General features: G+C 36.4%; 4 protein-coding genes and 2 long non-coding RNA genes across 11 annotated transcripts; 3 read left to right on the forward strand and 3 right to left on the reverse strand.

The window, feature by feature from the left end:
• The first annotated feature begins 21,421 nt into the window (after window positions 1–21,421).
• Window positions 21,422–26,766, forward strand: LOC136222190 (extensin-2-like). Its single transcript, XM_066009722.1, has 3 exons — window positions 21,422–23,285; window positions 24,331–26,243; window positions 26,333–26,766. The coding sequence occupies exons 1-2, from the start codon at window positions 21,515–21,517 to the stop codon at window positions 26,205–26,207; spliced, it is 3,648 nt and encodes a 1,215-aa protein (XP_065865794.1). The 5' UTR covers window positions 21,422–21,514; the 3' UTR covers window positions 26,208–26,243; window positions 26,333–26,766.
• A 2,011-nt stretch (window positions 26,767–28,777) lies between these two features.
• On the reverse strand, window positions 28,778–33,036 carry LOC136224807 (WD repeat-containing protein 55). Its single transcript, XM_066013228.1, has 15 exons — window positions 32,846–33,036; window positions 32,702–32,734; window positions 32,541–32,605; window positions 32,354–32,441; window positions 32,184–32,256; window positions 31,967–32,073; window positions 31,696–31,738; window positions 31,549–31,605; window positions 31,126–31,202; window positions 30,947–30,995; window positions 30,809–30,855; window positions 30,654–30,727; window positions 30,313–30,368; window positions 30,069–30,189; window positions 28,778–29,175 (listed from the first exon to the last, which is right to left on the reverse strand). The coding sequence occupies exons 1-15, from the start codon at window positions 32,938–32,940 to the stop codon at window positions 29,114–29,116; spliced, it is 1,047 nt and encodes a 348-aa protein (XP_065869300.1). The 5' UTR covers window positions 32,941–33,036; the 3' UTR covers window positions 28,778–29,113.
• A 4,338-nt stretch (window positions 33,037–37,374) lies between these two features.
• LOC136221870 (uncharacterized) lies at window positions 37,375–65,791 on the forward strand. 2 transcript variants are annotated; one of them, XR_010685352.1, is made up of 5 exons: window positions 37,375–37,736; window positions 37,819–37,872; window positions 38,143–38,280; window positions 63,179–63,241; window positions 65,645–65,791. It is a non-coding gene; the product is annotated as an uncharacterized lncRNA (long non-coding RNA). The 2 variants fall into 2 exon arrangements; XR_010685351.1 differs by lacking the exons at window positions 63,179–63,241; window positions 65,645–65,791 and having other exon boundaries at window positions 38,143–40,712.
• An 18,014-nt stretch (window positions 65,792–83,805) lies between these two features.
• Window positions 83,806–87,822, reverse strand: LOC136221968 (uncharacterized). Of its 5 annotated transcripts, none has more exons than XR_010685428.1 (3): window positions 87,572–87,822; window positions 84,837–85,593; window positions 83,806–84,709 (listed from the first exon to the last, which is right to left on the reverse strand). It is a non-coding gene; the product is annotated as an uncharacterized lncRNA (long non-coding RNA). The 5 variants fall into 5 exon arrangements; XR_010685429.1 differs by having other exon boundaries at window positions 83,806–84,343; window positions 84,426–85,593; XR_010685426.1 differs by adding an exon at window positions 86,903–86,949 and having other exon boundaries at window positions 83,806–85,593.
• A 27,050-nt stretch (window positions 87,823–114,872) lies between these two features.
• On the forward strand, window positions 114,873–119,294 carry LOC136221547 (mitochondrial import inner membrane translocase subunit PAM16 like 2). The gene is made up of 4 exons (XM_066008922.1): window positions 114,873–115,015; window positions 115,284–115,371; window positions 118,669–118,799; window positions 118,869–119,294. Exons 1-4 carry the CDS (start codon window positions 115,013–115,015, stop codon window positions 118,989–118,991), a joined length of 345 nt encoding a protein of 114 aa, XP_065864994.1. The 5' UTR covers window positions 114,873–115,012; the 3' UTR covers window positions 118,992–119,294.
• A 13,724-nt stretch (window positions 119,295–133,018) lies between these two features.
• On the reverse strand, window positions 133,019–134,450 carry LOC136223623 (flavonol 3-sulfotransferase-like). The gene has a single exon (XM_066011734.1). It carries the CDS (start codon window positions 134,375–134,377, stop codon window positions 133,325–133,327), a length of 1,053 nt encoding a protein of 350 aa, XP_065867806.1. The 5' UTR covers window positions 134,378–134,450; the 3' UTR covers window positions 133,019–133,324.
• Window positions 134,451–144,179: the final 9,729 nt, after the last annotated feature.

Genomic DNA, 144,179 nt, shown 5'->3' on the forward strand with positions numbered 1-144,179 from the left:
TGTGGGGGAAGCCGCCTCAACAGAAGTCGCCCCCACAGGAGAATTCGCCCCTGCAACAGAAGTTGTTCCTGCCATCCGCTTCTTCCTTCTCGCCAGGGCTTTCGCTTCCCAATCTGCAGCGAGTTGAGATAAAGGATCACCCCTGCAAAGGGTTAAAATAAATCATCAACTTGGAAATAAGTTAATAGTACCTTGTACAAAAACGCGATAAGGGATATAGACAACACGATCTCCCTCGCGGTAGGCAATCGCTACTCGGCTTCTTAGCATATGGAATGCCTGATCATATGTCCATACAAAAGGAGGGGTACTCTTCAAGAACTTTATAATAGCGGATTCTTCCTGGCTGGGGTAACCAAAGTTCAAACTCTTTACATTGGGTCGGCCCCAGCAGCGGAGAAAGTTTGGATTCCCTTCATGGAACTTAATGAAGAAATAGGACTTATCCCACTCACGGATTTTGTTCGACTTCTCATCAAAGCCGTAGTAACCGCTCTGTCGGATGAAAGTAAAGTACTCCCCTGAACTCTTGAAATGATGAAGCTTAGAGAAAATCTTGAGCGAGAGGGGAACCTCCAGACAATCCGCCAGAAACTTATCTAGGGTTAAGTCGGCCCATCCATTGGGATGCAGTTGTCCAGGTGCGATTCCATAACCACCAAGGATGGAAGCAATCTCATCCGCCAGCGGATACGTGAAACCGCAGATAATCTGGGCGACAAAAATGGTAAAGTACCCCTTTGGGTAGTCGCCAAGCCCTCTATTTTCCCCGGGAATGCTTGTCTCCAGGCCTTGAAGCCAAGGATACTGCTCCCGCAAGTCATCAATCGTCTCGAAGCAAACTAAGCTTCCGGACCTATCCTTTTTCGGTAATAAACGGGGAGTTGGGACAAGTGGTGGAATCAACTTCTTGGGGTCGAAACCTAGGCCCTCATCAGTTGTATTCGCCAAATGGAGAAAATCGGCGGGATGAGAGTCCGACCTAGGGGAGCTAGTTGAAACTTCATCAACCATCTCCTCGACCTCGTGAGACACCTCGCGATCGTAATTTTCATCGAAAGGTGTGAAATCAAGTTCAGGGTTCGACATATTAGGGAGGGGAACGAATAGAAATAAGAAATAGTTGAACGAGCTGCAACTTACAGAAGGGGAAAACTTACATATGAGAAAGAATACAGAGAAGAACGAACGCAAAGATGTTGACGCCGGAGAGGAAATGACGGAGAGCGAAGGAACCACTTTCGAATTTTGAATATCCAGACAAAGACGAAGAGTTGCCTATAACATATGAAAAGACCCTAAAGGGCTCTTGCCAAACTAAGGGGGAGGCATGTGATGATCCGCGAAGCCAAACCGGGCCGAATCATAAACACGGGCCCAACCTATACTTAGGCCCATGGTTCAAGATCAAATGGGCTCCTAATAAAGGAAGCGGGTAAAGCGGATAACCGCCCCGAAATCCTAACAGGGCATTAAACCCCCCACTGACATCAATAAAGAACAGATTCCAATTCAAACTAGTAATGGTAGAATGGTTATATCTAGCATGAAGGCAAAAGAGCTTGTTGTCAGCCCTATGGATTTCAGTTCAGGGTCGAGATTTGGGGTTCTTCCTGTGGATAAAGGAAATGAATGTTTGGTTAATGATCCTGGTCCACCTCTTGAGCAGTTGAATCTGGGTATGCCAAACTTGGAACCTGCTGAACCTTTGGCGAGAAACGTGGATGCAGTAAACCCCATTTTGAGTCTAAAAAAGAGGTCCATGGATGTCCTCAGATTCAAAATCTGTAGGAGACTGAAAGGAATAGGGATGGTATCATCCTTAAAGTTATCAATGAATCCAGGAATGTTAAAGCCATGGGAATTAATAAGATGAGTATGAAAAAACTCAAAGGTACTCATAAGAATAACCAAAACTCCTTTGGATTCTTAGAGAAACGGGGGGCGGCAGGGACCTCTTCTAGGCTCGTAGGAGCCTCTAATAAATATCTGGCCTAACGGGGCGGGTCTGTTTTTTGTTGTCCTCCTTGTTGATGGATTTATTTGTGTGGAATGTAAGAGGAGCGGCAAGCAAGGCTACCCGCCTCCATGTGAATGATTTAATTAGACAGATTAACCCTTGTTGTTTTGCTTTACTGGAGACTAAGATTAGTGGAGCTAAAGCAGATGATGTAGTTAAGAAATTTAAAAGCTGGAACTGTGTTCGGTCGGAGGCTATTGGCCATGCTAGTGGAATTTGGCTTTTCTGGAAGCCTGATCTTATTCATTTCGATATCGTGAAGATTGATAAGCAATTTATTCACGGTAAAGTCATATGTCCTGGTAAAGACCCTTTCTTTCTCACCATCGTGTATGCTGATCCTATCCTCGCCAATCGTAAACGGCTTTGGGAGGTTTTATATAGTATTAGTGCTAGAATGGTGGATGTTTGGTTTGTTGCTGGTGATTTTAATTATATTGCTCTTATGAGCGATCAAAGAGGTGGAGGTAATCATTATATTAATCGGTGTTTGAACCATAAACAGAATATGGATTTGTGTGGAGTGTCGGATCTTGGTGCGGCGGGTCATAAATTTACATGGAAACGTAATGGCACTTTCGTTCGCCTAGACAAAGTCTATACTAATATCACGGCTCGCAGTCGGTTTCTGGAGGCGGCAGTGCTGAATCTTCCATTCTGTCATTCTGATCACTGTCCTATCTTATTCAGACTGGTTAGAGCTCCTCATCCTAAAGGGGTGAGACCTTTTCGGTATTTGGTGGCTTGGGATTCTCACCCGGAGTTCAAAAAATTTGTTTATGACAATTCGAAGCCTCAGTCTAACGTTTTACAAGATGTTGATGGTTTTAGAAGCAACATTGTGGGCTGGAATAAGAACATTTTTGGCCACATTATCAGAAGGAAGCATAAAATTCTGAGTAGGATTGCTGGGATTCAAAAATCAAAGAAAGCTGTGTTGCATCATGAAGAGTTGCTTTAGTTTCAAAAATCAAGGAAAGCTTGGATTAAGGACGGAGATCGAAATACTAGGTATTTCCATCTCTCTACAATTATTAGAAGGCAAAAGAATCGAATTGATGCTATAAAAAATCCTAATGGAGAGTGGGTTTATGAGGATGAGGAGTTTCATCATTTAGCCTTAAATTTCTATAAAGAGTTATTTCATGAGGATCAAGTGGATTTAGAAAGAGCTCGGACAAGGGCTACTTTTCCTTTGATTAGTGAGGAGAAGATTCTTGAAGCCTTTCACCCGATTAATTATAAAGAGATTGGCCAAGCTATCTTTAGTATCGGGGCTACCAAAGCTCCGGGTATTGATGGTTTTTATCATAAACACTGGAAAACGGTTAAGGATGGGGTCTGCAGTTTTGTCGAGGGGGGTTTTAGAGGATCTAAGGCTATTAGACTGGTTAATAAAACTCTTCTTGTTCTGATACCTAAGGTGGAGAATCCTTCTTCTCTCTTACAAATGAGGCCGATTAGTTTGTGCAATGTTCTTTATAAGACTGTCACCAAAATTGTGGCTAATAGACTCTGTTGTATTCTCCCGGATATTATCAGCCAGAATTAAGGTAGTTTTGTGTCTGGTAGACAGATGATGGATAATGTCGTTATTGCACAGGAAATGATTCATGCAATGAAAGTTAAAAAGGGAAAGCGTGGTTTTGGGGCTTTAAAACTTGATCTGGAGAAAGCCTATGATCGGAACTGGAGTTTTCTTATTGAGAGTCTGAGGAGAGCTGGGATCCCAGAGAATTGGAGGAGGTTAATTGAGGTTTGTATTACTTTTCCAGTGTTTCAAGTTATGTAAATTGGGATATGTCCGATGATTTTACTCCTTATCGGGGCATTCGTCAGGGTGACCCTATGAGCCTTTTCTTGTTCGTTATTGCTATGGAGAGGTTGACTCACCTTATACATGAGGTTGTGGTCACTGGGAGATTTCATCTTGTGTCCATTAACAAGTTTTGCCCCCTGGTGACGCATCTATATTTTGCGGATGATGTGATTATTTTTGTCGAAGGAAGTGAGGAGCAAATTGGTGTGATTATGGATATCCTCAATTGTTTTTGCTCTGCTTCACGACAAAAACTTAACATCCAAAAATCTCGGATGCTTTGTTCTAATAATATGGAACAGGGTTTCTGTAAAAGGCTGAGTGAGTTGTTGGGCATTCCTCTTACAAAATCTTTGGGCAACTATCTTGGGATCCCTCTCTATAGTGATAGAGTGTCTAAAGCGTCTTTCAAGGATGTTTTTGACAAAATTAATAGTAAGTGTGCTAGTTGGAAAGCAAAATCATTTTCTCTTGCAGATCGTCTTACTTTGATTCAGCCAGTGAACTGCACGGCACCTAATCATATTATGTAAGCTTGTTGTCTTCCTGAACCAGTTCTTAACGGTTTAGATAAAATCAATTGGCATTTCCTGTGGGGGGACTCGGTGGAAGGTAGGAAAATTCATCTTGTTCCTTGGAATGAGGTTTGCCAACCTAAAGGTATGGGTGGCATTGGGATTAGACAGGCTAAGGATAATAACAAAGTGTTGTTAATGAAACTCCTTTGGAGCATGTGGCAATCTCCGTCCGCTATGTGGGTCCGGCTCCTTTGCGGGAAGTATAGGAATGATAGGATTGGGGGGCATAAAGAAAAAGTTCAGGTTTGTTCCTTTTTATGGAAAGGGGTTAATGCGGTTTTTTCTGAGTTTTGCACTGGTATTGGATGGTCGGTTGGCAATGGGAGATCGATTAGTTTTTGGAATGATGTTTGGCTAGGGAAGCAGCCTTTGTTGGAGATTTGCTCTATTCATCCGCCTCCGGAGTTTCGAAATTTGAGAATTGCGGATGTTGTGGCTGAGGATGGAGAGTGGAATTGGTCTAAGTTTGATCTTTTTTTCAGCCTTGAAACTCTCCTGAGAAACCGAGGAGTTAAAGTTAGCAGCATGGAGGAGGATGGCGATACTCGTTGTTGGATGTTTACTAATAACGGTGCTTACTCTTGTAAATCTGCTTTTGAGGCCTTTAATCAGGATATGGGTATTCCTCCTTCAAACCTTTGGAAGGTTATTTGGTCCTTGAAGGTTCCTTATCGTATTAGGAGTTTTCTTTGGCTCTGTGCTAAGAATAGGCTCCTGAAGAATGTTGAAAGAAAAAGACGACATTTGGTGGACTCTGATGCTTATAGTAGATGTAAAGCTCATGCGGAAACCAGTTGTCATGTTCTTAGATATTGTGCTGGAAGTAAGGCCGTGTGGATAAAAGTGGTGCCTGAACAGTGTCTTTCTACCTTCTTTTCCTATTCGGAACAAGACTAGTTTAGGGAGGGTTTTGAAGGGAAGATTTTGGCTGAGCTCGAGCATGGAGCAATTCTGTTTGCTATGGTCTGCCACCAAATTTGGCATTGGAGGAATGTAGTTTTGGGAGAAGGAGCGGTTGTCATTCCTAATTTGCTGGAGTTCTTCTTGAGGAAAGTTAAATCAATTATTGAGAGTTTTGCAGTTGATAGTTTAGCAGGTTCTATCCGAAGAACAGCTGTTCATCTGATAGGCTGGGATAGACCTGCTGAGGGGGTGGTGAAGTTGAATACCAATGGGTCGTGTAAAGAGAATGGAAGAATTGATGTCGGTGGTGTTTTAAGAGATGCTAGAGGTGATTGGTTGTCTGGTTTTGCTCAAAATCTGGGCTTGGACTATTCGTTTATTGCTGAGCTCTGGGGTATCTTTTCTAGGCTTAGGATGACAGAGGGTCTGGGGATTAGGAAGCTGCTCGTGGAGTAGACAATCTTGAAACAGTCAATTTAATTTCTGATAAAAGGGCTCTGTGCTTAGGGAGCCAGAATTTAGTCAAGGCAATTAGAAGGATTTGCTCCTCTTTCGTTAATATCAACTTCTTCCATGTTTACAGAGAGCAGAATCGGGTAGCAGATTGGCTTGCTTCAGAAGGCCATGAGAGGGCTTTGGGCGTCTCGATTTTTTCATCTCCCCCTGATTTCCTTTTGTCTTTGTTTTCGAAAGATAATGTGGGAGTTAGCTTTCCAAGGCTAATCTCAGGCTAACTTGTTTGTGGTGTTTTGTTTTTTCTTTCTTTTCCCTACAAAAAAAAAAAAATAAATATAAAAATAAAAATAGCTCTTTACCATTTGATTTTTAATTTTTTTAACACCGTTAATCAGTTTGAACTGCATTTACTAACGAAATGAATTATAAAGTACCGGTTTACAAACTTTTAAGCCATGTAGTTTGTTTTTGTACTTTTATTTTATTCTATGCAAACCAAGTAATTAAGAAATTTATAGAAGGGAAAATTATAAAATTGGGTCAAATGGGAGACCCATTTACATTTTTAACCCACTTACTCAACATACTACATATCTAGACTATATTTATATGACTTTCCCAAAATACCCTCAATATGTTTGTAATTTTACAGCGCGACTGTCTCCCTCCCGTCTGACTTCACGAATCGATGATTTCGCGAAGTCTGCAAAGCTAATGTTTGGTTTAGTTAATGATTTTAATTCGCATATGCAAAATATAGACGTGTTTTTAACAAAATCCGCGAAGTGGTATATAACAAAAAAAAAGTCAAACAACAAGAGATTCTAACATTAAAATCATAACATTATCAAAATTTACAACAAGATTGCCATAATAACACCATTAAAATCATAACATTATCAAAATTTACAACAAGATTGACACAACAAACTCCTAACAAATCACTTCAAAGTGAACGTGACGAATCTGCACGGAAATTTCTCCCTATACTAGAAGTCCAGACCTTTTGGGATGATAAATGGAAGTCCATACCTCCTAACCAATCATTTCAAAGTAAATGTGACCAATCTTGAAATGGAAGTCCAGACCTTTTGGGATGGATGTCTCTCATGGCACCCTAGTACGTCACCTTCCAGAAATGGATGTTATGTATTCAACCACCTTCTGAAAAATTTAATCGTGTTAGGCAGAAAAAATGACGATTTGGTTTCGCGAAATGAGGATTCGCGAAACATGCGAATATAAATGTGCAGGGAATGGAATGATTTTACTTCGAGAATCTATGATTTCGCGATGTTTGCAAGGCCCGAAACGTGACGATCTACTTCACGAATCGATGATTTCGCGAAGTCTGTGAGTGAAAAATCATGAATTGTTCTACTCGCAGACTTCGCAAAATCATCGATTCGCGAAGTAGATCATCGCGTTTCAAACTCTTTCTCATCGCAGATCTTCGCGAAATCATCGACTACGTAAAATGATTTTACGGAAAAACGTAGAGAAACAGTAGATACTTATATTTTTCCTGCCTTTCACCATTAAAATCGACAATGACAATATGATAGAAGAAAGAAATCAAGGAACGAGCAGGAACAGGAAGATAAAGAACCATGGCTTCGTTTTCTAGGATTAGGAAGATGAAGAATCAAGAGATGAAGAGAGGAAGAAGAGAAATACATGGTGATTTGGAGAAATGGTGCAGATTTCGCAAAATTTAAAGGAAAAGAGGAAGATCCAAAGTCTGGGAGAGCAACCGTTCGAGTAAGGAGGAGAAGGGGGAAGGGAGGAAGATGAAAGGGTGAGGGTATTTTAGGAAAGTCACACAAACATAGTCTAGATATGTAATATATTGAATAAGTATGGTTAAAAATGTAAATGGGTCTCCCATTTGACCCAATTTTGTAATTTTTCCTTTATAGAATTCTATTATTTTTTACTTAATGTGGATGGTGTATTATTGATAGATGGATTATTTTTAATCTAAATAGGTACCACGTCAAAGGTCCTTCCATTAGAGAAACGATCTCTCTTTTTTCTTCTTCTTTTTTTGAAGAAAACGATTATTTTTTTTTTTTTAATGAAAGCGAAATAAATTTTTTAAATATTTGTTAACAGATTTTTTTTAAAATATTAGTATTAGTTAGTAATTAAACAAAAGAAGATACTAGCTGTCATGTTGTTAGCTAATGAAATTGACTATTATTTCTAATTGACAATAACGTTTTGTAATTACCCCCTTCATTAGGATATCAAAATGTGGCTCCAATTTTCCAATATAAACATAACATATATTCTCCTTCATAAAAAAAAAGCCAATAATAATATATATTCAGAATACCACTGTTAAACCCATCTATTATGAAATGAATTTTTTTCCTGAGTTTGAAATTTAAATATACACAAAGAGTGAGTGTTAGGGTTGAGTCTCCTTTGAGTGAGGGTTGTATGATTTTCGGCTTGGCATTGCGTGTCTCTCCGCTGAGTGACGGTAGAGCGGGTGCTTTTAAGAATTGTTTGGGTTTTTTTTGAGTTAGGGTTTACTATATTTGTGATTTTGAGTTTCTATTGAAAATATCGCAATATGGAGAACGAGTTCAGGAATTTGGAAATCACTGTGGATGAAAACGTGAGGATAGATATTGGCGAAGGAAGTGCGCAAACAGGCGGAAGATATGACGGGCTTACCCTAGTCGGCAAGTTTCTCAGCAACAGAACAATCAACTTCCCCGTTATGAGAAATAGACTTGCAAGTGCCATAGCGATATCTGCAATTGAAGCCAATTTGTATGTTTTTGAGTTTTTTTACAGTGTGGATCGTGATCGTGTTCTAGCAGGTGGGTCGTTGTCATTTGATAATTACATGCTGGTATTGAAGGAATGGGAATTGGAGACGGCGGCGGAGGATGTGGTGTTTGATACTATTGATATGTGGATTTAAATACATAATCTACTGGTGGGTTCAATGTCTGAATGCATTGGAAGGCAGATTGGGAATTTCATTCGAGTGTTCCAGGAATATGACCTTAACAATAATGTTAGTTACAAACGACAGTTCATGCGCATATGGGTGTTAGTGGATGTACACGCGCCATTAAAAAGATTTAAGAAGCTTAAGAGGGGGGAATGACTCGGCTTTCATACACTTTAAGTATGAGCGACTGAGCAATTTCTACTATATTTGTGGGCTAGTGGGGCATACAGATAGGTTCTATGTAATGATGTTTATTGTGTCTCTGATGAAGTAAAGAGGGAATGGGGCGACTGGCTGAAGGTGCCGGTGAGACACATGATAGACATGGAGGGGGCTAGGTGGCTCCGAGGGCCAGAAAGTGATGGAGGCAGACACTGTTTAGCAAGCGAGCACAATCTTCAGGATGTCACCAAAAAAATCCATACCTTTTTTGGCAACCAAACTTATCCCTAAGAGTGTGCATTAAGGGGGATGATGAGTCTGGATCCAGAATATGGAAGGAAGGTGAGAGGTGGGTCAGTTGGGCCTGAAGTGGATATGGACTTGGAAATGGAGGATGTTCTTGAGTTAACAGATGACAAAAAGAGAATAAGGGAGGTGAAACAAAAGAATAAGGGCCACTATACCCAAGCAACAAATAGTAGGCCAACTTCTTCTAGTTTATTTGGCAACAACAACACAGGGAGAATGAAAATTCTGAGCCAAAGTAGGATGTTGTATTTTCTGAGTCCCAAACTTCTATGATGTTTCAGGGTCAGACCCACCGGCAACAATGAGTTGCCTTAGTTGGAACTGTCGGGGATTGGAGAATTTTCGAGCAGTTCGGTCGCTATGTGCTTTGATTAAAACGCACAATCCTTCTATTGTTTTCCTTATTGAAACTATAGTTCATAAAAATAAAATTGACAATATTCGTCGAACGTTTCCATTTGACAATTGTTTTTCGGTTGATATTATAGGTAGAACCGAGGGATTGGTAGTCTTTTGGTTTGGTGATATTAATCTTCAAATTGGGAGCTATTTAGCACATCATATCGAGCTATTTATCTTTGATATAGTGGAGGGGGAATTGGAGAATAGTGGGATTCTATGTCTTAACAGATTGGAGTAGGTATCGAGAGTCCTGGAATCTTATTGACACTCTTAATTTTTCTTATGTTCTTCCACGGATCATACTGGGAGATTTCAACTGCACCCTTGACCATTCTGAGAAGAAAGGAATGCCTTGGTTCCCATCTAATCTGATGACTATGTTCTCTAATACCATTCAATTAAATTCACTATTCAAACTGGATATAAAAGGAAGTTGTTTTACCTGGGAGAGGAGGAAAGGCTCGGATCATTGGGTCAAGTAGAAACTCTATAGAGGTTTTCCTTCAGATTGTTGGGTACAATAGTTTCCTAATTACATGCTGCAAAACCTATTGTCCAACTATTTAGACCATTCTCCTTTATTTTTTAAGTTCTCGGTATAGTTAGGAGAGATCATCAAACGTAGGTTTCGTTTAAAGATGGCATGGCTACTTAAGGAGGCTTTTGTTTCACTGGTGAAGAATAAGTGGGCAACAAGGAGAGGAAAGTTAGTCACGGCTAGAAAACATGTGTTTTGTCCATAGAACAATAGGGAGCAAACTTCAAATCAAATTCTTTCGGAAAATAGTGGGTTGTAACAGAATACTCAACATCTTTCAGAATGTCCTTTGGTCTATACACTCTATCCTCGAGATCAAACTTATCCATAAGTAGTATGTCAGTAACTCGTTTCCCCGCTTGCCTGTCATGTGGTAATATTTGATCTCTGGCTCGTGTGTGTTTGTTCATTTCATTCATTCTTCGGAGCCTGAACATATCGGAATTTGGAATCGCAATACCTCTAGCACGCCACATGTCTCATCATGCTTACATCTAACTTCAAACATGGACTTGTTAGACTTGTACACTCTCCATTCGAACATGTTCTTAAGTGCATAATTTCCAAGTGCATCTCGCAATGCTCGTTTGTTTGAGAATATATGATGCACCTTTAAACTGACAACCCCTTTTGATGCACTAGATTCAATAGGAAGCACATGTGCATCATGGACCTCTAGGAGCCATCGAAATGGATCTGTCCTCTTTCTTCTTCTTTTTTCATCATTCGCCTCATAAATACTTACTGATACATTGCTTTTAGGAATAACTTCACGACAAGATTGTTTCCAAGGGATATGTTGTTCATCACATACCATATCTTTGTTTACCGTTCCTTTGGGGTCAAAATGACCCAAAATATCTTCTTTGTTTATCGTTTCTTTAGGAACAAAAACTAGATTCGAGCTAATTTCATCTAAACCAGGGTTGGATATGAGGTTGAAGTCAGTGAACGTTTCCTTGTCTGGTCGGTGAGTTTCCACTTCAGCGATTGTGTCCACTTTAATGGTGGCATCACAACTTGATTGAATAATATTCTCTGTCTGCATAGCTCACGGTAGTTGTGCATGTATTATTCGTGATTCAAAATTAACATATAATGGGATAACATCGCTTGAATTCATCCGACAATACTATATGAAGCACTCAACATCACTTGAATCAACAATCAAAACTACTATCCCAGAAACATTGTTTAGACCGTATATAGTTTGCATAGCCATACGTACGTCAAATGATGTTGAATCAACACATGTAAAAGTGTAGACTCTCTTTTGAAGCATTTTGAAGTTGACTCTTGTTGAAAGCCGAAGCAACTTCGATTCTCCCCCTCGTATATCATGACTTTTCCCTTGGTTTTCCATTGGCCATTCCACATGATCACACACAAGAAGTGGTCGGTTGATATACCACTACTATTAAAAACAAAGAACCATAGATAGTGTCCAACAATGTACTAAAGCAAACAAAGTACATGTGTTTCGCGATTACTTGAACTATGAACCAAAGTATCTAACTACGAACTTGTAGTTCTTCACAGTTCAGTGGAAACGTGAAGTAGTTGCGTGCTTTTTCTTCATGGTTTTAACTGATCCGTGAAGCCTTTAAGCTTCGCTATTTGCGATTCTGCGAAACAAAATCGCAAACCGCGAAGCTGTCGGGTAAATTTATAACTCCAAAACTAACTTTAAGTACACAAAACTAACAAGTCCAAACGGATTTATGTATGTAAAATTAACATAATACTTGCATGAAGAGATTGGATCTTGGATTGATGTATGAAAATGAAAGATATCAATGAATAGACTAAGAAAGAAAGGGAAAGGGAGTGAGGGAGAGAGAAAGAAGAAAGAGGAAGAAGATGCTAAGTTGTTATATATATGATGAGTATTATGGGTAATTCCTAAATGAAATAGTCTAGATAGGTAATGTCTTATGTAATGATTCTTAGTATGTAAATGGACCTCCAATTTGGTCCAGTTTTATAATTGGGTTAATTATAAATTTGAGCCTATTTGAAAGCGAATTTACATATTAGGACTAGTTGCCTCAATCTAGACCCTTTCACTTGATTTGGACCAAAATACCTTCACTTTCTTCATAACTATAACATCACCATCTCCACCCTAGTCGCATTCGCCGTTCGCAAATCCTCCACCGTTGAGGCAACTGTCACCATCGATCGAAGAAGCCCAACATCGGAGAAGGGAAGCACCACTGTCATTGGGGAGTTGGCAGGTATGGGAGAAAACGGAATATCCGAGGAAGAAGAAGAAGAGAACGCTCACCAAAAGGTCTATTATTGTTTTAAGAATCTATATCTTTTTTCCTGTTGTTCGGAATTAATTGAGTGGGATAAATTATCAAGCAGACAACTGAATCCTTTGTGACATGTTCAGGTACTGTTAGCGAGCAGAAAAACCAGAAAGAGGAAAATCAGAATAGCGAGGAGGATGACGAAGAAAATCAGGATGGTGATAAAAACATGGAAGAAAATGACGAGGAAGACAATGACTAGCAAAGCAGTACATGAATATATGGAAATGAAGAAGGTGATGCTGCTGAGAGAGTTTTTTTTGTTCTTTTCTGATGCCTTCTGATCATATTGTATATATAATTCACGTTGTCGCGTTTTCATATAACATGACGTTGCGTTTTCATATAATGCAACATAATATATAAACTATTCTTTGTCGCGTTGTCGCGTTTTCATAACGCGACAGATAACATAAGCATTTCAAATAAGGTGAGGGTATTTTTGTCCAAATAAGATTAAAGTGTCTTGATTGGTAAGAAGTTGGAGTAGACTTAATATGTAAATGAGTTTTCAAATTGGCCCAAATTTATAATTTTCCCTTTTAGAATTTACCCTAAATTTAATTGTTATAAAGGTATATATCTTTTTTTTTTTTTGAGGGATTGTTATAAAGGTATCTTAAAAGCATTTCATTGATGTAATAAGGTGTATTAATGATCTAATTGTGATTATCTGTCTATAATTCACAAACATTAACCAAAATGACTAAAAAACATTTATGTTGTCACCATAATCTTAACAACTAATTGAGCTATGAATTAATAGAACAAATTTGAATATTTTGTAGAATAGTGGTGAATGTATAATAAGTCCATACAAATGCTTGCAATGTTAGGTAATAATGATGACTTAATTTTCCAACTATACAATACAATACAATTACACTACATTACAAATTAAAATTAAATAATTCCTAGTAGATAAAAAAATGGGTCCATTCATGACCCTAACAAAAAAAATTGATAATAAATGGGTAAAAATCATACTGAAGTCATTACCTTTTATGGATTGAGCTATTGATTTTTTATTTATTAAATTTTTAATCTTTTATTTTTTGGTAAATAATTATAAGGTCCCTGTGTTTTTACCTATTACACTACTTAGTCCCTGCGTTTTTAGAAATAATTATATGGTCCTCCAGTTTTTGTTTTTGTTAACTCCTTAGTCCTTATGCTTGGGTCAATGGTCAAACTATACTAAATAAACTTTAAAATACCAAAATTACCCTTTACTTTATGTTTTAATAATAAAACATCTATTTTTCCTATTTTATATTTTTTCTCTTTTTTTTTACATAATCACAATCTCTCCAATATAAAGTAATTGATTTATTAATTGTTATATAATTATAGAATTTTAATTTAATAATATAAAATTTATTGACTGACAAATGAATGAAAAATATTTCATAAATTATTAAAATAGGAGAAAGACTATTATTGTAAAAAGTTTTTATAATTCTAATAAATTTTCCGAATGAAGAAAAAAAATATGATTTTTAAAAAATTATAAAAAAAATTATAATAATATTTAATGTTAGTTTAGATATATTATATTAAAAAATAAAGAAAAAAATAATTATAATTTAAGAAAATTAATAATATATTTTTTTAAATATATTATTTTCGGTGTATATGTAATTCAAAAACTTCATTAAAATTAATTAGATTAAATTTGAAACTAAAAGATAAATTTTTTATGTATATAACTAGGGGTAATTTTGGACTTTTATTTGCAAAAACAAATGGAAGGACTAAAGAATTGATTAAGATAAAACCTAAGGACCTTATAATAATATGATGGACTTACTAGCATATTAAGTAAAAACATAAGGACCTTATAATTATTTACCCTTATTTTTTTTATATCACATAATGCTCACTGATGACCAACAGAGCCGGTCCTGACATTTTATAGGTTCTAGACGAAATAAAAGATAAAAGACCTTTAATAATTAAAAAATTTATATTTTAAATTTTAAAATAGAAATTTGGGTCCATTTTATAACTAAAATATCATATTAGTCGATCCTCTTTTAAATCTGGATGAGTATTATAATAAAAAGAATCATGATATATATAGTAAAAAAACATTTAGATCCCTTTTGGTCCTAGGCCCAGGGCCGGCCGCACTCCTGGCCTATGCCCAGGGCCGGCCCTGATGACCAAAAAACTTAGCTTTGAATATGTAAAATTGATTAACAAAGTATTTTTCATTTCATTTATTTTTTAAGTTTGTATTTTTAACGATTTTGAAAACAATATTTTTATATGTGTTGCATGTGATTATAAAAAACAGTAAAAAAATTATTTCCAATTGTAAAAAATACAATTTCAGACACGTATAAAATGAGTCACGCTTTTTTTTTAAGAATTAAGAAAAATTCTAGAATACTATCGGAGAAATACACTCAATCTATTCACTAATGCCAAATGTACACATATATTTCTTAACGCCAATAATCTTCCATGAAGTGGTATGCAATCCTCTTTTTATTAGTGGAGTGTATTATTCTGAGATTATACTAGAAATTTTCCAGATGTTCACAACTAACTAATTTAGCAAGCATAAGTTTAATCTAAGAAAAAAAAAAGATCAATGATCTAATATTTGAAATAAACGACCAGAAGCTCAATCCATCCAAATCGTAATCATCCGGGATGCTTTTTCTTTTTTGCCTAATAAATATATTTTTTCTACCATGATTATAATGTTTGAAAAGGACACAAATTGGCTCCTTCTATTCCTAAGATTCTCCTAATCAACTTCACAAGTTAGACTAAGCTAAAGCTAATTAGGTCTCTCATTTCTAAAGCAAAAACTAGAAAAAGAGTTAACCAAATAATTAAAATATTATTTCTATTTTTATATCAAAATATAATATATGCTTTTATTTTTTTCTTAATCCTCAACAACCTCCATAATTTATCTTGAATTATCTATTTATGGACTTTTAGAGGTTATTTATAACACGGCATTGACAGCCAAGTGATAGATATATATCTTAGGCTTTTCCAAAATTATGCTAAATAACAAACAATAAAACAAAATTAGGATTGCTTTATTAAAGTTTAATTATTTTTCATACCCATATTTTGCAAAATTAAATTTTTTAGGATTGTCTTATAAAAGAGGTAAAATCAACATATATATATGTATTGGTTTGGCTACTTATGCAAGAATCCAATTCTTTCATTTTTTTAATTACCATTCATTTTCGGTGTTAACTACCCTTTGGAAGTGGTTAGTTAATTTTAGGTGCCATTTATTCATAATTTAATTCAACTATGTTGTTAGATATCTTTATACTTGTTGTTGATGGGCCCATTTGCCGATCCAGCTCGTTTAAGACCGTCTCTCATGGACTGAGATTAGATATATATTTAATCCGACTCAGTCCGAAACCGTTCAAACCCGCGTGTAAAATGGGTTGGGCTTAGATTTTGTTTAAAAATCCGAACTCAATTTGGTCCGGTCCTACCTTATATTATATACGTTTTACATATGTTTTTATTACCTTTATTTGATTTTATTATTTTGTTAAATATTTTTTTATTACATAAAGTTATCTTTGTTGAGTGTTGTTGAATTAATTAACCAAAATTATAATTTGTTGTATTTTTATTCTTCATATTTATAGTTTAATATTATTTTTAATATGAATATCTATTAGTTGGACGGACTGGATCGGGTTTGGGAATCGGTTTTCTTATCTTGGCCTAGCCTGGCCCAGACATAAATACAATGCGGGGTATAAATATAATGCGGGTTGATTTGTTGCTTAGACAAAATAATTTAGTGTAAAACTAAACCCAATTAAATCGGGTCCGTTCTCGGCCCAGCGCAGGACATGGACAAATCTAAATAGCTTATACTGCTTAATTAAGTAATTATATAGTTATATATATATATATATATATATGTGTGTGTGTGAATATATTAATTCTTGGACTATACTGGACTTAACAGAGATTGGAGTAAGGATAAATTAAATTGGAGAAACTACACCGAGTGAACTTTTGCATCCAAGCGACTGATCCTAGAACTAGGGGTCTAAAAGTTTTAATTTAGGATATAAAATCATATTTTATTTGTGATACATAAAAAATAGTGATATATTTGTAATTAATTTTAGTAGTATGGTTTAATTGTAATTTTATAACCGTAAAACTCCATTGTTGTATTAGGTATAAATAGCCCATTGGAATTAATTGAGAACAGAATTAGTATCCAAATTCCTTTTCTCTTCTTTCTCCATGGTTACATTTCAAATAAGTTAGAAATTTGTTCTAAATCTTTCATTTCAATATTTGAAGTAGGAAGTTCATGTTTTAATAATACTTAATATTATATATCAAATTTTACAAAGTGAAAAAAAATGACATTTTGTATTTATATATTAGGGTAATGTATGCCACTAATAAAATTCTAGCCTTTTGGGAGCATGACTTTTAAGCAAAGAGAGAACTATCTATCTACCTACATCACCAAAAGAAAAATCAAACTAACCCATGTGCTTCCTATTTAATTAGTCATCTACCAATTTGGACTTCATTTCTTTAAATTACAAAAATTTAAGTAAAAATTCTTCTAATCTTTTGAAAGAAATTATGCAAAAGACTACTCAATTTTTTTTTTTATTTTTTTTTATAGAAACTACTTACTTAATTAAGCCGTCAAGAAAACTTTTAAGTTCTTCATTCATGTTTTAGGGGCTTCTTTCGGTTTTTAGTTGAAAAATAATCTCATTCTTTACTTTGATTTGATCGATCTACTATTTAGAGTTCTTTTTTTTTTTGTTCTTTCTTGTTTTTCTCCATATATAGGTGGTGGCCATGGTCTACCTCTGTATATGATTGGTTGTGGTTTGTCTCTCAATATGAGTGTTATCATATATTCCTTCATGAAAAAACAGAAGAGTTTTTGTCTACTATCACATAAATCTAACTCATTGAAAGATCATGAAATCATTCCTGAAAGAAAAAATATCTGAAATCAATTTTTAATGGAGTGTGTTTCTCATCATTGTACCAAATAACAGTTTCAAACACTGTTTACTATTGCTCTATCATGCAGCTTCAAGAGAATATATCTGCGTTCCCGAAGGCACCACTCTCTTTAAGAGGATTCGTGGCATGTCAAGCCCTGGTAAGGTTCTTCACTTTGCATGGAATTAAACCACGTGCTTGTGTGAGCCCCCATCAATTCATTTGAGTTTCATTCTTTGGAAGTATTCCCCAGGCGGGATACTTAACGCGTTAGCTACAGCATTGCACGGGTCGATACGCACAGCGCCCAGTATCCATCCTTTGCGGCTAGGACTACTGGATATCTAATCTCATTCGCTCCCCTAGCTTTCGTCTTTCAGTGTCAGTGTCATTTTAGCAGAGTGTTTTTGTCGTTGGTGTTCTTTCCGATCTCTGTGTATTTCATTGTTCCACCGAAAATTCCCTCTGTCCCTATCGTACTTGACAGTAGACTCAAAAAGCCACCTACAAATGTTTTATGTCCAATCATTCCGAATAACGACTTCTGAATTGTAATTTTTTAATTATTTATGTCGAAATGTACTATTTTCGTAAGAAATAAAACAGTGGTAAAATGTGGATAATTGGGGTGGTCCACTATCATAGCATATGTCATTTTCAAGCAAGTAGAATAATAGAGACATGTTCATGTTGGAAGAAGCTATATCCATTATTATTTCTTGCACGAAATGAAATTGAACTCAAAATTACCTACAAATTTTATTTTTACTTTACAAAAAATAAAAAATAAAAATTGTCTTTTGCAAAAGCTGAAATTCCACTTGACATGTGCAACCTCATAATTGAGAAATCACATGAATTTAAGATTAAATTTCATTTATTTTAAGTGAGTGTTAGTGAATAGAAAGTGCCAATTAATTACATGTCTAAAATTGGGATTGTATAGATTTTTCAGGATCTCAGTTGGAAACCATTTTATTATAATGTTTTCTATTAAAATGAGTCACTCAATCAATCAAATAATTAGACCGAGTTTCAAGGAGAAAATGCCGATTATGTGACATTAATTCATACATATCTTAATAAATTACTTCCTCCATGTTTCTGACAGCCTGTTGTCTCTCAATTTGCAAAATTAATAAATTATTAATAATACAAATTAGAATAACAAACATATATATATGTATGGAAAAGTTCACAAAAAAAAAAAAAAAAAAACGTTACATTTTCGCATGTTTACCATGCAAAAATATTCCTAATATTTTCAGTCACGAGTAATTTTACCTCTAACGTCTAAAATGGTACAATTTTACCTCTAACGTTGGAAGCTATGAGCAATTTTTACCTCTAACGTTGATAAATTAGGTCAATTTCAGACAGTATTATAAAATACAGATATTTTTGTTCCTTATTCTGCACCAATTGCATAACAATTCGTTCTAAAAAAAAATTTCATATTTTTTATAATTCAATAATAGAATTGGAAATTAATATTTATAAATTCGGTGCAGTTTTTGAATTTTTTATCTAATTCGTACAAAAAAACAGTATATTTTTTATTTTATTATTTTTTTACATCCCAACATATGTTTGTGATCTGTTACTGATAAAATAACGCAGACGTGGAGTGTAGATTACAAGATTCATGACCAAGAAGACCGTTTGATGAATTATTTCTCAAATTGACCTAATTTATCAACGTTATGGGTAAAATTGCTCTTGGCTCCTTTTTGTCTAATTCGTACAAAGAGACAGTATCACATCCCAACATATGTTTGTGATTTGTTACTGATAAAATGACACACGTGCGAAGTGTAGATGACAAGATTCATGATCGAGAAGACAGTTTGATGAATTATTTCTCAAATTGACCTAATTTATCAACATTAGGGGTAAAATTGCTTTTGGCTTCTAATGTTAGGGGTAAAGTTACTCCTGACCCAAAATGTTAAGAGTATTTTTGCACCTTAATCCAAAATTATAGAGTGTTAGATTTTTATTGTTCCTCATAAATTGTGGATACTATTTGATTTTTCTGTTAAAAGTAATTGCTTTGCCAAACATTTTTTTTACGGCAAAAGGGTTTATATTGTCACTAAAGTATGAGTTTTGTGCAATGATAATCATCAAAGTAGTTTTTTACTCAATAAAGTTAGTAAAGTAGTAAATTTATATCATTAACGTCACTATAACAGTATCCAACCATTTAGGTCTCTGAAAAGCTGACGTGACTACCATATCAACAACATCTGATAATATATTTGGCATGTATTTTCACGTGGCAACCATACAATGACATGTGAGAATTAAAAAATATTTTTTTATATATTTTCGTCTATAACCCGTGTTCTAAATTTTTCCATTTCTTTTTTTTCTAAAAATAATTAATTGACATAGAGCGATATGTTATAATAGTATTCGTCGTTAACAAAATCCATAATTTTACCATGTTAGTAAAATATAAGGAATTGGAAATACCATTTGATTTTGTTAATGTGCAGATTAACATGTTATAAAATTTAGGGTTAAGGTGCAAAAATATCCTTAACATTTTGGGTGAGGAGCAATTTTACCCCTAACGTCTAAAATTATGCAATTTTACCCTTAACGTTTGTAGCCAAGAGCAATTTTACCCCTAACGTTGATAAATTGGATCCATTTCAGAAATTATTCATCAAACTGTCTTCTCGGTCATGAATCTTATCATCTACACTTCACATGTGCGTCATTTTATCAGTAACAAATCATAAACATATGTTGGGATGTGAAAAAAAAAATATACTGTCTTTTGTACGAATTAGATAAAAAAAAATCAAAAAATTCACTGAATTTATAAATATTAATCTCCAATTCTATTATTAAATTACAAAAAATATGAAATCCTTTTTTTAGAATGAATTGATATGTAATTGGTGCAAAAATATTTGTCTTTTATAATAGTGTCTGAAATTGATCCAAATTACCAACGTCAGGGGTAAATTTGCTCTTGGCTACAAACATTAGGGGCAAAATTGCACCATTTTAGACGTTATGGGTAAAATTGCTCCTGATCCAAAACGTTAGGGGTATTTTTGCACCTTAACCCTAAAATTTACAATACAAGTCTTCAAAACTCAATGATCAATACATAAATAAAGTCAATAAATCAACATGACACGTTAATATTTATAAAAAAATCACGCCACGTCAACAAAATCATCAATATATATGTCATATCAATGACTACTAATCCCGTTAATTAAATTTCTTAGTTTATTAACGGTTAAAACACCGGATTTCTTTTGTAATAAAAAAAATACATTTTTTAAATTGTAAATGCATAAAACTATAAAAATCCTTTTTTTTATTTACCTTTCCTAACAAATATAATAGAAATTATAATTATGAAAGAAAAAACTTCAAAAAGGAATAGAACTAATGAGTTATCATTTGATGAGTGTATAGGCAGCATAAGTGTAGGAATTTAACATATGGCACATTGATAAAATTCATCAAATTAATTAGTTATCTAATTATGAGCAAATAATTAATTAGTTACTAATCATATACTTAATAATTATGACTTCACTAAATTATAATCCATCTGTTTAATTTTTTAGTGATATAATTGTATTCCAATTGGATCTAAAATTGTATGTACTAAGCCTGCAAAAAAACAAATTGAACAGGTAGAGGAGTGGAATTAATAAATAAAATTCAGTAGAAATTTCAAAATAATTAATAAATAAATCATGATGGGGTTTGTTTGTATATATGTTAATTAATCACATATCTAATGAGCAGTTGGAGATTAGTTTTATAATTAATTAATTTATATAATACATCCAAGAAAAATAAATAATTGGAAAATAAATAAATATTAAAAAGCCATTTTAGAAAAAATTGTTTAGTCATTAAAAGACAGCTCTATTTCAACGACTAATTGGACTATATATACACTTGTTTTCATGCATTACTACAACACATCACAAACCAAATCCACTTCTCTTAATTTAAGAAGTGGTGAAGTCCGGCAGACACATTGGGCGGAGGAGCTGAACTTTCTGGCGACAATGGCGTCTTCCCGGGGCAGCCCAACCAATTGGGCTCGTCGTTGGCCACAATTAGCCGTAGCATTGGCTGTGGTTTTTGTTTCGAGCAGTGTGAGTTTAGTTTCGGGTGATGCTTATCCTTATTCTTCTCCACCTCCTCCACCTTATTTGTATAAATCTCCGCCTCCTCCTTCTGCTTCTCCTCCACCTCCTTACGTGTATAAATCACCTCCTCCACCGTCTCCGTCTCCACCACCACCTCATTATGAGTATAAGTCACCACCACCGCCTTCCCCGTCACCTCCACCACCGTATGAGTATAAGTCACCGCCGCCACCTTCCCCGTCACCTCCACCACCGTACGAGTACAAGTCACCGCCACCACCTTCCTCGTCACCACCACCACCGTACGAGTACAAATCACCTCCACCACCTTCCCCGTCACCTCCACCACCGTATGAGTACAAGTCACCGCCGCCACCTTCCCCGTCACCACCACCACCATATGAATACAAATCTCCTCCACCTCCTTCTCCATCACCACCACCACCATATGAGTATAAATCTCCTCCACCTCCTTCTCCATCACCACCTCCTCCTTACCATTACAAGTCTCCTCCACCGCCGGAGCATTCTCCTCCTCCACCTTACCATTACAAGTCACCTCCACCACCTGAAAACTCTCCTCCTCCCCCTTACTACTATAAGTCACCACCACCACCAGAACATTCTCCTCCTCCACCATACTATTACAAGTCACCACCACCACCGGAGAAGTCTCCTCCTCCACCATACTATTACAAATCACCACCACCACCAAAGCATTCTCCTCCACCACCATACTACTATAAATCACCACCACCACCAGTGCATTCTCCTCCACCACCCTACTATTATAAGTCACCACCACCCCCCGAGAAATCTCCTCCTCCACCCTACTACTATAAGTCACCACCACCACCAAAGCATTCTCCTCCACCACCCTACTACTATAAGTCACCACCACCACCAGTGCATTCTCCTCCACCACCTTACTATTACAAGTCACCACCACCACCCGAGAAGTCTCCTCCTCCACCGTACTACTATAAGTCACCACCACCACCAAAGCATTCTCCTCCACCACCATACTACTATAAGTCACCACCACCACCAGTGCATTTTCCTCCACCACCCTACTATTATAAATCACCACCACCACCCAAAAAGTCTCCACCACCACCATATTATTACAAGTCACCACCGCCACCAGAGCATTCTCCTCCACCACCATACTACTACAAATCTCCACCACCACCTAAAAAATCACCAACACCGGCTCCATACTATTACAAGTCTCCACCACCACCAGTTCATTCACCACCACCACCATACTACTACAAATCTCCACCACCACCCGAAAAATCACCAACACCAGCTCCATACTACTACAAGTCTCCACCACCACCAGTTCACTCACCACCACCTCCATACTACTACAAATCTCCGCCACCACCATCACCGTCTCCTCCTCCTCCTTACTACTATAAGTCTCCTCCTCCTCCTTCGCCATCTCCTCCCCCGCCATACTACTACAAATCACCACCACCACCCGCAAAATCCCCTCCAGCTCCCTACTATTACAAATCTCCTCCACCACCTAAGGCTTATCCTCCTCCACACTACACTTCCCCACCACCACCTTATCCCCATCACCATGATTTTGTAGTGAAGGTGGTAGGAAAAGTTTACTGCTATAAATGCTATGATATGAAATATCCCGAGAAGTCACACAGCAAGAAGCATCTTAAAGGTAATTTTTCTTTTCACTCTAACAAATTTACATATATATAATTATTTATTCTTAAAAGACCTTCATTAGGTAAATTTAATATTTAATTTATTGAATTAAAAAATGATTGACAGCTTGATTTTAGCATCTACATGTTTTCTTGTTGAATTTGGACTATTATACAAAACATATAGTAAATTATAATATTTTCATAAAATAAAGCATGTTTTTTGGATATTCCATGCAGTGTTTTTTTTTATGCATGGCGGCTAGGATGTCTTTTTTGTTATATGCATGTGCTTAATTAAAATAGTAAATATTAAAGTTGTTTATATTATTTCTTTCTAATTTTTAACTTTATTTTTTTGGGAAAACTATATTATATTAATGATGTAATATATAATTAATTATGTCTACGTAGTCAAATAATCTGCAAAATTTTATTGTCCTGTAATTTGGGAAACCATTGAATTATGAATTAATTAATATAAAAATATGCTTAATACATCTTTAGTCCGTATAGTTGTCTAAAAACGTTAATTACTCATGTATTTTGAAAAAGTTCTATTATAATTCACCTTTTGAAAGGTATCTATTAGCTTTTAAAGTTTCTTAAAGTGATCTATTGATTCATGAACTTGTTTAAAGTGTACACATTTCAAATTTTTTAAAATATCTCCTTACTCCGTCACATAGCTTTAAAGGGATTAATATATCACTTTAAACAAATTTCAGAAATAAATTGAACATTTTAAAAACATAAGGGAGCAATTGATTTTTTAACAAGTATATGGGCTAAGAATGTGTTAAGCCATAAAAATAATTTTTATGTTTTATATATATATAAACATCATGGCTTAGTGGTCCAGGAAACATTTCAAAAGTTTCTCATAAAAAATAATTTAAAAAATACATTATTAGTGTACATAACAAATATTTTCATTTTGTTAACACAGACAGCAAGACAAAATTAGTTATTGTAGTTTTTAAATACCAAATTATTATTTTAGTAGACTTTTTTTTTTTTAATAAAAAGACTAATCCAAAAGTTTGTTGTAATTGATAGGTGCTGTTGTGGAAGTGACATGTAAGGAAGGTGAAAAGAAAATCAAGGCTTACGGTAAAACTAAGAGTAACGGTAAATACAGTATTACCGTTGAAGGGTTTGAATATCGTAAATATGGAGGTAAAGCATGCAAGGCTAAGCTTCATATGGCACCTAAAAACTCATCATGCAGTATCCCAACTGATCTTCACTCGGGCAAGAAGGGTCTTGTTCTTCATGTTAAATCCAAGACTAAGTATGAAGTTGTACTTCAAGCTAAGTCGTTTGCTTATGGTTCTAAGACCGGTTATAAGGAGTGTGAGAAACCTAAACCAAAGCCGACACCTACTCCTTACTATTATAAGTCACCACCTCCTCCAGCGTACTCTCCTCCACCTACTTACTATTACAAATCTCCTCCACCACCAGTGAAGTCACCAGCACCGACTCCGTACTATTACAAGTCCCCACCACCTCCATCTCCTTCTCCTCCACCCCCTTACTACTATAAGTCTCCTCCACCACCAGTGAAGTCACCAGCACCGACTCCGTACTACTACAAGTCTCCACCACCTCCATCTCCCTCTCCTCCACCTCCTTATTACTACAAATCTCCTCCACCACCAGTAAAGTCACCAGCACCGACTCCGTACTATTATAAGTCTCCACCGCCACCTTCACCGTCACCACCACCACCTTACTATTACAAGTCTCCACCACCACCATCTCCCTCTCCTCCACCTCCTTACTACTACAAATCTCCTCCACCACCAGTGAAATCACCAGCACCGACTCCATACTATTACAAGTCTCCACCACCACCATCGCCCTCTCCTCCACCTCCTTACTATTACAAATCTCCTCCACCACCAGTGAAATCACCAGCACCGACTCCATACTATTACAAGTCTCCACCACCACCATCACCATCCCCTCCTCCTCCATACTACTACAAGTCTCCACCTCCTCCATTGCCGTCACCTCCTCCCCCTTACTACTATCACTCACCTCCACCACCAGTAAAATCACCACCTCCTCCATATTACTACAAGTCACCACCTCCTCCATCGCCATCGCCTCCTCCTCCTTACTACTATCACTCACCTCCACCACCAGTGAAATCACCTCCTCCACCATACCACTACCAATCACCTCCTCCACCAGTGAAATCACCTCCTCCACCATACCACTATCAATCACCTCCTCCACCAGTGAAATCACCCCCTCCTCCATACTACTACCAATCACCTCCCCCACCAGTGAAATCACCTCCTCCTCCATACTACTACAAGTCTCCTCCTCCACCTTCACCATCACCTCCTCCACCTTACTATTATCACTCACCTCCCCCACCAGTGAAATCACCTCCACCACCATACCACTACAATTCCCCACCTCCCCCTTCACCATCTCCTCCTCCCCCATATTATTACCACTCACCTCCTCCACCTGTAAAATCTCCTCCACCACCATACCACTACCAATCACCTCCACCACCAGTGAAATCTCCTCCACCACCATACCACTACCAGTCACCTCCTCCACCTGTAAAATCTCCTCCTCCACCATACCATTACCAATCACCTCCACCACCAGTGAAATCCCCTCCTCCACCATATCACTACCAATCACCTCCCCCACCAGTGAAATCTCCTCCACCACCATACCACTACCAGTCACCTCCACCACCAGTGAAATCTCCTCCACCACCATACCACTACCAATCACCTCCTCCACCAGTCAAATCTCCACCTCCACCATACCATTACAGCTCCCCACCTCCTCCTTCACCATCACCACCTCCCCCATACTACTATCACTCACCTCCCCCACCTGTAAAATCACCTCCTCCTCCCGCCTACATTTACGGTTCTCCACCACCCCCAACTCATTACTAAGCTCAAAAGGCTCGGTTACATTTCATCACGAATCAAGTAAGTAAAAGATCTCAAACACTTCAAATATCACCATATTAGTTGTATATAATCGATCTCATGATATTTTGTGATTCTCTTAATTACAGATTGTAGTTTTAGCAAAGGAATAAAGGAAGTCTCCAAGAGTGAAAATAGTGGAATTCAAGCTTCTAGTCCAAGTGCATTCAAATTGAATAATAAGGATCTGAAATTTGCATCAACAAGCTATAATTTTATCAATTCAGACCAGGTTGTGTCCATTGGAGAAGTTGCAATTTTGCACTTCATCTTCTTCATATTATGTTCAAGTGGAAAATGGGTAAAAAATTAAGGGAAATTAGAAAGTGAAGCAGGCTTGGATATATAGAAGACATGGCTGCAGTTTTCAGTTTGCTTTTTTTTTTTTTTTTTTTTGAATTAATTCATCTAATTTATTACTGTAATTATTTATAATTGTGAGCAATTGTCATTTTCTTTGACTTCTTTGTGCTTTGTACACTGAGATGGTTAGCAATAAGAAAAAAAGCCATTTTTCTCTCAATTTTTATTCTCTATTATTATTATTATTAGATAAAATGGTTATAAGTAAGTGGAGGACAGCTTTTTGTTTATTTCTGAAATTCTTTATGCACATTCTCTAAAAAAGGAATATTTCCAACAAGAAAAAAGACGAAACTTTCCCTATATGAGATTTTAATGCGTCCTTATTGTTAAGTTAATTCAGAGATCATCTTAAGATTTTCTTTCTTTTTTATTATTATTATGAAAAGCCATATTAATAATGTCATAAATCATAATAAAAATTATTTTTTTAGCTTTACGAACAAGTTTCCGAGTCAAATGGTTTTTTGAGATGGTATTAGAGTTTCTTACATGATTTGTTCCAAATTTCAAATCTTGACAATTAGATACAGATCCAAAATTTACTAACAGATGATGTTACGGGATTCTCTGTTGATATTGACAGTGACTGATAATTTTCTTCTTAGTTAGAATAATTGTTGTCAATTATTTATCTATTTAAAGTGAAGTATAGTCCAATTAAAACAGATAAGCATGAAGAAATCAAAGATGTAATTAATTAATTACAGTAAGAATTTAAAGGAAGAGTCAAAAAATTGGAAAAAGATGAATGCATGAATAGTAAAGAAATGGAGAAATATAGTGAAATATGGTGATATCATATGGTTCCAATTCTAAGAAGCAGGTGAAGTCACAGCTGGAAAGTCACTATCATTATCATCAACTAATTCTACCAAATTATTACCCTTTTTTTTATTATATTATAGCAGCCAAGTCAAAAGAAGAAAGTGCTATGTAATGGTCCCGTTTTCATATTTTTATTCTTTTTTAAAAACAAATTATAAGTTCTTCCCTTTTTTTTTCTAACTTTTTAAGGATATTTTCTTGTCCTTTTTAATTGATTTTCACCATCATTGCTTGTGGGAGTAGATCACATCGAGGGTTAGATATGTTTGGATAATATTTCAATAATGTCACAAAAAAAGTTGGAGCAAAGTATGTATAAAAAAACATTTAGTTTATGTGACTTAAACTTATAAATATTATTGTGATTGTTACAGTTTAATTTGTCAGTCAAAAAAATATTTGTAGTTTACCAATTTGCAAACTCATTTCCATACCCATTTCCATGATTTAAAAACTTACAAACATAAGTTTGTAGTTTTTACAGTTCGTCTGAATCAATTTTTATATCAAAAAAAAAACTTCTAATGAGTTAATTTGTAAAGCTAGTTTTTTTAATTGATTTAATATCCCTTTTAAAATACAAAATGTGTTTACAAAAAGATCAAACCACAGGTTTTATACTTTACCCTTTATTTTATCTTAATAAAAATAACATATTTAATATTGTACGGATAAAGTTACACTGTACATTTTCAGATCACGTTCTCACTAAAATTGCTAGCGCGGGGCGGAGAGCATACTCAAGTCACTCATCCCACATAACCATCACATATTCACTATACAATTTGTTTCATCCCTCTCTTCCCTCTCTAATAGAACATATAATTTTAATACTTGATATTAGCTTTTAAGGCTAAATGGAATGTTTGCCTGAAATGGATGAATTGAATAAGCGACCAATCAGCAATTCCGATGGATGTGTTGCCAAAAAAAATGTTCAATATAACTTGGCTAATACGATACCAAGAACATAAAAAATGCGTTATTTTATTAAAGATAAAATGAACTTTTATAATCTTATTCAAACATCATCCGAACATATGTGATTGTCAATATAATTTATCTCTGTGATCATTTTCTTGGAAACTAACTATTATTTGTATAAAAGGTGTTATACATAACATATGAAATAGTAATACTACTAATTTCTCCACGAAACAATGTTTGTAAAAAATATAGAAAATGGAAATGTGGGGAAAACATATACTGAAAATTGAGCTTCCAATTCTTTTAAATTACAGAAAATTGAGCCGAATCCAGTTTCCAAAAGTGAGATGCATTAAAATCAAAGCTTTCGTGCAACATAGGTTTGACAAATGCATATGCAGCGGTTACCGAATGCATGCAAAAAGAGGGAGTAGAAATTTTCCATTAAAACCTTAACTAACATTCCCAAGAAAACTTCTTTGCAAAGACATGTCCTAAAAAAGTTTATGTGATGTATAAACAGAAGTTGTATATAATCTAATCCTCTTGGAGGAAACAATAAGTAAGCATATAACAAACCTCAATCTAACAAGCAAACCACGCTGCCATACCATAAAAGTAGCCTTCCACGTCTCCTCGCAGCCAAAACAATGTTCAATTTCCCAGGTCTCTGTATAGCACCTACCATTATCAACTGGCAGATGATATCGACAAGCAATGTAAAACTGCGAAGGAATAATTACATAATTCCTCTACAAGTCCGCGAAAAAGTTGCTTGCACTGCTATTACTTGGTCCATTTTTTTTCTTGCTCCCTGTGCATCATTTAGTAAAATTGAAACTCAATGAAGCAGAAAACCGAACTATTTCAATAGGCAAATAATATTTGTTAGAGAACCATGTGGCATGCATTATAGCTAAACATGACAGATTCGTTAAAGAGGACCTAGGGGTGAAATCTGCAACAGCCAGACACAAAAACTAACAGTTGCATTTAATAAGGGTGGCAATTTCGGGTTATCATGTCAAGCTCGTTGTATGTTATCTATATGTTCTGTATGATTACATATGATATAAATGCAAGAAAAATTATAATTGCGTCGTGTCAGTAGGGTAATTAATCTCTGTAAATCTAGTTATCGTGTCAGAAATTGCCACCCTTAATGATTTATGATCATAAGATAATCAACCTCTCAAACAAGGGAAGAAGCAATTTCAACCTACTCAATAGATCCTAATTTCTATGGCCTTAGCTAAGATGCTTTCTCCAACAAAACGGCAGAATAGAATTCACTTCTCGGAGTTAGATGCCACTCCTATTGCTAATTCGAATATTAAATCGATAGTTGAAGAGATATATTTGTCCTAATTCAAGCAGATAATTTACTAGGAAAGTAAGGTTCTTACATTTAAGCAATTAATCGACCAAGGAATAGAATACAATCGCCCTTAACTAATTATCGTAGTTTCTACCATTCATCTTTGCTTTAAAGCACTCAAAAGATATTTTTCAGGAGGTTATATGGTTCAACTAATCCTTACCAATTAAATTTATATATAACAATTGTCCAATCAAATGGATTATAGTTCTAATTTTATGTTTGAAGCAAGTAAAATCTGACTACATCAGTATGCAATATTTAAGATAAAGATCAAAGACATTATTTAAGGAAGTTTTTTGTGGAAATATAAGGGTAAATAAACTCGCCTTTTTTAGACTTTGGCGGATTAGCATCAACATCCATCTCATCGCTATCATTCTCAGATTCAACATTCTGATCATTTTCAGTATTTTCGGGATCTTGCAATAACTCATCTAAATCCCAAAGCTGAATGAATAAAACATAAGGTCTGATTAGGATACTCAAGGGAAAAGGCAACTTGAAGAGATGTTTGTAGAAGCATTGTTATTCCTTATCACAAGGGGAGGGGAGAGAGAGGTTCTCACGTACCTTCAGCATTTGGTCATGCGATATACTTCCAAGGAACTTCCTGTCGTGCGAAAAAGCTACAGAAGGAAAAAGAACATCTCAAACAGGCTTATTTAAAAGTATGCATTCAGCTTAAGAAGAAAAAAGTTACATGATAAAAAACTTAAGAACAGTGGTTCAACGTGAAAATAGCTTGGGCAGCTGATCATACATCAATACACATCAGATCATCACACACATTACTAAACAGAGTGAGAGTATAAATTCAGTATATCTCAAAAATCAGGATCTAATTCAAATTCATTAATTATATTGCAGGCAAATACAGATGAAATAAAAATTTCTTGAAAGGAAAGAAGTACCAAGGCCCTCAACAGGATACTCTGAATGTTCTGCAAGCGGTTGAATGATTCTGTTCGGTAATATGCCTACCAGACTGAAACATATTCAAAAAAAATCAACAAAAAGTGACCTAAATTGAATGAAGAAAATGCCCATATATTCTGTAGACTCTCACCTGATGAGACCATTCTCAGATGCAGTTATTATTCGTTCTTCATCAAGCTAAAACAAAAAAATTTACATATTTCCATTAAAGAAATCCTGACAATTTAAATTAAGAAAGCTAAAATCCATACAAATTTTACCTAATTACCTTCAACAAAGCATTAACAGGGTTAGGAGATAGACCAACAAACCGATCACTGGAAATGAAAAGAATATTCAGGACATTTTCAAAAAGCAAAAAGAAATAATAATAATAATATCAGCATGCACATTCACCGATGGACATATATATTTGAGGAAGAATAAACTATAGAGAAAATAATATACCTGCAATCCTTGAAAAATCCCCATGAATACAATAACAATATTCCATTCTGTGATCCGCAAATGACCTTCCTACCATTCTGGACACAAAATTTAACAGGTTAGAATACAAGTGCCACAACTACATTAGAGAAAAATATTAGTTGACTGTTTAAAACTTTAAAAATGAATTTCATCAACTAAAGCCCCTCACTATACTGAAACAGAAATAAGCTGTCGAAGGGTAAAACAAGTAGCACAAGAAACATAAAAAGCATTAAACTTAAGCATCATTTCTCACATCAAAAAGAAAATTACTATTTTAGAATGAGTACGTATTAATCTTTTAGTACACTGTTTCTATTCTCACTCGCCTTTCATAAGTTTTGTACATTAGATTAAAAAAAGTTGCAAGAATTTCCAAATGTGGTCCGAGAGCAACAATACCTTCATAATAACTACTGAGGATAACTCTTCTTCAGAAAATTCAGACTGAGTCTGGATCTGTCATAAGAATTGAGCAAATTAATTACATTGCAGTTCTCCATCACTCTTGCGCTACTATATACTATTTGATAACAAAAAGCACCTTACTTTATTACTTCTAAGATTGCAAACTGAAAGAGTCCCATCTCCACTAAAAATGAAAGAAAAAACAACTTAAGCATTCCACTTCAAATTGCAAGACGGAGAAAACAAAAGAATTGTATAAGAGAAAATTGCAAGTTCTGATTAGATGCTTCTAAAAACCCATGACTACACCACATGAGGATTATCAAAACAGTCTGTGGTCTTATTTCGGTAGTAACCCCTCAAAGAATTCGTACAACCAAAGAAGATACAAACTTATTGCAGCATAAGATACCTTGTTGCCAGGAGCTTCATAGAATCAGGTGCCACAGTCATATCCGAAACGAATTCATCATGGGGTTTAAATGAATTGCAACAAGATCGTTGCCTTGTATCCCACACCTAACAAATAAGGAGGGAAAATAGTATCAGGGAATTGAGAAGGCTCCCTGGTTGCAAAAGCTTAAATTTTCAAATTCAGAAGAATATGAGAAAAAATAAAAAGTAGTGACCTTAATACATCCTTGATCGTCACCAGTTGCAATGGTGGACTCCTTGATATTGACCATACTATAAATGGCATCCCTGCATTGTATAATACATTAACATACATAAACAGAGCAAAAAAGTAAGATTAAGATTTGAGAGAATAAGCTGTAAGATGTGATAAACAAGGACATACTCATGAGCATTTTCAACTCGAGCAATTGGGGATCCAGTTTCTACGTCTACTGCTAGAATTGAGCGATCACTAGAAGCAGTCAACATTGCTGAACCAAAATGCACAAGCTTAGAAAAGGCGAAACAAACAGTAGTTTGAACTTTTACACCATAGAACAAATTGAAAAAAATTCAATAAAGAGAATTACCCTGTCCACCATTGATGAAACGAACAGCTCTACATGAATCGGAATGTGCTTTAACTTCGAACAACCTGCCAAAAAGAATTCCAATTACGCATAATTAAATTAGAAAAACAGGAAAACAACGGAAAGAAAAAACATATGATTTAGCTGAATTAAATGCCTACCTTTGTGGTGAAGCAGAAGCACCATAACGATAGCTGAAAGAAGGAGAAGAAAACAAAATCTGATTCTTCTTTCATTTTCACATAAGTTAAAGAAAAAATAGGGAAAATACTGAAAGAAAGAAAAAAAAAAAAAGGCACACTTACAGCTGAAGGTCGCCGGTGATGAGAGCGGCAGCCACCATCTGATCATGGGGATGGAAATCCAAGCCAAACGCATGTTTTCCTAAATCTATCTCCATAATGCAAAATTGCAGATATGAATTGATAGAATTGTTGATTGAACTATATGTGCAATGCAAAATCCTTCAAACAAAACCCTCCCAAAACCCTAATTATGAAATGCAATACGAATATGAGGGTTTAGGGCTGCCTAATTCGTTTGGGCTTTCACTCATTATGGGCTTCGTTACATGACCCTTTTAATATAGGAAATTATGTAGAAAATCACGTTTACTATTTTATTTTGTCCTTTATCATCACATAATATTTTTAATTTAAAATATCAATAACTCATTAAAGTTACTCTCTTCGAGAGCCCATAACATAATTTCATAACTAGTGTATTGTATGGGATTTCAACTAATTTATTATAAAAGGACAGTTATAGAATAATCATAAATAGATTTAATATTTACAAGTCTATTATGCTAGTGAAAAAAAATTCTAATAATATCAAATAAACAGTTTTTTTATATGACTACACACATCTATCTATACTATATATAATTACGGAAGCAGAGAGAAATGAGAAGAAATGTTTTAGAGGTCTTTTTGATGAGTTGTCAACGTAGTAAAAAATCAGATTAAAAATATTTAATTAATTAAAAATAACAAATTTATATTTATAATATATTAAATAATTACTAGCCTATTAATTAAAATAATAAAAGAAAGCAGTAGTTACAGAAAGATGAAAAAACACAAAGCAAAGAAAATCCAAAAGTCACAAATAAACTTTTATATAAAGCATGATAGATAGTATTCCACCATTATATTCATTGATCACGATAGATAGTATTATATTTCTGAAGGTAAATATTCGATTTTTTTATATGTTATAGTTATTTCGTTCTCAATTATATTGTTGTTTTATTTTTATTAAACAATAGTTGTTATAGTTTCATCTTTCAGATTCATTTCTGTTGTTACCCAGGTTCTATACCTCTCGCTATCTTATCCATGTTTTCTTTTTTATTTGTCTTTTTTTCTAAACTGATAACTTCAATTGAAGAAATCCGACAAAAATAGAAGATGTATGAACAACTAAAACCGGAAAACACAAAAGTGTCAAAAATTACAAGAAATTATTATGTTTCTCAAGGTAATTATTCGATTTTTTTCATATGTTGTAGTTATTTTTGTTCTCAATTGTGTTGTTGTTTTCTTTTTACTAAACAATAGTTGTTATAGTTTCATTTTTCAGAGATGAAATTCCATTTCTGTCGTTACCCAGGTTCCATACCTCTCGCTACCTTATCCATGTTTTCTTTTTTATTTGTCTTTTTTTTTCAAAATGACTAAAATAAAGATTTTGTAAATTTGTATTCTTTTTTAGTATATGTTGCTAGGTGTTATCGTTTCGATTGCTAACTCTTAACTAAAATTTAGATTTTCGGCTTTATATGAACTCAATTTTTGGCTTTCTCAATTGTGCTGTTGTTTTATTTTTATTAAACAATTGTTGTTATAGTTTCATCTTTCAGAGATGAAATTCCATTTCTGTCGTTATCCAGATTGCATACCTCTCGCTACCTTATCCATGTTTTCTTTTTTATTTATTTATTTTTCAAAATGACTAAAATAAAGATTTTGTATATTTGCATTCTTTTTTAGTATATGTTCCTAGGTGTTATCGTTTTGATTGTTAACTCTAACTAAAATTTAGATTTTCGGCTTTTTATGAACTCAATTTTTAGTTTTAATTGAAGTTAGATTAATTTTTCTAATTCGAAACATGTTGAAATCCACTCATTTTTTTAGTTTGAGTTTAGCTAATTGATATGGATTGTATTTTTTATTTTTATGCATTTTGGTACAAATAGATATAAAGTTTCACACGATAGTTGTTCATTGAAGTTTGAGACATATTAAATAAAATATTAAAGAGATATTGGAATATTATACTTACAATGAAGTTTATTTCAATATAAATTATGTTATATTATTATTATTATTATTATTATCAAGAAGTTATTTTTTTCCAATTTTCTAAACAAGGAGATTGTAAGCATCTAATACGCTTGATAAGATGTTTATTCTTGAAAAATGTGGATTATGCTAGATATGAATTCAAAATCAAGGTAAATAAAAATAAATTTTGATGCTCAAAATCCTAAAAATGTACATTAATCATGGATATTGAGATAATTGCTTTTACAACATTGGCTTATATAATTTTTAACTATTATATTATGGTTCGTACAAAATTGTTAGTATTTTAAGAGTTTTTAACAGATGAAAATGAAAACTTTTCAAAAAAAAAAAACAAATAAAAATGAAATATGATCATAGGACAAATTATTGAAAAATATGAATTAAGAAAATATTATTATTTGAATCTCTTCAAATTCTCAAATGTTGAGCATAATGATTCTAATTAATATAATTAATTTTACATATTAATTATAAAACTTTTTTTTTTGTACTGAGTGGTTACAATTGCGATTTAATTCTATTTAACTAAAATTAATTTATGGACTTAAAACTTCATTAAGAAAAAATAAAATGTTTAATTAATGGATAAAAAATATTTTCACTCTCCTCTTTATACGCTTATGTCTCGACATTCTCTCTTATTTTCAAAAAAAAAACCCGAGAAGAAGATGGTTCTCTCCTAATTATCTTTTTCGTTCCTTCATTTTTTTTCAATTCTTTTGTTTGTTTTTCTTACTTACAAAATTCAAGAATATATAATTATTAGAAAATATTAATGAAGTCAAATAAGTGATATCTGCGAGTATGGCTGATATTCTATATAGTGAAAGAATGAAGAACAAATTGATCGAATGTCTTGATGAGATATTACGAGATGAAAATATGAGAAATCATCATCTTAAACTAATTCAATTAGATATATTGGGTTATTGTAGCAGAATGAATAATTGAATTCGAATACTTGGTGATCATGAAATTCCATCAACCAAAATAATTATCACCAAGATGAATTTGTGACTAATTCGTACAAATTTTATTTTTTTATATATAACATATTGAATTAATAAAGTTTCTTCATATGCAACATTAGAAAAGTATCGATTGTAATAGTTTATAGAATAATATATTGATGTTGCTTCCATTTTAACATAGATTGTAATTTTTTTGTATCGTAGATATAATATTTAATTTTAATTGTAGTTTAATTCAATTTTTGTTTGACCTATATTGTAATTCTTTTGTATCGTAAATATAATATTTAATTTTAATTATAGTTTAATTCAATTTTTGGTTTTTTTATTATATTCTAATCTATTTCTTAATTAATCTGCTATTTTATTATTATTGTTTCACAGAATATTTGGAATATGAAAATGTATTAAAATTCCTAAAACGTACAAATCATTGAATTTTGTAAAAATAAATAAATCATTCATCTTTAGTTAAAATTCTATAAAAAAAAGTAGTCAATTAATTTAATTTGAATTATCATTAAAAAATATATATTAATTTCAAATATAGATAATATAAAATTTTTTCATAACATGATATAAAATTATTTAAAAGTAAATATGTCAATTTATTTATTTATCTAAATTATATAAAAGTTTCATACCCCGTGCATCGCACGGGTTTTCGACTAGTCTCTATAAAAAAGTTGAAATAACTATTTGATAAAATAATAATTAAAAATATGAATTTTTGATATTTTAAATTAAAAATATCACATATGATAAAAAAAAAGCATAAATAAAAGATGGTTAATTATGGTTAAAAAAAAAGATGGTTAATTATAAAATAAAATGGAAACACAATCTTCTTTGTAATTTTCTTTGTTATAAATGTGTCACAAAATTCCATAACCAACACTATATAAAAAAAAAAAAAAACCCTCAGTTTGCCAAAGAAACCACACACCCTTCATATTAAGGAAAATTAATACTTAATTTATTTTAGATAATTATAACAAATTTTTAGTAAAAAAAACTGCTCTAACGCAATCATTATATATACTTATAAAAGTGAAGTATGGTGAACAGTGTCATTTTCAAAAAAATTCAATTTGTTTCTATCTTACCATTCCAATCACTTTCCAATTTTATCCTTAATTCGCTCAATTCATTTTGCTAGGAGAAAACGACGCCTTTTTTTTGCTTTTAAAAGTTTCATTTCCTTTCTTCAGTAACCCTTTTACATGCTCTCATATTTTTCTTTTTATATTTATATATATATTGTATATTATAAAAGTGAAGAGATTGTACAGTGCAATTGAAATTTTTTGCCAAAATTTTCCAATTTCACCCCTTATTCCTCCTGTACTTTTATCTGTACTTTTTTTATCTTTCAATCTGTTATGATTCTATCCTTCAATTTCCCGGTCCAAGAAGAAGTGATTCAGACATTTGTGTAATTAGCACACTCGCATCAAAACGACATCGTCTCTTGTGGGCAATTCAGACCTTTCTCACCCAATTGTTTAGGGTTACTCCTATCTTTCAATCACTTATTTCTTCCTCCATTTCCCCTACTAAGGTTGCTCCTCTTTCTAGCGATTTATTTTCCTCTCCCTTACCAATCTTTTTATTGCTTCGATTTCCTCTCTTTTTGCACTATCATCGATTTTGTATGGATTTGTGCTTCTGTGTGAATTTTCAGAGTGGACATCTTCTCTCTTTTATGGCTTCCGTTTCATATCATTTCTTGAAGAGGTTTGATTTTTCCATTCTTAATTTTTTTTGCTCCCACCTAAATCTGTGTTGGTTTTCAAATCGCGTCTACGATCTTCGTTTTCATGGGGTTTCTTTCCCTCTACAAATCCTCTACATACATCGTTTTATGCTCGACTTCTTCTTCGCCCAATTCAACGATGCTTATGGTTGAGGTTTGTTTCTTTACTATTTCTAAGTTGTGTATTTTATGTACTGATTTTAGTCATTGATTTGTGCTTCTGTTTGATTTTCTAGAGTGGGTATCTTCTCTATTTCATGGCTTCCCTTTTAGATTGATTTCTTCATGAGGTTTGATTTTTCCATTCTTAATTTTTTTTCACTCTCTCACCTAAATCTGCATTGTTTTTAAGATTGGTTTTAAGATCGCGTCTACGATCTTCGTTTTCGTGGGGTGTCTTTCCTTTTACAGATCCTCTACATATATGCTTATGGTTGATTTGTGTATTTTATGTATTGATTTGTGGATTTTATCTTTACCAATCTTTAGTATAGTTTTTCGATTTCACTTTGCATTCTGTTTTACTTTGGGTGTTGTGTGCTTGCTTCCCTTCCTTTCAGATTTTGACAAATTGACTCGAACTTTAAAGATTCAGTTTTGCGTAGTCGTTTTGTTCTTTCGCCAGTGAATGTTCTGTCGCGGTCCGCAGTACCCCGGACTTTCAACATAGTTTATCCAACCACTTTCATGGTTTCAAGGTTAGCGTTTTTTTTCAAATGGATATGTGAATTCAAAGTGCAATTGCTCATTGAAAAAAATCCATGATGCAAAACAAGAGTATGAGTAATAAAATCTAATTTTAATGAAAATATTGTTAATTATTCTGTGTTTTGGAGATTTTAACTTCAAGTAATTAAGCTAGCTGATTAATCTATGTCAAATATTCATTAGTGGCATGCACATTTTATTCTTTATCTTTAAACTCTTATATAATAAAAATAATTAAGAGAGATTAAACTTTTTATGGCTTCTTTTACAATGTTCAACCTTAAATTTTCTATTTGTATCTTGTTTTTATGCAAGAGACATAAGCTGATAAAATTCAACAAGGTGAACTTTTTTTTGGAAAATGACGTATCGATTTTTAGTAGATATGGATATACTTTTAGTAGATGTATATACTTTGTGTTTTGGAAAATGACGTATCAATTTTTCCACCATTAAAGACGAAGTTTTATATATTCGAGTTTCTTTGTACCATACATGTCACACCCGACCCTAGACGACCTTAATCGGCATCGGACGTGAAATAGAAAGATCGTAATCAATATATATTCTAAACTAATTCATATTCCTACTACATTAGTCATTCGAGGACCTCAACATATATTTACCAACTCCACTATATTACAATTGAAGTACCAAAGTTCTAACCATAATTCTAACAATAAGCAGCCAACTTCCAAATATCGCCTAATCGGTCGGTAACCTTCTCTATATCTTGTACTTTCTCACCTAAAAACATTAAAACATTTAAAAACGTGAGACAAAAATCTCAGTAAGAAACTATCAGCTATAAAAAAAACCAACTTTACTTAACATAGCTACATATATACATTTATAAAGGATTTAATCAAAACCTTATAAAATATACTCAAAACTGAAGTTCATATAACTTTATATATATAATGCATCTTATCAAAACAAATAAACGTTTCATCAAACCAATTCATAATCAAATAAATGTTTTATCAAAGCAACTTGTAATCAAATAAATGTTTTATCAAACCAACTCGTAATCAATCAAACGTAAAACCTTATATCAAAATCAATCATAACCGAAAACATAATCCAAATGAACTTAAAACATTGTATCCATCCTCGAGTTTCTCCCCTTAAGTATCAATCCATAACCACATATATAGTCGAGACGTCTCTTAACATTGCCTATCCCATATGGTCTTACCCAACACTTCGCTGTCATACCCAATAGGTCTTCAGACTGTTACACAGGCTATGTCCCTCACTGAACATAGTCTTCAAATATAAAACCACCGACGCGGATAACTCTCGATGGATATAAAATCATAAAATCATAACGTGCTCAAATTTCCTTTCACAATCAAATTCCAAACTATTCCATAACCATAAATCATTTGGCTTCAATTAGCCCTTTTGTAAAAGTAACTGTTGAAACACCTTTCCACAAGATTTTGATTTGACAAAATCATCCATGATTAAGAGACAATTAAATTTAAGTGCTTTATTTTAATTGTACTAATCCGTTTGTTCAATGTTGAGTATGAATATAAATAAAGATAAATATAAAAAGTAAGACAGGAAGAAGTCAGCATAAGATGGACAAAACAAGCTAAGTGGAATAAAGCTCAGCATAAGAAAACACAACAACAACTGTCTTACGAAGCTGAGCTGACTAAAAATATACTCAGCTCTGAAATTGGCAAAGACAATGATTTACGCAGTAGAAGCTGAGTGATCCTTCAGGACAGCATGAAAAAGTCGTTTGCTAAAAGACAATGATTACCGCCCCTCTGTACCAATAATTGAATCCTTGGAAATACGCAGAAGACACATTCCGAGATGTATGGGTCAATGGATTATTGGTAAAGGACAACTGGCACAAAAAGACAAGCCAGACGCAAGAAGACAAGCCTGACGTCTGAAGGAATGCAGAGGAAGGGAATGACCGGAACAGTCTGAAGCTGACCAGAATCTGTCCCCTAAAAGAGCCATTTTAACATTAACGGCTAAATCATTTCAAAATGATCCAACACAGATTTTCCCTATATAAGGACAATCAAACTTCTTGGATCATTGCCGATTTACAAAAAGAAAAGTACAAGAAGAGAAAAGATACAAAAGCACTTAGATACAAAAAGAGATCTTACACCCATCTTCTATTCCTTGTGTAAATGCTAGAGTGATTACTTGTAATCTTCTAAAGTGTTCTTTATTTGAAAAGGAACAAGTGTCTATCAATTGTAACATTGAGAGTGTTGAGCTGAGTGTTTGGTCGTATACATTCAGTGGTAGAGAAATCTAGGTGCTGGGTTGTAGCACTTAGTAGGAGTTGAATAGACGAATAGAGGAAGGTACTCTTGCATATTCAACTGCCTTGTAATCGGTTTGTGCTCTACCTTTAAAGAGCTCAGTATTGGATTCTAAAAGCCCGGAGGACTTTGGGGACTGGACGTAGGCGGAGAGGCCGAACCAGGATAAGTGATACTGAGTAATCTCTAAACTCTCTCTCAATATATATATATATATATATATATATATATTTGCATGTGTTGTGTGTGAAGTTTACTCAGTATACAAAATTGTTTAAAGTTGATTCTGAGTTATTTCAAGTGTTGAGTTAGAAACTGACCTCCAAGAGTGTCAATATCTAACTTATAAATAAAACAGCCTTAGTCAATATCTGGCCAAAGCTGTCTTGTAACATATCTGGGCAAGCTGACCAAAAGCTGAGTTGACAAACTCACCAAATAACTAAGTCAGCGTATTAATTAAACGAAAAAGTTATATTAGTTCCTAACCCCCCCTGGAACTAATCACACGGGACCAACAAGTGGTATCAGAGCCTAAGCTCACTACTCAAAGATATAACTATCTTGAGCGGATCCCCATAAATGGCTGAGAACAGCACTCGTTTCCTTCCAGGGAACCAAACAACACAGATACTCTCTGAGGGATTATCAATCACTAGACCTCCCCTATTCTTTGGATCTAATTATACATTCTGGAAGAATAGGATGAAAAACTTTATTCAAGCCACAAACATGAGTGCATGGCTTGCAATTGTTCAAGGTCCACATGTGCCATATAAAACTGTTAACAATGAGAAAATTGTTAAGAGCGAAGCTGAGTGGACTGAGGATGACCTCAGAAAATTACAAAATAATGCTTCGGCTATAAATATGCTTCACTGTGCGTTAGATGCTGCAGAATACAATAATATTTCAGGTTGCGAATCAGCACAGGAGATTTGGAAAAAGCTTGAAGTGACTTATGAAGGCACTAGTAAAGTTAAGGAGTCAAAAGTCAATCAGCATATGAGACTCTACGAGCTGTTCGAGATGAACGAGAACGAAGACATCTCTGAAATGAACTCAAGATTCACAAAAATTATAAATGAGCTTAAAAGGCTTGGAAAGAACTTCACTGAAGAAGAACAAGTGAAGAAGATCTTGAGAAGTTTACCTAAAAGTTGGCAAGCAAAGAAAACAGCTGTAGAAGAAGCTCAAGACTTGACTACTTACAAATATGATGAGCTGATCGGATCCCTGCTGACCCACGAGATCTCTATGAAAAATTTTGAGGCAAAAGAAAAATCTGAAGATAAGAAACAGAAATCTCTAGTGATGAAAGCTGATTCCACAGAAGCTGAGTCAACTGATGATGAGGAAATAGCTATGTTCACTAGAAAGATGAAGAAGCTATTCACAAAAAATGACAGGAACAACAAAAGGCCATATAAAAGAGGTGATAGGTATAAAGCTGAGCCAAGTGACAACAGATATAAGAAAGATAGCTCCAAGTCTGTCACTTGCTTCGAGTGTCACCAAACTGGGCATATCAAGTCAAGATGTCCTAATTTAAAGAAAGAAAAGAAAGGAAGCAAAAAGGCAATGGTGGCAACATGGAGTGATAGTGATGAGTCAACCTCATCAGAAGCTGAGCAAAATGAAACTGCCAATATATGTTTCATGGCAGATGATGGAGCTGACCAGTCTCAATCTGAGCAAGCTGACCTCTCTGATGAAACTAACCAGGAGGAACACAACAATGAGGTAACATCCCTGCTTTTGCTTAGAAACGAAATGGTAAATGCCTTGAGTGATTTATACACACTAACTAAAAAGTGTAACAAAAAAATCAAATCACTCAGCAGGCGGTGTGACGAGATTGAAGAGGTCAAGCTGAGTGACCTCAGATATCTCCTCCAAGACAATGCAGATTTACATAACAACATCCAAATAATGCATAAGTTTGTCACGGAGGTTCAATCTGAGTCAAAGAAACTTAGAAAGGACGTTACAACCCTACAGAGTCAAGTAAAAGGCTCAAATAAACATAAATCCCATGCTGAGTACTCAAGTACTAGTCAGCATAAACAGTTCACCCAGTGTGAATGTTGCGGGAAAAGAGGACATACAAAAGATGCGTGTTGGTTCAACAAGCGGATTGTCCAATGTGACTTCTGCGGAAGAAAAGGACATACCACTAAGGTATGTTGGCATGCTCAACATAACAATGCTGACCACACTCAGCATCACCCTCAAAGGGTAGTTTATTGTGACTTCTGTGGTAAAAATGGCCACACTATAAAAGTATGTCGTCACAAACTAAAATATGATTTTGCACATGTTTATACTAACAAGAAAGGACCCAAAAAGAATTGGGTACCTAAAGATGAATAGTTTAAAATGAAGGTCAGCTTGACATGCGTGGAGAAGTCAAAACTTTGGTACATAGACAGCGCATGCTCAAGACACATGACGGGTGATGAAACACAATTCATCACACTAGAGCTTAAACGAGGTGGAAGTGTAAGCTTCGGAGACAATAAGAAGGGTAAGATAGTCGGCTCAGGTACTATCGGAGGTAACCCAATTATTGAGTCTGTCTCCTTAGTCAAAGGTCTCAAATACAACCTACTGAGTGTAGCTCAGCTTTGCAAGAGCGGCAGAAAGGTTGTATTCGACGATACTAAGTGTCAACTACTCGAGGGGAAAACAAATGAATTGATTTTAACTGCGCCTCGTGTAGATAATGTATACATGATAAATTTAGAAAAACAATTTTCTAAAAACATATGCTTAGTGTCTAAAGAGGATAACTCCTGGCTATGGTATAGAAGACTTGGGCATGTCAGCATGGACCTTCTTGCCAAATTAGCTAGAAAGCAATTAGTTGAAGGATTACCCAAATTAAAATTTGAGAAAGATCAATTATGTAAAGCTTGTCAGCAAGGAAAACAAACCAAAAAGTCATTTCAAAGTAAAAATATTGTCTTAACCAAGAGACCATTAGAATTACTACACTTGGATCTTTTCGGACCTATCCAGCCACTCAGCTTGGGAGGTAAGAAATTTTCCTTGGTCATTGTAGATGATTTCTCTCGGTACATGATGCGCCTCACGGCGTTCGTACCGCGAGACTCACTAAGGGATAAGTGTACCCCGTCGTTATCAAGTAATAAATTTCTGGTTAAGTCCAGGTTATCGTCCACAAGATTTATTTCTGCAAGTATCGAGTTACTTGGTTTCAGGTGTTATCTAGGCTTAGGGGGTTTTGAGTTGGTTTTTCTAAGTTAATCTACTCCTAGGTTGAATTATACTATTCCTAGCTAAGTTATCTGATTCTAACTAAGTTATTCTACGCCTAATTAAGTTACTCTACCCCTAATTAAGTTAAACTACTCCTAAGTGATCTTTTACCAATGCAATTATCCGAAGGAACATGAAGGGATACGATGATAATGAAAATAGATTGTTTAAGCAATTGAATTAAAACCTAAGTCACTTGTGTCCGAGGCGATTAACCCGACCTATCCTCCTAAAGTCCCTAGTTCGTGATTCCCTTGTAAGGCCGAAACTAGCTCTAAGGCTCAACAATTTGGGCTTAATCTTCTATAGGATCGTCAATCCTATAGGCACTGACTAGGTCAGATTCAGCTCGCAATATGTGCCAACTTGATTTTGGGATTATCGAATGAGTTAAACCAATTAGACAAAGCGTAAGACAAAGATTAAAGCATTAAAACAATTGAATGAACAAGAACTATAATATATATCAAAGATGAAAGTATTGTCACGAAGTTACAATGAGCCTAGGATTCATAACATGTATCAGAGGCTAGACAAAATATAAAAGAAGAAAAATCCCTTTCAGGGAACCTGTCTACCAATGCAGGCATCTTCCTAGGACTTAAGGATGGAGCTTGAGCAATCCTCGGTGAACGGAGCTTCGGAGATGTCTTCAATGGAGGTTTGAAGGATATGGAGGAGGTGGAGAGGATTTCTCAAGATGAAAAGCTAAGAAAATTACAAAGATAAAAGATGCCTAATTTACATTGGAAAAATCCTATTTATAGACGCGGCTCGGCCCCTTTTCTTGACCTATTTCGTGTCCTTATGCAGGTAGGAAGTCGTGGGGTCCATCGTGGCGTCATGGGGGCGGAATTGGTCTTTTTGACCAATTCCCGCAGGCCTGCTCGCCGAGCAGGGCGAGCTGCTCGGCGAGCAGGCGCTGCTCGTCGCGAGCAGGCATTGCCTGCTCGGCGAGCAGCCCTCTATCGGCCTGCTCGGCGAGCAGGCACAGTCTGCTCGGCGAGCTGTCTTGCTCGATATGCCTCCGCGTGTTTACCGAACTCCAATCAACGTGTTCTTCGCCCGAATTTATCCATGCGCATGCACAAAACTCCAGATAACATTAGTCCAAAGGCTAAATTGACCCGCCAATCGCTTATTTGAGCAAACGCTTCGTTTGGTGCGACTTTTGACGGATCAATTAGCTTCAAAAGATAACGGAATTATTAGATGCATGCCAATTTGGCCGTATTTGCCTAAATTGATCACAAAATGAGCCTAAACAGTGAAAAGTAAATAAAACATTTCCAATTTCTAACTAACTCACACAAAAGCATTTAAATGCGAGAATTGCTCGCTTATTAACTAAATAACACTAAAACCCGTCCTAAAACCGTACCCAAAGATAGGGGTTTTTGACCCCTATCAAACCTCCTCGCACTTAAAACTTTACTTGTCCCCAAGTAAACTAAAAAAACTAAACCCGTAATCACAAACAAGCTAGAAGACCTCCTGGTTTGACTAGGTGTTTGACATAATTTCGAGCATCTGTAATCACATGCATTCGAAAATACAAAGTAGAGACACGATATCCAAAAGACGCATTTCAATTATCATAGGTCATATGTTTTAAGCAAAAGGACACATGTTCAATTAAACGAGCTTGAGGGGATCGCCAAGTAAAACACCTCACCATAGGTAGTTCACTCATTTCACACAATTTTGGTGGCTAAAGTGTTTACTCTCGGCTTATGTTCTTGCTTAGGATTACGTTGATTTTGCACGTTCATCCGAGTTCCTCTACTACGCTATATGACTCCGATGATATCAAAAACAGCCTCGAATTGGGGTTGTAATGTGGTTAGAGGGTTAAAGGTACAATAAGGGTTAATAGTTCTAGTGCTAGAAAAACAAAGTTCAAATGACTTTAGCAAATACGAAGTGACTGAGCTCTTTATTCATTCCTTATTCTCTTTTTAGGATGTTTTCTTGAGACGTTTGATTTTAAGAACTGGGGAATGAAGTTCTCCCCTTTTTGTTCGTCTCTTTTCTTTTTCTTTTCTTTTTTTTCTGTTTTTCTCTTTTCCCCCCTCTTTTTTTTTCTTTTTGGGATAGTGATGCTCATTCACTTCTTAGCCTTTTGGCTTGCTACTATGATGCCATAAACAAAGATAAAGCGCTAGAACGACAAAGGCTCGATGTGAGCTTTGCAAAAACTTTAGGTTAAGTAGCAAACCAAGTGATGGTTTGCAAAAAAAATAGGTTAGAACGAAAGAAAAATCTATAAACTACAAAAATATAGGCTCAAAGGGGCTTCCTAGAGTGGATGAAAAAGAGAAAATAAGGTAAAGAAAAGGGTTAATTCTAATGAGGCTGATTTCATCGTTTATCATCTCAAATCATTGCATGTAGGTTCAACACAGTATTAGGTGCAAAATCTGTAATCTTCCACAAGTCAAAGCATTCACACAAAAATGTCAAGAAAAAGAGCTTTTTGATGTTCGCTCTTAGGCTCAAATTCAACTCACAATTCTTTGGGTTTCAATTTTGTATTTACTGGTTCTCCCCAAACTCAAGTTTAACATCACATGCCTTCAATTCTTAAGTTATCTACCTAAGTAATGATTTTGACATTTCTTTAAAAGTAGGGTCTAAATGCAAACTTTAGCTCATGCTTTTACAGATACAAGGGATTGTGTCCTACACCTAAACTAGTTGTCATGCAATCTTAGATTCGGTTCTCAGCCCTCAAAGACAAATAACGAAGTTTAGATTTGAAGGAGGTTCACGGTTTTAGGTCCTAAACATGCAAAACCTAAATAAAACCCGGAAAACGCAAAACTAAACTAGACACGACGCAACAAAAATTTTAAAAATTATACAATTTTTGTAAGTTTGTCTACCCCTCCTCCTCACACTAAAAATATGCAATAAGTTCCAACATTGCATCACAAATCATGAAGAGCAAGTGTAAAGAGTTAGGGTGGAGAAGACAACTTACTGATCATCCTGAAGACGGAGGATTTGGACACCCGAAGTGTCTTTACCGAGATAAAGTTTGAGTCGATGTCCATTTACTTTCTGGGTGGTTCCATCATTCAACATAATCTCAACCATACCGGAGGGATGTGCGTCAAGAACTGAGAATGGTCCATACCATCTACTCTTGAGCTTGCCAGGGAAGAATCGCAATCAGGAGTTATAAAGCAGTACTTGGTCGCCTTTTTGGAAGGTTTTCCGCTGTACTTTTTTATTGTGCACCCTCTTGGTTCGTTCTTTGTACAGCTTGGCATTCTCGTAAGAGTTATATCGGAGCTCATCCAGTTCATGTAGTTGTGTTAACCGTAGGTCACCTGAAAGTTTAGGGTCAAAGTTTAGAAATTTCAGCGCCCAATAAGCTTTGTGCTCTAATTCAACGGGCAAATGACAAGATTTCCCAAAAACTAAACGGTAGGGGGACATTCCTATGGGAGTCTTGAATGCTGTCCGGTATGCCCAAAGAGCATCGTCCAGTTTAAGACTCCAATCTTTTCTAGCATTCCCCACCGTTTTCTCAAGAATATGTTTTAGCTTTCTGTTTGAAACTTCTACCTGACCACTCGTCTGAGGATGGTAAGGTGTTGCGACCCTATGGGCTACGCCATACTTTTAGAGCAACGTGTCAAACTGTTTATTGCAAAAATGGGATCCCCCATCACTAATGATAGTCCGGGGTGTTCCAAATCTAGCAAAGATATTCTTTCTCAGGAATTTTAGCACTACTCGAGCATCGTTTGTGGGTAGGGCTTCGGCCTCTACCCATTTAGAGACATAATCACCCGCGATAAGAATGTATTGGTTGGTGTGTGACATAGGGAAAAGTCCCATAAAGTCTATGCCCCAAACATCAAATAGCTCACAGACGAGTATGCCTTGTTGAAGCATCTCATTCCTCCTAGAGATATTCCCTACTCTCTGACATGCATCACAGTATTTAATATAATTATTAACATCACTATGCATTTGTGGCCACCAAAGCCCACTTTGGAGGATTTTTGCCACTGTCCTATCTGGCCCAAAGTGGCCGCCTGGTTCCCTAGAGTGGCACATGTTAATCACTAACTCTACCTCCTCCTCAGGTATACATCTCCTAATCATGACATCGGTGCAGAATCGAAATAAATAAGGTTCTTCCCAAAAATATTGTTTGCTTTCAAACAAAAACTTACGTCTTTTGTTTGCATCTAAATCAAGAGGAAGAATGTTACCGACTTTGTAGTTCGCGATGTCTGCAAACCAGGGGAGAGTTTTTACCGAATATAACGTTTCATCCGAGAATACCTCCTTGATTGCCTCATACTCTAAGGATTGCTGATCTGACTCTAACCTGGATAGGTGGTCCGCTATCACGTTTTCCACCCCTTTTTTGTCTCTGATCTCGATGTCAAATTCTTGGAGTAGTAAGATCCAACGGATCAGCCTAGGTTTTGCATCCTGCTTGCTCATCAGATATCTCAAGGCTGCATGGTCAGTAAAAACAATTACCTTAGACAGCACCAAATAAGATATAAATTTGTCAAAGGCAAAAACTACGGCTAGCAATTCCTTTTCAGTTATTGAATAATTCTGTTGTGCATCATTTAAGGTTTTGCTAGCATAGAAGATTGGGCGAAAAAGTTTATCTACCCTCTGCCCAAGACAGGCTCCTACAGCCAGATCACTGGCATCGCACATTAACTCAAAGGGAAGGGACCAATCCGGGCTTACCATAATAGGTGCTTCGATTAATTTCTTTTTCAGTAAATTAAATGCAGACATACATTCTTCATTGAAATTAAAATCAGCATCTTTCAGTAATAATTGAGTGAGGGGTTTAGTGATTTTTGAAAAGTCTTTTATGAACCGTCTATAAAACCCCGCATGTCCTAAAAAGCTCCTAACCAATTTTACATTGGTAGGGGATGGCAGTTTTTCAATTACCTCAATTTTTGCCGGATCGACCTCGATCCCCTTTCTCGACACCTTGTGTCCTAATACTATACAATTTTGGACCATAAACTGGCACTTTTCCCAATTGAGTGCCAAGTTTTTGTCTTCACAACGTTCTAAGACTCAGTCCAAGTTTTCAAGACATTGATCGAAAGTAGGTCCCACAATATTAAAATCATCCATGAAAATTTCTAGGAACTCCTCGACCATGTCAGAAAACATAGCCATCATACAACGTTGGAATGTGGCAGGGGCATTACATAATCCGAAAGGCATCCGCCTATATGCGAAAGTCCCATAGGGACAAGTGAATGTGGTTTTCTCTTGGTCCAAAGGGTCCACAGGAATTTGCATATAGCCGGACAGCCCATCTAAAGTACAGAAAAATTTGTGCCCTGCCAACCGTTCCAACATTTGATCAATAAATGGTAAAGGGAAGTGGTCTTTACGGGTGGCCTCGTTTAATTTCCTATAATCTATGCATACACGCCAACCCCGTAACCTTTCTAGTTGGGATTAATTCCCCTTTTTCATTTTCCATTACCGTTGTTCCCCCTTTTTTGGGCACGCATTGAACCGGGCTTACCCATTGGCTATCAGAAATTGGAAAGATGATACCTGCGTCGAGGAGTTTTATAACCTCGGCTTTTACCACCTCTTTCATGTTAGGGTTGAGCCGTCGTTGAGGTTGGGCGGATGGCTTGATCTCTTCCTCAAGAAAAATCCTATGCGTGCAGATTTTAGGGTTGATGCCTTTGATGTCGTGGATTGACCATCTAAAGGCCCCTTTATGTTGCATCAGCACCTCCACCAATTTTTTTTCCTATTCAACTGTCAACAAAGAAGAAATAATAACGGGTAAATCTGTGGGAGGTTGAAGAAAAACATATTTCAGATTGTTGGGCTAGGGCTTAAGCTCCAATTCTGGAGGTTCCTCTAACGAGGTTTTGGGTTTAGGTTTGATCTCACGATCAAGATCCTCTTTTCTACCCTTGACCCAATAACATTTTTCAGGTGGAGGGTCTTCAAATGGTTCATTCGAGTTTTCACATTCCTCACCACCTAGACCGAGTTCTAAAGAGGTATTTCTCATGTTAAGGTCTACTTCCTCAATACATTCATCTATTAGTGCATCTACAAAGTTACAACTTTTGGAGCGTTCTTGAGGAAATTTCATAGACTCGTAAACGTTAAATGTTACCTCTTCGTCCTGCACCCTTAGGACCAATTTACCTCCATGGACGTCTATCAGTGTCCTACCGGTTGCAAGGAACGGTCTCCCAAGAAGAATGGGGACGGAGTCATCTTCTTCCATGTCGAGGACCACGAAATCGACCGGGAAGATCAGTTTGTCCACCTTTACCAATACATCTTCAACTATGCCTCTAGGCCGTGCGATCGACCTATCCACTAGCTGCAGTGTCATGTTTGTTGGTTTAGGCTCTCCGAGTCCCAATTTCCTGAAAATTGATAAAGGCATAAGATTAATACTTGCTCCTAAATCGCATAATGCCCTATCTATGTGCATGTTGCCTATCCTACACGGGATGGTAAAGCTCCCTTGATCTTTAAGTTTGGGGGGCAATTTATGGGTGATTATGGCCGAGCATTGCTCTGTTAAGGCCACTATCTCATTTTCCCCAAACTTTTTATTCTTCGACAACATGTCTTTAAGAAATTTTGCATAGTTCGACATTTCCTCTAGTGCTTCCATTAATGGAATATTGATTTCTAATCTACTAAGGATTTCCGAACCGAGCGAATTTCTTATCTAAGTTGGCCTTTTTCTGTTTCTGAGGAAATGGCAGTTTTGGTGTATAAGGCCTAACTACTTTTTCTACAACTATTTCAGGAGCTGGAGTTTCAGATATGGGACCGGGGTTGCTTACCACTTCTGGTTCCCTACTTACCTGCGGTGACGGTTGTGTTTGCGATGGAGGTGCCACGAGTGTGTCCACTTCCTTGCCGCTCCTCAGGGCGATGGCTTGAATCGTCTCTGCTTGTGAGAAGAAAGCCTCTTGGCATTCCCTTTCTTCTTGTCTGATTGCGGCAAGCTGGTTGCTCAGGGTCCTACATGCCTCCTCGTTGGCTGTCAATCGGACGGATATCTCTCGTAAGAGGGTCATTGTTCCTCTGAACGTTCCGTTTGCCTGCCATAGAAATCAGAGTCAGAATGGGGGTATGGAAGGGTATCCATGGGTGCCATGTAGGGCACCGGTGGATATCGTGTATGCTCCTGATCGTAATAGTTGTAAGTTGGGGATTCAGAATTATACCTTTGATGATTACCCAAGTAACTTACATTCTTACCTCTAGGTATGTAGTAGTTGACGTGGCATACCTCACCGGGGTGATTCTGGCCACATCTCTCGCAAAATGGTGTCCTTGGTTGGCTATCACGGCTGTATGAAGCCATAAGAAAATCCATTTTTGTGTTGAGATCGTTCATGGACGGATTTGAAGCTCTGTTGTCCATAATTGCTAGAAGAACGATTTTATAAGTACAAGTAATGTTACAGAATTGAAGTAATAGTATATCAACAAGTATTTGTATATGTAAGTATAAGTTATAGACAATGGTATGAACAAGTATAAGTGTAAACAAGTATAGTTATTATAAACAAGTATAGATGATATAAACAAAGATATTCACAATGAATGCCTAAACTAACAAATCGACCTTTGGTTCGATATTGCAGAAGAAATAAATCCCCGAAAACGGCGCCAAAAACTTGATGCGCCTCACGGCGTTCGTACCGCGAGACTCACTAAGGGATAAGTGTACCCCGTCGTTATCAAGTAATAAATTTCTGGTTAAGTCCAGGTTATCGTCCACAGGATTTATTTCTGCAAGTATCGAGTTACTTGGTTTCAGGTGTTATCTAGGCTTAGGGGGTTTTGAGTTGGTTTTTCTAAGTTAATCTACTCCTAGGTTGAATTATACTATTCCTAGCTAAGTTATCTGATTCTAACTAAGTTATTCTATGCCTAATTAAGTTACTCTACCCCTAATTAAGTTAAACTACTCCTAAGTGATCTTTTACCAATGCAATTATCCGAAGGAACATGAAGGGATACGATGATAATGAAAATAGATTGTTTAAGCAATTGAATTAAAACCTAAGTCACTTGTGTCCGAGATGATTAACCCGACCTATCCTCCTAAAGTCCCTAGTTCGTGATTCCCTTGTAAGGCCGAAACTAGCTCTAAGGCTCAGCAATTTGGGCTTAATCTTCTATAGGGTCGTCAATCCTATAGGCACTGACTAGGTCAGATTCAGCTCGCAATATGTGCCAACTTGATTTTGGGATTATCGAATGAGTTAAACCAATCAGACAAAGCGTAAGACAAAGATTAAAGCATTAAAACAATTGAATGAACAAAAACTATAATATATATCAAAGATGAAAGTATTGTCACGAAGTTACAATGAGCCTAGGATTCATAACACGTATCAGAGGCTAGACAGAATATAAAAGAAGAAAAATCCCTTTCAGGGAACCTGTCTACCAATGCAGGCGTCTTCCTAGGACTTAAGGATGGAGCTTGAGCAATCCTCGGTGAACGGAGCTTCGGAGGTGTCTTCAATGGAGGTTTGAAGGATATGGAGGAGGTGGAGAGGATTTCTCAAGATGAAAAGCTAAGAAAATTACAAAGATAAAAGATGCCTAATTTACATTGGAAAAATCCTATTTATAGACGCGGCTCGGCCCCTTTTCTTGACCTATTTCGTGTCCTTATGCAGGTAGGAAGTCGTGGGGTCCATCGTGGCGTCGTGGGGGCGGAATTGGTCTTTTGACCAATTCCCGCAGGCCTGCTCGCCGAGCAGGGCGAGCTGCTCGGCGAGCAGGCCTCCAGGGGCCTGCTCGGCGAGCAGGCACAGTCTGCTCGGCGAGCTGTCTTGCTCGATATGCCTCCGCGTGTTTGCCGAACTCCAGTCAACGTGTTCTTCGCCTGAATTTATCCCTGCGCATGCATAAAACTCCAGATAACATTAGTCCAAAGGCTAAATTGACCCGCCAATCGCTTATTTGAGCAAACGCTTCGTTTGGTGCGACTTTTGACGGATCAATTAGCTTCAAAAGATAACGGAATTATTAGATGCATGCCAATTTGGCCGTATTTGCCTAAATTGATCACAAAATGAGCCTAAACAGCGAAAAGTAAATAAAACATTTCCAATTTCTAACTAACTCACACAAAAGCATTTAAATGCGAGAATTGCTCGCTTATTAACTAAATAACACTAAAACCCGTCCTAAAACCGTACCTAAAGATAGGGGTTTTTGACCCCTATCAGTACACTTGGATCATCTTGCTGAGTAGCAATGATGAAACTTTTGAGATGTTTACTACACTTATTAAAAAACTTGAAATTGACAAAGACCTAAAAGTAGCTCATATTAGAAGTGACAACGGTGGAGAATTCAAAAACCAACAGTTTGATGAATTCTGTGAAACCAGTGGTATTGACCACAATTTCTCTGCTCCTAGAACACCTCAACAGAATGGGGTTGTTGAAAGGAAGAATAGAACTATTGTCGAAATTACTAGAACCATGCTGAGCGAAAATAGGCTTCCAAAGTACTTCTGCGGTGAAGCTGTCCACACAGCATGCTATATATTGAATAGGGCTCTAGTAAGACCTATACTTAAGAAAACCCTATATGAACTTTGGAAAGGACGAAAGCCCAACATTGGGTACTTTCGTGCTTTTGGGTGTAAATGCTTTATACTCAATACAAAGGACAATCTTGCAAAATTTGATGCTAAAGCTGACGTAGCGGTCTTCTTAGGGTACTCAACTAACAGCAAAGCATATAGAGTCTATAATAAACGAACTCAGGTTGTAGAAGAGTATGTCCATATTGAGTTCGATGAAGCTGACCCTGCAGGAAAGTCAACTCAGCTCATTGAAGATGAACCAAGCTCAGCTTCTGCTGATCAAAATGGAGCCTCGGAATCATCAATACAAGGGCTGACCAAAGGTAAACAAGAAGTTGAAATAACATTTACTGACCAATCTATTCCTGTAGAGATTGTAGAAACACCTATTCCCAATGACTCAACATTGCCCAAAGAAATAAAAATCCCAAGAGGACATTCAGAAAAGTCCATTCTTGATGCTGCTGACAACAAGCTGATGACCAGAGATCAGCTTAGGAAATACCTCATCAATGTTGCATTCGTCTCAATACATGAGCCAAAGAATTTTGCTGATGCTGAGCACGATGAATATTGGATCAATGCCATGCAAGAAGAGCTCGACCAATTCACCAGAAATGAGGTATGGGATTTAGTGCCTAAACCTAGGAATCAAAAGCCTATAGGAACTAAGTGGGTGTTTAGAAACAAACTAGATGAGCATGGAAATGTAATAAGAAACAAAGCTCGACTTGTAGCCCAAGGCTATAGTCAGCAAGAGGGCATTGACTATGGGGAGACATTTGCACCTGTTGCTAGGTTAGAAGCAATACGTATATTGTGTGCCTATGCCAGTTTCATGAACTTTAAGTTATACCAAATGGACGTTAAAAGTGCATTTCTTAATGGTTTCATAAACGAAGAGGTATATGTTAATCAACCTCCTGGGTTTGAAGATCCAAAATTTCCAAACCACGTTTATAAACTCAAAAAGGCCATGTACGGCCTAAAACAAGCTCCAAGAGCTTGGTATGAGAGGTTAACCAACTTCCTGCTAACCAGGAACTATGTCAGGGGAAAAGCTGACACAACCTTGTTCATTAAGAAAAAGGGGAAACATACCCTACTTTCACAAATATATGTAGATGATATAATATTTGGTGCTACTGACGAATCTTTGTGCAAAGAATTTAGCAAACAGATACAAACTGAGTTCGAGATGTCCATGATGGGGGAACTCAACTTCTTCATTGGACTCCAAATCAAGCAAGGTAAGAATGGTATCTTCATAAGTCAGTCCAAGTACACCAAAGAGATGCTAAAGAAATTCAGCATGGTAGATTGCAAACCCATATCAACCCCTATGGGTACTGATACTGTCCTATGCAAAAATGAGAAAAGTAAGTCAATAGATAGTAAACTCTATCGAGGTATGATAGGTTCCCTACTTTATCTCACAGCTAGCAGACCAGATATACAGTACTCAGTATGTTATTGTGCGAGATATCAAGCTGACCCCAAAGAATCTCATCTAACGGCTGTAAAAAGAATTTTCAGATATTTGCAGAGCTCAATTGATGCAGGTCTATGGTATCCAATTTCAAATGACTTCACACTCATTGGATATACTGATGCTGACTATGGACGAGATAAGCTAGAACGTAAGAGCACTTCGGGAGGATGTCAGTTCCTTGGAAGCTGTCTAGTATCTTGGTTCAGCAAGAAGCAATCATCTGTAGCCCTGTCTACAACTGAAGCTGAGTACGTGGCTGCCGGAAGCTGTGTTGCTCAAGTTCTATGGATAAAGCAACAGCTTAAGGATTATGGAGTGAAGACTGAAACAATAGAGATCAAATGTGACAACAAGAGTGCCATTGATCTATCCAAAAATCCAATCCAACATAGCAGGATGAAACATGTCAGCATAAGGCATCACTTCATTAGAGATCACGTACTAAAAGATGAGATTAAGCTGACCTATGTGCCAACAAATGAACAGCTTGCAGATATCTTCACCAAACCCTTGGCACGTGAACAATTCAATATACTAAGAGAAGCTATCGGTATGTCTAATCCCCTTCAATAATTCTCTAGTGAATGTTGAGTGATTGCCATGCTGAGTGAAAATTTGAACGTTGTGCAAATGCCATGCTGAGTAAATTAAATAACTACTACCTACTGAGCTTGAAATGTAGAAAAATCACCCTATACTGAGTTGACATACATATTGAGTGATTATCCTGAGTAGGTACATATACTGAGGAATTATCATATACCAAGTTGCTTAGAAATAGGAAATTCACCTTGATAGAACTAGGTTCTCAGTATCACAAGCGGTTCACTTTCTAGGAAAGCTGCGCTAAAACCCACTTGCACCATTAAATGCCAACACGTGTAATAAATAGCACCTGGAAAAGGCAAACAATTATGAGACAACCCATGCGCCGAAAATGTCATAAATGACAGAATCTCTATCGGTTGAACGCCCCAAGGAAAAACGGCTAGTTCAATAAATAGGACCGCTTTAGATCTATATAAAATGGAAGAATTACTCCTCAAATCTCCTCACGTGTGAAAACCTTTGGTATTCAGAATCTCTCTCAAAACCTCCATAAAAATCTCTGAAAATGTCCAACACTCAGAACATCTCCGGTGAAAATTCCGACAAATTGGTCACCGATGAAAGCCCCAGATCTACTCCTAAATCTAACCTAACTCCGAGCAAACGCCGTCAAGCTGACCCAGCAAGCTCCTCAAAACAAAAGAAACCTAAGGCTAGAACCATGGTAAAGGTTCACACGAAAGTCAAAAACCTGGAAGTCCTGAAATGTCGCTGGTTCTCTCCCAGCTTCATTACCTCCGAAAAGCCATTCTGTGAATGGATTGAGAAGAACGAGTGGACATGCCTCTTCTCTCTCCCCGGAACCACCTATCCTCGATTGGTTAGGGAATTCTACTCCGGTCTCCACGTTGATAAGGACGATGCTGACTATCTGGAGACGCACGTTAAGGGTCATAAGATTGTAATTACTCCGTCCTACTTGGCAACCTTACTCAACTTGCTTAACAAAGGAACCGAGTTTAGAACAACAAAGGAAAAGGTATCAGCGGAATAGCTTGACCAGATGAAGGGATTCTGCAAACCCAAAAATCACAAAGGAGAAATACCCAGCACCAGTATGGGGCAAAACCAGAAGATGGCGCACTACGTATTCACCAACTTCATCTTCCCTAAACTCAACTCAGCTTCGTCTACCTCCAAATTCGAGTAGTGCTTTATATGGCACATGCTAACCTATTGCCCGCTCAATATGCATGTGTTTCTGGTTGGTGCTCTTCAACGAGGAGGTAAGAAACTTCGACTAGGTTCTCTAATCACCAAAATCCTTGAAGGGTTGTGACACCCAAATCTCACTGTACTCAGAACATTGGGATTGATCTTGAGAAAACTCCAGTTGAGCAAGCTGATGAAGGGGAAGAACAAAGACAGGTTGATACTCAGCCTAATACTGAAGAAAAAGATCATGCTGAGCCGGACAATGTTGAGCAACATCAGGAGGCACATGTTGAACATGAAGAAGAAGATAATCAAAGAGAGGATCTGAATGTTGAAGCTGAGGTTGAGGATATAAATGTTCAAACTGACCCTTCACCTCCAAAAACTAAGTCCCTCAAAAGACTGAAAAAGAAAGTTGTTAAAACTCCTCTTATTGATCTCTTGGCAGATTCTCCATCTTTGGAGCAAACTACGGATCCATCCAATATCCATTTCGAGTATTTTTCCCACCATGTTGAGTCTCCTCCTAAGGAACCGGAGCAAAATCAAGCCTCTGTTACTCGCACTGAGGAACATGCCAAGACTCCACAGAATCCAAACCCTGCCGAGCAAGAGCTCGAAGATCCAGCCACTCAACACGGTGAGAAAACTATGGATCCACCTGTTCAAACTCCTGAAGAACCAAATACTCAAGCTAATAAGAAGCAAACTCCACCACCATCCAGCTCCACCTCCATTCCTGCATCTGAGCCAAATTCCACTGAGCAACTTGCATATCTTAGTGCAACTCAGTCTGGCCATCGAATCATAGAAACGGCTCAATCTCTTCTCCAGGAGTTCACCACTTCTGATGCTGCTAGGTCTGCTCATCCGGAGTCATCAAATATCTCTGCCATCACTCAACTTCTTACTGAAATTAAGGGACTCAAGGATCTTATCAGTGTTATGACCACCGTCCAAACACAACAACCTAAGAAAGATCACATTGCCAAACTGACTGAGCTATTCCTTCTGATTGTTGGTCCCTGGTAATTAGTTCCAATGGGGGGGTTAGGAACTAATATAACTTTTTCGCGTTTTAATTAAGCTGACTGGAAGGTATTTTGAGAGTTTATTAACTCAGCTTATGGTCAGCTTGGTGAGATATGTTTGAAGACAGCTTTAGTCAGATGTTGACTAAAGTTGTTTTCTTGTGAGTTGAGAATTGACACTCTTGGAGGTCAGCTTCTAACTCAGCACCACTTACTTACTCAAGATCAGCTTAGGCAATTTATATGCTGAGTAAATAAAGTAAACAACACATGCAATTATAAGAGAGAGTTTAGAGATTACTCAGTATCACTTATCCTGGTTCGGCCTCTCTGCCTACGTCCAGTCCCCAGAGTCCTCCGGGATTTTTGAATCCAATACTGAGCTCTTTAAAGGTAGAGCACAAACCGATTACAAGGCAGTTGAATATGCAAGAGTACCTTCCTCTATTCGTCTACTCAACTCCTACTAGGTGCTACAACCCAGCACCTAGATTTCTCTACCACTGAAATGCTTACAGCCAAGCACTCAGCTTAACACTCTCAATATTCCTATTGATCACAGACTTGTTCTTTTTGAACTAAAGAACACTTTAGATGATTACAAATCAATCTAGCATTTACACATAGAATAGAAAAGTTGGTGTAAGATCCTTTTTGTATTTGAGTGCTTTTGAAACTTTCTCTCTTGTATTTTTCTTTCGATGCTTCAGTTTTATATCCAAGTTTTTCGATTGTCCTTTTATAGAAGGAAATCTGTAGATTTGATCGTTTTGAAATGTCTTGACCGTTAACATCAAAACGGATCTTTTAGGGAACAATTTCTGGACAGCTTCAGACTGCACCGCCATTCCCTTTCTCTGTTTTCTTCAGGCGTCAGGTTTGTCTTCTAGCGTCTGGTTTGTCTTTTTGTGCCAGTTGTCTGTTTCCAATAATCCATCGTCCCATGACTCTTGGAATTAGTCTTTTAGGTGTCTTCGAGGTTCCAATTATTGGTGCAGAGGATTGGCAGACTTTGTCCTTTAGTGAACAGATCCTTTATGCTGTCCTGACTGTCACTCAGCTTCGTTTGTTCTCTTCGAGTTATTCAACGTTCATGCTGAGTTCCTTCTAGGTCAGCTCCGTTTTGTTTAACCGCTCTTGAAGAAATCTTCAACTTTAGTCAGCTTCGTTTTGCTTCTGAATTTTACTCCACTCAGCTTCCATTCTGTCATGCTGAGTTCCGTTCTACTCAGCTTCGCTTGTGCTGACTTTTGTCCTGTCTTTACTTTATATATTTTTGCACTCAATATATAACAAACATATTAGTACAATTAAATCAAAGCATCTAAATTTAATTGCCTCTTAATCATGGATGATTTTGTCAAATCAAAATCTTGTGGAAAGGTGTTTCAACACTGATGATAAACCACATGAACTCCCTTGAAGGTAAAATCAACAATCTCTCTGCACCTAATCCAGGATATGCAACTTCGGCTGAGTTAGATCATCACTTTGCCAAACTGAGAATAGAACTGCCCAACCTTGGGACAACGGTTGCTCCTGAGTATGCCACATCTGCTGCGTTGCAGGGATGCTTTGCCAAGCTAACTGCTGATCTCACTTGTACACGTGAGCTCGTTTCCTCCACTTCTCAATGTACAATTGATCAACTGAGTGAAGCCGTGAGTCTTCTAAATGTCAACAAAGCTCAGATGGACGTTTATCCCAGCACCAATGATAAACTTTCACAAGGTATTCTGCAGGCCATTCGCTACGACAATGCTCAACGCATCTTCTATGACTCTGCCCTACTGAAGATGTATCATCAATCCTTTACTCAGATTACCATCTCTCTTACTTGGCTTAGCAAGTCCCATGAGTGCATTATCAACCTGATCACTGGGTCCATCCCAGTTCCTCGAAACGTTCGAGATGATTGTGTTCCTGTGATAGATGGCTTGAGTGAAAGCACAAAGAGATTACAGCGCTATTCAAATGTTCTATCCTCTGCTGCGAGAAATGACACCTTTGTCTATAAACCCGATGCTGGCAAAACAGGGGAGAGAACTCAAGATGGAACTCAACAAAGGGCAGGAACATCAGGGAACAAAGAGAAAGGCAAGGGTGAGAAAGGAAAGGGTAAGGCTTAAGAAGAGAGACTAGTGAAATTTTTTTTGTGATTCTATTTTGTGGGCACAAGTATTTTGTATTTGTATGTTTCATTCTGCTATCCAATGAACCGTGTTTTTCATTCTGTCCAAATGCCATGCTTATCAATGCACATTAACATAAGCAAATTGAACAAACAAATACTCAGTATACATAATAACGAGTAAATCAAACTGAGTATTCAAGTATTTCTGAAAGCTGACCTAGACTCAAAATAAATTAGAACTGAATCTAGTCAGTACACACATTCTTAGTTTGTCTCAAAATAAATCTTGGAAGGTTTAAAGAGGTAAATTAACAGATACAACCCTTACGGGGGAGAAATTTCAGAAATATGAAAAATAAATAAATCATGGGGAATTTCAAAAATGAGTTCCATAATTATGCATTTTGCCAACATCAAAATGGGGGAGTTTGTTGAAACACCTTTCCGCAAGATTTTGATTTGACAAAATCATCCATGATTAAGAGACAATTAAATTTAAGTGCTTTATTTTAATTGTACTAATCCGTTTGTTCAATGTTGAGTATGAATATAAATAAAGATAAATATAAAAAGTAAGACAGGAAGAAGTCAGCATGAGATGGACAAAACAAGCTAAGTGGAATAAAGCTCAGCATAAGAAAACGCAACAACAACTGTCTTACGAAGCTGAGCTGACTAAAAATATACTCAGCTCTGAAATTGGCAAAGACAATGATTTACGCAGTAGAAGCTGAGTGATCCTTCAGGACAGCATGAAAAAGTCGTTTGCTAAAAGACAATGATTACCGCCCCTCTGTACCAATAATCGAATCCTTGGAAATACGCAGAAGACACATTCCGAGATGTATGGGTCAATGGATTATTGGTAAAGGACAACTGGCACAAAAAGACAAGCCAGACGCAAGAAGACAAGCCTGACGTCTAAAGGAATGCAGAGGAAGGGAATGGCCGGAACAGTCTGAAGCTGACCAGAATCTGTCCCCTAAAAGAGTCGTTTTAACATTAACGGCTAAATCATTTCAAAATGATCCAACACAGATTTTCCCTATATAAGGACAATCAAACTTCTTGGATCATTGCCGATTTACAAAAATAAAAGTACAAGAAGAGAAAAGATACAAAAGCACTTAGATACAAAAAGAGATCTTACACCCATCTTCTATTCCTTGTGTAAATGCTAGAGTGATTACTTGTAATCTTCTAAAGTGTTCTTTATTTGAAAAGGAACAAGTGTCTATCAATTGTAACATTGAGAGTGTTGAGCTGAGTGTTTGGTCGTATACATTCAGTGGTAGAGAAATCTAGGTGCTGGGTTGTAGCACTTAGTAGGAGTTGAGTAGACGAATAGAGGAAGGTACTCTTGCATATTCAACTGCCTTGTAATCGGTTTGTGCTCTACCTTTAAAGAGCTCAGTATTGGATTCTAAAAGCCCGGAGGACTCTGGGGACTGGACGTAGGCGGAGAGGCCGAGCCAGGATAAGTGACACTAAGTAATCTCTAAACTCTCTCTCAATATATATATATTTGCATGTGTTGTGTGTGAAGTTTACTCAGCATACAAAATTGTTTAAAGTTGATTCTGAGTTATTTCAAGTGCTGAGTTAGAAACTGACCTCCAAGAGTGTCAATATCTAACTTACAAATAAAACAGCCTTAGTCAATATCTGGCCAAAGCTGTCTTGTAACATATCTGGGCAAGCTGACCAAAAGCTGAGTTGACAAACTCACCAAATAACTAAGTCAGCATAATAATTAAACGAAAAAGTTATATTAGTTCCTAACCCCCCTTGGAACTAATCACACGGGACCAACAGTAACCACAATTATTCAAAATATCAATCCTTAATCAATAAAAATTCCAAAGTTAATCAATCAAATTAAGCCTTAAATCAACATAATCAAGTAAAATCTTAAATTCATATAGAAGCATAATCAATAGCTTTATTTGAACCGTAATTTCACAATAAAAAGCAAAATCATGAAAAAACCCCAATTTTACAATATTTCTGCATAACCCTAAAATATCAATTTCTGAAACTTCTTTGCTTATATATATCTATATACATAAAACTCTAAATATAGTTGATAGTTACTTACCTTGGTCTCTAATTGAGGAAAACACACACGTTCAATTCTCCTCTAAATTCTGTCTAAGATGTTTCCCTCCAAACACTGTCGAAACTTAAAAACTCTTTGGTTAGGGCTTAGATCTATATATAAGGATGCTATGTTTTCAATTCCGAGTGATTCGGACGGTCAAATCTCCGTAAATCAAAGAAACGGAGGAGAAACGGTCGAAGAGAACTGATGATACAGGAGAAGGAAAAAGAAAAAAGAAAGAAAGAAAGATGATGATGAAGATCACCGCACCAGATTTGAGATATATATCTCAAATCTGAAAAATATCCAATTTGATCCTTCATCTTTCTATAATCTTTTAAAACTTACCCTAAACTTTTAATTTACACATAAACCCATCAAATTAATTCCAAACTTTTCCTATAGTACCAAATAATAATCACACACCCAATAATTATAATATATACTAATATCAAAATATAAATTTTAGAAATTTAGACACGGACGTGACAATACATCAAGAAAGTTGCATCAAGCAGGTGTTGTTGGAGTTTCTTTATTGTCGTCATTCATTTTTCTTAGCTGACCGGACAACATTGCAGTCTTCTTCGTTAGAACCAGTAATTTTAATTTGTTTGTATTTTAATTTTTGTTTTTTTCTCTCTCACTTTCTCTGTCATTGGTTTGTTTCCCTTAATGAGTATTTTTTATTTATTGTTGTTAATAGGCTTTGTGTTTATTCAATTATGTCATGGGTTACCTCTGGAACTTATTTTACTCTTGACAAGATTGAGTATAACATTTTTTCATTTAGAAATTTAACGATGAAGGCTGGGATGGTGGTTGGTGTTAGGGTTGAATAAATAATAATTTATTTCTACAAATTTATTGTTTGGTAAAAAGAGAAGTAAAATGAAAGTTCATTTATGGAGTCAATATATCAACATTAAGGGGTTCCAACTTGAACACAACAATTAGCTTCAATTCCATTGATAATGATCAATTTTTGTGCATGTTCTCTGTTAATGCGACTTTTGCATTTTGTTGAATGCCTATGAAGCATAACAGTATCGTTATAAGAAATAAGAAAAATGTTGATTACAAAATCAGCTTGATATTTTTAACATGCATTGTACGAATCAATGATTTTTTTTATTTCTTATTATGTGTTATTAATATATTGCAGAAATTTAGGAATGATGGTTCGAAACATATTGGTAGTATAACAAGTTCTAATGTTTTTTTACAAGTGAGTATGCAATTTTATGTCTTTCTTTTTCTTTAACTTGATTCTATCATCAATGCAATTTTTAGAGCCTAAATTAGATGATGAAGTAGAATGAAAGCATGAGGCTTTGTAGGCCATATTTACAAGGAACAATATTATGAGATAATTCTGTATATTATAAATATGTTTTGTCATTTTTTATATTGTCTAACTAGGGAGAGGGTGGATGTGGGTGGTGATGGGTTGGAGGCTGCAGGTTTCTGGTCGGATCAGGAAGGGGATGTCGGTAGGGTAGGGGGCGGCGGCCTGGATGGAGTGGGCGCAAGGTGTGGGGAGGGGTTGGTTGGAGGAGGGCGTGCGAAGGGAGCGGCGCTAGGAGGGGCGATCGGCAGCTCGGCAGTGGATCGGGCGGTGCTGCGGGATCTGTTAGAGGAGCCTTTGCGGGATCCGCAGGCGGAGATGCGGGATCTGCTGGTGGTGGAATTGCGGGATCCGCGGGAAGATCTGCGGGATCCTCAAGAGATTGTGCAGGATCCGCGGGCGGCTCCTTTGCGGGATCCGTAGGACGCGCTTATGCGGATTGGGGCGGATCGTCGGGCTCCGCGGGTGCCTTTGGTGACGGATGTCGGAGGCAAGGCGCCCCCGTTCTCAGGGGTAGATGCGGGGCGAGGGATGCCTGGCGCGGGGCTATGTGCCGATAGCGCCGGGCACTGCCCGGGTTCTGCCAGCTCCTCTGCCGGGCGGTGGGCCGAGGCTGTCGGTGTAGTGCCTAACACGGGCTGTAGGTTTCCGGGCAGCGAAGGGCAGGCTGAGGCAGCGGCAGGGGGGCAAACTGCCCAGGGGCAGGTTCTTTCTAATAAAACGACTATGGTTGGTGGTGAGGGTGGAGTTCAAGGTCAAGGAAACGCGATTTCCCCTAGACCTAGGGTCCATATGAATGAAACTGGTAAAATCTCTTGGAAGGATACGATTATGGGGGTGGTTGAGGAAGAGCCAGGTTTAGAAGAGATTTTAATGGTGGGAGAGTCTGATGACATGTTCTCTGGTTCTAATGAGGAGGATAGTGGCCAGGACGATCCTCTCTGTCCTGTCATTAGACTTTCCGCTGTTGAGAAGCGGGAGCTCAGAGAGAAGTGGAAGGTGTCTTTAATTGTTACTGTCCTGGGTAAGAGAATTAGCTTTAACTATTTTGCCCAAAGGATACAAGCTCAGTGGGCAAAGAAAGGTAAAATCAGTATTACTGACCTGGAAAATGACTATTATGTCATTAAATTTACCAGGGTTGAGGATTACAATTCGGTAATCAAGGGAGGGCCATACATTATCTCCAACCATGTTTTGGCCCTTCGACCTTGGGTTCCTAATTTTAATCCTCACGACTGTTCGGTTAATAGGATTTTGACTTGGGTGAGGTTCCCGGGCCTTCCCATTGAGTACTACAGTGAAAACTTTCTCAGTAAGATTGGAGGCCTGGTTGGGAAGGTCCACCACGTGGACAAAACTACAATTGGGGCCATTAGGGGCAAATTTGCTAGGGTTTGTATAAATGTTGATCTGGCTAAACCTTTGTTGTCGAAATTCTGTGTTTGGGATAAAGTGTTTTTCATTGAATATGAAGGCTTACATAACATTTGTTATGATTGTGGCATGTATGTTTATTCTCAGGAGGGGTGCCCTAAAAGGGAGAAGGTTGTTAAGGAGACTGTTGTGGATAGTGTGGGGAGAACTGAAGGGAAGCAGGGGAACGGAGGGAACTTTGGCCCCTGGATGGTGGCAAAGAGGCCCGCTAGACGTAGAACTCAACCTTCAATTGTTCACAATCGTCCTCCTGACATCAACACAAATTTCAAGTCCTCTACTCAAAAGCCTTCTGTTCTACTTGATATCAAGGAGAAGCCCATACTCAAAGCTAGGGAGGAGCCTGGTGAGTCTTCAGCTGTCATGTCTGGGTCTAGATTTGGGGCCCTGAAAATTGAGGAAGTTCAAGATTCGGACCAGGAGGAGGATCATATGGATCAAAGCATGCCAGGTTTGGAGTCTGTGGATCCAGTCGAGAAGGTGGTTGAATCTGTTAACCCGCTATTTGTCTCTAAAGATGAAGCCCAGAGGGGACCCTGACCCTGGCAGCTCGAAGGAGTAAGAAATCAAATGAGGTTAGTATTCCTATTCTTGGTGGTGATCCTGGGATTGGGAAGTCTATGGGAGTTAACAAAACTAATATGAAAAAGCTTAAAGGAAAGCAAAAAAGTGCCCTAAACACTATGGCTTTTCCAGATAAGAGGGGGCCTCAGGGTACCTCGGCAAGGCTCTCAGGAGCTGTTAGGCATGAAATTGACTAAATATAACATAGTATTTATAAGGGAATTTGGGTGTTTTATTATGTCATTTGGTAAGAAATAAGGGCTAATTACTGTCCTTGTGCAGATAAGCAAAGAGAAATGCTAAACTCGCTGGAAACAGCTTGTTTTGCTAAAGCCAAGAGGAGTGGAGCTTTACTTGTATCCAGCGGTCAAACGCCGGATTTTCCAATGACGGATAACGACAGATCATGGTGACAGTGGCAGAGGAAAGCGGTAGAGCGGCAGGTGAAAGTGTGTGGCGATGGGATTGCCTAAAGAAGCAAGATGACTTGAAGTATCACCCCCTTGAGTGTTCAAGGGTTAATCGAAATTTAATCATTTTAGTTTATTTTAATTGTAGTAGGTAGTTGACTTATTTTGTAGAAAGGGGTACGAACGTTGTACCTATTTTGGCCTCTGTCTTTCCCTTTAAATAGGTGAAGCAGAGAAAAGTTTAGTACTTCGGATTTTTAGTATTTTGTTAGTAACATAGAATAGAAGAAAAAGGAGAGCTCCCATGGAGTCTCAAGCTGTAGCAAGAACCATTGTCTGCTCACTGCTCGATATGAGTGAGTAGTCCTTTTGAACGGGCACGGCCTGGCCGACCCGGTGATGTAAGTGTTATAATGTTTTTATGAATATTTCGTATTTTGACAATGTTGTGGTTAATGAGGGTTTAACTTTCTTGCTTAAGCATGTATGTATGTGTTAGATGAATGATAGGACACTGCTTTCATCTTCACCGATATCTCTATTGATCTCCCAACTTCGAAGCTGACAAGTTAGAAGGTTGTGTCAAGGGTTTTCTCATCTAGAAATGCAGTTTTGTTCTTAATGCTAGAAAGAACGTATCTTTAGGACGCTAAAGGTGTTAGTAAATCTTAGGAGTTTGAGAACACACGAAAGTTGACTCAAACTCACTTCAAAACTGAAACTTTGGCTTCATTGGCATTGTCTTGTATTCATGGAATATTGTAAGACGTAGCACACCGTGTTCGGCTATGTCGAGCCTGTTCTATTCTCTAAAATCTTTGCAAAGTTATTTCATTTTCTTGTTTCATCAATCTGCCTGAATTGTTAAGTAACCAAAATCAAACAATCAACGATAAAAGAAGACACTGTTGTGACACACACTGTTTAGCAACGATTTCGACTATTGATTTGAATCACAATCCTTGTGGAGACGATACTCACTTATCACTTTATTACTTGTATCTAGTGCACTTGCTAGAGTCTAATCTGAGGACAACAAGTTTTTGGCGCCGTTGCCGGGGATTGAGAGCAACAAATTTATAGCTGAAATTTCTGTAAAACAGGGTGTTTTTAATCTGTGTGTTAAGGCGTGCAGGAACAAAGAAGTTAATTACCAGTTTATGCGTAGAGCTGCACCTCCTGTTTTTCCTATCGATCTCGAATTAGAGAGAACGTGTAGACGAAACAGAGCGGGAGCTCGATGTGCTAGACAGAGAGAAAGGCAAAGAGAAAGAAGAATGGCTGGAAGGGAAGGCCCAAAACAGCCAGTTCCACCAAACCAAGAAGAAGAAGGAGAAAACAATAACCCTCCTATTATGAGAATTAGAGACTACTCTAGGCCAACTACCGAGAGACACTCATCGTGTATCGTGTTGCCCAACGAGGGGAACAACATGTTCGAAGTAAAAGGGTCCATGATACAGATGATACATGCCTCAGTGCAATTTAATGGGTTTCAATCTGAAGATCCAAATGGGCATCTTCAAGAATTCATCACATTGTGCAACACATTCAGGTCGAACAGGGGTGTCTCTGACGATGTGATCAGATTGAAGTTGTTTCCTTTTTCCCTAAGGGATAAAGCGAAAACCTGGCTGCGAAATTTGCAGCCGGGAACGATCGCGAGTTGGGAAGAGATGGCAAGAGCTTTTCTGATGAAGTATTTTCCACCTCGACAAGCCATCAAGCTATGAAATGAAGTGTCACGCTTCATACAGGACGAAGATGAGTCGCTGGCTGAAGCATGGGAAAGGTACAAGGAGCTGCTCAGAAGGGTGCCAAATCATGGTATCCCTATGTGGATGCAAATGCAGAAATTTTACAATGGCGCGACCAACGTTTACAAAATCCAGATTGAATCTATCGCGAATGGTAACCCAGAAGATCTAGAGCCACAAGCTTTATATGACCTAATAGAGAAAGTGGTAAGCACGAGTTACAACTGGCACTCATCCAGAAGTGAAGGGAAAAGGACAGGAAACGAGGATGTCGTGTCAAAATTGACAAGCCAAGTAGAACAGCTTACTCGACAGCTGGGAAAGATAAATGTCTCGTCCATTCACAATGAACCGCCATTCAATGAACCACCATTCAATGACAGTTGTGGTTTTTGCGGAGGAGCTCATTTCAATATCAACTGTCCCGGAGTTAAGCAAGGAAAAGGCACACGGGCTGAATGCGACTACGCAGGGTACAATCAGAGGAACCAGCCTAACCGTTATTCTAACACGTACAACTCTGAAACCAGGAACCATCCAAATTTTGGATGGACAGGCCAAGCGGACCAGCTGGGACCACCACAGTATTAGGATCAGCCTAGGTATCAACAACAGTAAGGAGGACATTACCAAAGACAACCTCAGCAGCACTATAAACAACCTGTGCCACAAAAGGAAGATGTCGAACCAGATATGAAAACAATGATGATGCAGTTCATGAAACAGACGCAGGAATCAATCAAGAGTCTGGAAACACAAGTTCACCAGATAGCTGCGTCCACATCAAAAGGAAAGGGGATAATGCCAAGTAATACAGAGCCAAATCCTAAAGGCGACGTTATGGCAATCAGACTAAGGTCTGGTAAGGAAACTCAACCTGTGGTTTTATCTGATAAGAACGCTGAGTGTGCAGGAACGTCCAAAGAAGCTGAAGGAGAACAGGAACAGGCTGTTCCTAGAAATGAAGAAACAAGGAAGGCAGACCAAGAGGAGGAGGAAAGAACGTATAAACCACCACCACAGTATGTTCCACCTGTGCCATATCCAACGCGTCTAATCAACAAGAAGTTGGAAGAGCAGAATTCGAAGGTGCTGGATATCTTAAGGAAGTTACATATAAACATTCCTTTCGTGGAAGCACTGGCACAGATGCCGACATACGCCAAATTCCTCAAGGACATCTTATCGAACAAGAAGAAGCTGGAAAACATTTCCATGATACAACTCAACAGAGATTGTTCGTCAATACTCCAAAACAAGCAGCAGCTGCCCAAGAAGCTAAAAGATCCAGGGAGTTTTTCGATACCTTGTTCTATTGGAAAACTGAATATTGAAAATGCACTGTGTGATTTAGGGGCTAGCATAAATCTCATGCCATATTCTGTGTATGCAAAACTTGGACTAGGAGAACCCCCAGCCTACTCGCATGTCTATTCAGTTAGCTGATCGTTCCGTATGCTACCCTAGGGGGATAGTGGAAGACGTGCTAGTAAAAGTAGGAAAATTCATTTTGCCCGTTGATTTTATTATAATGAACATAGATGAAGACTTGCATGTTCCTATCATCCTAGGAAGACCATTCTTCGCAACAGGAAAGGCATTGATAGACGTGGGTGAGGGGCGCTTATTTTTAAGAATTAATGGGGAAGAAGTTATCTTTAAGATGAACGAGGCTATGAGGCGTGTGAATAATAATGACGACACATGCTGTTTCTTAGATGATTTTCAAAGTCTTTCTACTTTGCAGGAACAGGACACATTAGAAACGTTATTGGGAGAAGAGGTGAACATATGCGTAGGGACAGGCTGTTCCATTGAGTCCAACCTTCCGGGACCTCCGTTCGACCCTACTGTACCAACTGTGCCTGTGTCTAAACCAGAATTGAAGCCACTGCCTGATCATCTCGAGTACGCATTCCTTGAACCACCCAGCGGACACCCGGTCATCATATCTTCAAAGTTGACTCCCGATCAAAAGGCGCAACTCTTGGCAGTTTTGCGAAGAAACAAGGCTGCAATCGCGTGGAAAATTGATGACATAAAAGGAATTAGCCCGGCAGTCTGTGTTCACGGAATCTTGATGGAGAAGGAGCATAAACCAACAGTCCAGCCGCAACGCAGATTAAATCCCCACATGAAGGAGGTTGTACATAAAGAAGTAATCAAGCTTCTCGATGCTGGAATTATCTACCCAATATCCGATAGTGTTTGGACAAGCCCTGTTCATGTTGTGCCAAAGAAGGGAGGAACGACAGTAGTCCTCAATGAGAAAGATGAGTTAGTGCCCACAAGAACAATCACAGGATGGAGAGTTTGTGTTGATTACAGGAAGCTCAATGAGGCGACAAGGAATGATCATTTTTCGCTGCCCTTCATTGATCAGATGCTAGAGCGTTTAGCGGGCTATGCATTCTACTGTTTTCTTGACGGATATTTAGGATACAACCAAATCGCAATTCATTGTGAGGACCAGGAGAAAACAACATTCACGTGTCCATATGGGACTTATGCTTACAGAAGAATGCCGTTCGGCCTGTGCAATGCTCCTGCCACGTTTCAGCGATGCATGATGTCCATTTTTCATGACATGGTGGAGCGAACAATAGAAATATTCATGGACGACTTCTCGGTTTATGGGAACTGCTTTGACAGCTGTTTGAACAACCTCGAAGCGGTGCGCATGCGATGCAAGGAAACTAACTTGGTCTTAAATTGGGAGAAATGCCACTTCATGGTCACGGGAGGAATTGTCCTTGGGCATAAAATTTCATAAAAAGGGATAGAAGTGGACAAAGCTAAAGTAGAGGTGATAGAAAAGCTGGCTGTGCCCACCAATGTAAAGGATGTGCGAAGTTTTCTGGGGCATGCAGGGTTCTATCGCCGGTTTATCAAAGATTTTTCAAAGTTTGCACTACCCTTGTCTGCCCTACTTCATAAGGAAGCTGAATTTGTATTCACCGCAAGCTGTGTACAGGCATTTGAACTCTTGAAGAGCAAACTGATCAATTCACCAATACTAGCTGGACCTGACTGGGAGAAACCGTTTGAAATAATGTGCGACGCAAGCGATAATTGTGTGGGAGCTGTTCTTGGACAGAGGATTGAAAAGAAGTTTCGGCCCATCTACTATGCGAGCAAGACGCTAAACGAAGCCCAGCAGAACTACACAACTACCGAGAAGGAACTTCTTGCGGTTGTGTATGCTTTCGACAAATTCAGGCCCTACCTGGTGTTATCCAGGGTGATTGTTCACACAGACCACGCAGCGTTGCGATACTTGTTCGCGAAGAAAGATGCTAAGCCAAGGTTGATCCGATGGTTGTTATTGCTCCAGGAGTTTGATCTGGAAATTAAGGATAAAAAGGGAACGGAGAATGTTGCAGCAGATCATTTGTCAAGGATAGATCACAAGGGCAGCTTTGAACAAGCAGAAATCGTTGAAAGGTTTCCTGACGAGCATCTGTATGCGGCACAGTCTGCGCCATGGTTCGCCGATATAGCTAATTACCTTGCAACTTCGCTCAAACCACACAACCTATCCACGAATAAAAAAAGGAAGTTTTTCTCCGAAGTCAAATATTACTTTTGGGATGACCCTTACCTTTTCAGGTTGTGCGCGGACTAAATCATTCGAAGATGTATATCGCAAGAAGAAGGACAGGATGTTCTAAGCCACTGTCATAACCGTGAAGCCGGAGGACACCATAGCGCAAGCCGAACCGCAGCCAAGGTTCTCCAATCAGGTTTTTTCTGGCCCACTCTTTTCAAGGATGCTCATGCCTTCGTTAGCACTTGCAATGAGTGCCAACAAACTGGCAACATTTCGGCTCGAAATGCTATGCCCCTCAACAACATAGTTGTGTGCAAAATTTTTGACATTTGGGGCATAGATTTTATGGGACCATTCCCGACTTCCTTAGGAAATAAATACATCTTAGTGGCTGTGGATTATGTGAGTAAGTGGGTCGAAGCAATGGCTAGTCCCACCAATGACGCCCGTGTGGTAGTAAAATTTCTGAAAAGGCTGTTTGCCAGATTCGGGGTCCCGCGAGCGATCATCAGTGATCAAGGGACCCACTTCTGTAATGCGAAATTTGAAAAATTAATGGGGAAACTTGGAGTCTCACACAGAGTTGCCACACCATACCATCCACAAACCAGTGGACAGGTGGAAATCTCCAATAGAGAAATAAAAAGAATTTTAGAGAAAACTGTTGGAAACTCTCGGAGGGATTGGGCAAACAAGCTCGATGATGCTCTATGGGCATATCGTACCGCTTATAAAACACCGATTGGAATGTCTCCGTTTCGTTTGTTATACGGGAAATCTTGTCACCTGCCGGTGGAAATGGAACACCGTGCATTTTGGGCGTTAACATTTTTAAATTTTGAGACACAGGCTGTTGGTGAACAGAGAAGTTTACAACTGAGCGAAATGGAGGAATTCAGACTGTTCTCGTACGAAAATGCGGTGAACTACAAAGTCAGGACCAAACAGTGGCACGACAAAAAGCTCATGAACAAGGTGTTTCATGAGGGACAAAACGTCCTTCTTTACAATTCACGATTGAGGCACTTTCCAGGAAAGCTCAAGTCAAGATGGTCAGGACCATTCATAGTGAACCGTGTATTCGCACATGGAGCTGTTGAAATTTTCAAGTACGGGGGTGATCCTTTTAAGGTGAACGGGCAAAGATTAAAACCATATTTAGAGAACGATCACACAAGGAAGATCGATACTGTTCATTTCCAGGATCCTCCAAGTCAGTAAAATCACGAGAACAGGGTGTCCGCTACAAACACCAATTGTAGCACAAGTAACTTTGCATTTTATTGATTTTTATTTTTACTTTTATTTTTATTTTTATTCTTGTGCCAAATGTGTTGAGTTTTACTTCATAATGAGTATCTTCTGCCCAGGCACAATTGTAAAACCTAAAAATCCTTCCAAGGGTGAGGTAGTACAATTGTACCTGTTTTGTAGGGAAGGGAATATCGTAGAAATTAGGGCGGTAAATTTTTTTTATTAAAAGCTAGGAAAAGTGGAACGTCCACTCCTATGCCCATAGGCAATCATACCGCCTGTTTTTCTCCTCGATAAGATTGAACGGTTAGGGGGAAATAAATGCTAAACTCAAATCTTGACCGTTCATCACCCCTCGTTCTAATTCGAAAATACGCGCCTTTCTGCCAATCTGTCCAGGTGGCCGACTCTGATTTGACCTCATAATGACAGATTGGCGAAGAGACGCCTCGTTTCCCCTACTTAAAGAAGATTTATCTCATTTCAGTCCGTCTTTCACCATATTTCTTTCTTTTCTTTGAGATTTCTTTTCACAAAGGCAGTTCATGATCTGTGCCCTATACCACTGGAAAACCCTACTTAAACTAGAAAGCGAAATGAGAACCCGAGGCTCGGGCAAAAACGTGAAAATAGAGGGATCTTCAAAGAAAGAAAAGGCAAAAGCAAAAATGGCGGAGCCAAGCACTGTGGCTTTTGTCCCGGATGAAAAGCTGGTCAAGAAACTCTCCCAGTTTAAAGACGCCTCTGTACAGGCGTACTATGATGAGTTAGCAAAATTTCAGCTCTGACCCATCCGAACAGTTTGCTGGGAATCCCTAAAGAGGCTGAAGCTCGAAGATCGTGTGCGCACCCTCATGAAGGCCGGTCATTTTGAATGTTTCTTTGAAATGACGGAACCTGCCTATCGGGAACTGACACTCGAGTTCTTGGCCACCTTTAAGCACAACGCTGAGATAACCGAACCTGACGAAGAGGGAAAATTTAGCTTCAGGCTCATAGGTCACTCCCAGAGGCCTTCGCTTAACCTGTTTAACCAGATGCTTGGTGCTGCCGACGATGACGATCTAGAATCTGAGAGCTATAAAGAGGCATTCACCACAACGCTTGATGTTTTCGACCCTGTGGCCTTCTGGGAATCACTTTCAGGACAGAAACATTATGACGGAAGTTCGTCCAAAGCGTCCAATATCGATGATTACGCTGTTCGGTATTTGCACAAGTTGATCTCCGGTACAATCTTCGCCCGGGAAAACCAAGCCACCATGCCACATGCAGATCTCACCGCGTTGTGGAGTATGGCAGTTGGACCGAGAATGAATTTGGGATTCTGGTTCGGAGAATACATCAGCGCTTTCTCCAAGAAAAACTCGTCGATCATCTGTTGTGGAAGCATTGTCACCAGGATTGCGGAGTCAATCGGGGTTTTTAAACCTGAAGACCACTCTCGTCTCACAATTGTGAATCACCCTGACCCGATTGATCTCAAGAGCCTTCAAAAGATGCTATTCGGAAAACTGGTGAACGGGAAGTGGGTCTGGATGTCTGACTTTGTTACATCTCGGCAGACTGAGAGCCGAAAAAGGAAAAGCGAGCCTACTGTATCAGTGTCGTCAGATTCCGAGCAAGTCGAGAAGCCGAAGGACTTGGACTTTTATAAGAAGTGTGCAAAGCTGACCAGCGAGGATGTAATGGATCGATTCAACGCCCTGTTTGCCCAGAATCTGGCAAACCGCGAAATGATATTCGCCATGGAGCAAAAATACGCGTCGCAACAAGGCGAGATCGATCTGCTCAAGAGCCTTTGCATTGAGGAGCATGCCAAGGAAAGTCCCTCTGGTTTCTCTGTAAAAAGTCTGGTAAGACAAGTGCCCGAAACACCTGCCAGTGCTAATGTTAAGGCTAATGTTGTTGCCTCCTCGAAAGAGGAGGATATTCCTGCCCCTGTGGATAGAGAGGTTAACTCCTCTCTTTCCCATCACGCCTGATCTGTACCGATAGTCGCTGTCCTAGCATCTGGTAACCTCTAACACCCTCACTCTATCATGTTATGGTCTGCCTATTTTATTAACAATCTGCTGCCGTGATTCATAACATTGAAGACAATGTTTTATTATTTTTTGGGGGTGGGGATTGTGTGTGTCACAATTTATTGCAGAAATAACATGATAAATGCTTTTAATTTGTTTGTTTAAAGTAGTAATTTGATGTAGAATAAATATCCCTTGAGAATTTTTGCACATGTCCTTCATAATTATTGTTTGTTTCCATATTTTTTTTCTTCTCTCCGCTTGTCCATGTTCCATCTAGGGAATTGTTCGGTGTTCTGTAGGAATCAAAGAACAGACTGTGCATGCTTTGGTGTAATGGTTGTGTTACTTGCTTGTTTGCACCTCGTGTCCCTAAATTTCAGGAAGTTCCAAGAATTTTGAAATTTTTAATTCCTCTTTCAAAATTAGTAACCATTGCCTTACTGCATTTTCCCCAAAAATAGTGAGAACTTGAGCCTTAAAATGCATCTTTGCTATGCATTAATTTTTATGAGTGGGCCAACGCTCACTATCTTTAGGGAGAATTTGCCTTGGTGCCCTGTTGAAATGGTGATTTGTTCTGACTTTCATAGGAAGAAAGAGGCATTTAGTTACCCTCTCCGCTACACAAAAGACACATGTGCTTTGCACCCCAATGATTAGGATACCAAGTCGAGCCATGACCTGCTCTTTCTGAAAAACCGCGAATGATAGCCCTCTCCTTTCACTTATAAGTCAAAAACACCCTGAGTTCTGTCTTATGCTTTGAAAAGCCAATTGTTTAAAATAAAAATCATGTGCTTAAGTTTTGCGAAAAGAAGCAATTGAGCAAACAATGCTTAAGGAAAAGGTTGAAAGAACTGGGGAATATAACAAGAGGAGGAAGGAACCTTAATGAATATTCAAAAGAGTACTGGATTATGAGTAAACAGGTTGTGTAGATAAAAGAGTGTGTAAATAGCAATCATTATAGGCTGCGTATGTTAAATAAAATTGCAAAAAGACAGAATTCATACACTTAAATAGCCTTTCACTGTCAAACCAGAGCCTAAACCGAACATTACAACCTATATAAGTCCTTTGGACTATGTTAGGAGGATCTTTGACCCATGGATTCGGGACCAATAGGCAAACTCGCACCCTAAGGGTGTGGTGTCTGAGCTGAGGAGTGAAATCGCATGCTTAGTCCTATGGCGAAAAGATGCCATATGAGAGTGAGTGAATTGTTCCATTCCTTAGTGAGGCATGTCTGGCAGTTGGTGACTCCTGGTGAAAGAGGACGTCTAAATTTTAAGATTTAAGGAATTTCTTGAGCAAAAAGGACACAATTTTTAAAACGAGTTTTAGCTCTTCGATGAAACCTTAGCATGCATCTGTTCATTTCCTCTTTATGCCAAGCGTTCTGTGTTTCTGTATTCTTCTGTCTCGTTCCCTGAAACTAATTTCATTCCTAACTTGCTTTTTCCTTCTAACAATTTGTTGCTTGAGGACAAGCAAAGGTTCAATTTGGGGGTATTTGTTAGGCATGAAATTGACTAAATATAACATAGTATTTATAAAGGAATTTGGGTGTTTTATTATGTCATTTGGTAAGAAATAAGGGCTAATTACTGTCCTTGTGCAGATAAGCAAAGAGAAATGCTAAACTCGCTGGAAACAGCTTGTTTTGCTAAAGCCAAGAGGAGTGGATCTTTACTTGTATCCAGCGGTCAAACGCCGGATTTTCCAATGACGGACAGCGACAGATCATGGTGACAGTGGCAGAGGAAAGCGGCAGGTGAAAGTGTGTGGCGATGGGATTGCCTAAAGAAGCAAGATGACTTGAAGTATCACCCCCTTGAGTGTTCAAGGGTTAATCGAAATTTAATCATTTTAGTTTATTTTAATTGTAGTAGGTAGTTGACTTATTTTGCAGAAAGGGGTACGAACGTTGTACCTATTTTGGCCTCTGTCTTTCCCTTTAAATAGGTGAAGCAGAGAAAAGTTTAGTACTTCGGATTTTTAGTATTTTGTTAGTAACATAGAATAGAAGAAAAAGGAGAGCTCCCATGGAGTCTCAAGCTGTAGCAAGAACCATTGTCTGCTCACTGCTCGATATGAGTGAGTAGTCCTTTTGAATGGGCACAGCCTGGCCGACCCGGTGATGTAAGTGTTACAATGTTTTTATGAATATTTCGTATTTTGCCAATGTTGTGGTTAATGAGGGTTTAACTTTCTTGCTTAAGCATGTATGTATGTGTTAGATGAATGATAGGACACTGCTTTCATCTTCACCGATATCTCTATTGATCTCCCAACTTCGAAGCTGACAAGTTAGAAGGTTGTGTCAAGGGTTTTCTCATCTAGAAATGCAGTTTTGTTCTTAATGCTAGAAAGAACGTATCTTTAGGACGCTAAAGGTGTTAGTAAATATTAGGAGTTTGAGAACACACGAAAGTTGACTCAAACTCACTTCAAAACTGAAACTTTGGCTTCATTGGCATTGTCTTGTATTCATTGAATATTGTAAGACGTAGCACACCGTGTTCGGCTATGTCGAGCCTGTTCTATTCTCTAAAATCTTTGCAAAGTTATTTTATTTTCTTGTTTCATCAATCTGCCTGAATTGTTAAGTAACCAAAATCAAACAATCAACGATAAAAGAAGACACTATTGTGACACACACTGTTTAGCAACGATTTCGACTATTGATTTGAATCACAATCCCTGTGGAGACGATACTCACTTATCACTTTATTACTTGTATCTAGTGCACTTGCTAGAGTCTAATCTGAGGAAAACAGGAGCCCCTAGTAAATACCTGGCTTAGGGGTGGGGGTGCGGTCAGTTTTCCTCCTTTCTATGGATTTGTTATGTTGGAATGTTAGGGGTGCGGCTAGCAAGGCTACCCGTATCCATATTAATGATCTTATTAAACAGTTTAATCCTTCTTGTTTTGCTCTTTTGGAAACTAAGATTAGTGGAGATAAAGCAGATGAGGTGGTTAATAAGTTTAAAAACTGGTACTGTGTTAGATCGGAGGCAACTGGCCGGGCTGGAGGGATTTGGCTTTTCTCGAGGCCAGATCGGATTCATTTTGATGTCCTTAGCATAGATAAGAAGTTTATTCACTGTAAAGTGAGTATCACCGGCAATACTCCTTTTTTTATTACACTAGTGTATGCTGACCCTATCTTAACTAATCGAAAACGGCTCTGGGAGGTTCTCTACTCTATGAGTGTCAGCATTTCTGAGCCCTAGTTTTTGGCGGGTGACTTTAATGATATTGCCTTTATGAGTGACCTGAGAGGGGGTTCCAATCATTATGTTAATCGCTGCCTTCACCACAAGAATAATATGGATTTATGTGGGCTTTCCGATCTGGGGGCTTCTGGTCATAGATTCACTTGGAAGCGTAATAATACCTTTGTTCGGTTGGATAAAGTCTATGCTAATGTTTTAGCTCAGACTTCCTTCCCTGAGTGTTCTGTGTTGAACCTCCTGTTCCGTCATTCGGATCATTGTCCTATTTTGTTTAGACTTTTGAAAGGGAAGCGTCCTAGGAGTAAGAGACTGTTCCGGTATCAGCTGGCTTGGGAGTTCCATCCTAAGTTCAAAGAGTTCATTCACGAGAACTGGAAACCTCATTCGAATGTCCTGCAAGCTGCTGAAGGGTTCGGGAATAATGTGCAGGGGTGGAATAAGAATGTCTTTGGGCATATTATTAGAAGGAAGAACAAGTTATTGAATAGGATGGAGGGCATTCAACGCAGGTTGGAGGTGAGGTTTGATCACAGCTTGGAGGGCCTCCTCAGAACCCTTTAGAAGGAGCTAGAAGCTGTGCTTAGACATGAGGAGTTCCTTTGGTTTCAGAAGTCTAGGAAGTCCTGGATTAGAGATGGGGATCGTAATACCAGGTACTTCCATCTTTCTACCATGATCAGAAGGCAAAGGAATAGAATTGAGGCCATTAAGGATTCTAATGGTGGTTGGGTTTATGAAGATGAGGTTATTCGGAATTTGGCCCTGGAGTTCTACAAGGATCTGTTTAAAGAGGAACCTGTTCATCTGGAGGGGGCTCACTCTGTTGCTACCTTTCCTCTGATCAGTGAGGAAAGTAGTCAGAATGCCTTTCAACCTATATCCCGAAAAGAGATTGACCAAGCCATTTTCAGCATTGGGGCTTCTAAAGCTCCTGGGATTGATGGTTTGTCGGCTGGCTTTTACCATAAGCATTGGGAAGTTGTGAAGGAAGGCATCTATAATTTTATCTTAGGTGTGTTCAATGGTTCTAAGGATATAGAGTTGGTTAACAGAACCCTCCTGGTTCTGATTCCTAAGATTGATAAGCCTTCTTCCTTTTTGCATATGAGACCTGTCAGTCTTTGTAATGTTCTTTACAAAACGGTTACAAAGATTGTGGCTAATAGAATTCGGGGCATTCTTCCTGCGATCATTTGTCAGAATCAAGGTAGTTTTGTGCCTGGTAGACAAATGATGGATAATGTGGTGATTGCCCAAGAGATGGTCCACACGATGAAGATTAGGAAGGGAAAGAAATGCATTGTGGCTCTGAAGCTGGATTTGGAGAAGGCCTATGATCGCATCAATTGGGAGTTCCTGATGGAGAGTCTTGAGAGAGCTAGGATCCCGGACAGCTGGAGAAGGTTAATTAAGGTATGTATTTCTTCTCATGTGTTTCAAGTTATGGTCAATGGGGATATGTCGGAGGAGTTCTCCCCAGGCCGGGGTATCCGTCAGGGGGATCCTATGAGTCCCTTCCTTTTCGTTATTGCTATGGAAAGGCTTTCTCACCTGATTCAAGATGCGATTGATAATGGGAGTTTCCACCCAGTGGCGATCAACAGTTTCTGCCCCCAGGTGACTCACTTATTCTTTGCAGACGATGTCCTTATCTTTCTTGAAGGTAATGAAGAGTAGTTGAGTGTCATTATGGATATTCTTGATTGTTTTTGTTCGGCCTCTGGGCAGAAACTTAATATCCAGAAATCTAGGATGATGTGCTCAAAGAATATGAATCCGAGAGTTTGTAAAAGATTAAGTGATCTGTCAGGTATTCCTCTTACTGATTCTCTTGGGAAGTATCTGGGCGTGCCCCTCCACAGTGAGCGAGTGTCTAAAGTCTCCTTCAAAGATACTTTGGATAAAGCCAACACCAAGTGTGCCGTGTGGAAAGCCAAGACTCTTTCTCTCGCTGGTCGCCTCATGCTTATTCAATCTGTTAATTGTGCTGCTCCCAACCATATTATGCAGGCTTGTCAGCTTCCGGCTCCTGTGCTTAATAATCTTGACAAGATTAACCATAGGTTCATGTGGGGGGAAGCTGCCGAGGGAAGAAAGATCCATCTTGTTCCTTGGAATGAGGTTTGTCAGCCGAAAGATTCTGGTGGTCTGGGCATTAGGAAAGCTAAGGATAATAATAAAGTTTTATTAATGAAACTCCTTTGGCGTATGTGGCAATGCCCCTCCGATCTTTGGGTTTGCCTTCTTCGTGGTAAGTATCGGAAAGACAAAATCTTCGGGGGCCCAAAGGAGAGAGTCGTCAATTGTTCCTTCCTCTAGAAAGGGCTTAACACTGTGTTTGCAGAATTCTGCTTGGGGTTTGGTCTGGAGGTGGGTAATGGTAAGACCATTAGTTTCTGGTTTGACACCTAGATTGGGGATAAACCGCTAATCGATGTGTGTAACTCCCCCCCGCCTAGTGATATCCAGAACTGGAGGATTGCCGACGTGGTGGACTCTGAAGGGGACTGGATCTGGTCGAAGTTTGAAACCTTCTTTAGCCTGGAGACTCTCCTCAGAATTCGGGGAATGAAGGTTAGCAATCAAGAGGAGGACATGGATAAGCACTGTTGGGCACTGACTAATAATGGAGTTTATTCTTGCAAATCTGCCTTTGAAGCTTTCTCCCTCAACAGGTCCGATCCTCCCTCGGATGTTTGGAAATCCATTTGGGCCCTCAATGTCCCCTACCATATTAGGAGCTTCCTGTGGCTGGGAGTTAAGGACAGGTTGCTTACTAATGCTGATAGGCATAGACGGCATTTGGTGGATTCAGGGGCGTGCAGTAGATGCAGAGGCAATGTTGAGACTTTGGTCCATGCTCTTAGGGATTGCTCTAGGAGTAAAGAGGTTTGGAATAAAATTCTCCCGAACCATACTCTCTCTTCCTTCATGTCCCACTCTGTGGATGACTGGTTCTCTGATGGTATTAGTGGAAAATTACTGTCTTACATGGAGCATGGGGACATTTTATTCGCTATTATCTGTCATCAAATTTGGAAGTGGAGAAATGAGGAGATTTTTGGTAGTAAAACAGTGTTTGTTCCAAACTTAGCTGACTTCTTCTCGAAAAATTTCTCCTCTATTATTGAGAGTTTCAAAGGGGACTCCCTGGCCAGGTCTATCAAGATTAGGGATGTACATCTCGTGGGTTGGAGCAGGCCGAGAGATGGGGTTGTAAAGTTAAATTCGGATGGCTCCTGCCTTCTTAATGGTAGGATTGCTGCAGGAGGTGTTCTTAGAGACGCGGGGGGCGCCTGGCTTTCTGGGTTCACCCAGAATTTGGGGTTAGGCTGTTCCTTCTCTGCGGAGCTCTGGAGTATTCTCTCTGGTATCAAGCTTGCTAAAAGTCTAGGCTTTAAAAGGCTTTCTGTGGAGTCGGATAACATGGAGGCCATCAAAATGATTTCTGATAATCATGTTTTTGGTATTAATAGCCGCAACCTTATCAAAGCTATTAAAAGGCTTTGCTCTTCCTTTGAGATCGTAGATTTCAGTCATATTTTCAGAGAGCAGAACCGTGTTGCTGATCGCTTGGCTGCTGCCGGCCATGAGGGGGTGTTAGGTGTTACTACCCTCTCTGAACCCCCTAGTTATCTCTCTTCCCTTCTTCTTGAGGATAGGATTGGGGTTAGCTTCCCTAGACTAATCCCAGGTTAGCTTGTTCTTTGTTTGTTTTTTCCTTTCCTGTTTCTACCAAAAAAAATATTTAGTATTTAATTTATAGTAATGAAAATGTGAAATAAATTTTCAAATAATATTTTAAATATATATCTAGTAGAAGCAAAAAAAAAGTAAAGAGCTTACACAAAATTTCATTTATTTTCTTTTTTGTTCGACAGGAAACAGGTGTAGCTAAAGGTGTAACTAAAGTGGTTTCTATTAATGAAGTTTTTTTTTTATTAATGTGTACTTTTTTTCTTGAAGTTAAAGTGTTTAACTTTCCATATGGAAGCATTTGGATGTATTATTTTCTTGAAGTTAAAAGTGTTTTGTAACTTTCCATATAGAAGCATTTGGATGTATTAAAGGTTATACATGAGTGCCTCATTAGCTCCTTAAATTTATATGGTGTTTTATTAACTTCCTAAATTTGCTTAAAATATTACAATTAAATCCTTAAATCTAAATATCATAAAGGTAATAAAAAGTTAATTTGTTTTAAAGATTTAGAATCACAAATTAGACTTTTTTTTTTTTTTTTGAAATTTTTTTTATAAGTTTAGCCAAATTGAAATGTATATCACTTTAATCAAGCTCAGAAGTAAATGGATCATTGTAAGCAAGTTCGGAGGGGTAATAGGTCATTTTAAATAAAATATGGTACTTTAAGCAAGTTCATGAACTTTTGATGTATTAAGCCTCTATTAAATTTTTACGACATTGATATACTTTTTTTTATTATTTTTTTTTATGGTTAGACTTGATTATATAATGAAAAAATAACTTTATAACTACTTTTTACTTAATGATTTTTTATAGCATATTTGTTTAACTATAAAAACATAATTAACTTCTATATATTTAAACAATGTTACCTATAAAAAAAACAACTTAAACAACTATTTGTTTATACTTTGGAATGTTGCTAGTCGGGTATAGTAAACACTATATTTTCTTTACTAATATTTATTCACAATGTTTTTTTAATTTTCTTAGAATTAAAAATATCCTTAAATTTTGTTTATAGATTTATGAAAAAAAAAATATTTATTTAACAATAAAAACGCATTTAAATAATTAGTTAATTTTATGTATTGGAAACAAATATCTTATTTTCTATTAATATAATTTTAAAAATATTCATTATTAATCAAATGACTTCCAATTGCAATTTTATTAATCCAAGTATAAATTTGTTATTTATAATTTTAATTTAGAAAAATATATCCATGTTATTTTCTCTCCGAAGCAAAACAATGACATCTTTCTAATATATATATATATATAAGTGAAGCATGGTAAATAGTGTCAATTTTATTTTTTTTTTCAATTTGTTATCATCTTACCCTTCCATTCACTTTCCAATTTTGCCCTCAATCTTCCACTCACTTTCCAATTTTGTCCTTAATTCAGTCAATTCATTTTGCATTTCCCCTCACCCACCTAACTGATCAAATTACGACAGGCCATAAATGGATCAATAAATTGGTCAGAGCCCATTTACTATATTTATTCCTACAATATGAAACGTGTTTTTTTAATATTGAAAAATATGATTTTTTTATGGTAGAAAAGTATTGTTAATTAGTTTACTTCAGGGGGATGTGGAATCCATATACAAAGCAATGAAGGGTTATGGAAATAATAAGTAACATACTAGCCACAATGACTAAATTTCTCTCACATGTAAACTAAATTCTTATTTATATAGAGTTGAAAGTGTGTGATAAATGTATATATAAATAATTAATATTGTTATAATTGATTTGATATTATGAGAGGGTGGAGAAAAATGTTTATTTGCTCACATAGCTTACAACTACCCACACTACAACATTAAGAGGAGATCTTAATGGTTGTACTTGTGTTAGCGACAGTCAATACTGTTAAGATAGTGGAAGAGTGTGTTCGCAAAACAATACAAATGATAGTTCCAGCATTGGAATCAATGTCGGTGAGATCATCGACAATTATAGTTGCATGTGTTCCTATAATCGTGTATTTTGTAATTACAGAATTAATCTATTTTCTTTATCTGTACTATAATTTCATTGTAAAAGTAGTCCAACATATTTTACATGTAGATCGCTAGATCGATGATATGATAAATAAACATTGATATGATTATATATATGGAACACTGAATGAAATAAATCACAGAAGTAACAAGCACTAGTGGAAAATGGCCATTTGCATCGGCCATTGGCCGATGCAAAAGCCCTCGATGCAAATTTGTTTGCATCACATTTGCATCGGTCGTTGGCCAATGCAAATGGTTGTAGCATTTGCGTCGGCCCTTTAAAAGGGCCGATGCAAATGATGTAGCATTTGCATCACATTTTTAAAAGGACCGATGCAAATGATGTAGCATTTGCATCTCATTTTTTAAGGGTCGATGCAATTGCAGTCTCATTTACATCGGCCCTTTTAAACGGTCGATGAAAATGTCATTTAAAAAAAATAAAAAATAATAATTTGGATTGAATGGAGCTCTATAATATAGCAAATAACTTTGATTCATATATATTAAATGGAGAATTTTCATATACATATGTCCTTAACTATAATGGAGAACACAAAGTAAGAGGCCACATGGTAGGTGTAATGGAGAAAATATAGATTACTATGTCCTTAACTAATGTCCATGCTCATGCTGAAATATACTCATGAAACAAAATGTTGATTTTCCACTTTCTATTCCTAAAATTCCCCAGCAACCAAATAAAATAAACAAAGCAAAATGTGAACACAAAATGCTATCATAAACATAGGAATAAGGGACGATTACCATTTGGACTTGATTGAGGTGAGGTCGCAACCTCTGTTCGGAATATTTATACCAAAAATGTGTGGAATAATTGATCCTTGTATTCATATTGCTGTAAAAAGGGACATCAAACCATAGTCTCAAATCTCAAACTACAAAACAATCAACTTCAACAAACTCTCCCCACCCCACAAAAAGAACTTGTATGATGAGAGTCAAAGAAATATAATTAGATATTAGTAAACCCCAAAAATTTTAATACTTTAGTTTCCTGTTGGATGAATCAATATAGTTAGATATTAGTAATCAGGATACAAGGAAAAACAGAAACAAGATAAAGAAAAGAAAAGAACCTTCTTCTCTTCAAGCTTGTTGGTGCCAAAAGATGCAGCCTCTTCTGGCCCTCATCCTAAGATAAACCTTCTTTGCTGCAATTGGGCTGCACAAACACTTTTCAACTGGTATGCATTCCTGTTACCATATACATTGAAAACATATCATTATCATTATCATACTGATGCGCAATTTGCATGGATGTAATACATAAAGTAGGAAGAAATGAACATCGATCGAGATTGCACCAGCCGTAATGGCTAAAACATATAAAAGTAGTAAGCAACATCTCTAATTAGCATACCTGCTTTGAAGAAAAAAAAAATGAAAAAAGCATCAAACTTACTAAAGTTACAATAATAGACAATAAAAAAAGAGAGGCGTCAATTAGTAATTGAAAGAAAACTAGGAGAGGTAAATCAAAAGCGTACGTGCAGAGGACAGGAATCCTCAGGTCGTAGAGGATCAAGGGAAAGTACCACCATAGCAACTGGTTGAGTATATGAGAAAGTTGAAATAACTCTTCCAAGGCACCGCTGCTTCTAGTTCCTCAACCAAAAACAGTAATAATCTAAAACCATAGAAACACCCAATAACATGGAGAAGATAAGATGAATTGATCCAAATTAGTCCCTCTGTCATACTCATAGAAATACCCAATAACATGGAGAAATGAAAACCATAGAACCGTAAAATCAATGAACAAGCATCCACTAGATTTAAACTTTGAATCTAAATAATAGATATAATCCAAAAACAACAATAATCTAAAACCTCATATAACAGACAGAACCATCGACATTTGAATTCTCATAATTTGTTGTCATAAGCTAACACCGATTACCATAAATGTATCGTATTTCTACTAAGAGTAAGCATAGAGTCAGTATAGATTACGAAATCGTAGTACATAGGAAAAATATTGAAGGGGCCAAATATGCAGATTGTTAAGCTCTCAACCCCAATGAAGTCAAAAGAGAAATGAAACTGAAATTAAAAAACGAAATGAAGTTTGCATATGGCCACTTACGAGACCTGAGATACGGAAGTAATTTCTTCCATTCCTTGTCAGTTTTTCCATTGGAAACTACTTTCATAACCACTACTGTCACCTGATTCAGTTATACGCTTATTTATTTTCCCAGCCTCTTGAGGAAATCGCATGTTTTCTCTTCCAGTTCTACGGTCCTGCAATTAGTAAGAGCAACGAGATCGTCATGAACACAATAAGCCTCAGTGATTCAGACACACAAGGAGCCTCAGTGGTTCAAAAACACAACCAATTCCATTCATATGAGATCCGAAAAACTTATTATACATTTAAAATAGAATAGAACTTTCGCCAATAAGACCAAAACATCAGCAAATACAGAAGCTGGTGTATCCTTGAGCGAGCAATTCATCAAGATTTGGCGTGGCAACAACTTTTTAATTGTAGAAAAACAAAGGCATTAATTAAACAACAATTCAGATTACAATTTTGAACAAACTACTTGTTTCACATGTCTAAAATATATAAAGTCATTAAAACATCTTATATCAGAACCTAACAAACTCAAAATCACCCTATATGATAAGTGAAACCGAGTTTTGCACACCAAGAGGTTTAACTTACACAATACTGCAACTAAGCCAAAACATGGAAATAAGAATATCATCGTCAAAAAGAGGAAGTGATTTCAAACATATCATGGACAATTGTTCATAAAAAAATGAAGGAACTTCAGATACATAGGCTTATTCTTATATAAGAATGTTAAACAAATTACAAGAACCACCAATTTTCATCCTCTAGCTATTGCTCGACTAGTTAGTACAGCACTATTGATGATTAGTGATTATTAGAAAAATGTTAAGATGAAATACCGTTCTTTTGCAAAATGTTCCCAGATGTAATTATTATGTGCATACAGTGTCAGGGAGCACAACCAATAGTACCAGATTTAATATAACAACATTAAAATCAGTGTCAGGGAGCAACACAAAAAGGAGTATGGACAGAACCAGTGGCAACATCTCCTTTCGAAAGATTGCATTCCATTGACAATATCCATATTTCTCATCTTTTTGTTAATTTAAATTATTTCTATGTATAAGATCAGTTGCTAGTGTCTAAATATTCATACAAGTAATCACAGATACACAAGTTTTACTTACACATAGGGAATTTTTTACTATCTAAACTCAACTTGTTTATGCGAGCAATTAACAAGTAGTCAATACATACAAGTATATCACTCTTGTTTTTCTTTTCAAAATGGCAAAGGGTGCTCCAAAAAAACTTTTTGATCCCTCGGCTATTTTAGGAAATAGAGAAACGTGAATAAGCTATCACGATAGTACATCTTGAAGTTTCAAATTGAAGTGCAATACATGTTTCTTTGTGGGCAAATTCACAAGTATAAATAGCATAAATTAGAGATTGTGGTATAACTTTGTTTGCAAGACCACTGTTAAAAAAATTCCCCTGTGAAATGAAGTTCCCAAGGAATCATACCACCAATACCAATACAAGGCTGTTTATTTGCTGTGTCAATCCAGAATCTACAAGCACAAGGTCAAACTTATCATATTATATTCACATGTCACATGAATAAAAAGAAAAAGATTAAGAGGAGCATTTAATTTTTCTAACAATGTTATGTTGCTTTAAGTATCATATAGGCAAAGATAATTAGATAATTAAGAGGATCATTTAAATTCTTTAACAATACCATACTACTATTAAGCATAATAGGCAATGAAAATTATCTTTTCAATTTTTTACAACTTAACTCTCTAATATTTTAACTTGACAAAATTCAATTTTCGATGAATAATTGCAAACATTAAATATATTTAGTGTCCCAAACAGTCTGTAGTTCCACAGCCACGAAGTTTATCTCCATCAATGCTCGGTGAAAATATGAAAATATTTAAATAAGACAATTGCCAAAAGTATAAATGAACAAATTGATCAGGCAACACCCAGTTGAAAATTTGCTAGCAAGAACATTCGACACCTAAACACATTTATAAATTACAATAAATTTAAGAGAGAGAAGGAAGAGCGCCAAATCTATAGCATAAACTCAACATATTAAGCCAAATATAACATTATCGCCATATCTCAAAAGACATATCAAACAAACAAACTTCAAAAGGAGTTAGGGTTTTATCTACTCACTTTGGCGTCGGTGACTTCACGGCACTCGAAACTGCATTTTCCAAAAAATTACCATCTCTATTTCAACTCTAGAGATTTCGACGATGGCTAAGAATCGGCGTTTGGTTCGGGCTGTTTCCGTTCTGATCTCTTATGAAATTCGAGAGTCTCCAAGAAACGATAAGGTGAGCTCTATGTGAGATTCCGGCGGTGGAAAGCGCAGCCATGGAAGGTTGGGTTTGGTCTTGTGAGAAGGAGAAGAGGGAGATGGAGGCGGTGCAAATGAGAAAGTAACCCTAAAATAAAATCCAAATTTATACTTAACTTTTCATTATTTATAAATTCACCCCAATTAATTACAAAATACCCTCTTTCTAATTTATTATTTTTTTAAAATTTTATACTAACACTAATTGCATTGGTCTCTTATAAAGGGCCGATGAAAATAATACAGTTATTTGCATTGCTCCTATTTAAGGGGCCGATGTAAATGATGCAAATAATAGTTCAATTACTATTTGCATCGGCCCTTTTAAAAGGACCGATGCAAATAATACGTTTATTTGCATTGGTCCTTAATAAGGGCCGATGCAAATGAACCTTTTGCATCGACCCCAAATAGAGGGCCGATGCAAATGAACCTTTTGCATCGCGCTTTGTAAGGGCCGATGCAAATGGTCATTTTTCCACCAGTGAGGTCAAAATACTATGAAAATATTGCTACGGATGCCTGGAATGGGAAAGGTGAAATTGGTTGTAAATTTAAATTTTCTTCAAGTGGTGTACATTAAATTTAAAAATTAAAAAACACTATATCAAATATGATTCTTATCCTTTTTCCTTTAATTTTTTTTTTTTGAAAAGCTTTAAAATTTGTTTTAAAGTTAGATTGAGTGATAACAGATCTGAAATCACTTGAGTTAATTAAGAGAAAACTCTATAAACCAGTAATTGGATAAATTATTTTAAAAAGCAACTCATTTTGTTAAATATTAAATCTGATTCTTTTTCTTTTGAAGATGCAATAGCTGAGGAGACTTGGATTTATAATATCGGACCAACTCATTATCGTATATATTAGGACCTAAAAATTGTTATTTTTGGAATTGATTTTTTAAAATAGGGTCAAAAATATATGAGTTGGATATAACTAAATACCATTCTGAATTGCACTCTGGCTCTAACAACTTCACTTGGTCCACAATAGGAAAGGTCTAATTAAAGGTCAAAATTGTTTTTTTTTAAATGTTGACAGCTAATTTAATTTAGTTTAAATTGAATTTTATGTTACAATTTAGTTTCCATGAGATAAATTTCAATAATTACCCAAATAGTTTTTAGTTTGATTATCTAAAATTTCTAAAATATAGATTAATATATTAAAATTTATTAACTTAATGACATACGTGGATACCTAAAATTTTATTGGATGAATACCAACTTTATCTTGACCATTTTAACCTTTATTTCGGGATAAAGAATGGAGTTGGTATACACCTCCCAAAAACTCTAAAATTTGGAAAGAAATTGAGGATTACCTTATTAACCCTTTAAAAATCCTTACGTTTCTAATAAAATTTCGTCTAAATGAGGTGATCGTAACTAGACCTGGGCATGGGCCGGGCTGGGCCGGGCCTGTCGGGCTTTTGATAAAGTCTGGCGAGCCCAAGCCCAGCCCAGCCCGCAAGAAATTTAATCGGACTCGGGCTCGGACTGGGCTCGGGCCGAAGATATGAATCCCAAGCCCGCCCGTCCAAACCCATCTATGTATTAAAAAATATATTATAACTTATATTTATATATTATATATTATAATTTATATAAAAATGTATATATTATAATTTATATAAATATATATATATATATATATATATATGTTATAAGTTAAACAACAAACTTTTTTTTCTGCAGCAAAGTTTTTTTTTGAAAAAATTATTTATATTTATGTTTATAAATATATATTATAATTTATATATATATATATATATATATATATATATATATTATATATATATAGTATATCGGGCCGGGCCGGGCCGGGCCTGCCCGATATAAAAGTTGTAAAGCCCAAGCCCGTCCAGTTTTTGGCGGGCTTATACGGGCTTGGGCCGGGCCGGACCTAACAGTATTTCCATGTGTCCAAGCCCGGCTAAATGGGTCTGGGCCCGGGCCGAGCGGACGGGCTCGCCGGCCCATGCCCAGGTCTAATCGTAACGATCTTACTTATGTATGAAATTCAATCTAAATAAGGTAACCCTTCAAATTTGGATAGAAGGGTGAAAATTTGAAAAAAAACACTATATAACCCCCTCCCCTGAAACCACAAACACAATCAAACGTAAAACGCCCTCGAAATACATATTCTTGGAATTGATGGCTCGATTTAGTGAGGTGGTCGTAATGGTCTTACTTGTGTTAACGGCTGCGAGTACTCCTAAGATGGTGGAGGAGTGCATTAGCAAAGCAATAGAAATAATAGTTCCTACGTTGGAATTGATGTCAGTGAAATCACCAGCGATTGTAGTTGCATATGTTCTTATAACCGTGTATTTTATAATTATAGAAGTAATGTATTTTATTCATTTGTACTACAGTTTCATTGTAAGAGTAGTTCAAGAGATTTTACATATCGATCGTTGATATAATATGTAGATAGCTATTACTATTGATATGATAAATAAAATGGTTACGAATTTCGGTGTCCTTTAGTAAACAACTCTTGCTTCGCGACGAGGAAAAATTAATTTAAATGGTATTAAATTGAAATATAAATCTAATTTAGATTATTTAAGTTATTTACTAAGGCAAAAAATAAATTAAGAGATGTTGTGGAACTAAGGCTTTGTTTGGTAACCCATTTAATCACTTAAATTAAAATATTAGGCACTTATTTAATTTAAGTGTGTTTCATAACGGTTGTTTCTCCACCACTTAAATTAATTAAGTTAAGTTAAAAATTACTTATTTTGATAAGTCAAAATATTTAACCTAACATTTTATTCAGTACTTATTTTTTCAGTATATAATTTTCAGTTTTATCAAACCACCTAAGTGGGATTTGACTTGCTTGATGATATATAAATGATTTATTTCTCTAAATAAGATGATGAAGGTACGTAATATTAATATTACATTCCCATCCAAAACTGTCCAAAATTTGAGTTCAATAGAGAACTATTCTTTAGAAATTAATTGTATTCTTTGTATTAAGGCATAAAATAGAAACAGTGAATGACATATTAAAACATATTGAAACTCTCACATTCTTTGTAGAAGCCTTAGATTAACAACTTTGCAGACTGTAATCTTCTAGTGTCCTTATCCTTGTTATGAGTTCTTTAAGTCTCTTCAAGCAATTGAAATATAATCATTGAAATACATTGTATAAAGTCATTTTCATTCATTTTCTTAGACATTTCCAAGGAAAAATTATCACTGCAATTATTAAAAGATAATGGCTACCTAATTAACATATAACTCAGCATCTTCTATATTATTTATTTATTTTCTAACTTAATCATTTTGTCTAAGGAAACATGATGAGGGACTCCCAAAACAAAAATTTGACACATAAAAATCTATTGGAAACTTTAAAAACTTAGTGGTGAAACCCAAAGTTATTAACCTACATTTATAGAAAAATAATAATAGTCAAATGCATTTAAAATAATATTTTGGGTTGGATTACTATGTGACAATTCAAAAGTAATTATGGGTTTGAAATGCAAAAAAATGTAGATACAATGAACATAAGAATTTTTTTTCACTAAATGAACAAAATGAAGCCAAACAAATGCAAAAATTAAAACCTATAAAAAACATGAAGCCCCAAATTATGAAGAGCAGAGGCGAAACAAATAGGTGGATCCTGTTCGAAACTAAAATCCTCACATATGTCGAAAAATTGAAAAGACTGAATGTGGGAAGAAGAAAAAAATTGCAACCAAAAGCAAATAAGCATATCAAAATAAGCCAAGAATGAAAAAGAAGAAGGTAGTTTACCTTGTGCGATCTAGCATGTGATAACATCCAAATTCACATAAGAGAGAAAAATAAGGAAATTGCAAATCCCTGTACCAAGTACAAAATTGAACAAAAAAGTGAAAAGGAATTACCTTATAAAAGAAAGATGGCCAGTGTAAGAAGAAAAAAATACAAAAGTAAATAAAATTTAGCAAAAAAACACAATCATAAACTGCATTACCAAATAAAAATTAGTAAGCCATACAAAGTATTCAAAAGTAAAAACTAGAGGTGGGCAAAAAAACCGATCAAACCGGTAACCGAACCGGAAACCGGTAAACCAAATCGGAAAAAACGGTTAACCGAACAGGCGGTTTTCTTAATGGTTAAAAAAAATTAATGGTTACCGGTTTCGGTTTCGGGTTAGCATGTTGAAAAACCGCGTTTAACGGTTAACCGAACCGTTTAATAAATATAAATTAAAAAAAAAATATATATATATATATATTATATAACATATATTATTAAGATTTTCGAGCAAAAAATATATATTATTAATGATTCAAAAACATATATTATTAATATATAACATAAAAGTATATTACTTTTCGAAAAAAAACATAAGGGTGTATTATACAATTGATTAAAAAAAGAGTATATTATACAATTAAAAAACAAAAGCCTAACAAAGTAAAGCTGCTGCTTGCTAATTATTATCAAACCCTATTCTTCTATTTCTTCACTCTCACCCACCCACCATCGTTTTCGTTTTCATTTCGTTTGAATTTTTGAAATTATGTGTATTTTAATATTATTTAAAAATTTAGATTTGGGTAAAAATTATGATTAACCGTTGATTTTTGGTTAACCAGTGAGAATTGGTTAAAAACCGTTAACCAAAAAACCTAACCGAAATTAATGGTTAACCGGTTGTATGGTTAACCGATTGATATGGACCGGTTTCGGTTTGCATGGTTAAAAAATCGTAGGTAACAGTTCGGTTAATTATTTTGCTTACTGGACCGGTTAACCGAACCGTACCCACCCCTAGTAAAAACACAATAGGAAAAAAAGGTAAAACATTGATAAAGTAAACAATAGAATACCATGTGATAAACTGTCCTTTCAATTTATCTGTTGTATTTTCTTTTATATTTATTCACTAAACTTTCTCTACTGCTTCCATTTATCTCATCTACCATCAATGGAATCTTTCATTCCTCAAAAGTTAAAGTTGAAATAACTTGGAATTTCCTTTTTGGTCAACTAAATAGAGTAGACAAAGAAAACGTTATGTCATTAATATTATAAGTATGCATTTGAATTTATTATGAAAAATAATAAATGAAAATGTTATTCTGCATAATCATAAACTCATACTGCATAATCATGTTATATAGTTGTCAATATTATAAATATTATTATATGGCAAAAAACAGGCATATGAAAGAAAAAAAAAAGTCAAATCCAGGAGAGCAGAAAATGTAGAACTCCAAAGGTAGAGAAAATTACCTCAAATCAAACAGAAAAGCTACCTACCTTCAAAAACCGTAAGACGGTGAATGCGATTAATGATGCAAGAACTGATAAAGTTTGGTTGTCGGAATGAAAAATTACCGTAATCTTTGGTTTACTAGATAATACTTCAAGCCTCAAATTTTAGACGGTTATACCTCTGGCCCTTAAAATTAGTTTAAGGGCACTATTCAAAAAGTAACAAATAATGAAGAGATTGGAAACACATGTTACCTTATAAGATCTGGCATAAATACAGGAAAAGAAATTACCGTGAACATCTCCCATGGCGAACAGAGAATCAAAATCAAGAACAACTCCTAAATTAGGGAATAAATTCAAATAAAGAAAACGGAACAATAAAAATTGAAATTGTAAAAAGAAAGAAAAGAAAAGAAGAGAATAGAGCTTTACCTTGTTAGAAGAAGAATGAGTGATCTGTTAATATTGTAGTTGGTTTTGATTAGAAGAAGAAGAAAAAGAATATTGTTTTCATTGTTGTTGATGTTGTTTGCTCTGATCAGGATCTGATCGAGTGCACCGAGATAACAATCTAATGACCCAAATCAAGAAGAAAAGCAAAAAAATTAGAAGCAATTAAAGGCATCGCAAATTCGAAAAAAAAAGAATAGTAAGATTATTTTGTGAAGAGCTTCGAGAGCATCCGCCATAGCGATCGCAGCGACGGAAAACCCCCAAATTTGTGATCTATAAACCTCTGGCACTATAGATTGCAGTGACGAAAAAACCCATAAATCTGTGATCTCTAAATCTTTGGCACCATATGAAAAGAAGTTCGAACCGGCCGATGCTAGGTAGGAAGAAAGAAGAAAATGGATTTTGAAGAGGCTACAATATGGAAAGCATGCTGAAGAATAGGAGAAAAATGAAGAGTGACAACATCTCAGGAGTAGAGCAAAACCTAGAAGCTTTGGATAAACAGACAATGTCGTTTCGTGTGCCAGGGCTAGAAATGATTGGTGAATGGAAGGGGTACGCTTCATCTCTCTCTCTCTCTCTCTCTCTCAAATCCAGCAGATCTATACATGGAAGGAAGGAACACTTTCTATCATTTCATACTTTCTCATTGTCTCTATCTATCTTGAATTCTCTTTTGATGATGTAAAACCCTGAGCAGATGTGGTTGGTGATTTTAAGGAACCGACTTATGCTGATTCTCATCGCCGGCGATGTGTTTGTTTTTCTTTCCCTAGAAGATATTTCAAGGTAATTTTTTCTGTGTGCTGCTCATTCCATGCTTTCTAATATACTTTTTTTGCCCTCTTTTGATTGCTTTTTGCGGTTCTTTTGTTTCTGTAGAATCAAAATTTTGAATCGCGTTTTTGTTACGTGGTCCTTCAAAGATATTAATGTTCATTCCGCCTGATACTTAATAATTTCGGCTGTCATCCTTTCAACTTCTTTCACCATTTCCTGAAGTCGTGCTTCTAAAGCTTCGTAGGAAGCCAAACTTACTTGTGGGCTAAGATCAACAGGAGAAAGACAGCCTAACTCCTTAATATCAGCAAAAACAGAGTCTATGTCTAAATCTTCATTCGCAGGTAATAGGAGTAAAGTATTTTGGGTAGGTACACAAGAAACCACAGAAGACTTTAATTCAGTTAATTCTTTGTGATTTATGTCAATGACAGTGAATTTATGCATTGCAATCAGATGATGAAGCAAAGCTAGAGAAGCATAATACTTAGCTCCCAAACAATGGTCAGTGCTACTTCCTCTAAAAACTCGTACATCATAATTCCCTGACTCATCCATACAAAAAATAGAAAGATCACAAACATATTCATGGTTCAATTTGTCAACAAATTCCTTGAAACATGGTGGAGGCAAATTGAGACGTTTGAGAAAATTTGGCAGAATATTCACGAATGGTACAGTCAAAGTGAACATCTGAGACCATTAAAACACAACATACCCAAAAAAAATTAGTATGTAAGAATATTTAACTCACTAAAAAAACACATTTAAAACAAAAATTAGTGCATATTAATGGTACAACCAAAGTGGACATCTGAGACCATTAAAACACAACAGACCAAAAAAAAAAGTATGTAAGAATATGTAACTCACTAAAAGAACGCATTCAGAACAAAAAACACTGCATATTAATGATACAATCAAAGTGAACATTTGAGACTATTAAAACACAAGAGACCCAAAAAAATTAGTATATAAGAAAATTTAACTCACTAAAAGAGCACATCTAGAACAAAAATTACTGCATATTATCACCAATCTCTAAACATGCAGTTGAAATAGAAATTAATGTCTATGAAAGAAAATGGAAGTAATAGAAGAAGAAACACCTTGGCAAAGTTGAAAATGCATAACAAAAGTAAAGAGGACGAAGAAAAGTGTTGAAAAAAGAGTGGCAGAAACCTAAACTAGCTTATGAAAAAAATAAATAAATCTAAAAATATATATTTGTGAAAACTAAATTTATATAATTTAAAAATATTTTTTTTATTAGAATGTTTTAAAATTGGCCTAATACATCTCTAAAGTTGTTTAAAAACTGCAAATGGCCCATGAACTTCAAAACATTATAATTAACTCATCAACTTATTTATTTGAAATAAATAACCTCTTAAATATCACGTGGTAGCAGTATGTGATTGGCAACACGTGATATTAGTGGGTTAGTTATGATTTTCTGAAGTTCCAATCACGTGCCACCACGTGGAATTTGATAGATTATTTGTTCCAAATAAGCAACTTAAGGAGGTTAGTTTTAACATTTTGAAATTTAGAGGGTCAGTGAAGCTACATGGCTCCTTAAACATATGAAGCAATTGTAAAACAACAATTTTGCTTCCTTTTCTACCCTTGCTATTCTGATTTTCATTATCCCTATCAAGCTAGCAGGAAAATGGCACTGTTTTAGTCTTCTTCCTTGATCTGTCTATGTCATTTACTGTCTCTATTTTATGCCTTAATACAAAGAATAAAATTATTACACATCTACTATATTTCTTATTGGATTGAATCATATACCATATTTCTTCTTATTTGATAGTTTTGTTTCCGAAGCTATGGTCTAAGCTAAGCCGATAAGTTATTACCGAATAGGAGCGGATAAGTTTCTTACGAAAGACGACACGTAAACTAGTTGGTTTGGTTCCCACATGGCATAGTGAGCCCTTAGCTCGGCTACAGAGCATGCTTTCACGTAAGAGTGAATTCTTCGCTAGTTGGGCAGCTAACTCTTTCCTCGCTAGCTCGATTACAAATATCATAAGATACATGATTTGCTAAAATGGTATATTTTCATAGAAAAAATACGAGTTTTACTAACTTTTTTTTATCTAAAATAAAATATTTTAGAGCATATATGTAGGAGAGGGCTCTTATGAGAACCCTTTTTTAGGTGAGGACACTTCCTTATGGTGAGAACACTCAAAACTACGTCATTTTGAGTAGGAAATTAAAAAAAAAACTGCTATTGATGGGGTTTCAAATCTTGGACTCTTCATCTACACTCCACACTACTTACCACTGAGTCAATTGCTTTTCTTATGTATTATATCGCGCGCTGCTTAATATACCACTGCCTTTTTTAGCTTCTATTGTTTAATATTTGATGCATGCACTTATTAATATCGATTAAATGTGAATAATAATAAATTATTAATAGAAAAAAAAGAAATGTGCATAATAATGAATTATTAATAGAAAAAAAATCCAAAAACATGCTCTAATTTCTTATTTATTTAATTCCTCTATATTTTTGTAATTTAGATGATTTTCTAAATATTGTTACATATGTTCTAAACTTTATAATTTGTGTTCTAAAAATTAAGTATAATGTTTTAAAACATTGTAAATATATGGACCATTTTTACATTTGTTCTATAATATAATTTATAACTCATATTCTAAATAACATAACGTATGTTCTAAAGTTTATATTTTGTGTTCCAAAAATTAAGTATAATGTTCTAAAAAAATCAGTAGATATCTGGATCGTTTTTTCATTTGTTCTATAATCTAATTTATAACTCATGTTCGAAAAAACATAACACGTGTTCTAAAAAACATAACGTATGTTCTAAAAAATACGTCGTACGTTCTAAACTTCATAGTTCGTGTTTTAAAAGTTAAAATATATGTTCTAACGTATGTTTTAAAAAATATATAGTTTGTGTTCCAAAATTAAGTATAATGTTCTAAAAAATCAGTAGATATATGGATCGTTTTTTCATTTATTCTATAATATAATTTATAACTCATGTTCGAAAAAACATAACACATGTTCTAAAAACATAATGTATGTTCTAAAAAATATGTCGTATGTTCTAAACTTCATAGTTCGTGTTTTAAAAGTTAAAATATATGTTCTAACGTATGTTTTAAAAAATATATTTTCTTATATAACATAAATTACAAAAATATAAAGGAATTAAATAAATAAGAAATTAGAGCATGTTCTTGGATTTTTTTTTTCTATTAATAATTCATTATTATGCACATTTCTTTTTTTTTCTATTAATAATTAATTATTATGCATATTTAATCGATATTAATAAGTGCATGCGTCAAATATTAAACAATAGAAGCTAAAAGGGCAGTGGTATATTAAGCAGCACGTGATATAATACATAAGAAAATCAATTGGCTTGATGATAAGTAGCGTGGAGTGTAGATGAAGAGTCCAAGGTTTGAACCCCATCAATAGCATATAGTATTTTTTATTGTTTTTTATATTCAAAACGACGTAGTTTTGAGTGTTCTCACCATAAGGAAATGTCCTCACCTAAGAGGAAGTTCTCACTTGATCCCTCCCCTATATATATATATATATCTCGCAACTTCCACATACTTTGGAAGGATCAAAATTTTACTTATTTATCTTACTGATAATTTCAATCTCTAATGCTAATTTCTTAATATATGGATGTTGTGCTATTTCTAACACACTGTTAGTAAGTGTAACTACTCAAGTAATAAAATGGTAAGTAATCAAGTATCGTATCCACATGCAGTGGCGGAGCCAGGATTTCATATATGGGGGGCTAATTTTAGCTCTGCGGTTAGGCCATTTTCTAAAGTCCAGCCCGTTAGGGCTGGAAAAATTTTTTTTGCCTTCCAGCATGATAAAATTGTTTCATCTTAGTGTGTTTTCTAAAGAATTAAAAGTGCCTAATGTGAATGTTACCGAAAATAAAAGTGTCTAATGTGAATAGCGTAAACATATTTAATTTTCTAAGTTCAACGGTGTAAAATGGACTTAAATATCAATTTAGTTTATAAAATGTCAAATTAGTAAAAAACGTAAATAGTACACCATATAATTACTTGTTTCGATTTAGGAAGTTGTTCTTTGAAGGTTTGTGTTTAAAGAAAAAAGTTAAAATTAAATAATAAGAATGATAAAAAAATTAAATTAGATAATAATATTGAAAAAAAATATAATTAGATTAAGGCAATGATAGAAAAAGAAAATATAATTAGATTAAGGCAATAATAGAAAAAATAATCAAATTCAAAGAGGGATTTAAAAGAAAAATTAAAAGTGGATAGAAATTGAGAAGGTGTGGGTTCAAACATGGTACCTCAGGTGTACATAAAATCTTTTAACACCCACTTAGACCAACAAGGCAAACCTAGCTTCATGTCATATAATTAAGTCCTATTGTATAAGGACTATTTTAATTTTCTTAGGGGGGCTTTTCGAGATTCGACTACTGTTCCTCAGGGGTGGTGCCGGAGACCATGGGGGCTTCGGCCCCCCGAGCTCCGGGCTGTCTCCACCCCTGTCCACATGGACGATATTAAATTCAAACATATACAATCATAATATTAAAGAGTTCAATTAAGTTAACATGAGTTTTGAGTATAGTAACTATTAGCCATATTTTCGAAATATTGCCAATCTCAATCTTGTCACATGTGGATTGGAGTGCGAGTGTACCAGAGAAATAATTCCCAATTAATTTAGATTGTTACGTAAGTGTATTGATTTTTATACTCATGAGTGTTCTCACTATAAGGAAATGTTCCCACCTGTCCTCACCTAAGAGGAGGTTCTCACTTGATCCCTCCCCTATATATATATATATATATATATAGGGGAGATCAGGTGTGACACATCTCTTATGATGTGACAAGCCTTATTGTGTGACAAGGACCAATTTTGTAATTAACCAAAAGGAGGTGGCAAATTTGTAAATAAAAGGAAAGAGAAAATTGTTTTATTTTTTTTCTTTAAAATGCATTTTCCTGACTTTTCCAACCTCGTTTTTCAAAAAAATTTATACCGTTAGACTCGTCTTAATTAAACGGTCATTTTAAGATCCATGAAGCTCAAGTAAAAAAAATTCCGGTGAACGGAATCCGAGTGTGCGTTTTCCGGCAAGCAGAAAAGTGTTCAGAAAATTCTCAAAAACTTCCAGAACATGTAAAACATTATTCTAAGAAACTTTAATTCTTGGGTCAAAGCGAGATGTCTTACGGTTTAGTCCCAATAAAACTTTTTCCTTAATTTTATCCATTTTACATGCTTCAACAATTTGTTGGGTAAAAACTGTAAGGAATCTCGCTTTGAGCCAAGAATTAAAGTTTCTTAAAATAATGTTTTACATGTTTTGAAATTTTTTGATAATTTTCTGGATACGTTTTTTGTCCTACTTACGTTGTTCCAAATCGATGTACCATTTGTTCCAACATAATACTTATATTGTTCCAACAGAAAATTGTTTTATTTCTTTTCTTTAAAATACATTTTTCTGACATTTCTAACCTCGTTTTCCGAAAAATTGTATACTATTAGACTCGTGTAAATTAGACAGTCATTTTAAGATCCCTGAAGCTCAAGTAAAAAAAATTCCGGTGAACGGAATCCGAGTGGGTATTTTCTGGCAAGAAAAAAAGTTCACAGAAAATTCTAAAAAAATTCCAAAAAATATAAAACATTATTCTAAGAAACTTTAATTCTTAGGTCGAAGCGGGATTTCTTACGGTTTAGTCCCAATAAAACTTGTTCCTTAATTTTATCCATTTTGCATGCTTCAACAATTTATTGGGTCAAAACTGTAAGGAATTTCGCTTTGAGCCAAGAATTAAAGTTTCTTAAAATGATTTTTTACATGTTTTCGATTTTTTTGATAATTTTTTGGACACATTTTTTGTCCTACTTACATTGTTCCAAATCAGTGTACCATTTGTTCCAAATCATTGTATCATTTGTTCCAACATAATACTTGCATTGTTCCAACAGAAAAATGTTTTATTTCTTTTCTTTAAAATACATTTTCCCGATATTTCTAACGTTGTTTTTCGAAAATTTTTATACTATTAGACTCGTCTAAATTAGACGGTCATTTTAAGATCCCTGAAGCTCAAGTAAAAAAAATCTGGTGAACGGAATCCGGGTGGGCGTTTTCTGGTGAGAAATAAAGTGCCCAGAAAATTCTCAAAAAATTCCAAAAAATGTAAAACATTATTCTAAGAAACTTTAATTCTTGGGTCGAAGCGGGATTTCTTACGGTATAGTCCCAACAAATTGTTGAAGCATGTAAAATGGATAAAATTAAGGAAAAAATTTTATTAGGACTTAACCGTAAGAAATCCTATTTCGACCCAAAAATTAAAGTTTATTAGAATAATGTTTTACATGTTTTGGAATTTTTTGAGAATTTTCTGGACACTTCTTTTCTCGCCGGAAAACGCCCACCTGGATTCCGTTCACCAGAATTTTTTTACTTGAGCTTCAGGGATCTTAAAATGACCGTCTAATTTAGACGAGTCTAATAGTATAAAAAAATTTGAAAAACGATATTAGAGATATCGGGAAAATGTATTTTAAAGAAAAGAAATAAAACAATTTTCTCTATCCTCTCTTTCATTTTATTTACCAATTTGCCACCTTGCCATTTTTAATTATCATCAAAATTATGTAGTTTTGTTATGTCACACAATAAGCTCATTGTTACAACTTAAACTATTGTCACGCTGGATCTCACCTCATATATATATATATATATATATATATATATGGTGTCTTCTATGGTTACTTTGTTTTTGACAAAGTACCATTACTTGGTGTGTTTTCACCATTGGATGGTGGAACATAAAATTAATCCAATGGTGAAAACACACAAAGTAAGGCTTACTTTGTCAAAAACAAAGTAATCATAGCCTTTACCTATATATATATATATATCGCAACTTCCACATACTTTGGAAGGATCAAAATTTTACTTATTTATTTTACTGATAATTTCAATCTCTAACGCTAATTTCTTAATATATGGATGTTGTGCTATTTCTAACATACTGTTAGTAAGTGTAACTACTCAAGTAATAAAATGGTAAGTAATCAAGTATCGTATCCACATGGACAATATTAAATTCAAACATATACAATCATAATATTAAAGAGTTCAATTAAGTTAACATGAGTTTTGAGTATAGTAACTATTAGCGATATTTTCGAAATATTGCCAATCTCAATCTTGTCACGTGTGGATTGGAGTGCGAGTGTACCAGAGAAATAATTCCCAATTAATTTAGATTGTTACGTAATAAATATGTGCCTAACTTGATTTCTAAACGAATCGACTAGTGAGGGACACAAGGATTGAGAAAATTTCTCTCTCGGGTATCTAGTGCCGCTATAGAAGCTTTACTAGAACGATGATAGATACCAAAAAATAAAGTGCGAAATTGACATAAGGATTTTGAGGAAAAGTCAATTTTATTGATAGGAATAGCTTGATTACAAGAAAATGATGAAATGAAATGCGATTACAATTCAATTTATGTCTATCGAAAAATAGATAAATCAATTATAGATGTTAATCATAAAATAAAATACAAAGGATATAGTAATTGGAATGCGATAAATGAAATAATGGAATTGAAATGCTACAAATAGAATTGAAAGTAAATTGAAATGACAAACTCGAAGCCAACAAGTGGCTAGCTTGACATGTCTTGATGAGATTCCATGGGCATGAGTGCGACTTGAACGAACGATTGGATATATGAACATCTTGAGTATGAACTTTCAATAATGATCTAATGATGACTATGGGAGAATTGAATGCTTGTAGATTTTTAGGTTTAGGATCGAGGATTTACGAATGATTTTGGATTGGAAATTAGACGAGAAACTAAACAATAGTCAAGCAAAAGGGATTACTCAAAATTAAATCAACTTGCTGTCACAAAAACTAAAATAATAAAAACAAAATTTGAAAGTTGAAACGGAAGATCGAGACACCAAAACATCTATAAAAAGAGTTTTCGGACACAGAATTAAGCGAAACGAAAGCCTAAAATCAAATTTAGGATGTTGGGAATAACAATAAAGTGAAAATTTGGACTAAAAGGGACTTTAAAATACCAAATTGAGGCTGAAAACAAATCTAGGCAGAATATATAAAAAGAAGAACAAAGCGAAGATTATGAACTTCAAACAATGAGAATCTTAAAAACCGAACTTGAACTAAAGAAAGAAAGCTAGGAATCACTGGCTTAGAACTGGAAAAACTAAAAGAACAAGACTAAGAACTAAAGGAAAAGACTCAAAAGAGAATTGTAGTTGTGTTTGTGTTTTTTTTTTTGTGTGTTGAAATGAGAAGAGGAATGGCTCTATTTATAGTTGAAAATGGCAGGTTTTATTGTAAATAAAATCCTAATTTCTCTCCACTAACCCTTAATTTCAGTTTATTTGGTTGGTAGTGGTGGTTAAGTTCGTTAGAGTGAGTGGGTAGTTAAGTTGGTTAGAGTAAAAATAGGGATAACAACTAATTTAACTAACTTTTTTGGCATGAGCCTGACTTTTAAACCCAATTTCTCCTTGCATATGGGCCCAAATTAGGCCCACGATCACATCACGGATTTTTTGGGATGTCTAGTTTCTGACACACTTGACCTCGTGTGAAAATTCGCCCGTTTGATACCTCAAGTGGTCTGTTGAAGTGACGTTGGTACGTAGACACGTATTCTAACTTTCAAAGCTTATTTCTCTCTCCATATGGACCCGAATTAGGCCCACGAACACATCACAGATTCCTCGGGATGTCTAGTTTTTGGAACACTCAGCCTAGTAGAAAAATTCATCCGTTTGATACCTCAAATGGTCTGTGGAAGTGATATTGGTGTTGCTAGAAAGATAGTGTTTTTGCTCATTTTCTTTTATACAAAAATAGGAGATTTTATATATCATCACATAGATATGACTCATTGAAAGATTACGAAGTCATTTCTAGAAAAAACACACTATGAAATCAATTCAGAATGGGGTGTGTTTCTCACCCTTATGCCAAAAACAGTTTCAAGCACTGTCTATTATAGTTATATCATGATCTATGATATTAATGATGCAAATTCAAACTTGTCCGATGTAGTATTTTAATGAATAAAATAATTATCCTTCTTAAAAAAAACTACTAAAAAGAAGAATAAATTACATTCGTAGCCACTGAATTTTATACTTTTTTAACACTTTTGGCCACTCAACTTTAACAAACTCCTCAAAATGACCGTTAACGGCCTAAAAATGAAAATATTCAAGAATTAAAGTTGTTCAGAATGACATTTACCATGAAACCACATTTTTTTTATTTTCCAAAATCACATTTTTTGAATCTTTCTCTCTTCAAACATTCTCTCTCCTAACCAAACAACATCCAAATGACCTCAAAACAAAAATTTAAAAGAATTAAGGTTCCTTAGAATATCATTAACTCTTCAAATTTTTATTTTGAGACTGTAAATGGTCGTTTTGAGGCGTTGAATGACCATTGGTGTTAAAAAATGTAAAGTTCAGTGACCATACCGTTAAGGATTGAAGTTTAGTGGCCACTATGTTAAAATAGGTAAAGTTCAGTGACCATGGTTGTAGATTTACCCTTAAAAACGATACTATATTTTGGGATAAATTACACTCATGGCCACTCAACTTTATTCATTTTAATATTATGATCACTGAACTTCAATTCTTAATGGCATAGCCACTGAACTTTACACTTTTTTTAACACCGGTTGCCACTCAATTTTAACTAACTCGCCAAATTGACCGTTAACGATCTCAAAATAAAAATATTCAAGAATTAAAATTGTTCAGAACGATATTTACCATGAAATCATATTTTTTTATTTTCCAAAATCACATTTTTTGGAGCTCTCTCTCTAAAAATTAAGTATATCTCCTAACAAAACAATACCTAAATAACCTCAAAACGAAAATTTTCAAGAATCAAAGTTCCTTAGAATATCATTAACGCTTTGGATTTTTTATTTTTAGGCCGTTAAAGGTCGTTTTGAGGCGTTGAGTGACCACCAGTAGGGGTGTGCATCGGTAAACCGCATACTGAACCGAACCGAACCGATTGAATTTGATTTTTTAACAATTCGGTTCGGTATCGATTTTAATTTTAAGTCTATTTCGGTATTCGGTTCGGTTTGATAGAAAATGTAAAAAACCGAATCGCACCGAATTACACATATTTTACATTCTTTTATATATATACACACATATATTTGATTTTACAAGTTTAATTTTTTTTATTGTTGAGATAATAATCCAATATAAATATATTTTGAAAGTATTTCAATTTTTGTTGTTGTTGAGGTAAATTTAATGAGAAAATATAGTGATTTTTATTTGTTATTTTGTATTTTTAACTTAATTCGGTTTGTTCGGTTTAAACCGAACCGAACCGTATATTGTCGGTCCCGTATGATTAGTTTCAAGGGGGGGTTAGGAACTAATATAACTTTTTCGCTAATTAATCTTGCTGACTTGATAATTTTAGTGAGTTTATTAACTCAGCTTTGGTCAGCTTGGCCGATCTTAGTGTAAGACAGCTTTAGTCAGATGTTGACTAAAACTGTTTCACTTGTGAGTTGGGAATTGACACTTTTGTGGTCAGCTTCCAACTCAGCACTCTAATTTACTCAGTGTCAGCTTTAAACAGTTTATATGCTGAGTAAATATAACAAGCAACACATGCACACACACACACACACACACACACACACACACATATATATATATATATATATATATATGTATATATATATATATATATATGTATATATATAAAGAGAGTTAGAAATTACTCAGTATGACTTATCCTGGTTCGGCCTCTCTGCCTACGTCCAGTCCCCAGACTTCTCCGGGCTTTTAGAATCCAATACTAAGCTCTTTAAAGGTAGAGCACAAACCGGTTACAAGGCAGTTGAATATGCAAGAGTACCTTCCTCTATTCGTCTACTCAACTCCTACTAAGTGCTACAACCCAACACCTAGATTTATCTACCACTGAGTACTTAGTACCGAGTACTCAGCACAACACTCTCAATATTACAATTGAAAACAAACTTGTTCTTTTTCATGTAAAGAACACTTTAGATGATTACAGACAATCAATCTAGCATTTACACAAGGAATAGAAAGTTGGTGTAAGATCTCTTTCTTGTTTTTGAGTGCTTTGAATTTGTATCTTTATCACTTATATTTTCTGTATCAAATCGGCAATTATCCAGGAGGATTGCTTGTCCTTTTATAGTTGTATTTTGAGGATCAAATGTTTTGAATTTGATTTGTCCGTTGAATCCAAAACGGCTCTTTTGGGGGACAAACTTCTGGTCAGCTTCAGATATGCAGGCCAATCTTGTTTTCTGATTTCTTCAGATGTCAAGCTTGTCTTCTTCCTACAGGCTTTGTCTTCTTGCGGCAGTTTGTCTTATAGCAATGAACAGTTGACCCATGCATCTCGGAATTTGGCTTTTGCGTAATTCCAAGGCTTCAATTATTGGTGCAGACAGTTGTCGGATTTGTCTTTTAGCTAACGGATCATTCATGCTGTCCTGAAGATCACACAGCTTCACTTCGATAGTCATTGTCTTTGATTGTCACCAAATCTCATACTGAGTTCTTTTTCACTCAGCTTCCATGGTCAGCTTCGTTCTGCAAGATCTAGTTCTGAAGCAGACTTCTTTTATGCTGAGCTTCGTTCCACTCAGCTTCTTCATTCTTAAATTGTTGTTTTAAAGATGACTTATCTTCTCTTGTGCTGAGTTGTTCTTCACTCAGCTTGTGTTGTGTTCTCATGATGACTTTGTCCTGTCTTAATTTTTATTTCCTTTTGCATTTATGTTTATACTCAATATTGAACAAACGAATTAGTACAATTAAATCAAAGCACTTAAATTTAATTGTCTCTTAATCATGGATTAAACTTAAATGATTTTGTCAAATCAAAATCTTGTGGAAAGGTGTTTCAACAAACTCCCCCATTTTGATGTTGGCAAAATATTTAATTTATAGAACTCAGTATTGAAATTCCCATGATTGAATTACTTTTTATTCTTCTGAAATTACTCCCCCGTAAGGGTTGCATATATTGTCTTAACTTAACTGTAAACCTTCTAAGGTTTAATTGAGTAATAAGGGAAGACATGTTTATACTGACTTAGTTCAATTCTAGACCTTCTAAGATCTAATTCAGATGAGCCTAGGTCAACTTTCAGAAGAGTTCAATGTTTACTCAGTTTGATACATAAATAGTTTTGGTATCAGAGTTTATGTGTGGATGTATCAGAGTTAATGTGTACTGAGTATATTTTTAATTTGAATTTATTTGTTTGTTCAATTTTAGATAGATCAGCATATAGTATAATAGTAAGCATCACTTATGAAAAACAATGTGAATGAAAAGATGCTTAAGATGATATAAATTGTCAGCATACAAAATACATAAGTCAATTTCTTAAAGCTAATCTATTTTCTATTGACTTGAGCTACCCCTTTGCCTTTGTCTCTCCTCTTTTGCTGACTGCCTGAAGTTTCTCCTGCCTTTGGCTGAGTTCCATCAGCTTGTTCTTTCTCCCCCGTTTTTCCACCGTCAGGCGGAGGTGGGATGAAGGTTTCATTGATAGCAGCACGAGTCAGCTTGACCTAATAAGCCTTGAGACGTTTCGTGCTTTCAAATAACCCATCAAACACTGGGACTCCATCATCCAGAATGGAACCGGGGACTCGAACAGATGCGCTGATCATGCTGAGTATGTATTCCTGTGATTTACTTAGCCATGATATTGCGTCAGTTAGCTGGGCATAAGATTGATGGTACATTCGAAGTACAACCTTGTCGTAAATGTCACGCTGAGCGTTTGTGTGACGCACATGTCTAAATAAGCTTTGAGTAGTTTGTAGGATAGTATTGGTTATCAAGTCAGTTTCCATTTCCTCTTTACTCAGGTTTAGAAGATGAAAATGTTCGCTAATTTCATCCATCGAACATTGGAAAGTTGAGGAGAGAAGTTCACGAGTGCCAGTCAGCTCAGAAGTCAGCTTGTTAAAATAGTGACTTAACTTAGCAGATGTAGCATAGCCCATGTTGACTGCAGGTAGAGCGTTGATTTGTCCCTGAAGTGAATTCATATGATTCACCATCATCAATTGCAGTTCGGCCAGCTTGACAATAGATTCTTGCCTGGGTTGCTGGGCTTGGACCGTGGTCATGACACTTACTAAATCTTTGAGATTTTTGATCTCATTGAGAAACTGAGTGACAGACGAGAATTCTTGTGATTCAGCATTTGCAAGCCCAACATGGTTGGCATGAGAAGAGTGTAAGTCCTGGAGAAGAGTTTGAGCGGAGTCAATAATGCGACGTCCAGACTCAGTTGCATGAAGATAGGCAAATTGTGCCTCAGGATTTAGCTCAGTGGTCGGGATTCTAGTAGCACCAGATGAAGGAGGTGTTTGGTGCTGTCCTTGAGTGGAAGTGCCAGTATGGTCAGCAGCTGGACTTTGATTTTGATTAGCAGCAGGAACTGACTGCTCAACATTTTGCAAAATGTGATGGGAAGGAGGTGGATCTGTAGAAATATTTACCTGCTCAACATGGACTTGAGTTGGTGCAGGAAGAGGCACCTCAGGTTGAGCAGGATTTTCCTTAGCTTGCTTGTCTCCTTGAGCAGCTAGGACTTCGAGCTCTTGCTCGGCTTGGTTTGGATTTTCTGGAGTCTTGGCGTGTTGCTCAGTATGAGTAACAGAGGCTTGTTTTTCCTGTGTAGAGGACTCAATATGCTTTGAGAAGAACTTAAATTGTAGATCCATGAGGTCAGTGATTTGATCCCTCAGAGGCGAATCATTTAGGAGGTCAATGACTGGAGATTTGTAGGCCTTCTTCTTAAGCCTTTTCAACTTTTTGGTCTTTAGAGGAGAAGGGTCAGCAGGAATGGAATCAAGAGATGACTCTACCCCCGAGATCAGTGTTGAGGCCTTCTATGCCTATTTCTTGCTCTGTGAGCTCAGCATCAACTGTCTTACTTTATACAGCTGGATTTTCAACTTGCTCAATATTCCCTGTTTGTTCTTGCTCAGCATGAGCTTCTTGATGTTGCTCAACATCCTCATCATTATCATGCTGACCTGCATTGTTTCTTAGTTCTTCTGCTTCTTGATCAGCAGAGATTTGCTCAAGGTCAATTTCTTAGCTTCTCACGAAGTGAGAATCATCAGGAACCTCAAAGCCAAGAGGGACAGCATCAATTGGACTTGGATCAAAAATTTTCTTTTTCTTCTTCAGAGGGGTTTCCTCACTTTCCAGTTCATCAGGCTCATCTTGCCTCTTTCTTTTCTCTGCTGACTTACCCTGCTCAGCATCAACTTTCTTCCCCTTTGAGACAATCCAGATTTTCTTTAAAACAGCATCAACATCTTTTGAGCTGGTTTGGATTGCTTTCCATTTCTTCTCTTGCTTGGTTTGATGAGCAGGTTCAGCTATGGCGATGTTCTCTTCCTGAGGTTGCTCATCATCAACTTCCTCCTCGATTTCCTCGATGACCCCTTTTCCCTTCTTGGGCTTGATGGGTTGGTCATATACTAACCCAAACAATAAGGCAGCCGTGATTTCAGTTCCCCAGGTTTCTGTTTCATTAATCAAGTCGATTTGATGGTCTTCGAGGATTTTGGTTATAAGAGAACCCAGCCTGAGCTTGATAGTACTCCGTTTAAGTGCTTTTACCAGAAATACGGGCATGTTGAGAGGGCTGTAAGTCAGCATGTGCCAAATGAAGCACTGCTCGAAATTTGAAGCTGATGATGCTGAGTTGATTTTTGGGAAGATGAAGTTAGTCAGGAGATAGTGAGCCATCTTTTGATTTTGACCCATGCATGTACTGGGTATTTCTCCTTTGTGATTCGCTGGTTTACAGAACGTTGCAATGTGGTCAAGCTTTTCTTTGGTAGTCCTGAATTCCATTCCGGTGTTTGGCAGATTTAGTAAGGTTGCGAGATAGGATGGGGTAATTGTTATCTTCTTACCTTTGACGTGGGTTACCAGATGGTCAGCATCATTTCCGTCAGCACAGAGGTTGGAGTAAAATTCCCGTACTAACCTAGGGTAGGTTCTACCAGGAAGTGAAAAGAGTCCAGCCCATTCAATTTTCTCAATCCATTCACAGAACGATTGCTCATCCGTTATGAAGCTTGGAGAGAACCATCGACATCGGAGAACCTCATGATTCTTTACGCTCGGGTACACCTTAACAAAGAATTTTTCATTGGGCTGCCTGTCCTTCTTTTTCTTCTTCTTCTTTGAAGAGGTTGCGAGGTCAGTTTTAGGGTTTTTGCTGGGCGTTTGGTCATGCTGACATTGTCCTTTAGCGGAAGTTTCGCTACACTCCTGCTGAGGAGGAGACTTAGGGTTTACATCGGTGTGGTCATCGTTGTAACCGCCACCGGAGATATTTTGGGAATCCGACATGATTACGAATTCTTTGAGAGGATTTTGGGATTTAGAGAGAGAGGGATTTGAATGCCAAGGATTTCGAATGTAAAGAGTGATAAGTGGGGATTCTTCCACTATTTATAGGGGTTCGAATTGATCCTATTCGTTGAACTAGCTGTTTTACCTCGAGATGATCAATCGACAGAGATTCTGGCATTTATGACTCAGCATGCACAGTTACTAAATTATCACAAATCATTCAGCATGGTAATCACTCAACATTCAATTAAGCACATAGAATTATTGAAGAGGATTAGACATACCGATAGCTTCCCTTAATATGTTAAATTGCTCACGAGACAAGGGCTTCGTAAAGATATCCGCAAGCTGTTCGTTTGTTGATACGTAGGTCAGCTTGACCTCACCCTTGAGTACATGATCTCTGATGAAGTGATGCCTTATGCTGACATGCTTCATCCTGCTGTGTTGGATTGGATTCTTAGATAAGTCAATGGCACTCTTGTTGTCACATTTGACCTCTATTGTTTCTGTTTTTCCTTTCAACCACCCCATTTTGTTGAGGTGTTCTAGGAGCAGAGAAATTGTGGTCAATACCACTGGCTTCACAGAATTCATCAAACTGTTGGTTTTTGAATTCTCCACCATTGTCACTTCTAATATAAGCTACTCTTAGGTCTTTGTCATTTTCAAGCTTTTTAATCAATGTGGTGAACATCTCAAATGTTTCATCCTTGCTATCAGCAAGATGATCCAAGTGTACCGAGAGAAATCATCTATAATAACTAAGGAGAATTTCTTACCGCCCAAGCTGAGTGGCTGGACATGTCCGAAAATATCCAAGTGTAGTAATTCCAGTGGTCTCTTGGTTGAGACAATATTTTTACTTTGAAATGACTTTCTAGTTTGTTTACCTTGCTGACAAGCATTACACAATTGATCTTTTTCAAAATTTAACTTGGGCAATCCCTCAACTAATTGCTTTCTTGCTAACTTGGCTAGGAGGTCTATGCTTACATGACCAAGTCTCCTATGCCATAGCCAAAAGTTATCCTCCTTTGACACTAAGTATATATTTTTTGAAAATTGTTTTTCCAAACTCAACATATACACATTGTCAACACGAGGGGCAGTTAAAATCAAATTATTTGTTTTACCCTCGAGTATCCGACACTGAGTGGAGTCAAATACAACCAGTCTACCGCTGTCACAGAGCTGAGCTACGCTCAATAGGTTATACTTGAGACCTTTAACTAAGGAGACTGACTCAATAGTGGGGTTTCCTCCAATAGTACCTGACCCTACTATCTTACCCTTCTTATTGTCTCCAAAGCTTACATTACCACCTCGTTTAAGCTCTAGTGTGATGAACTGAGTTTCATCACCAGTCATGTACCTCGAGCATGCGCTGTCAATATACCAAAGCTTTGACTTCTCCACGCACCTCAGGCTTACCTGCATTGTGAATCATTCATCTTTAGGTACCCAATTCTTTTTGGGTCCTCGTTTGTTAGCGTAAACAGGTGCTATATCATGTTTTAATTTGTGACGGCATACTTTTATAGTGTGACCACTTTTACCACAGAAGTCACAGTGAATTACCCTTTGAGGGTGATGCTGAGTGTGATCAACATTATTATGTTGAGCATGCCAATATACCTTAGTGGTATGCCCTTTCTTTCCGCAGAAGTCACATTGGACAATCCGCTTGTTATACCAACACACATCTCTTGTGTGTCCTCTTTTCCCGCAACATTCATATTGAGTAAACTGTTTATGATGACCAGTACCTGAGTACTCAGCATGAGATTTATTCTTGATTGAACCTTTTATTTGGCTCTGTAGGGTAGTGACATCCTTTTTCAGTTTCTTTGAATCTGATTGGACCTCCGAAACAAACTTATGCATAAGTTCTATGTTACTATGCAAAGTTGAATTATCTTGGAGAAGATATCGGAGGTCACTGAGCTTGACCTCTTCAATCTCATCACACCGCCTGTTGAGTGCCTTTACTTTCTTATTGCACTTTTTAGTTAGCGCATATAAATCACTCAGGGCATTTATCATCTCATTTCTAAGCAAAAGTAAGGATGTTACCTCATTATTGTGTTCCTCCTGGTCAGTTTCATCAGAGAGGTCAGCTTGCTCAGAATAGGTGCAGTCAGCATCATCGGCCATGAAGCATATATTTGCCGTTTCATTTGCATCAGCTTCAAATGAGGTTGACTCATCACTATCACTCCATGTGGCCACCATCGCCTTTTTGCTTCCCTTCTTGTCTTTCTTTAGATTAGGGCAGCTTGACTTAATGTGCCCAGTTTGATGGCACTCAAAGCATGTGACAGATTTGGAGCTGTCCTTTTTGTATTTTTCGCTGGACTCAGCTTTGTACCTGTCATTTCTTCTGAATGGTCTCTTGCTGTTCTTTTCATTCTTTCTGAACAGCTTCTTCATTTTCCTTGTGAACATGGCCATTTCCTCATCGTCTGATGAGTCAGCTTTCATAACAAGTGATTTTTGTTTCTTGTCTTCTGACTTTTCTTTCTCTTTTGCTTCAAAGTTCTTCATTGAGATCTCATGAGTCAGCAGAGATCCGATCAGCTCGTCATACTTATATGTGGTCAAGTCCTGAGCTTCCTCCACAGCCGTTTTCTTAGCTTGCCAGCTTTTTGGTAAGCTTCTTAAGATTTTCTTCACTTGTTCTTCTTCACTGAAGTTCTTGCCGAGTCTCTTTAGCTCGTTTATGATGTTGGTGAATCTAGCGTTCATTCCGGAGATATCCTCATTGTCATTCATCTCAAACAGCTCGTACAGTCTCATGTGTTGATTCACCTTTGATTCCTTGACCTTGCTTGTTCCTTCGTAGGTTACTTCAAGCTTTTTCCAGATCTTCTGTGCTGACTCACAACCTGATATTTTATTGTATTCTGCAGCATCTAGAGAACAATGAAGCATATTGATAGCCGAAGTATTATTTTGTAATTTTCTAAGGTCATCTTCTGACCACTCAGTTTCACTCTTGACAACTTTCTCATTGTCAACAGTTTTATATGGCACGTAAGGGCCTTGTACAATTGCAAGCCAAGCACTCATGTTTGTGGCTTGAATAAAGTTTTTCATCCTATTCTTACAGAATGTATAATTTGAACCAAAGAATAGGGGAGGCCGACTAATTGATAGTCCCTCAGGGAGTATCTGTGTTGTTTGGTTCCCGGGAAGGAAACGAGTGCTGTTCTCAGCCATTTATCGGGATCAGCTCAAGATAGTTATATCTTTGAGTAGTGAGCTTAGGCTCTGATACCACTTGTTGGTCCCGTGTGATTAGTTCCAAGGGGGGGGGGTTAGGAACTAATATAACTTTTTCGCTAATTAATCTTGCTGACTTGATAATTTTAGTGAGTTTATTAACTCAACTTTGGTCAGCTTGGCCGATCTTAGTGTAAGACAGCTTTAGTCAGATGTTGACTAAGACTGTTTCACTTGTGAGTTGGGAATTGACACTTTTGTGGTCAGCTTCCAACTCAGCACTCTAATTTACTCAGTGTCAGCTTTAAACAGTTTATATGCTGAGTAAATATAACAAGCAACACATGCACACACACACACACACACACACACACACACACACACACACACACACACATATATATATATATATTAAGAGAGTTAGAAATTACTCAGTATGACTTATCCTGGTTCGGCCTCTCCGCCTACGTCCAGTCCCCAGACTTCTCCGGGCTTTTAGAATCCAATACCGAGCTCTTTAAAGGTAGAGCACAAACCGGTTACAAGGCAGTTGAATATGCAAGAGTATCTTCCTCTATTCGTCTACTCAACTCCTACTAAGTGCTACAACCCAACACCTAGATTTCTCTACCACTGAGTACTTAGTACCGAGTACTCAGCACAACACTCTCAATATTACAATTGAAAACAAACTTGTTCTTTTTCAGGTAAAGAACACTTTAGATGATTACAGACAATCAATCTAGCATTTACACAAGGAATAGAAAGTTGGTGTAAGATCTCTTTCTTGTTTTTGAGTGCTTTGAATTTGTATCTTTATCACTTGTATTTTCTGTATCAAATCGGCAATTATCCAGGAGGATTGCTTGTCCTTTTATAGTTGTATTTTGAGGATCAAATGTTTTGAATTTGATTTGTCCGTTGAATCCAAAACGGCTCTTTTGAGGGACAAACTTCTGGTCAGCTTCAGATATGCAGGCCAATCTTGTTTTCTGATTTCTTCACATGTCAGGCTTGTCTTCTTCCTACAGGCTTTGTCTTCTTGCGGCAGTTTGTCTTATAGCAACGAATAATTGACCCATGCATCTCGGAATTTGGCTTTTGCGTAATTCCAAGGCTTCAATTATTGGTGCAGACAGTTGTCGGATTTGTCTCTTAGCTAACAGATCATTCATGCTGTCCTGAAGATCACACATCTTCACTTCGATAGTCATTGTCTTTGATTGTCACCAAATCTCATACTGAGTTCTTTTTCACTCAGCTTCCATGGTCAGCTTCGTTCTGCAAGATCTAGTTCTGAAGCATACTTCTTTTATGCTGAGTTTCGTTCCACTCAGCTTCTTCATTCTTAAACTGTTGTTTTGAAGATGACTTATCTTCTCTTGTGCTGAGTTGTTCTTCACTCAGCTTGTGTTGTGTTCTCATGCTGACTTTGTCCTGTCTTAATTTTTATTTCCTTTTGCATTTATGTTTATACTCAATATTGAACAAACGAATTAGTACAATTAAATCAAAACACTTAAATTTAATTATCTCTTAATCATGGATTAAACTTAAATGATTTTGTCAAATCAAAATCTTGTGGAAAGGTGTTTCAACATATATTTCGGTTCGGTTTTAATTCGGTTTTACCTATTATTCGGTTTGATGTCGGTGTGAATTATTTTGATCATTTCGGTATTCAGTTTTTTTGGTTTGGTTCGGTTTTATACCATTGCTAAAAAATATAAAGTTCAATGATCATACCGTTAAAAATAAAATTCAGTGGCCATAATATCAAAATGATTAAAGTTCAGGGACCATGGTTGTAATTTACCCTTGAAAAGAATATTATATTTTGTGAGCGAAATGGGAGATATGTACCGGTGAAACAGCTTCTCCGTCTCTTTCTTTGCCCCCACGGCTCTCTGAAAAGCCCTAGACCTCCCTACAACTTTCTTAGCCTTCTCTCGATTCTCTAACAATCCTTATTTCAGATTCTCCTTCATTCATTCTTCAATTTTGAGCTATGGTAAGTCTTTTTTTTTTTTTTTCCCTTTCTCTCTTGCCGCTCTCTCCTTTTTCTTTTTTTGGCTGAATTTGGGTTTCTTTCCTCTGTTGCCTAATCTTTTGCTTGAGGCGTCGATGTTATAATAAAACAATACCGCGGACGCTGGTTTCATTTCAGTTTGTTTGTTTTTGTGTTAATTTTATCTTCCGTAAACAAATTTTATTTGATTTTATTTGTAATTTCATGATTTTAGCTACATCTGAAATGGTTCTTTCATTTGTTTCTGCAGGCGGCTAAGATTCTTGCCAATTTAATCGTGATGGGCTCTGGTATTGTAGCACGAGCTTTTATTCAAGCCTATCGTCAAGCACTAACAAGTAATTTTTTTCCCTTTTGTTTATCTGCTTGCGATTTATACTTTTCTATATTCATCGGTATTTTGTCATGTTGTTGCAAATTCTTTTGGTCTGGCATGTTTGAAGGGATATATTGATATAGGGCTTATCGACTCTTGAGCTCAGGGTTTCCTTGTATGAAGTTTGATCTTGAATTATGTCAACAACTAGAGTTAATGAATTTTAGTTTTGGTGTAATAGAATGTTATAGGGAAAGTAAATATAATACCATTTGCGGATTATATTGAGTTTGTTCATATCTAGGAAACACCCTTTCGATGAATAATTTGGATAGTCTTTTGGTCCCATTCATTGAGCCATCCCATATTGTATTCTGCAGACTAACTCTTTCTTCACAATTTCTTACCCTTTCGGTGGAGATAGTGCCTTATTATCTTTCTCTTAATAGTCCATCTAAGATTGACTTGCAATGTACCCCGAATTGAGCCATCTACAATTGAGTGGCCAGTGTTTTCTTCATCGAGTCTTCTAGGATTGGATAGCAGTATTCTCTTTATGTACTTGTCTTTTAAAGTGTCCTAACAATTCTCGATAATCTGATATATGCTAAAAGCGAACAAGTTTCAATTTATAAAACATCGGTAATATAGTGTGGAGATGGCTGCCTATGTACATGTTTTTCTTTCTTTTTTTATTAATAGTACTACAGATGAGTTTGTTGGGGGAGATAACTCTAATACCTACACCATAACCAAAGAGCTAAATTTCATTGCAGACGTAGTTGTTAAAGGCGCGCCTCAGTCAAGGCTCAGGGTCTTGAGCCTTGAACTCTAGTGAGGCTCTGTACAAAAGGCTCTCACCTGCTGGCGGGATTTAGTTATTTTTATTTTGACAGTTTTCTCTAGAATAACTGTTTGATTAATCTCAACCACTAATCTAACTTAAATAAGATTAATCTTAAACCTTAATTTAAATAAGAATATCAAGTCATAATTAAATATATAAAAAGTAGAGAAAGATATTAGGAGAAGAACTCACGTAAAGAAAGAAGTCTCCCTCCATTTCAGGCAAAAAGAAACTTTGACAGACACAGAGTTGATTATTAGTTTCTGTTGTGTGTGTTCTTTTTGATTGACAATGAATGGTTATTAATTTAGTAGCATTAGTTATAGTTAGGTATTTTAGGTTAAGACGTTAAGTATATGTTATGTTTTTATGAGTTTTGTTTTGTTTGTGTAGTCATAAGTGTGTTTTTTTGGTTTATGCTTAACTAGTAAAAGAGTATATATATATATTTTTTATGCGCCTCGTGTTTCTAAGGCGCGCGCCTCGCCTTAAGCCTTGAGCCTAGGCTCCAGGACCCCTTGGCACCTTAGCGCGCCTTGCACCTTTTCGATCTGAATGTCGAGGAATCCAACTTTGCTTTTATCATGGTGTAGATGCTTAGTCCCAATTTTACAGATTTAGGCTCAGAGGAGCTCAAGATGCTTAGACAATTGCCTAGTATCACTGTTGGGCTTCTTACACTTTCCAGAAGACTATAAAGTAACTATTAGTTTTTTCACCTCTCCCTAAAAAGAAGCTGAAATTAGATTGTTACTCCTTCATCGTCTATTTGTATTATTTGACGCACAGTTGGGACAGCTTTCTAGTTAATGTTAATTCTTGGCAGGACACATCATTTGGACCTTTTGTGTCATACTCATGGTTTTAGATCCTCATATTTCTTCTGCAGTTTATTAAACCGTTAGAATTTAATTTTATCTCATATAAATGATTATTCTGGTAGTAGAAATAGAATCTAAAGCACCACAACATTAACAAAGTGGATAGTAAAAATTAAAAAATTTCCAATGCGTCACGTAAATGAATAAAAGAAACTACATAAAATTTTATTCAAAAGTTTGAAGCACCTTTCTCTGCTTCCCCTATTCTCAAATGCTTAACTTTGATTTAAAAACCCTTTGATCTGGTCTAAAACAATACCAACTGATTAAATAAAGATTCAAGCAAGCAAACCAATTTTATCTTGTTGCCATAAACTATAAAATTATACCGACTATGGAGCTCATGAAATTGCCTTGGTGCATTCTACCGAGTCTACAGCAGCTCCTCTATTCCTCAATTTCTTCATTAGCCTCTACATCTCGTCACTTTTTGAGTTTGATTTTTCACTTGTGTCTATTTTTTTCTATCTAATTATGTCAATTTAAGGTCCATCCTCTCAGGCTTAGTGTATCTTGGATAGCTTTATTATTACATGGAAATAGTCTGGAGAATGGATTAAGGTTCTGTCTCTGTCCAGTTCCATGGTTTTGTAGGCATCTAAGACCTTGCTACATTGATCTTATGTGAGCAATTTTCCAATGAGTCCCGCCAATCATATAGGGACCTCTTTTTGAATGTGTAGCTATAGCATCTGAAATACAGTATGGGTAGAAATTTTTTATGGATACCAGAGTATTTCTCACTGCAGTAGTGAGTTAAGAGGAGTTCCTCCATGAGCTACTAGTAGCATTTATTATAATGTCTCTAAGATTAATAAAATAACAGTTCAATCCAATCACTGCCATTGGCATCATCTAGCTCAAGTTTAGGCTGGATTTTCTATATGGCAACGGCCCCATCCTGCGACCATTCTTTGACGTAACACATGTATTCATTCAGATATATTACCTATTTGATTGGTTATCTTGTTTGCCAATAAGACTATACAGCTCATAAGATTTGTAGTGGTCTGGTTTCACACAATATACTCTTCAAATAATCTTGACAAAAAATAAAAAGAAAAATTACAACAAGTTATATATGCGACTCTTAGGGAATGCAGTTAAACTAATTTAATGGACTACAATAAAATCCTTTGGTGTCAAAGTGCATCAACGCTATTTCATTCGGCATTATGTAAGGCAGCTGCTTTTTCTTAAGCTGGAACTGCTTTCTCCATTTTAGCTGGCTTTCGAAGCAAGTTTTACCCTTCTAGCCTCTTTCAAAACCCAGCTACGGATGAGCAGTTCAATTAGCAAAATGGAAACTAAAGGAGACATGAATCGCAGGATCCCAAATAGGTTCGTGGCCTTTGTTGGTTCCATTGCCCTAGCCCATAGTCACTCTCTATTTGAATGGGATTGGTATGTGCCAGCTCCAATTTTATATTATTCCCAGCCCTCCGTGCTTTAGATGGTTATTTGGATTTGTACAAGCACCTTGTACTGAACAATGGATGAGCTAAAGTTGCATTCAATTGAATGATATATCAATTAGTGGAATTATGCCATGTTCACCTCCTCATGATGTGGTATATAATTTTTATTGCAGATGCTGCAAAATCTGGTGTTGCTAACGAGACAGTTCAAAACACATTCCGCAGAAGCAAAGTAATGACAGAGCAAGAGGCTAGGCAGATCCTTGGAGTAACAGAGGAAACAAGTTGGGAGGAGATACTGAAGGTTGGTGTCTTTTTTGTTTTTGTTTTATTTATGCTCCTAGATAGTTAATTGACCATGGAACATCTTCAGAAATACGACAGACTATTTGAGAATAACGCCAAGAATGGTAGCTTTTACATTCAGTCAAAGGTACACCGGGCTAAGGAATGTTTGGAAGCTACACAAAGCAAAAGCGAGGGAACTCCTAGTTGAGAATTTATTGGATATTTTCCTTTCCAACAACCGACCTGTGATCACGATAAGATATAAACGGAAAACTTGTATGCATGAGTTTGCTTAGGGTTAGCTGAAATTATGGCGTTATCAATAGAAAATTAGCTTGGTATTTTACAAAATGGTCTGTAAGTTGCCAAATACGTACTTTGTGCTTTGATTCTATAAAAGATCAATTTACAAGAGGTTGTTAGATTTTTCTGTGAAAATTTCTGAAAGATTGTGAGGATTCCCATCTAATTAATTCCTCAGCTATTTAAAGACTGCAATTTTGAAAGTTAATGAATGTTCTCCTTTCTGGATGGATATAACTCAGCTGTATCCTTCCTCTTTGAAGATGTTCTTATTTCTCCTTAGCATTCGGAAAAGAACGTCACGAGCTGGTTTGCTTTCTTTCATCTCTAGTGGTCCTTTTTGGATGATGTAAGTTCAACAATTGTTTCTTCATTTAATTCCAATGAATGATGTGAAATTGAGGGCTCAATCATGCTTTACAGTAACTTTTTAGGATCCTGTTTCCAAGTCATAAAAGGAAAGCTTTATGAGAAACCGAGAGTGGCTTTGCTTTTGCATGATCTTCATCTTCATACCTTTTTGCAGGGTAAATTATGCCCAACTGTACTTAACTTCATAAAAATATATCCACTAAACCAACGGATTTATCTTTAAACCTAGTCATTAAATTTTAATTAATGCTTTAAAATGAAAACGTCAAACAATTAAAGTTGGTTATAACTAGATCTGGATATGGGCTGGCGAGCCCGTCCAGACCCAGATCCATTTAGTCGGGCTTGGACACATGAAAATGTTGTCAGGTCCGGTCCAAAACCGTCAAAAACTGGGCGGATTTGGGCTTTACGAATTTTACATCAAGCTTGGTTCGATATATATATATATATATATATATATATATATATATATATATATATATATAGAGAGGGGAGGGATCAAGTGAGAACTCTCCCCTAGGTGAGAACCACCAAAAACTACGTTGTTTTGAGTAGGAAAATAAAATAAAAAACGCTACTACCTAAGGGATTTGAACCTGGGTCTCTTCATCCACACTCCATATTACTTACCACTAAGCCAATTGCTTTTTTTGTTTATAATATTGCGCGCTACTTAATATACCACGGTCCTTTTACCTTCCATTGTTTAGTATTTGACGCATGCACTTATTAATATCGATTAAATATGCATAATAATGAATTATGAATAGAAAAAAACTGCATAATAATGAATTATTAATAGAAAAAAAATCCAAGAATATGCTCTAATTTCTTATTTATTTAATTCCTTTATATTTTTGTAATTTATGTTATATAAGAAAATATATTTTTTAAAACATACGTTATAACATATATTTTAACTTTTAAAACACGAACTATGAAGTTTAGAACGTATGACATATTTTTTAGAACATACGTTATGTTTTTTAGAACACGTGTTATGTTTTTTCGAACATGAATTATAAATTATATTATAGAACAAATGAAAAAACGATCCAGATATCTACTGATTATTTTAGAAAATTATACTAAATTTTTGGAACACAAACTATATATTTTTTAAAACAAACGTTAGATTTTAAAACACGAACTATGAAGTTTAGAACGTACGATATATTTTTTAGAACATATGTTATGTTTTTTAGCATGAGTTATAAATTATATTATAGAACAAATGAAAAAACGATCGAGATATCTACTGATATTTTTAGAACATTATACTTAATTTTTGGCACACAAAATATAAACTTTAGAACATACGTTATGTTATTTAGAATATGAGTTATAAATTATATTATAGAACAAATGTAAAAATGGTCCATATATCTTTTTTTTTTAAAAAAACATTATACTTAATTTTTAGAACCCAAATTATAAAATTTAGAACATATGTAATAATATTTAGAACATCGTACTTAATATTTTAAAATATAAATTACAAGAATATAAATAAATTAAATAAATAAGAAATTAGAGCATGTTCTTAGATTTTTTTTTTTATTAATAATTCATTATTATGCACATTTTTTTTTTCTATTAATAATTTATTATTATGGATATTTAATCGATATTAATAAGTGCATGCATCAAAATTAAACAATAGAAGCTAAAAGGGAAATGGTATATTAATCAGCGCGCGACATAAATTACAAGGAAAGCAATTGGCTCAGTGGTAAGTTGTGTGGAGTGTAAATATAGAATCTTAGGTTCAACCCTCCCAAGCAGCAGTGTTTTTTTTAAAAATTTTCTACTCAAAACTACGTATATATATATATATATATATATATATATATATATATATATATATATATATATATATATATATATATATATTATAATATATTTTTATAAAGATAAATTATAATATATTTTTTTAATTACACATCAATATGTTAATATAATGGTCATTATATGAGATGCTTCAGTAAACATAATCTTAACGTGATGTTTACCCAAGGTTGGGCTTCAAATCATCCACAGTTGAATACATAAGATCTTTATAACATGAACTAATGCAGCTGCCATTGCGAGGTTTGAAGAACAATGAATGATGTATTTGGCTCACTAATCACTTTTTTTATTAGGATATTAATTTAGAACTGAGAAAGCCTTTGAACCCAACTATGCTAATGAAGAACTATTTCTGCAACTTTAAATGTGTACTTATGTTTTTTTTATTATGAAAGTTGACGCATTTTAAATTTAATTGTATTTTTTTTAATATACAGATGGGTTTGAACGGGCGGGCTTGGGATTCATACCTTAGTCCCGAACCCGACTAAATTTCTTGTAGGCTGGATTGGGCTTGGGCTCGTCAGGCTTTATTAAAGTCTGACAGGCCCGACCCGCACCCGGCCCAACCCGTCCCATGTCCAGGTCTATATGTAACGATGTTTTACCATGAAGTCATAATTTTAAGTTTGTCAAATTACTGTTTATGGAGCTCTCCATCTAAATATTCACTTTCTCTATTCTAGTTGAACTATACTTAAATGATTTCAGAAAAAAAAAAACTAAATTAAAATTGTTTAAAATATTATCAATTTTTCGTTCATTTTAAAGTATTAATTGAAGTTTAGTGGTCATAAAATTGAGTAACGTTTATGAATCTATTTGCCTTAAACCCTTCCGATCGCTCAAGAAGTCCTACTTATGAGTTTAGACGCTTTTTAAGAGAGGCTAACCATACCGTAAAAATGAATAAAGTTCGGTAGCCATGAATGTAGTTGCCCCGATTAATCTTAAAGAATGACATATTTGCACCAATGCAACATGATCAAAGTGTGATTATTATACCATTAGAAAGGTGAAGGGTATAAAGAAATCCGTTCAAATAACATATAGCCAACAATCAATTATTTTATCACATTGAGCTCTCAATAATTTTGGACACAAACTGACCTATCCCTAAAAATCGAATAAACCACTAAAAATAAAAGAAAAGAAAACTCTCCTTATCTTTTATACTAACTTCAGTTGTATACTTGCCATTTTGTCCTATAACATTTCACATGAATGAATTTTCATGATTTACTGTTAAGAACCTTAGGAAATGATCAAATTAATTCGGTGAGGGTCCATGTGAACACTGTTGACAAAAAAAATAGTACTTTAAAATAAGGGTAAAGTACAAAAATGATGTTTATGGTTTGCCTTATTTACAAACCGAAGTCTATGGTTTAAAAGTCAAATATATAATTTTTTTTTGCATATCATCATCTCTAAAGAAAACATATTTTCTTTTATCAAGTCTTTAAAATTCGTACTGATGAATTTTTCTAGACTTTCGTTGTGGCTTACAAACGCTACCACTGGTACAAGTAGGCCTAAAGCCTCTGAAGTGACTGTGTTCTTAGAAGCGGATCCATCTTCAATTAACGTAAATGTACCAACACATGTCAAACGGCTATTAATTTGTTTAAACAAACAGAAATAAGATAGTAATTAACAACTTTTTCTTCCTGAAATTCCAAAACCAAGTTAGAATCAGGAGAATTATAATCTGTTTAAACAAACAAATACATAACAAATAATTAACAAAAATATAAACTATATATATATATAAAATGTTGTCCACTTTGTCCCAATATAATTGTCCAATTATGATCTGTTCGTCAAAACAATCCATTATCAGGGGTTTCCTGTTCGTCAAAATAACTACGAAAGTTGCAGAGATCAAAAGGAAATAAAATCAAAAAATAACTTTAAAAATATCAAAATATTAGTTTTTGGCTGTGCGATGCACTGATTCATCTTAATATATAAATATTAACAAAAAAAAAAATATAATCTAATAATTCCAATTAATGATATAAATGTGCTATATAAATTAAATATTATTATTTTATTTTCACATTTACTTTAAATAATCTTTTTTAGATAAATATAATAATATAATTAAAATTAATATATTATATATTATGTTATATTTTTTATCAGTAAAAAAGAAAGAAGTGACACCTCAGCTCCATCGTTACTGTTTTATACTCCATCTGTTCCACAACACATGTCTTTTAAGGTTAGTGCACACTAATTAAGAAATACAATTAATTTTAAGTAAAAGACTTTGTTACCCCTATATTAATTATATCTACTAGTAACTTTATCTATTCCCAAGACAAAAAGGTCAACTTAAATAGGGGTATATTTGGTAAAAGTAAATTAATGTGCATAAATTGAAGTATAATGTCATGTATTGTGGAACAAAAAAAATTCTTTAGAAAGACATGTATTGTGGAACGGAGGAAGTATTATAAATAGATATGCAGAGAATTAGAGAGATTTTAGGGATTAATTTAAATTCTGTAGAACTCTTAGATATAGTACGGATAAAATAATATTTTTATAAATAAATATAATAATATAAAATAATATAATTAAAATTAATATATTATATATTATATTATATTTTTTATCAGTAAGAAGTGATACATCAGCTCGATGGTTACTATTTTATATTATATATATAGATAGATTTCTCTGTACACATATTACATTATGTTTTTCTTTTTTTCCTTTAATAGGGGGCATTCCCCCCACACCCCCACTAATTTTTTTTTTAAACTCCAAAAATAAAGATTAAAGTGCAAAAATATACCTAATGTTTTGGGTCAGAAGCAATTTTATCCCTAACGTCTAAAATGATACAATTTTATCCCTAATGTTGGAAGCCAAGAGCAATTTTACCCATAACGTTGATAAATTAGGTCAATTTGAAAAATAATTTATCAAAATGTCTTCTCGGTCATGAATAATAGTGTCTGAAATTGATCTAATTTATCAACGTTAGAGGTAAAATTGATGCAAAATTACAAAATTGATATGCAATTGGTGCAAAGTAAAGAAAAAAATGACTGTATTTTATAATAGTGTCTGAAATTGATCTAATTTATCAACGTTAGGGATAAAATTGCTTTTGGCTACAAACATTAGGGGTAAAATTGCACCATTTTAGATGTTAGTGGTAAAATTGCACCATTTTAGATGTTAGGGGTAAAATTGCACCTGACCCAAAACGTTAGGGATATTTGATGCGTAACAACCCGAGAATCCCGGAAATGGATGATTACGAGTCGGAAACATTATAATTTACGTTTTTTATCAAAAAAAAATCATCAAATTAATGCATGACAATTGAACGATTTTGCATTTTCCGTCACTAAAAATTGAATAATTTTGCATTTTTTGTCATAAAAAATTGAACAATTTTACATCTTTTGTCTAAAATTTTTTTACCTAGAATTTTGCCCCTCCGCTCCCTCAAATCCTGGATTCGCCACTGTTTCGAGAAAACGTTGGAATATGTTTTCCCAAAGCATTCATTCATATCTCTATCCTCCTACTATCATTGATTTTGCCATTTTACATGTATTCAATTCAGATCGCCATGACTCCATCATATTAGTTTCAATAGAAAACTAAGTTTTTTCACACACTGGAAAAATCCACACAAAAAAAAAAAAAAATGACAGCAGACTTTTCTAGTGTATTTTTATTGGAAAAAGCACAAAACTTAATCAGTCTTAAAAATGTTAGATGTGACTTTATTTTTTCTTCTATGTAGTTTCGGTAAATCACAAAACAATTGATTTGTCTTAAGAATGTTAGTTTCTTAAGAAAACAATAAATCTGTCTTAAGAATGTTGGAAATGATTAACCAAAAACAAATGGAAGGAAAAAGTTAAGACAAATCTGAGGCATGTATTAGCAGTTTTGATACAGATTGAAAGCGATAAATGAAGGTTTTAATCGTAAACCAACAAAGAGGTTTTTCTCTAGCTAAACTAGAAGGAGTGAATCCCGATAAACAAGGTATAAACCTTAAGTTCTCAAAGAGAATAATATTTGATAGATAAAAGTTGCCGTCATTCTTACAAAATGAGGGTTTAAATACTTCCCCTTAATGATAACAAAAGACAAGGATTACCCCTACTAGGGTTACAATAAGGCTATCCCTAAAAGGGTAAAATAGGTGATACGCCCCGACAAACGGTACATTGGTACAGGTACGGATTGTCAGGGTTGTTGGTGAGTTACTTCGGGGGGAAGTAAACCTAGAGATCCGCCCAAGGTAGATGTTGGGACGCCTCCTTGCGTACTCCTAGATTCGCCCCGCTTGCTTGTCTTGGGGATCCGCCCTCCTTGGTATAACCTCCGTGGATCTGATGTCTGGGGATTCGCCAGAGCGCCTGTGATCAGTGATCTCAGTTAGGATGTCCGCATCATTCTCTCCTTCTTTAAAAGAACTCGGCACCGATTCGCCCTGTTTGAACTCCAAAGGACCATCCGGCTTCCATGGGCTAAGGTCACGGATGTTGAATGCTGGTGAGATTCTACCAAGCCAGTTCGGCAATGCTATATGATAGGCATTGGCATTGACCTTCTTGGTGATCTTATATGGCCCGTATTTCCTAGGTCGAAGCTTGCTACTTGCGGCGTTGGCGAGTCTCTCTTTGCCCAAATATACCATAACCTGATCCCCGACTTCAAACTGTAGGTCCCTGCGGTGCTCATCCGCCTTAGCCTTTAATTTCTGATTTCTCCCCTCAAGAGTCTCTCTCACCTCCTGGTGCATCTGTACATAATCCTTGGCCAGCTGGTTGGCAGTCACGTTTCCTTTAGGAAAATGGGCTATATCAAGGACGTGATTCGGGGTCTTTGTGTATACCACCTCAAATGGAGATCTCCCGGTTCCCGAATGTACAGAGCCGTTGTAGGCGAACTCAGCTTGGGCTAGAACCACATCCCACATCTTGGGCTTATCCTTACACTTGCTGCGCAGTAAGTTTCCCAAGGTTCTATTGACCACTTCTGTCTGTCCGTCTGTTTGAGGGTGGGCGGTGGTACTAAACTTCAGAGACGTGTCGAACAAAGCCCACAATGTCCGCCAGAAGTGACTGAGGAACTTCGTATCACGATCCGAGACAATGCTCTTAGGTACGCCATGTAGCCTGACAATCTCTTTGAAGAATAGCTTAGCAGTCGCTGAGGCATCATTAGTCTTGCGACATGGTATGAAGTGAGCCATCTTTGAAAACCGATCAACCACGACAAAGATGGAATCCATGCCCCTCTGAGTTCTGGGTAATCCTAGGACAAAGTCCATGGACAGATCCTCCCATATGGTCTCTGGCACAGGCAAAGGTAACTGCAAGCCCGCATTTGTAGTGCGTCCCTTAGCGATCTGGCAAACATAGCATCGTTCTACTAAGTAGGCAACATCTCTCCTCATCTTAGGCCAGAAATAGCGGGAACTCACTGCTTCATATGTCTTATCTCGCCCAAAATGCCCTCCCAGGGATCCGCCATGTAGATCCCGAACAACCTTCTCGCGGATGGAAGTGCAAGGTAGGCAAAGTTGGTTGCCCCTCATGAGATACTCATCCATCAGGTGATACGCTCCATCTCCATGCTGGTTCTTACACTTTTCCCAGATACTACCAAAATCAGGATCCGCCACGTATTCTCCTCGGATGTGTTCAAAACAATCGGTCTCCAGGTTAACTGTTTTTATTAGTGACACCCTTCGACTTAAGGCGTCCGCCACCTTGTTCTATTTTCCAGCCTTGTGGATAAGCTTATAGGGAAACTTATCTATGAAGGCGGACCACCTGGCATGCATGGAGCTTCGAAGTTGCTTCTGACTTCCCAGGTATTTGAGAGCTTGATGGTCAGTGTAGAGGATGAATTCTTTTCCCACCAAGTAATGTTCCCATACTTTCAACGCCCTCACTACAGCATAAAACTCTTGATCATACGTTGCCCACTTTTATCGTGCCTCATAGAGCTTTTCACTGAAGTATGCAATGGGCCTCTTTTCTTGCATCAAGACACCACCAATCCCAATTCCAATGGCATCACACTCAACTTCAAACAGTTTATCAAAATTGGGATACGCCAGCACCGGCGCTGTACTCAGCTTTTCCTTGATCAAGGCGAAGCTCTCTTCTTGGGCGTCCGCCCACTCGAACCCCCTTCCCTTCTTCAAACATTCCATCAATGGGGCCACTATGGAACTGAAGTTCTTAATGAATCGGCGATAAAACGTTGCTAGCCCATGAAAACTCTTGATATCCCCCACGTTCCTCGGAGTAGGCCATTCTCGGATGGCTCTTACCTTCTCCCCATCAACTTGGATTCCATTCCCACTGACCACGAATCCAAGGAAAACCAGGCTCTCCATGACAAAGTCACACTTCTTAGTGTTGGCGTATAGCTGGTGTTTCCTTATCAGGTCAAATACTGTCTGCAAGTGCTCTTCATGTTCCGCCAAGGTCTGGCTATGAATCAGAATATCATCAAAATACACAACTACGAATTTCCCAATCACCGGGCGAAGCACCTGATTCATCAGCCTCATAAAAGTACTGGGGGCGTTGGTCATCCCAAATGGCATAACTAACCATTCATACAATCCATCTCTCGTCTTGAAGGCGGTCTTCCACTCATCCCCAGATCGGATTCGTATCTGATGATAACCACTCCTGAGATCAATCTTAGAGAAGACTCGAGATCCGCCAAGTTGGTCCAGTATGTCATCCAACCTTGGAATTGGGAACTTGTACTTGATGGTGATCTTGTTAATAGCCCTACTGTCAACACACATCCGCCAAGACCCATCCTTCTTCGGTGTAAGTAAAGCTGGAACGGCGCAAGGACTCATACTCTCCCTAACGTATCCCATCTCGATGAGTTCCTCCACTTTCTGTCTCATGATGTCATTCTCCTTTGGGCTCATTCGATAATGTGGGAGGCTTGGTAAACTAGCCCCAGGCACAAGATCGATATGATGTTGGATGTCCCTCAAAGGTGGTAACCCACTTGGCAGCCCTTCAGGGAACAGATCTTGATATTCGCCAAGTAGGCGGGTCACTTCAGTCGGCATCTCTCTTTCGTCCCTTTGGGCGGATTCGTGGTTCGCCTTAACCATTACCACATACACCATTTGGCTCTCTTCACATTCACTAACAAAAGATTTGTGTGTGGGACAGACTACCAAGGTAGACTTTTCATCGGCCTTTGGCTCTATCGTCATTGGCGTAAGTACGAACTTCACCCCATTCTTCACAAATCTGTAAGTGTTCTCTCTTCCTGCGTGGATGGCGTCGTTGTCAAACTGCCAGGGTCGGCCCAACAATAGGTGACAGGCATCCATATCGACAACATCACAACAGACTTCATCACTGTAATCTCCGATCACAATAGGTACCCTGCATCTCTGGGTCACCCTAAGTTCACCCACGTTTTTGATCCATCCCACTCTATAGGGATCGAGATGCGCCTCCGCCAACAACCCAAATTTCCGAACGGCGCTGCTGCTCACAATGTTCTCTTGACTCCCACTATCTATTATCACATTACATCGCCCACCTTTCACAAGACAGCGGGTCCTGAATAGGTGGTGCCTCTGATCTCCCTCTACCCGACTGGAGACTAACAAACGTCGTACCATATGAATGGCGTATCTCTCTTCATCCGCCTCATCATCATCTTCTCCCAAGGGTTCACAAAATACTTCATCCCCTTCATCATAGTCATCTTCATACCTCTCCACCATGTTGGCGCTCTTCCTCCTAGGACACTCATTGGATCTATGGCCCGGTTCATTGCACCGAAAACACTTGAAAGGCGCTGGCTTCGCATACGGGTTATTGCTCTTAGGTGGTATAGGTGCTTCCTTGTATGGCCTAGTATCCCCGACAGATCTCCTTCCCACACTGTTAACCTTGGCCCCACTGGCACTCGCCACCTGCTTGCCTTTGTCATAAGACCTCACGTGATCTCTTCCTCCAGGCGTATACTCAGTAGTGGCGGATCTCCTGGATCTCTCGGTCAGTTGGGATTCAGCCTTGAGGGCTAAATTCCTAGCATCTTGTACCCGAACCACCATCTGTGTGCCAATACGATCCTGGATGTTATCTCTCAACCCTTCTAGATACCTAGAGGTCTTTTGGCTTTCAGTTTCCGACAAGTTGGCCCTTGCTGATAGCCTCAAGAACTCTGAGGTATACTCATGGACACTTCAGGTCCTTTGAGAGCATCCCCTGTAGGAGCTGTAGATATACTGCTCATAATCCGGCGGTAAGAACCGCTCCCTCAACATCGCCTTCATCCGTAGCCAAGATCGAATCAGATCTCTACCCCCTCTTCTTCTCTCTTCCATCATCTGATCCCACCAAACTGATGCGCCACCCTTCAGGCGATACGCCACCAGCCTTACTTTCCTCTCATCAGGAATCCCAGCATACTCAAAGAAACGTTCAACTTCCGATAACCAGTCTAAGAACCCCTCTATATCCAGTTCGCCTCCAAAAGACGGTAAGTCTATTTTTAGCTTAAAGGCATCATCTCTATCAAAGTTCCCTAGACCTGGGTATCCCCTAGCAACCTCCACACGTCGGTTGTCAACAGGCCCAACATCCCTCATAGTTCTGACGGTATCATCATTCCCGACACCCTCAAAGTCATCACTATCACTATCAGTGTTATGCACAATGACAAAGTTGGGTCTTCTTACCTCAGGATCCCTAGGACCCATTTGTGGAAGCGGTTGTTCAAGGGCTCCTTCCTTTCTCTAGGTCGATCCTCCCGCGGTTGGTCGGATTAGCGCCAGAACCTCCAGCTTGAAGTTTTCTAAGGAGGTGGTTAGCTCCAGGAACCGTTGATCGGTTTGCCTCTGCCGTTCATGGCTGGCTTGGATCTGCTCCGCGAGGTGCTCCCTCAGCTCCTAATACCTCCGGTCACTGGTTTCTATGGAATCTTGCGGTTGTCGGGGTTGAACCATTGCCAAAAGAAGTTTCGGGTCAGGAAACGATCGTCTCTGATACCAACTGATACAGATTGAAAGCGATAAGTGAAGGTTTTAATCGTAAACCAACAAAGAGGTTCTTCTCTAGCTAAACTAGAAGGAGTGAATCCCGATAAACAAGGTATAAACCTTAAGTTCTCAAAGAGAATAATATTTGATAGATAAAAGTTGCCGTTAAAATGAGGGTTTAAATACTTCCCCTTAATGATAACAAAAGACAAGGATTACCCCTACTAGGGTTACAATAAGGCTATCCCTAAAAGGGTAAAATAGGTGATACGCCCCGACAAACGGTACATTGGTACAGGTACGGATTGTCAGGGTTGTTGGTGAGTTACTTCGGGGGGAAGTAAACCTAGAGATCCGTCCAAGGTAGATGTTGGGACGCCTCCTTGCGTACTCCTAGATTCGCCCCGCTTGCTTGTCTTGGGGATCCGCCCTCCTATTACTTGTCTTGGGGATCCGCCCTCCTTGGTATAACCTCCGTGGATCTGATGTCTGGGGATTCGCCAGAGTGCCTGTGATCAGTGATCTCAGTTAGGATGTCCGCATCAAGTTTCCTTAAAATAGATGTCGTCCTATTGACGATCGTCTCACAGGATACAACAGATTACACAAGCGAACTCAAACCGTGTGTAGGCTCGTTATCATCCGGAGTAGGAAAACAAGATACTATAAACAGACTGAGAGCAGGAAAAATTTCAGAGAATATTTTTTCCAACCGTTAAGACTTTTATCATTGAATTTGACAATTCAATTCTATATAAATAAAACTCAAAGGATATGTCTTTTCACGAACGAACACGAATGTACATAGACAGACACGACTGTTCACGACGGACACGACCATTCATGAAAGGAGTTGTTTGTTGGTATTTAAAGAATATTTAATTTTATTCAAAATTTTCCAACAAACAAAACCGAACCGAAAACCTAAAAATCGAAAAAACTGCACCTAAGCAGATTGAATTATAGTTTAGTTTAGTTCAGTCCTAATTTTTAAGCTAGTTCGATTTTCGGTTTGCAATAACAGATCTAGAATTCATTAAGAGTGGTGCTTATTGTAATTCATTGAGTGCTAATTAATATTTTTTTTTTGAGTGTTTTTACCTAAAAAGTTAAATTCCCGTTCATTAAGTTTTGATATATCAAACCACACTATGTGTTTTTTCATGATTTGATTTTTCTAATTCCAATTGTATATATGATGGTGATTTTTAGAGTTTGGACCACTCCTCATCGTCCCTTTTTTTTTTTTTGGATTATTTTGCGATGTCAAGAGTTGAGAGATTAGATTTGAGCATTCACATCGAGATAGGCCATCCTACTGATTAGATGATAAATTTCATATCGCCATTTTCTTTGAATTATCACAAATGTGGTATATTATGGGGACACCTAAAATATTTTGTTTGAAAATGGCCATGAGTATATTTTAAGTAGGGCTGTAAACGAGCCGAACCGAGTTTTGGTATTTTCGAGCTCGGCTCGGCAGTTTCTTATCGAGCTCGGTTCGTTTAGTAGCTCGATTGTTCACGAGCTGCTCACGAGCCGAGCTCGTTTATCAAGCTCACGAGCTTGCTCACGAACAACTCGTTTTATTTGTTCGTGAGCAGCTCATTTGTTGTGCTCGCGAGCTTTGCTCACGAGCAATTCGTTTATTTTTCTATGAAAAACTCATTTCTTGTGCTCGTGAGCTTTGATCACAAGCAACTCGTTTGTTTTGCTCACAAACGAGCTCATTTATGGTGTTCACAAACAAAACAATATCAAATTCGATACATCAAACAATATAAATTTATACACATTACGAAACTTTATTTTTTTTAAATATATAAATATTATAATTGAGTTAGCTCACGACCTTTTATCGAGCTTGTTCATGACCTTCTTTACAAGCCTCTAATCGAGCTTGCTCGCGAGCTTTGGTCTGCTCAAATTTGGTTCGTCTACAAACCGAGCCTAAAATCGTGCTCATGAACGGTTCATTAAAAAATCGAGCCGAATCGAGCCGAGCCGATCTTTATCGAACCGAACGTCGAGCCGCTCATGAACGGCTCGGCTCATTTACAACCGTAATTCTAAGTACACCTAAAATATATTGTTTAAAAATGACCATAGGTCTCCTCATAATCATAATGATAACCGTGTGGTTGGGGTTTAGGTTTGCTGTTATCCTTTGGGCTTGTTAGCCTTCATCATTTATAAAGGGGTAAATTTCAAATAAAACCCATGTGGTTTTATTAATTTTCAGATAAAAGATTGTAGTTTACTTTTTGTCAAAACGAGGATTGAGGTTTCACACTTTTAAAAAAACAATGACTTTTTGGATTAATGCTATTAAAACCATCTTTAACGACCTGAAAATGAAAATTTTAAAGATTTAAAATTGTTCAATGTCATATTTGCTATGGAACTACATTTTCTATTTTCGAAAATCATCTTTTTTGGAACTCTCTCTCTAAATATTAACTTTCTCTCTTTACCAAACACCATCTAAATAATCTCAAAATAAAAAAGTTGAAGAATTAAAGTTGCATAGAATATTAGTAGTACTTAAAATATGTCGTTTTTGAAGTCATCAAGAGTGAGTGATTTTAATAGTATCAATCGAAAAAGTCCTTATTTTGCTAAAGTTAAACCTTGGTCCTTACTTTGAAAAAAAAGTAAATAATACTCCTTTATCTGAAAATTAGTGAAACCAGAAGAATTTTATTTGAAATTTACCCTTATAAAAATGAAACAATATAAGATTATTCCAATGTAAAAACATAAATAATAAGAAAAACAAAGTAGCTGCATTACAAGTGAAGCCAACACAGAGGCAGGCTCTTATTATATATATATATATAATACATCACACACATATATAAAGAAAACTGTGAATAATAATAATAAAAACAAGTGAAATTTGGAGTTGAAGATAGGAAAATAGTAAATTAAGGTTCTGTCACGAAACCACCAGCTCAAACGAATAGTTAAGGCTCAATCATAGATCATATAACCTCCGACAGAAGCAAACCCGAAGCTCTAAATTTATGATTGGTTACTGTATCTAAACGAGCAGCCATTTGAGGTGTCAACTCATTCTCCCAATCTCCAACCTTTCCTTTCCTGAAATAAACATTATTTTTCATAGCTATATTTGTATTTTCCCTATGACTTCCATTTTTATTTACCTCAAGCTCACTCAGATTCTCAAAGCTACACATTTTTATGATCTTCTCCACAACTCCATTTTCTTCTTCCTCCACACTAAAAGGATACCCCATGAATTCTGCTAACTTCATCACATAAAACCTTGTTTCCTTCTTCATTTCTTCATATTTCAGGAACAATATCCTCTCTGGAAACTCAACCTTCACTTTCCAGTAAGATAACACATGTTCCCAATAAGGTCCATAAAGGGAAATTCCTCTGCAGAAAAGCTCCAAAGCCTCTTCTAGAGGAATAGGAGGTTCAGACTTGTTGGATTTCTGAATCTTTTCAAAAAAATACCACAGAGAAACGAAAACATCCTTTGGATCCCTCCATATGTATACAATTTTACAGCCAGAATCAACAGCAGATTTTGGTAAAGAATTGTAAGGAATGTGAGTGGCAATAAGTGGAATATGATTATCAGGATTAGGGTTACTAGAATCCATTGAATTTGCAAGATCGATCTCCAAGAAAGGAATGCAATCATGGGGAAGCTTTTGGAGTAAAGGGCTAGTGGAAATATCAAGAAAGGTAGATCTTGTAGCAATGGTAAAAGTGAGAGCTTTAAGCCAGGTTGTACCTGTTTTCAAAGAGCTAGCCACTAATATATCTGTGGATCTTGCTTCAAACTTTTGTTGAGCTGACATTATTCCTTCCAAGAATGATTCTGGGTACCAAAAACCTTGGTACTTGAACAGATTAATATCTCTAATCCAATCTTTCTCTCTTGGAAACCTTTCTATTTTTTCTTTTGTAGTCTCCTCAATCTCACAATTATCATTTTCTACACTCTTCACTTCCATAATTAGAAAATTTATGATACCATATACAACAAACCCAAGTTTCATCACATTATAACAATTTGGGATAAAGGATTAAAATTAGGTAGTTGACAAGAAAATGAGACTGGGAACATCCAACAAGGTTGACACCCCACACACAACTACCCTCGAATCCAAATCAATAAAAAATACAAATAATGTCAAAGAGTATAAAATATTTTAACAAGGTATAAAATATTTTTCACAATATTATAATTAATATTTAAACTCATTACACCACCTCTTATCATACTCAGTGTTGTAAAAATCGGTCAAGTCGGTGACTAATCGGTCGATATATTAGTGATTTTTACAACACCGACCAATTTTATATAACTAGTTGGCATAACTCAGGAGCCCGATTTTCTTCCGCCCAGACGGTTCAAGTCGGGTTAAGTCAGACAAGTTGGGTTAGGCAGAAAAAATCGGCTGAAACAGATTAAAATCGGTTGAAATAGATTAAAATTAGCCCAATTTATAAATTACAATTAGTTAAAAATAATACAATTAATTAGTATTAACTAATAACTATTTTATTATTTATTTAAAATAAATATTTATATTTTTCTATTATATAATATTTATTATTATTATTATTATTAGATAGTATAATTTATATTTTAAATGTGTTTATATAGTATTTATTTAATATAAATCTAAAAAATAGAAAAATACAAATTCGAGAGGTCTTGTCCGTCCGACTAGCACCTAGTGACTTTTACAACACTGATCATACTAGATACTTTCAAAATTAACTTTCCCGAAATACCTTTAATATATACTATCACTTAATATATTTTGTACTGAGACAACTTCGGAGCGATTTTCGCTGTGATTTAATGGGAAAGGACAGAAAGAAGGTATAATGGAAACACGAAAACAGAAGTATTTCACAGTTATGTACTACAAAACAAAATAATTTTAAAATACCTCGTAGTTGAAGCAATTGCGAAACAGATGGTAAAACTGTAAAAACAAGTTCCTGCAATTCTTTCGCAGTGGAAGCAACTCCGAAGAAAATTCAAATGACTTATATGAACTTATTTCGCAGTTGCTTCCACTGCGACGGGATTGCATGAATCATGAAATTATCTTCCTGCTGAAATAAAAGGATTTTTCTAATACTCAAACACGCAAATACATTTTAAATAAGTTTCCAGTTGGTTTCTAACAAGTTTTTAACGTAACCCTGACCCTAACAAGGTTTTAAATCGCTAAAAAACCTAAAACCTGAAACGCAAAAAAAAAATCGCACCAAAAACGCAGTCAAAATTGCACGAAATAGCACCGTAATTGTCTCTGCATAAAATATGTTAAGTGATAGTATATATATTAAGGTATTTCAGAAAAGTTAACTTAACAAAATGTTGAGTTTGGTATGAGATATTGTAATAGTTATAAATATAAAAAAAATCTTTGAATTAGGGCAGTTTTTATAATTTACCCTAAAAATGATAATATTTGAAAATTTAAAAGGAAAGACAAGTTGTAGACTTAACATATTTAATACCATTGATGACTTCGGATTTTGTGTTTATCAAATCAAATTTGATTTCTATTTGCATTGCTTCAGATAAGGATAGGCGTTAATGTTGATGTGATAAACAAAATAAAAAAAAATAAAATTAAGACGTTGGTAAATAACGGTTAACTGATTAAATTAATTGTTAGTTGATTATCTTTTTTATTAGTTGATTATGTACATTTACTTGCTAAAACTTAGCTAATTGCTAATAGTTAATGGCCCTGTTTGGTAAAGATCGTTTTGGGATAAAAAAAAGCGGTTTTGACCAACTTTAGAGGTTTGACCACTGAAACCGCTGATTGGAGTGTTTGGTGGAGAGAGGTTTGGGATGAAAACGCTAATTTAGAAAAAGCTCTTAAAATGAGCTTTTTTCAATTAGTGTTTTGTAATATTAAAATTAATGGACTTCTTTAACCCTAATAGATAGACTCTCTCTTCTTCTGGGCCAAAATTAATGCCCTTATTCATCTTTTGCACAAACCTCTATTATCAATCAGCTAATTTTTACCAAACAGGTCTACACAAACAGCTAGTCAAATCAGCTAATGTAATCAGCTAACAGCTAACAGCTAATGTAATCAGCTAACAATTAACAGCTAATTCCCAAACAGGGCTAATAGCTAATAGCTGTTTGTATAAAACGATAAATATGGACAATTATATTTTATGGCTATATTTGATTTGGCATTAAATGATAGTAATTAAGTGTAAAAAAGTCATTCAAAAGAGATAAAAAGTCATTCAAAAGAGATTGAGTAACAAGTTAATTGAAAATGTTTATAAAATAAACGCTTTTCTAACATCTAATTTTAAGGTAAATTATAAAACTAGATCTTATGAGATGTCCATTTATACTAGTTGTACACCCGCGCAATGTACGGTTTTAAAATAATAAATAAACGTGTATATTCATTTAACATTATATTTTTGTCACAGGGCCAGTCCGAAGGCCTAGCCAATGCCCCGTGTGGCGTCGAGGTTTTCCCGAGTCTCGGCCACCCAACACCATCCGAAGGGGTCTATCCTCTTTTAACCGTAGGCATCCCGTCAATTCATATATCTGTAATCCGTCCCGGAGGGATTTATCGTGGTTAAATCTCGATATATATATAACCCGCACTATGGGCCCACCCAAAGTGTCCGTCGGGATTCCACCCGAACGGAGACATCCGCCTCCCTTCCCGAAGGCCGAATGTCCGACTCTCCTATTCCCTAGTGGACTATGGTGGATCACTTAAACCAGTCCCGACAATTGGCCCAGGGGTTAGGGAAGATCCGACGCCTGAGACCCTGTCCCCCTATAGTGTTTCTTATGCCGATTCCAGCGAAGGAAAATAGACAAGCCTAGGCACATCGGAATAATAAAATTTTATCTATTTTATCTATTTCCCTTTTCCAAGATATATTAATTGTTATTTCATATAAAGAGGGATAGAATGAAATACATTGTCTGACGAACTATCTACAGTTACAAACGAAGTGCCAACAACTCTTAGATTTAATCCGTGAGCCACGAACAAATGATTAACACAGAAAAGAAGAATTGTTAGTAATCAACCTTAATAATAGCAATCACAATGACTGCCTCTAAAGGAATCGACACGAGATCAAAGAGAGAATAAAAAAGATAGTAATTAAGTTGGGATGATTTCGGAACAATTCCTCTAGCCTCCTTTTTGTGTTGGCCGAAATATGCAGGGAGAGAGGTCTATTTATACACTTCTCAAACCCTAACCCTAGTTGTATTAGTTAATTAATTAATCAGAATCCTATTCGGAATAGAATTTCTAATTAGATAATTAAATAAATACTTATTATTATCTAAATAATAACTAATTATATTTAGACAATAATACTAATCTAATTAGTTATTTAATTTATGTTAGGGATAACTAATTAGAGTTATAATCACATTAAAACCTCTAATTAATATTATCAGATAATTCTTTAATTTAATTCACAACTATAATCTAATTATAATTATTAATCAAATTAATTATCCCTAATTAAATATAAAATTTCGGCCCATACATATAGTCCCACTAAATTACACTTCCGCCCTCTGGTTCCAAGTCTCATATGCGACCCATTAGGTCCTTATTGCTGCTAGCCGTATATAGCCTTTGAAATTTAATTCATCCTGATTAATTTCAACATGTATATGAATGTCGTCGCGAGCTGTTACTAGCAGAACCTAAGACATTCCCCCAGTGCAAATAAGAAGTCAGGTTGAAAACTAACGTTAACCTTTCCTCATTAGGTGCAGTATAATACGATCCTTCATCAACTATATCTTTTTGGTCAATTCCTTATAACCATGGAACGTGTCAAGGTTACATATAACGAAGAGTCCTTTTTTACTTGTACAGGTTGAATTTACTCTGAAAGATAAGTTAAGTGAAATTTCTATTTCTACTCTTAACTGTATCACCTTGCAAGGATTTCAGTCAATTCACCACAAGAGGCCATTTGGATATATCTCCCATTTATCAGGAGTGACGAATGCTCAATCTAACATTAACTATTCCGCAATTACTCTATGTGATACCCAACCCTGCTCTCACACACCCCCATGACCTCCCTTATAGTGGATCGTGCTCACACAGAATCAAAGCATCACACTCCATAATCCAGAATCACTAATTAATGAATGTTTGAGTCTGAGGATTAGTTATACCTACTAATACCAATGAGATAAACAGTTGACACTTAGATAAATCAATCCATACTGTTATCTCAAGTCGGGTCCCAATCCTAATGAATTCCTTCACCGGATCTATGTAACTGTCTAGATATCTCCATATCTAAAGCTTGATTAAACAAATGACTAAATAAATAATTTATTCATTAATATTTATATCCTAAGACAATTGTCTTCAGGACACTAAACTCTAACATTCTCCCACTTGGACTAAAGTCAATTGTTCATGAAACTAATACCAGAAGAACTAAGATGTCTATCATGAGCTCTTTGTGGTAATGGCTTGGTCAACGGATCTGCAACGTTGTCCTCAGTAGGCACTTTTTCTATTCTCACATCTCCCCTGGCTATTATCTCCCTAATGAGATGGTATCGCTTGAGGTAATGCTTGGATGCATTATGAGACTGTGTTCTTTTGCTTTTGAAATGGCTCCATTGTTATCACAGTACAAAGTAATGAGATTCACAATGTCAGGTACCACTCTGTTATGAATTTCCTAATCCAAACTGCCTCCTTTGCCGCTTCTACAGCTGCGATGTACTCTAATTCAGTCGACGAGAAAGCAACACTTCCTTGCTTTGAACTCTTCCAACTAACTGAACCTCCATTTAGGATAAACTGGTATTCTGACTGGGATCTATAATCATTTTCATCAGTCAGATGGCTAGCATCTGAAAATCCTTCAATTTTCAATTCTCCATTCCCATATACGAGAAACATGTCTTTAGTCCTTCTTAGGTGCTTAAAAATGTTCTTGACAGCAATCCAATGATCAAATCCTGGATTCCCTTAATAGTGGCTCATCATACTCAATGCGAACGCCACATCAAGTCTAGTGCAAAGCATGGCATACATGATCGAACCAACCATACTGGAGTAAGGAATTACAGCCATGCGTTTCTTATCATCGTCCGTTTTAGGACATTGATCATTTGATAACTTGATTCCATGGACCATTGGCAATTTACCCCTTTTCGATTCATGCATGTCAAAATGCTTTAGGAGTTTGTCAATATAAGTAGATCGGGATAGTCCAAGCAGTCTTCTCGATCTATCCCTATAGATCTTAATCCCTAAGGTGTAAGCTGCTTCTCCCAAGTCTTTCATGGAGAAATTACTGGATAACCAAACTTCCACCGTTTGCAACATTCCAACATCGTTTTCCATAAGTAGTATATCATCAACATATAGTACTAAGAAAACAACTGAGCTCCCACTGATCTTCTTGTAAACACAAGCCTCTTTGGAGTTTTGTTCGAAACCAAATTGTTTTATGGTTTCATCAAAACGTTTGTTCCAACTTCTAAATGCTTGCTTGAGTCCATAAATGGACCTTTGAAGTTTTCAAAGCTTGGTTGCATCCTTCGACCTGAAACCTTCAGGTTGCATCATGTATACATCCTCAAGCAGGTTTCCATTTAGGAAAGTTGTTTTCACATCCATTTGCCAAATCTCATAATCAAAATGAGCGGCAATTGCAAGCAATATTCTGATGGATTTGAACATGGCTACAAGAGAGAAAGTTTCGTCATAGTCAACTCCTTGCTTTTGACGATATCCTTTCGCTACTAACCTAGCTTTGTAGGTACTAACCTTTCCATCTATGTCTGTCTTCTTCTTGAAGATCCACCTACACCCAATGGGTTTTATCTCTTCGGGTGGAAATAATAAATTTGAAATTAAATTGAGAAATTATATCTAGTTGATAAAAAAACACAGAGTAAGCTCATGAATCAAGAAAAAGCCACAAGCTATATATGAGTTTTGGATATGTCATAATGAAATTCATATAAAGGTTTTGCATTCCTGCTAGGGATGTAAACAGGGCGGGGTGGGCAGAGATTGGAGTTCCCATTCCCGTTCTCCGATTAAGCGGGGCGGGAATCCCCATATCTGCCCCCGTGAAACAAACAGGAACAAAATTTATTTCTGTCCCCGTCCCGCGGGGAATCCCCAATCCCGCTGGTATCTATGTTTACCCATTTAAAGTTTAAAAGAATATATGAAAAAAGAAATAAATGAAAAAAATAGAGAAAAAAAAAAGAAAGAAAATAAGAGAATATGATGAACAAATAGATATAGAGTGAAATAGAGGTAAAACATTTAGATCGGATTAATCGGTTCAAATTTTTCTATACGTATTTTTTATTTTCTATGATTAATAATATGTTATCGGGATTAAACGGGTAATCTGTCGGGAATCCCGCGGAATACAATACAGAACGGGTTCGGAGATCCCCGCGGGACGAGCATACCCTTTTCTATCCCCGTCTCCGCCCCATTTACATCCCTAATCATGCTTACAAAAGTAAACCTGAGGGAAATTCACCAATATTCTTCTATACTGTATTTCATGTGAAGTCGGCAGTGTGCTATTGGATATTATGTAGCCTTTCTTTGTACATAATATAATATTATATTAATGTTTTTATATTTTAAAGTTTCATTTCGTTTATTTTGGGTATGCCATTAATATTATATGTAAATGTTTAACCACCAAATGTTGTGGGATCCATTGATTGGACAAAACATTAAAACATTTAATGGCATTATGGCCAACAAGGTAAAGCTACTTTTTTTATTTTTTTTTTCTTTACCAATAAATCAACTGCAATTCTTTCGTAGTAGAAGCAAGTGCGGAAGAAATTCAAATATAAATCTTCAAATGATTTATATGAACTTATTTTACAGTTGCTTCTATTATGATGAGATGGTATGAACAATGAAATTACCTTCCTGTTAAAATAAAAAGATTTTTCTAATACTCAAACACGTAAATACATTTCAAATAAGTTTCCAATAGGTTTCTAACAAGTTTTTAACGTAACTCGGATCCTAATAAGGTTTTAAATCACTAAAAAAGCTAAACCCTGAAACACACAAAAAAAAAAAAACGCAGTCAAAATTGCATGAAATCGCACCGCAATTGTCTTTGCACAAAATATGTTAAGTGATAGTATATATACTAGGGTATTTCAGAAAAGTTAACTTTAAAAGTGTTTAGTTTGGCAAGAGATACCGTAATAGTTCTAAATATAAAAAAAAAATCTGTCAATTGGGGCAGTTTTTATAATTTACCCTAAAAATCATATATTTGAAAATTTAAAAGGAAAGAAAAGTTGTAGACGTAGCATACCTAATTTGATTTCGATTTGCATTGATTGAGATGAGGATAGGCGTTAATGTTGATGTGAATTTTTCCTACTGAGATAAACAAAATAAAAAAATTTCAAGAGTTAATGATAGTTTAAACATCTTCAATTCTTGAAAATTTTCCTTAGAGATTATTTAAGTGTTATTTGGTTAGGAGATAGTGAAAATTTTAAAGAGATAAAGCTTTAAAATGGTGATTTTATAAAATAAAAAATATGATTTCATAGTAAATATCGTTTTGAACAACTTTAATTCTTGATATTTTTATTTTGAGATCGTCAATAATTGTTTTAACGTATTGAGTGGCCACAGATATTAAAAAGTATAAAGTTTAATGACTTTTATGTTAAGTTATGAAGATTAATAGTCATACCGTTAAAAAAACAATATTCAGTGGCCATAGGTACAGTTTACCAGAAAAACAACTCTCCTTGTTCTTTCAATTTCCCTTTTGTTGTTGTTGGTTTTTACTACTTGTTACTGATTAGTATTTAGTTTGATTATATACATGATTTTTATTTTTAACATTTAATTTTGTTTTATTTAATTTGTTATTGGCATTTAACAGTTTAATTAGTTTTTTTTATCAAATTTAATTAGTAATTTGAATGTTTGCTAATACTTTAATATTTGTTTTTTTTATTAAAAGCGGGAGACTGAACCAGAGTCCAAGACATCCCAACTATACTGGCACCCCTCGAACCACCCGGACAGAAACCCGAAAGAATAAATATAAGAATAAAGAATAAAAGAATACAAAATCATCCAGCCAAGAAGGCATTAAACAAACCGAAATGAATCTAGCCTTAAAGAATCTGCTAACACATTACTATTACAAAAAAATAAGGAAAAGAGTCCCACCACATGTCCGAAGAGTAGAGCCTGACATGATTAGCTAAAAGGTCGGCAACACGATTACTGGGACGCCACAAACCGTATACTCGAGATGAACCGCTGGCATTTTATCCAATCAGCCCGGAGTGACCAATGCACCACGTGCAGAGGATTCTTGAACAGGGAAATGACATACGATGAATCGCTTTCTAACCAGATTGCGTTCCAACCGCGAGCAGCCGTATGGTTAAGAGCAGCAATTACCGCGCGCAGCTCCGCCAAATGAACCAGGCGATCCGTAGACGGCACATCAAAACAGCCGAGGACCCGCCCAGCGTTATCCCTGGAAACCCCTCCATAACCCGCCGATGAACTGGTGATCGAGGCGTCACATTTTACTTTAATCCAACCAATCGGAGGGGGATGCCAGCTGACCGGGATGATTTTAGGCGCCCTAGCATATCGCGGCAGCAGATTGAGATTTTGCAAAACCGCGAGCTCCGCAATAGAGTTCCAAACATGACCCAGGCCGAAGTGATCCGCTTTACTGATATGCAACCAGAGTAAGCGAAGGGCACAATGAATGTTGGGGATCTTATCATTAAACATACAGTCGTTGCGTAAAGTCCAAATTATCCAGCATAAATGAACAACAGCACTTGTCCATAATATCTGAACCTAAGACGCTCCTCAAAAGAACCATTGTCGAGTAGACGTCTCCCAAATAATGAAGAAATGCTTGTCCACAATTCCTTGGCAAATTTGCAGTCCATCAGTATGTGATGAAGGGTCTCAAAATCCGCCTCACAAAAACAACAGAGGGATACTATAATCAGACCCCGCTTCCGTAACATATCATGAGTCGGGAGATAACCCCACCAGGCACGCCAGGTGCAAAAGGAATGAGCCGGTGGAATGAAATTATTCCAAATGAACTTAAAAGCCGGATCCGCATGCAACTCCTGACCCAACCATCTATAAAATAAGTTAGAGGTGAAAATACCTTTATCAGCCGACTTCCAAATGCAAACGTCCGCATCCCCGCACCGCGATGTTTCTCCAATCGACGCTAAGATATCATCAGGAAGATGGGGAAGATTCTCCCAATTATTGCCGATAAGGAAATCATCAATCCCATCCCATAAATCACGTTGTGAGGTGGTCGATAAACCCAATCTATCAGCAATCGACGGATTAAGCCATTCCACAGACCAGAAATTGAGGCTCGAAACCTCCCCAATGAACCACAAACTGTGTCGCCATATGATAGGGGTCAAAAACCCCTATCTTTGGGTACGGTTTTAGGACGGTTTTTAGTGTTATTTCATGAATAAGCGATCAATTCTCGCATTTATATGATTTTGTGTGAGTTAGTTAGAAACTGGAAATGTTTTATTAACTTTTCGTTGTTTGGGCTTGTTTTCTGATCATTTTAGGCAAATATGGCCAAAATGGCATGTATGTTATAATTCCGTTATCTTTTATAGCTAATTGATCTGCCAAAAGTCGCACCAAACGGAGCGTTTGCTCAAAATGAGCGATTGGCGGGTCAATTTAGCCTTGGCACTAATGATATTTGGAGTTTTCGTGCATGCGCAGGGATAAGTTTGGGCAA

This window comes from Euphorbia lathyris, chromosome 3 (genome assembly GCF_963576675.1).
Source record: "Euphorbia lathyris chromosome 3, ddEupLath1.1, whole genome shotgun sequence".
NCBI lineage: Eukaryota > Viridiplantae > Streptophyta > Magnoliopsida > Malpighiales > Euphorbiaceae > Euphorbia > Euphorbia lathyris.

Coding starts and splice junctions, on each gene's coding strand:
- LOC136223623 (XM_066011734.1), bottom strand. CDS start 134,377: ATGAAACTTGGGTTTGTTGTATATGGTATCATAAATTTTCTAATTATG.
- LOC136222190 (XM_066009722.1), top strand. CDS start 21,515: ATGGCGTCTTCCCGGGGCAGCCCAACCAATTGGGCTCGTCGTTGGCCA. Junction 23,286..24,330: donor CAGCAAGAAGCATCTTAAAG/GTAATTTTTCTT, acceptor TGTAATTGATAG/GTGCTGTTGTGGAAGTGACA.
- LOC136224807 (XM_066013228.1), bottom strand. CDS start 32,940: ATGGAGATAGATTTAGGAAAACATGCGTTTGGCTTGGATTTCCATCCC. Junction 32,735..32,845: donor ATCACCGGCGACCTTCAGCT/GTAAGTGTGCCT, acceptor TCCTTCTTTCAG/CTATCGTTATGGTGCTTCTG. Junction 29,176..30,068: donor TCCGCCAAAGTCTAAAAAAG/GCGAGTTTATTT, acceptor AATGATGCACAG/GGAGCAAGAAAAAAAATGGA.
- LOC136221547 (XM_066008922.1), top strand. Junction 115,372..118,668: donor CTATCGTCAAGCACTAACAA/GTAATTTTTTTC, acceptor TTTTTATTGCAG/ATGCTGCAAAATCTGGTGTT. Junction 118,800..118,868: donor GTTGGGAGGAGATACTGAAG/GTTGGTGTCTTT, acceptor GAACATCTTCAG/AAATACGACAGACTATTTGA.